Raw genomic sequence first — 142,650 nt, 5'->3', positions numbered from 1 at the left:
ATACAAATAATACCTAACTCTCATATAGTTCTTTTCATCCATGGATCTCAAAGCACTTTACCACAGAGATAAGTATCATTATCCCCTTTTTATAGATGGGGAAACTGAGGCACAGAGCAGGAATGTGACTTGTGCAAGGTCACCCAACAGGTCAGTGTCAGAGCTGGGAAAAGCAGCCTTCTCTCTTGAGTCATAGTCTAGTGCTCTAACTACTGTATAACACTGCCTCAATGTAAGTTTCGCCAATAATTTAAAAAATAATAATCTCCAAATTCCTCTGATCTACATTTGAATACTATTCATTATTAGCACGACAGTCACAACTACAGGCCTCAGCTAAGCCCTGGGGCCCATTGTGTCAGGTGCTGTACAAACCTGACAGAGACAGTCCCTGCCCCAAAGAGTGCAGTCTTAATAGTAGGGCTGATCAAAAATTTTCCACTGAAACTGGGTTTTGAGAGGAAGTTGGGTTTTCCATTAAATTAAATTATTTTGTGAAAATCACCTGCCTTCCATAGAAAACGTCGTCTTTTCATGGACACATTTTGGCCCCAAACCAAAAGATTTCAGTCAAAAACTGAAGACGAGTCCTAATGCGGGGGCAGATTATCCCATATCGGCCTGCAGCAGGGTTCTTACACCTTCCTCTGCAGCATCTGGTTCGAGACACTGTCGGGGGCAGGACACTATTGTAGAGCTTGTCTACATGGGACACGCCGGAAAGTTAATCCCAATTAATTTTCCAAAGTGGATTACTTAAACCACATTAGGCCCTAGTGTGAACACTCTCTTTTCAGAATTGGGGCTTATCTACCTGGCGCTATGGTGTGGCCTGGGGAAGTATGATTTCTAGCACACTTTAACTGCCCCTTGTAGCCCCTGTTGGGATGGACTAAAAGGTACCCGTTTCTTACAGGACTACGCTAAAACACACTAGGTACCTTTCAGAGCATGCCGGCAGGGTCTCCATGGGGCAGTGAGAACACAACATGTTAGAGAACTCTAGAAATCACACCCCTGTATTCCACACTGCGGCGCTATGTAGACAAGCCCTTCAAGCGACCTTAATCCAGTTTAGCTTAATTCACTTTCAGACGTGAATTAAGCTACACCGAATCCCAGCCACATATATGCTGAATGAGAGCAACCTCACAGAGGTTTAATGTGATTTAACTAATCCACCTTAAATTCACGCCTTCCGTTAATTCGGATTAATTTCCCCAAGTGTCCCCATGTAGACAACCCCACCCAGCACAGAGCTAAGATGCAATGAGTTAGCTCAACGTGTTTTGGGCTCTCGGTTCCACTGGTAGAACAGCTCCCAAGGGAAGCACCCACTCCCTGCTATTCCCATGCAACTCAAGTGGCAGGTGTCACCTTCAGCTCCACCTAGTGGTGGGACGCCAGCCCTTGCCTTGGCAGATTGCCTGAATTCAGCCCAGAGAGCATTACTCTTCAGGGAGCCGAAGAACTAAAAAAAGGACGTTTTTTCCCCCCGATGGTTGGCTGTTTGAAATACTGAGCTATTCACTCTCTTCTCTGAGCTCCACTTCCAGTCCCTTTAAAATGCCATTTCCAAAGGCCACCTATTTGTGGTGGAAAAGGGCCAGATAACTGGCAGCTGGAACGCTCCCAAGGCCTAGACTGTGGTGTCCTGACCGAGCGCCGCTCGCCCCGTGAGTTCACACAAAGACGCCTTCTGTGTCTCTACAGAACAGGCTAAAGAATGCTGCAAAATGCGGACAAGCCAGGGCCACGGCGGAGCCAGCTCGCGGAGGGTCCCGCGGCTTTAACGGTGACTGGGCTAATTTGAAACAAATACTGCTTCATGACGCAGCAAGATTCTGGAGGGGGAGAAGACAGTGTCTGGGGTATGGGGGAGGCGAGCTGACAGGGTAGGGGTAAGGAGAGCAGGATGGATTTACTGGCATATTGGAACGTGCCTGCTGCATAAAGCAGGGAAAGTGCACCGCTACAGGTTGGGGACCGATGGCTAGACAGCAGTTCTGCAGAAAAGGACCTGGGGATTACAGTGGACGAGAAGCTGGATATGAGTCAGCAGTGTGCCCTTGTTGCCAAGAAGGCCAACGGCATATTGGGCTGCATTAGCAGGAGCATTGCCAGCAGATCAAGGGAAGTGATTATTTCCCCTCTATTCGGCACTGGTGAGGCCACACCTGGAATACTGCATCCAGTTTTGGTCCCCCAACTACAGAAGGGATGTGGACAAATTGGAGAGAGTCCAGCGGAGGGCAACGAAAATGATTTGGGGGCTGGGGTACCATGACTTACGAGAAGAGGCTGAGGGAACTCGGCTTGTTTAGTCTGCAGAAGAGAAGAGTGAGGGGGGGGATTTGATAGCTGCTTTCAACTACCTGAAGAGGGGTTCCAAAGAGGATGGAGCTCGGCTGTTCTCAGTGGTGGCAGATGACAGAACATGGAGCAATGGTCTCAAGTTGCAGTGGGCGAGGTCTAGGTTGGATATTAGGAAGCACTATTTCACTAGGAGGGTGGTGAAGCACTGGAATGGGTTACCTAAGGAGGTGGTGGAATCTCCATCCTTAGAGGTTTTTAAGGCCTGGCTTGACAAAGCCCTGGCTGGGATGATTTAGTTGGGGTTGGTCCTGCTTTGAGCAGGGGGTTGGACTAGATGACCTCCTGAGGTCTCTTCCAACCCTAATCTTCTATGATTCTAAGGTGTTTGCACCATGGCAAATCAGTTCCTGTTTGCGCAGTAGATGAACCTGGTAGGACCGGAGGTCACAAAGAGGGAGAGAGGCGCTCGGTTCCCATGCAAGGAGCAGAGAGGAAAGTCCACACGCTTCCCTCTGAGCAGCAAAGATACCATTTCTCCTGGAGCGTGGCTGTGTGCTGGAGATATTCTGTGCTCGTAGGAGATGCTCTGGCGCAACAGGGCAGGAAGAGGCAACAATGACTTTAAGCCACCTTTGTGCCACCTGGAGCCAAGGTTGGCTGGGGCCAGTACAGCCCCGGTGTAGATTAGAGCAGATATGGGCTGCCATTGGGCTCCAGCCCAGCCCAGAATCTCCATAGCTCCACTGTGGAAACACCCTGCTTGGCTCCCTACACATTTGGGCTCATTAAGGATGCAATGCTAATCCCTTGCAGCCCTATCCCTTGTCCCTCACGGTGCCTATATAGACCAGAAGGCAGGGGCGCCGCACTTTCTGAAAATCGGGTCCCTTTAAGGCCTTTGAAATCAGGTGTCCAGAAATTCAGGCACCCAATGACTTGCCCACTCTGAAAATCTTGGCCACTCTGTTTAAAACTAGGCCCTGCCAGGAATCCTGAGGCCTCAAATACCCACAGTGGTGTCTTCTGCTCTTTACATAACAACAGTATTATGAGTGAATCCGGACATCTGTGTTTACTAAACATACACAACATGCCAGGACCAACTACGTATACATGGTACTGCCTTGCTGGCTTCTGCAGCAAGGGAGATTTAGGTTAGATATTAGGAAAAACTTTCTAACTCTCAGAGGAATTCAGCTCTGGCCTAGCCTGTGGAATCCCCGTCGTTGGAGGTTTTTAAGAACAGATAAACCCTGGTCAGGGATGGTCTAGGTTTACTTGGTCCTGCCTCAGGGCAGGGGACTTGATGACCTCTCGAGGTCCCTTCCCACCCTACACTTATATAATTCTATGAAAATTTAGAACACCGTGGGCACCACTCGAGGGCTCACAAATTATTTAAAGGGATACTACCCAATTCCCATACTAACCCAACTGGCCTGGCCTCCACTTAAGACTCAGGGTTGTGAAAAATCCATACCCCCTGTGTGACATAACTATGCCAACCTAGTGTAGATGCAGCTGGGTCAATGGAACGATGCTTCTGTCGACCTAGTTACCGTCACTCAGGGAGATGGAGTTCCTACAGCAATAGGTGTAGGATATCTCCACACGACAGGGTTATACCGGGTGGAGGGATAGCTCAGTTGTTTGAGCATTGGCCTGCTAAACTCAGGGTTGTGAGTTTAATCCTTAAGGGGGGGCATTTAGGGAACTGGGGTAAAAGTCTGTCTGGGGATTGGTCCTGCTTTGATCAGGGGTTTGGACTAGATACCTCCTGAGGTCTCTTCCAACCCTGATATTCTATGATGTAGCTATGCCACTATAGTCCCCATAATGTAGATGTAGCTTTACAAACAAGAGGAATTCTTGTTTTCTACGGTACAACAGGAGTACTTGTGGCACCTTAGAGACTAACAGTGTTTAGAGCCTCCATCTATTGGTTGTGTCTACACCAGAGAAATATGGTGTAATAACCAGAGTTGGTTGAGATTTTTCATGTAAACTTTTTTTGGACAAAAAATGAACATTTTTATTTTGGTCCAAATTGTCCGGAAGCTGGAAATTTGTCAGTACAAATGTTGAGGTTTTTGTTTAAAAAAAAATAAAAATCAGGTTTTGGTTTTGGACTTTTTTTTTTAAACCCCAAACAGTATTTTGAAAACTGAACCTTTTTTGGTTTTCAGATAATGGAAAGTTCCCCCTCACTCCCCACCAAGAACAATGGAGAAGCTCCACCCCTCCCTCCGCTGAAAGCACATGAGTAATCCCTTCCCACTCCCACCACCCTTCAGAGCAACGGCAGCCGCTGGGTGCTGAGTACTTTAGAAAATCTGACCACAGGCCTTGAGACTCTTAACCCTGAGTCCCTCCACTGGACCACACTACTATCCTGAATAGAGCAATGTCTCTGCTTTTCCGTTATTTTGTCTTGCACCAAAACAGTACCTTGATAGGCCCTCTACAGGGTGGAGGGATGAGTGGTAATCCCAGTTTTCCCATGTGCTAACAGACTTAGAAAAAATAAGGAGCATTGTCCACAGCGAAAGCTGGTTGGAAAATGTTTGTCAAAACAAATTTTCCGCTGGAAAATGCCATTTAGACTAAGCTGGCATTTTTCTCTCAATTTTATCGATTTTGCTGAAATTTCATTAAAAAAAATATTTGGAAGCTCTTGAAACATCCCAGAATTACTTTTGTTTCTAAATGTGTTGCATTTTCGATGAAAAAAGTAATACAAAAAAGGTCTCCGTTGAAATGAAATGTTTCAAATTTATCAAAACAAAAGATTTCAAGTGACCCAAAGTGATTTGATTCAATTTTGTAAAAATTTTGTTTCATGAAAAATTTAGAAATTTTGGCTTTGGGATCTAATGAAATCTCAAACTTTTTTACAAGATGGAAAATCTTTTTGTTTTCCAGCCATTTCTCCCCACAATCCCGGCATTAGCTTTACGGCCTATCCCTGGTTTGGCTTTCCCGCTGATGATTTATTAACCTAGCTCCTCCCTCCAATAGGTGCAGGATTTTCCTCATCTCCAGCTCTGCAACCTAGACCAGCTGTTTGGAATGTGATCAAATAAGTCAGCAGGGCTGTGAATCCTAATGAACCCCCATTGCTACAACCTGAACCAATTAGGAGCAAATTGCGTTGCCTTGGCAAATCTATGGGGTTTGGATATTTTCTAAATCAGACCCCGGAGGCAGCCCTGCAGATTTTGAGGGGGCTGGGATCCTGGCCAGGCATGACACTTTGCAGCGGCCTGGGGAGAGGACTTGAGCTGAGATTATAAGGTTACGCAATCCATGAAGAAAGCCAAGGGGGAAATAATTAGGAATAATTACAATCAAAAGCTCCCTGGAGTGTGTATAGTTTCCAATTGGAAAACAAACACAGGGATCAAGTTAGATCCAGGTAAAATACTGTTTCAATAACATAATGGATGTGACATGGACCAAGAGAAGCAGAATTTCCCAGGGCCAAACTATCTATTATTATGGTAGTACCAAGAGGCACCAACTGAGATCAGGGCTGCATTGTGCCAGGTGCTGCAAAGACACAAGGCAACTGCCCCAAAGAGCTTGTGCTCTAAATGGACATGGCCAACGGAGGGGAAGCAACTCACCCAAGCTCACACATCAGCCCTGGGAGGAGAACCCAAGACTCCTCAATTCCAGCCTGTTGCCCCATCCAGTAGACCACCTCATGTAACTCCATGATGTCACTATGCTACCATTGTCCCTGGGGGGTCATGTGGGCAGAGCCATGGACCCCTCCCATTGCCACCTCAAGCACCGCATGGCGGGCCTTGCTGGTTCTGGCTGTTGTACAGGTATAGCAGGTGCTGCTCCCCACAGGTGTGCCGCAGAAGAGGCCTCCACAGAGCCCAGGTTGTTTTACCAGTCGATTCTTCTCTTCTCTCTGTGAGTCTGTAAGCGAAGCGATGGTTTTCGTTGAAGGAAGCTCCTAGCTGACCAGGCTGGAACAGATCTGCAGGGATGTGGCCTTTGGGCTGCTCACAGGTTCCAGCGGGTTAGTCAAGCTCATGTCCCATCCCTCAGCCAGGCTCGGGCTCCCTTGCCCAAAACTGAATAGCTGCCAAGTCTCCATATGCACACAAACACACACCTTCCTACCCACACCGCTGCATGTGCACACACAGGGACACCTACATAGCCTCAAATGCACACTGCACATCTACAAACACCCGCTGAACGCACACCCACACCCACGCACACACACACTCACCATCCCTTCGTTCATGCGCAATGCCCAGCCTCTCCAAAACCAAAACGACCCAGCTGAATACATTTCCTTCCATCTTTCTCACAGAAAGCACCTGCGAGCGGTGAAGAAGCAGGAGAAAAGTCCGTCCGGCAGGCGGATTGCTCCTGACAGTTGTGTAGGCCACTTAAAACAGGGGTTTAGGCAAAAGTGCCCTGACAATAGGACTGAGTGCACTCACGCAAGGACACCTAACAATTGCAAAGCTCAGTGAGGACATTGCAGAGCCCAGAAGGACGATCTCACACGAAGGATTCTAATCCCTCTCTGTGGAGACATCTGCTCCAGCAACACACTGACCTGGACCTCCAAATATAGCCTCTCTATGGTCACCTGCCATACGATAGCCTCTGAGCACCTCACAACCTTCCATGTATTATCAGCCCTCGACCCCTGGGAGGTGGGGAAATGGTATTATCCCTGTTCTACCAGGCATAGAGGCACCCGTTGGGGCACCCAAGATCACACAGGAAGTGTGGGGGGAGAGCAGGGAATTGGACCCCTGTCCCCTGAGTAGCAGGCTAATGCCCCAAGCACTTGGAAATCCCACCTCTCTGGCACTACAGCAGCTGCCTAGGGAGGGTGTGGAAGCGCCTCCCCTGGAGGTTATCAAAAGGAAGCCGGATGGGATGGCTTAGCCTTAACAAGGGGGGATAGCTCAGTGGTTTGAGTATTGGCCTGCTAAATGCAGGGTTGTGAGTTCAATCCCTGAGGGGGCCACTTAGGGATCTGGAGCAAAATCAGTACTTGGTGCTGCCTGTGAAGGCATGGGGCTGGACTTGATGGCCTTTTGGGGTCCCTTCCAGCTCTATGAGATAGGTGTAAATGCTGCTGTTTCCTTCCCCCGATACAGCTGTCTTTTAGACTGGGAGCTCTTGGGAGCAGACACTGTTATTTTTGGACCCAGCTGGTCTCTGGGAGCTACCACAATTTAAATGTTCAGGTCTTCTTTATCTTACATACTCTCCAGTGGGCTCCCTTAGCATCTTCCCTTGTGGACTTCTCTAGCACGTCAGCTGGCCTTGGGACAGGTTTCCCTGACCCATCCAGTGTTGCCAACACTAGTGATTTTCTCAGCTGTATTTGGGAGGTTTCTCAAAGCCCCAGCTTCTGGACTCCTGGGATTATGCAAGACTCCCAGCTTTCCTTTAAAAATAGGAAGTTTTTAGCCCTTGTGGTTGCAGAGGAGAGCTTGGAAATGCAACTCCTAAAGGCTCAAAAAAAAAAATAGACCTCCTCCCGCCCCGAAAAATCATTATACAATATTTTTTTTTAAAAACGTATGGTTTTTAAATGCCTAGTCTTTACAGCGTTGTATCATTTGTATTATAGGGGCACCTAGAGGCTTTATTATGCGGGTCCCTGCACAGACATTCCCTGCCCCCAAAGACCTTTCAATCTACACAGTGGAGAGGCAGGGAAACTGAGGCACACAGCAGGAAGAGAACCCAGGTCTCCTATGTCTGTGCCTTTCCTACTGGACCACATTGCCAATTAGTTTGTGGTTAGCTAGCATCTGTGAGCAAATGACAAGTGGCTTACAATGAATTCATACAGAGCTGACCAGCGGAGGAGAAATACCTCTGGAAAAAATCAAGTTCTGGCCAAAGAGCTGAATGACCTCTTGATCCTTCGAGGGGTCAGTTGTGGATGAGAGATGGATCTATCAGGTGATCCTGCATTCCGGGCATTCCAGATGGTGGGGGCGGGGGGGGGATCTGGAAATGCCATGCCTGTGCCGTTATCTCACCATCGCTCAAAGAGGCACTGTGGTGTGACATGCCAAGAAACGGGCTCTGAGACAGAGGGGCTACTGTCCCGCAGCCCCTGAAAGTCAAGACGCAGCTAATTAAGGCCCCAAGCGGTTCTGTAATGCGGAAGGAATGGGAAGCGCGCCGTCTGCTTTTCGCATTCCTCACTAACCCTGGCTAACATCTGGGGGTGGGGGTGGAAGGTGATGTATGGGGGGGGGGGAGAGGCTGTGAGAACTGCGGATGAAATGGAGGCAGTGCCCTCTCCAAGGTTTGTTTGTTTTTCATTTTTTTTTTTTTTTTTAGTCAAAGGCAAATTTCTCTCCCAAAGCTTGCCAGGCCCCTAAAAAGCCTTTAGATCTGGGAAAAGTGATCGTAATGAAGACAGATTAGCCGCGTTATTACGCAGTAGGGTGTGAGGAAGGAAAAGTTTCAGTTGGCCTTGGAAATAATGACTCCTTGGGGATCGCTCGCCCCCCTCCTCCCCCCAGGCCTAGGTACCATGGGAACAGCATGCGTATTCCAATGGCTGAGATCCCAAAGGGAAAAAGGAGATGCGTTCCCATCTCTCTCCATCCTGCTCCCATTTCAGAGTTCTCAGATTCAGGGATCTGGGCGGAAAGCTGATGCACTTCTCAGTGCTGGGATGGATAAGAGTCGGAGGGGGCCAGGGTTAGGGGTGGGGGGGCCTTAAAATATTTGGAAAGGGAGGGGGGCTTTGAAGGGGGAATCTGAACAGATGTCCCCTGGAAACCTAAAGCCCTCCCTAGGTCGGTCAGTCTCAACAAGGTTTGGGACGGTTTAAAGACAGAGGCGCTCCTAATGGAGCTGGGAGCTGGGCTCTTTCAAAGACATGGCCTCAGCTGTGCGGGCTGAGAATTTGAAAGTATAATCCAGGGCTCCTTTTAAAGTCCAGCCCCAGGGGACCAAATATTAACATGTCTCCCAACCTTAGCAGAACCACGGTGCTTCCTCCAGCTGATTTTTAAAGGCCTGCTTCAAAGCTTCCCACTGACTCCCGTGGGTTAGAGAACAGGCCCCAAACACTTGTCACCTTATTTGATAGATTCCGAGATTCCGAGGCCAGAATAGACAATTGTGATCATCTAGTTTGACCTCCTGCGTCACGCAAGCCAGAGAAGTTCCCCAAAATAATTCCCTAGAGCAGAACTTCTAGGAAAAACATCCATTCTTGATTTAAAAATGGTCAGTGATGGAGAATCCATCCCGGCGCTCGGTAAATTGTTCCAGTGGTTAATTACTCTCAAAAATCGACGCCTTATTTCCGGTCTGAGTTTGCCTAGCTTCAACTTCCAGCCATTGGATCGTGTCAGCCCTTCCTTAATTAACAAACAGTGGAAGCAGCTAGTCCTTAGCGAGAACAAGAAAAAGCTCTCCAGCAATGTTCCGTGTGGGAAGCTCAGCCAGTTTTGAGAGCACAAAAACCCCAAAGCACCTCAACGTTTACTTAGAAAATGCCTTTTCTCCCCTGCTGTTCCGATCATTCCAAACTGGCTGAACGTATTTTGGTCCAGCGTCCAAAATAAATTGATCTCTGGGCTGCGCTGCAGGTTGGAAAATTTTAGCCCGGAGAGGTACAGTCTCCAGAAAATTATGAGCCGCTGAAATCAGGGAGTTATCATCGAAGACCTGACGTGACCTCCATGACACTACATGACCTCCATCTATTCCACGCCTGTTGTAATAGCTATCGGGAAAGCGTTTGTTCCATAGACACACGTCATTTTAGAAGAGGACTGAGAGTAAGTTACTCTGTTTTATTCTCTTTAGGTTCTTACACAGCACTCTTCTGAGCACCTGCCGGTCATGCATTAAGCAGCACGGATAATGTCCCATGTTTGTTCTCTCCTCCTCTCCCCAGGGAGAGAAGTGTGCAGGGGGTGGGGGCAGTTTGGTTTGGAATTGTTTTAATAACATATGTGCATGCAGGTTGCTCCATGTTTATGTTGGGAAAGGCAGGACAAAGCAATGCACTTTGCACTTGAAGCAGAAAGTGGAGAGGTCTGGGGGAGCTCATTCCACTGTCTGTGACTGCCCCCCTCCACCCCCCGGAGAAACTTCTATCTCCTGCACAGACGGGATTCACCTTGATTGGGGAGAGCTCCATTGTGCCAGAGGAGTGGAGTTGTCAACCAATAACACACTTCAGCCTGGAGCGTTAAGGACCCTGAGCTCAGACCATGGAGTGTCTTGAAGATCAGGAGCGAGGCCACGGGCTGATATTCTAGGGGGCTGGGGGGCACGGTAGGAAGCAGGGAACAGGCGGGATGTGCTTGCAGTAGCCTGTGTTGCTGAGGCACCTGGAGTTTCCTAAGAACGGATGGTTTCATGCCCATGTGTAGTGCATGGCAAGAGCCTAGTGGTTTTCAACCTGTTGAGAGTCTTTGGGTTAAGTTTAGAGGCGAGAGCAACGAGGGTGATGTCGTGGTGGACGTGTGCTATAGACCACCGGATCAGAAGGATGAGGTAGACGAGGCTTTCTTCGGACAACTAACTGAAGTTTCCAGATCACAGGCCCTGGTTCTAATGGGGGACTTCAATCACCCTAACATCTGTGGGGAGCAGGGCCGGCTCTAGGATTTTTGCCGCAGCCACTCGGGGTCTCCCCCTCCCTCCCAGGCTCTCAAACCTGGGAGGGAGGGGGAGCAGCGGCGCGCGAATCAGCTATTTCGCGCGCCGCGGCCGCTCAGGATCTCCCCCTCCCTCCCAGGTTTGAGAGCCTGGGAGGGAGGGCGAGCAGCGGTGCGCGAATCAGCTGTTTCGCGTGCCATGGCGCGTGAGCGGCAGCAGCGGAGGTGAGCTAGGGCGGCCGGGGCACATTTTTAGGGGCGGCATGGCTGGCGCCAGAATGCCGCCCCTAGAAATGTGCCGCTCCAAGCACCAGCTTGTTTTGCTGGTGCCTAGAGCCGGCCCTGGTGGGGAGAGCAATACAGCAATGCACAGATAATCCAGGAAGTTTTTGGAGAGTGTTGGGGACAACTTCCTGGTACAAGTGCTGGAGGAACCAACTAGGGGCCGTGCTCCTCTTGACCTGCTGCTCACAAAGGGCTCTGCACCTCCATTCCAAATTTTTTAGAGGGCTGCAAATGAAAAAAGGTTGAAGTCCAGCTGAGAGGGGACAAAGGCATGAATAATCAAGGTCAAGCCCATTAATGACTCAGTATAGTTGCTACATCCTCCTGACCCCGTGTGATCCTATTAACCTTTATTTAAAGTAATTAAGGCATTAATAGGGCCCCAATTACCATCCCATCCCAGCATTTCACAATCTTGAATGCATTTATCCTCCCAAACCCAGTGTGAGACAGGGGCAGTGGTAGTACCCGCCCCCCTTTGCAGAGATGGGGAACAGAGGCACAGACGGGCTAAGGGTCCGTCCACGCTATGAGCTGGAGGTGTAACTTCCAGCTTGAGGAGAGATACCCAGGCCAGCTCTGATCAAGCCAGCATGCTAAAATTAAAGTGTAGCCACCGTGGCAGCAGGGGCTAGCCACCCACGTACGATCCTGTCTGATTCAGGGACGCTAGGCCCTCCCGCCATTATAGCTACACCCTACCGGGAGGAAACACAAGGAGGAGGGTAAAAGACGGGAAGCCTCCTGATTCATACTGAGAAAGCAGGGCAATCGGCTAGTTATCTTAGGTGCATGTACACGAACGCAAGCAGTCTGGGAAACAAGCAGGAAGCATTGGAAGTCCTGGCACAATCAAGGAACTATGATGTGATTGGAATAACAGAAACTTGGTTGGGCAGTTCACACGACTGGAGCACTGTCATGGAATGTATAAACTGTTCAGGAAGGATAGGTACGGGAGGAAAGGTGGAGGAGTTGCACTGTATGTAAGGGAGCGGTACGATTGCTCAGAGCTCCCGTTTGAAACTGGAGAGAAGCCTGTTGAGAGTCTTTCGGTTAAGTTTAGAGGTGAGGGCAACGAGGGTGATGTCGTGGTGGGCGTGTGCTATAGACCACCAGATCAGAAGGATGAGGTAGACGAGGCTTTCTTCAGACAACTAACTGAAGTTTTCAGATCACAGGCCTTGGTTCTAATGGGGGACTTCAATCACCCTGACATCTGCTGGGAGAGCAATACAGCAATGCACAGACAATCCAGGAAGTTTTTGGAAAGTGTTGGGGACAACTTCCTGGTACAAGTGCTGGAGGAACCAACTAGGGGCCATGCTCCTCTTCACCTGCTGCATACAACCAGGGAAGAATTGGTAGGGGAAGTAGAATTGGCTGGCAACCTAGGCAGCAGTGACCATGAGATGGTTGAGTTCAGGATCCTGACAAAAGGAAGAAAGGAGAGTAGCAAAATATGGACCTTGGACTTCAGAAAAGCAGACTTAGACTCCCTCAGGGAACTGATGGGCAGGATCCCCTGGGAGGCTAATATGAGGGGGCAAGGAGTCCAGGGGAGTTGGCTACATTTTAAAGAAGCCTTATTGAGGGCACAGGAACAAACCATCCTGATGTGCAGAAAGAATAGCAAATATGGCAGACGACCAGCTTGGCTTAGCAGTGAAATCTTCGGTGAGCTTAAACTCAAAAAGGAAGCTTACAAGAAGTGGAAATTTGGACAGATGACTAGGGAGGAGTATAAAAATATTGCTCGAGCATGCAGGGGTGTAATCAGGAAGGCCAAGGCACAATTGGAGTTGCAGCTGGCAAGGGATGTGAAGGGTAACACGAAGGGTTTCTACAGGTATGTTAGCAACAAGAAGGTGGTCAGGGAAAGTGTGGGACCCTTACTGAATAGGGGAGGCAACCTAGTGACACATGATGTGGAAAAAGCTGAAGTACTCAATGCTTTTTTTGCCTCGGTCTTCACAGACAAGGTCAGCTCCCAGACTGCTGCACTGGGCAACACAGTATGGGGAGGAGGTGAGCAGTCCTCAGTGGTGAAAGAACAGGTTAAGGACTATTTAGAAAAGCTGGACATGCACAAGTCCATGGGGCCAGATCTAATGCATCCAAGGGTGCTGAGGAAGTTGGCTGATGTAATTGCAGAGCCACTGGCCATTATCTTTGAAAATTTGTGGCAATTGGGGGAGGTCCCAGATGATTGGAAAAAGGCAAATATAGTGCCCATATTTAAAAAAGGGAATAAAGAGAACCTGGGGAACTACAGACCGGTCAGCCTCACTTCATTCCCTGGCAAAATCATGGAGCAGGTCCTCAAGGAATCTATTCTGAAGCACTTGGAGTAGAGGAAGGTGATCAGGAACAGTCAACATGGATTCACCAAGGACAAGTCATGTCTGACCAACATGATTGCCTTCTATGATGAGATAACTGGCTCTGTGGATATGGGGAAAGTGGTGGATGTGATATAACTTGACTTTAGCAAAGCTCTTGATACGGTCTCCCACAGTATTCTTCCAGCAAGTTAAAGAAGTATAGATTGGATGAATGAACTATAAGGTGGATAGAAAGCTGGCTAGATTGTCGGGCTCAACGGGTAGTGATCAAGGGTTCGATGTCTAGTTGGCAGCTGGTATCAAGCGGACTGCCCCAGGGGTTGGTGCTGGGGCCGGTTTTGTTCAACATCTTTATTAATGATCTGGATGATGGGATGGATTGCACCCTCAACAAGTTCGCAGATGACACTAAGCTGGGGGGAGAGGTAGAAATGATGGAGGACCTAGACAAATTGGAGGATTGGGCCAAAAGAAATCTGATGAGGTTCAACAAGGACAAGTGCAGAGTCCTGCACTTAGGAAGGAAGAATCCCATGCACTGCTACAGGCTGGGGACTGACTGGCTAAGCAGTTCTGCAGAAAAGGACCTGGGGATTACAGTGGACGAGAAGCTGGATATGAGTCAGCAGTGTGCCCTTGTTGCCAAGAAGGCCAACGGTATATTGGGCTGTATTAGCAGGAGCATTGCCAGCAGATTGAGGGAAGTGATTATTCCTCTCTATTCGGCACTGATGAGGCCACATCTGGAGTATTACGTCCAGTTTTGGTCCCCCAACTACAGAAGGGATGTGGACAAATTGGAGAGAGTCCAGTGGAAGGCAACAAAAATGGTCAGGGGGCTGGGGCACATGACTTACGAGGAGAGGCTGAGGGAACTGGGGTTATTTAATCTGCAGAAGAGAAGAGTGAGGGGGGATTTGATAGCAGCCTTCAACTACCTGAAGGGGGGTTCCAAAGAGGATGGAGCTCGGCTGTTCTCAGTGGTGGCAGATGACAGAGCAAGTTGCAGTGGGGGAGATCTAGGTTGGATATTAGGAAACACTATTTTGCTAGGAGGGTGATGAAGCACTGGAATGGGTTACCTAGGGAGGTGGTGGAATCTCCATCCTCAGAGGTTTTTAAGGCCCGGCTTGACAAAGCCCTGGCTGGGATGATTTAGTTGGGGATTGGTCCTGCTTTGAGCAGGGGGTTGGACTAGATGACCTCTGAGGTCTCTTCCAAACCTGATATTCTATGATTCTATTTGTAGCACTCTGGCGCAATCAGAGCTAGCGCAGGTCTGGCTCCTTTAGTGGCAATTTGCACCTCTAGCTCAAAGTGTAGACGTCCCCAGAATCACACAGGAAATTGGTATCAAATAAGAGCATTAAACCCGAGCCTCTTCAGCGCTTGGCTGGTGTGTGAGTCTATGAACTATCCCTATTGGCAATCAGAACCATTTCCTAAAGTTCGTGGTGGATTCTCCATCACTGGCAATTTTTAAATTGAGATTGGATGATTTTCTCTGAGATCTGCTCTAGGAATTATTTGGGGGCAGCTCTCTGGCCTGTGCGAAGCAGGAGATCAGCCTAGATGACCACAGACGTCCTTTCTGTCTTGGCATCTATGAATCTAATGGCCACTCATCTCAATCTTTATCACACCAAGATCCTCCGTTTCCACGCTGGATCTTCCCTGCCCCTCTTCTATGGCAACATGGGAAGGGTGGTCATGATCCCCAGTACCTGTTCGTAAGCCCCAAGTTAAGAACCACTTTAGTAAGTGACAGAAACGGTGCGTCTCTCTCTTCATACCTCCCTATATTTTCCAAGCGATCCTTTCAGACACAGGGCATCTGTGTCTCTCCTGACTCAATAAATCTACAATTTAGTTTATAGGAACTCAACCAATTATTTAGCTATTGGAAAATATGGAAAGGTTTATGTTTTTTTTAAAGTTTACCTAACAATATGAATGCCAATCGCAACATACAGCTGCTCCCTGCTCCGCATAAAGGTAATTTTTGTCTGATTTTTTTTCCAAGCAGACCTTGATTAATGTTGTGTGTCCTTGAGCAGAATCAGTGTTTGTTTCATCAGTAACAAACCCTGGTGCATGGGGAGACAAGCAGCTTTTGGAAACTGGTTGATAAGCTGAAGTCAGGACTTTTAATGGTATGTTTGGTAGGTGCTGCTTCCTGTTCTTAACTGGATCATTTTCAGTGCTGCTGCTGTATCTTCTGCAGCCATCTCTGCAGGAATGGTAGATAATATGAAATCCATGCTGCATTGGCACAGAGACAACTTCGATTGTGGCATCTTCTTGGAGAGCCCATTCTTTCTTGTACCATCAAGGTAAGTTAGGAGAGACATCAGGATTGTTGCATGATAAGAAGAATCTAAACTCCTGCAAACTTTGCAATCTATTTTGTACAATGGAACTTTATGAATCCAAAAGAGAGACTCCCCTACCCACCCACCCACCCATCCCCAGAGTATCTTAACAATAGTTTTAACCTCAGTCCTCCTCTTGCAGTTGTGAGTAGCTGATACCTTCTGGCGACTTCCCTCCCCCCTAGGTCCCCACTCACAGTTTGTTGTCCAGGTTGAAAAAGGCAGGTCAGTCTGCTGTCCCCTAAACAAAGGGCTGTCCTAGGAGGCTACCACCTGACCCATCTAAAGTGACTTCAGCTTTGATTGTTGGGGAGTGAGGCCCACACCAGAAACCTCCCAGTAAACAGTTGCTTCAGCCGCACCTACCTCAGTGCTGCCACCTTCCTCAACTCAGCTGCTGCCTTGCCGCCAAAGAAATCTTTTTATCTGGTACCAATAACTCTGCCTTCTTCTCCAACTTGTCCCAGGTTCCCCTGACCAACTATGCTTGTCAACACTCACAGTCAGGGTGACCCCTCATCCCAAGCAAATTTGGTCTAGATCTTTTGTCTCTTCATTTCCCAACAGGGGCAATAGCATTTTCTTGCCCCAGAACTCAAAACTTTACGGTACTTTAACCAAAATGCCCCCAAACTGTCACATAAGTGAAATGCAAATAAAGCCAAGCCCTTCAGTCATTTCCCCTTGCTCACCAACAGATGGCAGCAGGGACCTCTCTCCCCTATGGAGCCTTTGTCCCTCTGGCATTTGCTAGCAGTTCTGGGCTGCTCTTCTCCCTGTTCACCAACAGGAGTCAACAGTGAGCTTCCTTCTCTCCAGGGCTTCAGGACGTATATCAGCACCTAGAAAGACAATTAGAGAGATTCAGAGACAGACGTCCACCTTCCCTGACACCTGATCCTTTCAATACTCTCTTCCTCCTTCAGTTTATTTCAGTGTCCAGGCCTGGTCCCAAGCTGAAGGGCTAAATGTAGCATGCTGGGTGTTTAAAAGATCAGGGAGTATCGTGTCCAGTTCTGGGCACCACATTTCAGGAAAGATGTGGACAAATTAGAGAAAGTCCAGAGAAGAGCAACAAAAATTATTAAAGGTCTAGAAAACATGACCTATGAGGGAAGATTGAAAAAACTGGGTTTGTTTAGTCTGGGGAAGAGATGGCTGAGGGAGGACAGGATAAGTTTTCAAGTACATAAAAGGTTGTTATAAGGAGGAGGGAGAAAAAATGTTCTCCTTAACCTCTGAGGATAGGACAAGAAGCAATGGTTGGACATTAGGAAAAACTTCCTAACTGTCAGGGTGGTGACGCACTGGAATAAGTTGCCGAGGGAGGTTGTGGAATATCCATCATTGGAAATTTTTAAGAACAGGTCAGACAAACATCTGTCAGGAATGGTCTAGATATTTAGTCCTGCCTTGAGTGGACTAGATGACCTCTCGAGGTCCCTTCCAGTCCTACACTTCTATGATTCTAAGTACAATCCCTGCACCCTTATGTGACACCCTAACGGTGAGCTATGGGGAGCAGTATTATAAAGCTGTTCGCTCAGGCCTATTCAGTCTCAGGGTGTGACTACTAAAGGCTGGACCTCCCAGCAGTGTTCAGGGTCAGGATAGGTGGCGAGGAATCCAGGATGAGGAAATATGGGGAAGTGGAGCAGGAATCTGGGACCAGGAATCACAACCAGAAGCAAAAGGGACCAGAAGGGGACACGTGGAGAGGTGAATAAAGGTTGGTTCCTGTCCTACTTCTCCGCAGAGAGCTGGCGATGTTGTATTTACTCAGTGAATTGAGAAGGAAGCCAAAAGGTTGGCTGCCCTCCTCCAACCCAATATCCGCCACCGGGCACAGGCTTCGAAGCACTTTATAAAGGTGCCGTGTTCATGGGGTTGTTGGGAATGAGACCTGAGTCTGGCCTGGCAACCAGCTGCTCCTGTATTTGACTATACCTGGTCAAGGTAAATATTGGCTCCATTTGGCTATTCCAGGAGACAGGTAGCAAAGCTGGAACCTGTTTTGGAAACCGGAGGTGCCAGCTTGAAGGGCATTGCTCTGAGGAGACATTGTGTCAGCAAAAATACAGCTCTCAGTGAAGGGGCAACGAGAACCTCCAGGTCCTATAGAATCCATCGGGGGAAGGGACTTTTCCAAAAATGTATATGTTCTATTTCAATTCAACATGGTCCCCAGCCCCCCAAAAAACACCCTTTGAAAAGTAGGAGCTGGTCAGAAAATGGTATGTCATTTCTGGGGAAAATTTGCAAAGAATTGAAAATGGAGAAGGGGTCGGGGGGGGGGCTTGTGGAAATGTTTAGGTTGTTTGATTAAAAAACAATAACGACGTATTTTCATTTGGGGGGGGGAATGCAAAACAAAATGTTGTTTTTTCGATGTGCCCCAGCTGAAAAGCGCTCCGTTTTCATCAACAATCTGTGAAAAAAAGTCCAAACAACATGAAAATTTTCCCAGGACGCTTTTTTTGTTGAGAGAAAAAGGCCATTTTTATGGGGCGGGGGGAATGTTGGTGGGAAATGTTTGCCCCACTGCATGGCAAAGGAAATTAATTTCGTGCAGACGAAGCATGCTTGGCTTGAGCGACTCCATAAGGCACAGCTCCACGCCATCCTGCCTCTGAGCAGATCCACAAACTGCTTTCACTGACCCCGCGTTGCCTTGAAGACGTGACTCCTGACCGGCACTGGTGTCTGTGAGCGGAGCGCCAGCCCAGTGTATCCAATGGAGAGATCTGTAAGAAGGTCTAGCTAAAGTGCTTGCCCCACCCCAGCACCTCTCAGTCTCAGAACCACCGATTACCACCATTGAACAGCTGGGAAACTGAGGCACGGAGAGGATAAGTAACTTACCCAGGGAATCCATGGCAGCCCAGGGACTTGAACCCAGGTGCCAGACTCCTTCCTCCACTTTCTATACAGGTCAGCCCAGAATATGCTATTCACTCATGTTCGGCCTCCTGCACGTGATTGTTGGCTAATGGGCCAGGATCTGCTTTTCAAGAGGCTGCCTGGCAGATCGGCCTAGCGAGTGCACCACACCTAGCATTCCTTTCGATTCCCTATCGGATTCAGGAGGCTGCATTTCCTCAGCGGCTTTCACTCTCTCTGGGCATGTCTCATTTGTGTAATGTCCCGAGTCAGCTGGTTATTCCTGAGGCAGAGAGTTCCACCCTTCTCCCCAGCCAAGCTTTGACCCTGCAGACCAGATAAAACTGTTTCCATGGTGCTAAACCGTCTTATCCTGTTCCTCTTCTGAATGGCCACATGACTTAGGTTGCAAGCTCGTTGGGCCATGAACCATATTTCTTCGTGTGTCTCTACAGCATGGAGCATAGTGGGCCCTTGATTTTTCATTGGTGGCCTCCAGGCGCTGCTGCAGTATTACTGTGATGGTGATTACGCTCAGGTACCTCATGCTGGGTGATCTTATTAAAGGATAGATGGACAGACATGGAGAATATTAGACCCATAGACTTTAAGGCCAGAAGGGACCATCATGATCAAGTCTGACCTCCTGCACATCACAGGCCACAGAACCTCACCCACCCACTCCTGTAATAGACCCTGAACCTCTGGCTGAGTCACTCAAGTCCTCAAATCACGGTTTAATGACTTCAAGTTACAGAGGATCCACCATTTACACTAGTTTAAACCTGCAGGTGACCCGTGCCCCATGCTGCAGAGGAAGGCGAAAAACCCCACAGGGTCTCTGCCACCTGACCCATGGGAAAATTCCTTCCCGACCCCAAATCTAGTGATCAGTTAGACCCTGAGCATGTGGGCAAGACCCACCAGCCAGACACCTGGGAAAGACGTGTGGTAACTCAGAGGCCTCCCCATCTAGTGTCCCATCATGGGCTGTTGTGGGAGGGATAGCTCAGTGGTTTGAGCATTGGCCTACTAAACCCAGGTTGTGAGCTCAATCCTTAAGGGAGCCATTTAAGGACCTGGTGATTGGTCCTGCTCTAAGCAGGGGGTTGGATTAGATGACCTCCTGAGGTCCCTTACAACCCTGATATTCTATGATAAGATATTTGCTACTAGCAGTTGCGGATTAGCTACATGCCATTGTAGGAAAACTCATCATCCCATCCCCTCCATAAACTTACCAAGCTCAGTCTTGAAGCCAACTAGGTTTGTTTGACCCTACTGCTCCCTTTGGGAGGCTGTTCCAGAACTTCACTCCTCAGATGGTTAGAAACCTTTGTCTAGTTTCAAGTCTAAACTTACCAATGGCCAGTTTATATCCATTTGTTCTTGTGCCCACATTTATCCCTAACTTAAATAACTCCTCTCCCTCCCTGGTATTTATCCCCCTGATGTATTTATAGAGAGCAATCGTATCTCCACTCAGCCTTTGTTTGATTAGGCTGAACAAACCAAGCTCCTTAAGTCTCCTTTCATAAGGTAGGTTTTCCATTCCTCTGATCATCCTAGTCACCCTTCCCTGCAAATCTGAATTCATCTTTCTTAAACATGGGAGACCAGAGTTCAAACAGTATTCCAGATGAAGTCTCACCAGTGCCTTGTATAATGGTACTAACACTTCCCTGTCTCTACTGGAAATACCTCGCCTGATGCATCCTACGACTGCATTAGCTTTTCCATGGCCACATCACATTAGTGGCTCATAGTCATCCTGTGATCAACCAATACACCCAAGTTTTTCTCTTCCTCTGTCACTTCCAACTGCTACGTCCCCAGTTTATAGCAAAAAATCTTGTTGTTAATCCCTAACTGCATGACCTTGCATTTTGCACTATTAAATTTCATCCCATTTCTATTACTCAAGTTTATAACGTCATTCAGATCTTCTTGTTTGATATTCCGATCCTCCTCCTTATTGGCAATACCTCCCATCTTTGTGTCAACCGCAAATTTTATTAGCACTGCGGCTCATGAAATTACAGCCTCCACTAGGCCATGCACTAGAAGACTTCTAAAGACAGACTAGAAGGCCAATGAAAGTTGTAGTTGAGGCATTGGATTGGTGCTCAGGAGATGTGAGTTTAATTCCCAGCTACGCCACAGACTTCCTGTGAGATCTCGGGCAAGTCATTTGATCGTTCAGTGCCTCAAAGTCCCAGCTGTGCAAAGGGGATGATATTATTTCCATTGCCAACTTCAATTGTCAGCCCCTCAGGGCAGGGACTGTCTCTCTCTATGTGAATGTACAGCACCTAGCAGAACGGGGCACCAATCTCGATGGGCGGGGTATCAGCCAAAAGTTGACTGCCACTTCCAAGTACTACAACAGTACCATCATTTTTCTCTGGAAAACGTTGGGATGCCTAGTAATGCCAAAGGCAATGCTGAAGAAATTATACTGTCTCGATGCCATAATAACGATGCTGTCTGAAACCACTTGCTAGGGAAATACTTGAATCCCATGGAATCTCGCACAGCCGTCTCCAGAATGCATTTCTCCCTCGGTGCTTTTATAATTGTTAGGAGTGGGTGCCCTGTCCTGTGTTCCCTGGGTACTGCACCAATCAGTGCCGGATTAAGGAATTATGGGGCCCTGTGCAGTATGGAAATCAGGGTCCCCTCCAATTTTGCCCCGCTGCCCCTCCATCATGGGGAAGGAAGAGATGGCTGGGCCAAATCTGAGCGAGTGGCATTGTGACTCGGCCCAAGGCGGCCACAGCATCACTCAGGTTTGGCCCCCTGAGGTAGGATCCTGTGAACATGCACCAAGTGCGCATTGGTTAATCTGGGCCTCGCACCAATCAGTCGGCTCTGCCACTCCCTCGTTAACCTCTCATCTATCCAGTCCCCTGAACGCCTCTTCTGTACAGCTGGCAAGTGCTGACCCTGCAGATTAGGGCAAATCATGTGCACAATCACAGACACGAAGGGACCTCGAAAAATCATTTAGCCCAGCCCCCAGCTCAGACCTGACAGGCCTGTATCTAACCTGGTCTTAAAATATTCTAACAGTGGAGATTCCACAATCTCCTTAGGTAACCATGTCAACTTGTTATGGTGAAATCTTCATGGTACCAGGATCTACACAGGAGAAGATGCTACGATGAGCAATCTGGGGTCGTGTATAGGGCACTGGACTCTGGGACAGCTGTGGGAACAACCAATTTTTCGGTTCATTCGCCAAACGGAAAAAATTGAAGAAAAAAAAATCATTTCCTGTCAACCTGAAATGAACCTTTTTTGGTGACCTGAAAAAGTTTGTTTCAGGTCAAATGAAATGTTGAGTTCAACCCCAAGCAAAATGTTTTGTTTCGTTATTTGAGGGTTTTTGTTCGTTTTTTTGTTTAACCTTTTAAAAAAAATAAAATGGAAGTAAAATTCAGACCACCACCGCATTTCAAAGCAAAAGGTCAAAACATTTTGTTTCGAAAACGTCCACACTAAACGTTTTGATATTTTTAGGAATGTTTTTCGGTTGGTTGGTTGGTTTTGAATGAAATAATTCGGCCAATTTCACATGAATTTGCTAAAGGTTTGTCAACCCAAATCTGCACTTTTCCATGAAAAAAAGTTTTGCCTGAAACATTTCACCCAGCTCTGCTCAGGAGACCGGGGTTCTGTTCCTGGGTTGGCAAGTGACCTGCTCTGAGGCCTCTGGTAGCATTGTGTTAAGCAACTTGGTTGTTAAAAATTGCATTTAAACATGGTCTGGCCTTAAAGTCTATAACTCTATGGTAAAATTTCCTAATATGGCCAATACCTTGGTAGGCTCATTAAAACTGAAATGCCCCTTTGACATGGCTGGTCACTCAGTCTCATTATTTACTTTCAATTCATACACACATTCCAGAAAAAGGGGTGTCTGTCTTTTGCCCAAGGCACTTCTTGCCACAGTTTAAATAAACAGTTATACAAATAAATTCCTCCAGGGACCCAGATCTAACCAGCAGCCGGCCAATTGCAGGTTCTTATTTTGTCATTTTTCAAGCTAAATTTTTTAACGAAACAGAAAAATGTTGCAGCGCTTCCAACTCTAGTGATTTTAATCGTGTGATGCTCGGTGTTTTTCTTAAAGCCCCAGCTCCTGGAGTCATGGGATGACCTCAGACTATCAGCTTTCTTATCAAACTAAAAGAGCAGCTAGCCTTTGCAGGTGCAGAGAGGAGCTAGAAAATGCGAAGACTTCCCGTTCAAAACCCAGAAGGCACCTTAAAAAAAGCTCTTTAGTCATTTTAAGATCTCATGATTGTTAAACTGGTCTCGTGATTGATGGGGGGCGGCCTGATCACTTGTGGCTGGTCATTTTTGAACACTTAAGGTTGGCATTCCTGGTAGACTCTACTGCAGGGGTCAGTCTCTGACCCCACTACCAGAGGGCCTTCCAGCGCCACCCCGCCTTCCTGTGGCCACACAATCATAGGGCCTCCCAGTTGCTAACCTGACAATTTTGCCCCCCTGTGGTGAATTGCACCTCCCTAAAAAGGGCTCTTTCTTAATGGACCTGCAGCTGCTTTTGCTTTTATTGCAGTGTGAGCCTCCACCACCCAGCAATGACATAGCCAATGCCAGGGGAGCTTGCTGAGCTAAACACCTCAGCCGCTACACCTTGCGCGAACAGACTAAGCCCCAGCACTGACACACCGGTAACAGACTTGTTCTCAATGCATCACGAACTGATGACTAGTCAAAGTTCCCCCCAAGCCAATGGCTCACTGGGCTGACACAGAGAAGGCATGTCAGTTTCACGGTCAGCGGCACACAAGGGAGAGATGTGCCTGGCGTCGTGTCCCGCCACCTTTGACTGCCCTCACCCGATGGGTCAGCGACCCATTTGGTAGCTGGGTAAACCGGAGGTGACCCTTCAGCGTGAGATCAAGCGAGACTCAAACCCACAAGCATCAGGATTGTAGTCAAATCCTGTAACCGCTCAGCTACCAACTGGGCAAAACTGTCTAGAGGAATCGTCAATTCTACTAAAACAATGTTCTTTTGGTGGACCCGGAACTATCCACAAATGTGACATGAATCATTTTGGCCAGTCACAAAATTATTATTATATGGAGATATACCTATCTCATAGAACTGGAAGGGACCTTGAAAGGTCATCAAGACCAGTTCTCTGCCTTCACAGCAGGACCAAGTAATGGCTGGGAGAAGAAGAGGTGGTGCTGCCCCCAGACTCACGGCTGCCTTATAACCTTTAGGCCAGAGATTAGGGCCTCACAAACCCTATAGAAGACCCCTGTTCAACTCCCTCTCCTAGAACACACACAAGCCTCTTCCGAGACACCGAAAATGATGAACCGTTTCAGATTTGGTTCAGCGTGAACTGATTGATTTATTGACTTATTTTTTGGACCTGCCACCAAACAGACCGATCAGTTATTTGGTCAGCTCTGCTGTGAACATGCAATGGCCAGGGGTTGACATAGGACTCTCATCCTGAGTATCTGAGATGCACAACAGTTCACATTTTGAACAAGTCCCTGCTTATCTGATGGCCGACACTGGGGATTGAACCAAGGACCTAAAGATTGTGAACTCCAGTAGGTTGAACTGAAGAAAAAGTGTAGATACTGTAGATACAGCTACTAGCTGGAACAGATCACAGCCTCTGTAGATTTGGGGATTATTGACATGTCACCCTAAATCAGGGACTCGTGACTTTTAAGTCACCCTATTTGTGCCCCTGGAGGTGCTGACATTCATTTCAACTATATGAACCATGGAAGATACAGTCCCCGGCTTCTGGGACCAAAATATTGCAAGTGGCAGCAGCAGAAAGAGATGAATGGAACATTGTGCCTTCAGGTGGGAGGCAGCTAAATCGGTATTTACAGACACTGCTTGCGTGTGTGTGTGTGTTTGTACAGAGTTTAAAAGATGCAAATAACTGGCCTGTTGGAAACATTGGGTAAAATCTCACTCATGTCTAGAAATAAGGATGCAGGAAGGAGCAAAAGTCAACATGACCTGAAAAAGCCCAGACGGGGATGGGCAGGCAGGCTGAGTGACATGATTTATTCTGTTCATCAGGCAGGAGGGTGGGTAGGAAGAAAAGCTGAATGCATATTTCATGGGCACGGAGAGACGCGAGCCTGCATGCCGGTATCGGGATGTAGCTTCTTTAGGTTACAAGCGAATCTTTGCAAGCGTGCAAAAAAGGCACAAGCGGCCTTTGACACGTCAGTTTCCTATTGGTTGTTAGGAGCCGGCAAGCCAATGAAAATAAAACAGACTCTTGTTTGTTTTGTTAGTAACACCCTGGAAGAGGCTCTTTCAGACCCAGACTTTGGGGAGGCCAAATCTATCCATGACTAATAGTCATTCTGGCCCTACCTGGGATCAGGGGCCCCATCATGCTACGAAGTGAGAGACAGTCCTTGCCCCAAAGAGCTTACAGCCTAGATAGGCAAGACAGAGAAAAGGGTGGGAAGAGAAACACAGGGAAGGCCCTGATCCGCAGTGGTATTTAGGTGCTTAATTCCCATTGAAATCCATGGGATTTCAGCTCCTAAGTACCCTTGAGGATCTGGGGTAAAGTGACTTGCCCAAGGTCCTGGAGCAGAGGCAGGAATTCAACCCAGGTCTCCTAAATCCTAGTCCAGTGCTGCAGCCATCGAACAAGGCTGCCTTAGAATTGGAAAAGGCAGACTGCACTCATATGACCTTAGCACTGCCCCCTAGTGGCACTAAGGGGCAGAGACAAGAGGGAAACAATATCAAGTACCGTCTAAGCCGGAGCCACAAACACAAAAGTGTTGTTATGCGGCAGAGTTAAAGCTGGTTGAGTGCTCTCACTGCATTTCCACACCTGGATTTCGTTTAGGTTTAACTCTAAACCAGAGTGTCCTTGATTTGAGGAGGAATCACAACAATCCTGTAATGTATTTGACCTTAAATTACCAATATGTGCTCTCAACTGCACCTTAATGTGGGGAATTTGTTAGGCCCCAGAACACACACACAACCCCTTTGCTTGTTTGGTGTCGATAGTCACCAGCGTGCTTACCTTTTTAAAGGATCCAGCTCAAAAACCCACAAAGAAAGCACCACAAGGCCCAACTTATCACAGCGCCTTTCGTGTTTGTTTCAACAAGGAGCAATGTAAAGGCCAGGGAGAGATCTCCTCTGCAAGCCAGAAGCCAGTACATCAGTTTGAATTCTACTGTGGGGTGGGGGATCTGCTCTGATTTTGCATACAGATCTGTGCTATGCAGGGGTAGGGTGGGCATGGACCCGTGTTTGTTTGTTCGCTCATGCTTCGGGTTTCAGCTAGCTGCCTGCAGGGGTCAGGAAGGGATTTCCCCATCCCCACCTCAGTGCATTCTGGGTGATTGATTTAACTACTTCCTCTTAAACCAGGCTAGCCACAGCTGGAGCTAGGATATTGAATGAGGAACGCAGGGAGGACTCTGAGGTGGCACCAAGCATTCTCTCTGTCAGCTGTGTGGCTGGCTGGTTTTTGCTCATGCGCTCAGGGTCTAATTCATCACCAGATGAGGTCGGAAAGGAGTTTTCCCCAGGTCAGGTTGGCAGTGCCCTTGTGGGGTTTTCACCTTCCTCTGCAGCGTGCAGGTGTGGGTCATGTGCCAGGATTATCTGGGTCTCTCTCACTTAATTCTTTCCCTGCCATTGCAGGGGCTTGGGTACTGGTGCACCTCAATCCCCCTAGTCTCTGCCCATAATGGTCTAGTCTCCCGGGTGCTGTAATACTTTAGTCTAATTTCAGTGGCTGGGTTTAGTGTGCGGGTGCTGGTGGTGGTGGGGGCCTGTCCTGTAGAGGTCAGGCAGGATGACCGGGTAGCTCTGTGACTCCATTTCCAGATTGTCAGAGACTTGTTTTGAAGTAATCTTATCTTTACTTTTTTTCAAAAAGTTACTTAAGTACCTTAAGTGACTGATGCATAGTTATCAGCTGATTTTTTTCTGGGACAGTCCAGCTGTTTAAAAGTTGTGATAAGAATTGCTATGTGGCACTTTTGTTCCCACCCGCCATTGGGAATTAACAATGAAAGCCAGGCTGGGATTCCTGGTGGGGTTTACAAGGGCTATAATATAAGAAATGAGGATGCATGGAGTTCAATGGTTAGGGCACTGGCCGGGACCTTGGGAAACCCAGGTTGTTTGTTTGTATAGCAGTAGCACCTAAGAGCCCTAGTCACGGGCCAGGATCCCATTATGCTAGGTGCTGTACAAACACAAAATAAAAAGATGGTCCGTGGAGCTTCCAATCTAAAGATGAGAGACAACAGAGGGAGACAGACAAGCCGACAGAGGAATGCAAGGAAACTACAGGGGTCACAGTGGTAGGCAGGGGTCCTTCATCTATGTTTTCTCTATGTAGTTTGTAAATTCTTTGCAGTAGGGACGATATGTTGCGACAGGGACCCTGATCCTGTTGGGGGTCTCAAGGTACTGTAAGCCACCCTATGATGCCTGTGAGGGAAGGGGACACTTAAAAGCATTGTAATACATGCACCGGATTAAACCTGCTGACACTGCTGCAGTTTGGATGGTTAGGTTTGATCACCCAGCAGACTTCTACAACTGCTTACCTGCACGCCCCACAAGCAGCTCCATGGAAGTCAATGGAACGACACCCAGGTGGCGTGTTGTCAGGGGCATATGTCTTTGCAGAAGCAGGCTCAGAGACAGCAGGAGGAGGAGCCCATCTGTACTGTTTGTGTCAGCTGAAAGCACAGTTGCTTTGGTGTCAGATCCACATGTCTAGGAAGTAAAGGGCACGTACATATACAGGGTCTCAAGGGATTAAAATCCAACTAGAATTCCAAAGAATAAACCACCATTTTCCTTCTCTCCTGGATTTACTGATGCAGAAGGAGTTAATGACATTACTTAGTGTCAGCTGTTTAGGTCTCCACCCTACACCCCTGGCAGGACACCTGATTGTTACATTATACTGCAAGAGCAGGTTAAAGAGGCCTTAAAGGTGGGCAGAAATGGCCTTTAAGACTATAACCTGTGTATGGTCCTCCCCCAGCTAGTGCAGAACTGGTGTAAGATGGGCCTTGCTTAGATAGGCCTTGCTCCCAACCCCTGGAAGTGGGGATAGCCAGAGTGCACTACAGCTTTTCCTCTGCTTCCAAGGGACCACGGGAAGCCAAAGTTAAATTAGAGCAACCTTGAAGCTGCTCTAAGTTACACTGGGAAGGAAGGTGGGCGCACACAAGGCAGGAACCTTCATAATCCCCGGACTGGGTGGCTTAAATGCAGGAATGAGGTTACTGAGAATCAGGCCCAAAGCATCTTAAAGTACAACTCACACAGGTGGTGTGCCCTAGGCAAAACGGCAGAGTTTACATGATACCGTAATAATGGGGATGTGCCACAGATGGGAGGAAGAAACCAGCTCCAAATCATTTAAAATGTCTGAACCTTCGAGCCGGAAACTGGGAATCCTCCAAAAGCATCTTTCATCATGAAATGCGTCTTTCCTCTTAGGGTCCCAGGTAAAGAAAGAGCTGTGGGGAAAAACGAAAACTAGTCAGTGTAGACAGCTTATTGAAAGTGATATTTATTTCAAAATACAAAAAAATGTATTAAGTCAATTTGCCATCCATACATATGAACAGTTTGTTAGAGAAAAAACATTGGAGTCCCTTGGTTATTAGGACAGACAGTTTTACAGACAGTTTTATTTAACAGCGAAACATTACAAAAAATACAGTTTCCGTTTTCAGATCTTTACTTGCAGTAAAAGATAAAAAAAGGTACTAAATGAGCTTGGTATAAAACACACACAGACAAAGGAAGTTACAAACCAGTCTATGAAGAACACAACCTAGTTGGGGGGAAATTTTGTACAAAACTACTGCTTATAGAGGTACAGAAAAAAATGTATAAAATATTCCGTATTCGGAGACAAAATACAAAAGCACATTATTGAATTATTTACTTGATAATTAAAAAGGTACATACATTGGAGAGAGAAACTAGGCTTGGTGGTTTGAGAAATCGTAGTCAACCCCCCCCCCCCCCCCCCCCCACACACACACACACCCTGCCCCCTCGCCCCCACCCCCCCAAAAACCCACCACCAGGCTTCATAATAAATTAGACGGCTGAATGCATCAGCAAAAACAAAGGCTGGGATTTTCAAATGATAATAAGGGAGTCAAACACCCAGGGAAAAGTTTTCAGAAATACCTAAATGACTTAAAAATGCCCAAATCCCATTGACTTTCAACAGGCTTAAGTGCTTCTAAAAATTTTATTTCTAATTCCCCACTGAACATCAATGGGATTTTGGTGCCTCATTCCCTTAGGTTCCTTTGAAAATCTCAGCCTGAATGTACCTAAAAATGATGCCTCTGGAAGCACGTTTTAACCTCGATCCAGAGCCTGGATCCAACACCACAGCTTCGCACCTTGTGTCATCATTTATACCCTGGCAAAATGTTACCAAGCAGTGAGGGGAGAATTCAGATACGGGGTGTTTCCCGCCCACACTGCTCAGCTGTAAATGCATGCCCACGAATGAAGGTGACTGGCGAGAATCAAATCCACTGTCTCTTGATAGGACTTTAAAAATCAAGGAAGCAGGAAAACAGTTGCAGAACAAGATACATATTAAATTGTTTGTTCTTTGTTGCTCTGGGAAACACTTGTAAAATATAAATATAAGAAACAATTAATCATCATCAATACGTTTATACTAACCTACAAGAAGTTGTATTTGTACCTGAATTCCATAAACAACATATTATGTTAAAAAATGGGAGACTTATTTTCCTTGGTCAGAAAAATGATGCTGCAGAAGTGGCACCTGAGCCAAACAAATCCATCCCCATGATCATCTGACTCCTGGCTGCTTAAAAATTTGCTCGCAAAAGAAACTATCTTGTAGTTTTCCTGTCAGCTCTACAAGAAGTAAGCGCCGTATCCTATTCTGTCTCAGACACCATGGGCGCGATTGAAAGGTAGGCACTGATTTCAGGGGACAGGAGGCCAAGCTTGCCATTACGAAAAAAAAAATGCTGGCTTTGAAAGAGAGCAGAGTTCATATGGGAGTCGCTAGCAGGATGGATACAAAGAACCGAGTCCTTGTTAGAATCACTATTTCTGACTATCAACACAAAGGGCTTATGTTTTTCTGTCCAGTTTCTACCAGCTGCAAGCATACCCATTTGCTGGCAATCAACAGAGCAGCGGCTTCCTTTGTGCTGGTATCTAACAGGGCTTCTTCTAAGGGAAGCCCACAAAGCTTCCATCCCCAAGTATTCCCATTCCATAAAACCCCACCCCATCCACCACGAAGTTTAAGAGTTAAGTTCTTCTGCTCACAGTGGGAATGCTGAAACCCATGTCATTGCTTTCCCCTTCCCTGAACTCTAGACTCCTGTAAGTGTAGAGCAATCAGCCCTGTGAAACTGACAGCGAGTTTCTAGAAGCAGAAAATAAATTCCTTGAATGTCCAAAGTTGTCCACCAGTTTGTAAAAATAGGTTTCAAAATACAAAAAAAAAAAAAAAATCAAGAAACAAGGCGAGTGTGCTTCTGACAGTTCCCATCGTGCACTGTTCCATGAGCGGCGTTCATAAAAACTCATACCGAGTCATTTCAGATTTCTTTGATTGGAAACCAGCGCCAGTCCCATGTCTGTTGGAGTGGAGATTGCTGATTGCGGAGAGGGGCGAGTCTGGACGCTTTTGACAGAATCTCTCCAGGATCCAGCTTTTGGCACAGTGTCATCATAACAGCTTGCGATGGAGGATCTCCCAGGCCATCCGCTTGCGGAAATAGGGCATGTGTTGCTTCGGGGAAGGGGGGGAGAGAGAGAGAGAAAACACACACGTTAATGTCCCTTTTCCTAATAGATGGTTTCTACGCCCGATCGCCACAGAGTGCGCATTAATTACAGACGTGCCTGTTCCCCATGAAATGTAACAAAGTGCCTGAATTGAAATTCAGTGGGATTTGAGCATCTAACTCCTTTAAGTTACTGTGAAAATCTCAACCTTTAATTCTTTTCGCTGCATGTGAGCAGAGATGAAACCGTGATCGTTATGTTCTTTTCAAGCCAATCTCCTATTAACCACTTAAAAGGTACAAGAGTGTTGACATTGGGAGGGGATGGGGGTGCTTTTGGTGGCACAAATTTGTATGGCCAGTAGAAATCCTCTGTGCCACTGGCATCCCAGTAAGGCCAACTTTGAGGACTTAAGTGATGCACACACCTTGCCTTTGCACAAGAGTGAACCTTACCCCCAAGTAAAGAGAACAGCACAGCTAGCAATAAATAGGGAGCAAGGGGGACCCTTTAAAATAGATATTGATGAAGGGGAAAACAAAATCTGAAGATATACAAATGTGTCATCCAGTCCTACGGATCCTGGGATGTTAAGGGACCTAATGAATGATTGTGCTAAGTGTGGAAAATTATTAGAAGACACGGACAACTGAGAAAGAAGCAGAAGATCCGGAAAATAAAGACATTTAGTATCAATTGGCAACATCGTTATTGACCCTCCTATCATCATTCCCTGTAAGCTAACCTGCTGCCAATGGGATCCTGCGTTAGTCCCGCAGCGTACTCCAACACGTCAATGCCCAGCTTACCTGGGTGAAATTGATCGGTCTGTCTTTGGTAATGCAGTCGGCATATTTGCAGGCAAACATTCCACAGTCGCTGCCATTCATTTGTTGAGGGATTTCCTTCAACAATAAAAACAAACTCTGAGCCTCTATATTTCGACGAGACCAAAACCTCCCCTTAACTTTAGCAAACGCTCCACAGATAAAGCGCCATGAGCATTGAAGCAGGTAAGAAAACCCCAGGGTGTCCCCATGGACTTGAGATTTAGGGAGTTGGGGCAAAACGAAGCTTCAAAACAGATGGGCCAATAGTAGCCTGGTCAAATGGGGATGAAAAAAAAACAAAACTCTGGGAAGCAACTGAAAAGAGGAGACTGATGGTGCATCATGGACTCCAGGTAGTCGTGCCTATCTACGCACCCTAAGGTCTGAGGACCTCAGTCATTCATGAACTTGTCTTTACAACACCCCTGTAGAGAAGCGAGGAGGATTAGCCTCATTTTACTGATGGGGAATGGAGGCCGAGAGAGCAGGGACTTGCTTTAGGCCACATACAAAGGCTATAGCAGAACCAGGAACAGAACCTGGGTCCTTCTAGCTCCCATTCCACTGCCTTAACCACACGACCATCCTTCTTCCCTGGTGGGATGGAAGCGCTATGCACAGAGAGCAAATCCCCTTGGGGCTGCTGCTGATTCATCTTGGAGAAAAGCGGCTTTCCCATGCACGACCGTCAGGTGACGGTGAGAGATTACCAATGGGGAATGATTAGGCCACAATACAATTTGTGCAGCTCTCTCGGCCCCCTACTATGGGCTCGAGCTGCACAAGACCAACGTACCTGACTCTTCTTGCTGAGCAATGACCAGTTGTTCGCATCAAATTCTTTCCGTTTTTTGTCAAGACTTTCCTGTTTTAAGTATTGCCTGCAGGAAACAGGGGACAGAGAATGTGCTTAGAGAGGGAAACAACCAACCAACAAAAAAACCAATCGTTTTTAATTCACAGTGAATCTAAAACTTCCATCTCCAATTAATTCTGAGAACTGGGCTTTGGAAATTTAATATTTTCCTCGCTCCCCCTTGGCAGTTCTCGCCTTTTTAACACAGAATTTTAAAGTTCTGGGCAATCTAAAGGAGGACTGAGCAAAGCTCTGAAACTCATCCCCAAAATATCCAGTCAAAGCCACAAAACCGTCAGCAGAAATCTCCTGATTAATCAAGGGGTGACTCACGATACGGAAGAGCCAAAGGGAAAGGCTCCTGCAAAATGAGCTTTAGGTCTGGAGACTGAATTCACTTCTCCGGTATCTAGAGCTTCCTGCAGATTGTTGCCTCTCACATTTTGCTGTCCTCATTCATCATCTCCTCCGCCCACTTTAACTTGCTATCCTCAGTGAATGTGGACAACAGCAAGTTGTTGCATGTATGTAGATGTTAAATAGTAGCTTGGACACTAAACTTTGAAGGACACTATGTAACTTGCTAACGTCGGGTCTAACACTCTGCAATCTTTTTTCCAGACCTCTTCACCCAGGGTTCCATTCTGTCATGGATATAACGTTTGATTTTTTTTTTTTACCAATATGGAGGGACCGACAGCGTGTGTGTGTGTAATAGGAAAGCTTAGAACTAGTGGCCGTGAGTTATTTGAATGCAACATAGTAATGCCGGGAAGGGAGGGGGGCTTTGTGCAATGCAACGTCTCAAGGATATTCGATTTCAAGGAAGCATCTTTTGGGAATTAAGCAAATCACACTCAGTCCAGCAGTGGGAAAATGGGACATCTGAAAACACCAAAATTAAGGTGCAGCAGACCACAAAAGTCATCAAGAGAATACAAAAAAACAAGAAGTAGCTAAAGTAACTCCAAAGATGTGCAGGAAAAAATGAGTTTGCACCAGAAAAAAAGAGGAGAGAATCCAACAAGAATATACCAGCTATACTAGCTAAAGCAGCAGGGGGATCAGGGCAGCAGAATGAGCTACTGCTAGCCAAAGGGGAACAGACAGGGCTTTTATAAATCCGTCGGGAGGAAAGGAATACTAGCAATGAAGTAGATGCATTACTAAGTCAGGACAACTCCTATATAGAAGTCTAGAGAGGTCAAGCTATAAAATTGCTCTATAGAATCTGTCTACAACATGAGAAATAATATTTTCAGAGTTTAAGGACCAAAGGGACCATCAGATCAACTATCCTGACCTTCTGTATATCACAGGCTATTAATTTTCACCCAAATACTCCTACATTGAACCCAAAGTCTTTAGTTAGACCAAAGCGTTTCAGTCCTCAGGAGACTAAGCTGTGTACCACATACAGAGACTAGGAGAGACTGAGGTGCCAACGATGCCCAAGGCCCCTGCAATGGCAAGAATTGATTAGGTGAGATATACCCAGAGGATCTCATGTAAACCATGCCCCATGCTTTGAAGTATGCAACCCCACAGGTCCCTGCCAATCTGACTGCAGGGAAATTCCTTGGAGACTTCTATCTTGATGATACAAAATGTAAAGGAAAATAGGAAAACAATCAATTCAAGAGAGCAAGCCCAGATGAAGTGCAGCCTAGGGTTGCCAAGGAATCGGCTCGTGAATTTATTCACAAGGTGGCCCTCACTTCTGAGCAATCACTGAGATCAGGGCAGGTGCCTGAGGACTGGAAAAGGGCAAGTGTGGTACCAGTGAAATAACAGAAAATCCGTTGCTTAGTTATTTCTATTCCGGAAAGGACCTCTGCCCCAGTCAGACATTTGGGCTGTGCTTCTCTTCCAGAGACAACTCAGACCTCTCTTTTGAAGGCCACACCTCAAAACAATCCCTCTCCAGGCAAGTGCTTCCACACTGCATTGAAACCCAAAATGTCTTATCAGTAGATTTATTATAAACCTCTTATGCAGGCCGTAGACATGGACTCCAAAGAGGCCATCGCAAAAATCACCTGAAGAACTAATCTTGGTTGGGTGGACTGGGGGTGAGGTCACTCTAAAAAGGGAAATCAGATTTTCAGTTCTGGACCTTGACCTCATCCCCAGACCCAAGCAAGTGGAGTGCAACTAGCAGTATGGAAACACTGGCAGGGCGGGAAGAGAGAAGAACGTTCAAAGAATGTAATTTCCCCCTTCCCTAAAGATTAGTATTTTGGGACTGCTCCTGGGAGCACCTTCCGGCTGAAAGAGGCTGCTGCAGGTGCTGACGGATGACCAGGGGCCAGCTTTGCAGGTTGGTCTCCTCAGCAGTAGCTAAGGCACTTTCTGCTCAGGATGCTGGGGCGGGTTGACGGGGCTCCAATCCATTCTGGAATCGGTTTATTGGAAGCTGTGCAAGCCGTGGTGATGCAGAGCTCTGCAGGCGTTAAGGCTGAACAGTGATGAACAAATGATATTTCCCCTCAGCTGTTCGGTTCTCCTAAGGTAAATTTTCACTGCTCTTCTGCCGTCTAGCACATGCCAGGCTTTTCCTTTCAGCTACCTTGGACAGACCAACTAGTTTCCTGTAAGGTAGGGAATGCAGACTTAAAACTTGGTTACAAAGGACTCTGAACTCTAAAGAAAAATGCTGTCCCGCTGGAAGGTCCCATAGGGCTTGCAACTTCTCAAAGCAGAAATTTCAGGGATTCTTCTTGCCGTGGTGGTTTTGATCAGGAAGCATAGAAAGGAAATAAGAGATTAAATATCATGGGCTTGAATGGATGGGACACAGAAGCCAATAGCACAGTGGGAAGATCCCAGGTAAGAAACATGGGCTTGGTTGTCAGTTTGGACAGAGGTGCCAGCCCAAGGAAAAGTGATCCGCTGCAGACATGCCTGAGCCAGAGCTGATGACACATGGCAAGACAGGAGGTGCAATGCTTGAGGCCCAGCTCAAGGCCACCCTGTAAAGAAGTTCATAAGAGCAGGGGTCAATTTCCCATAATCCTACAGGTGTGGAGGAGCAAAGCTTCACCATCTACCCACCATACCTTCTCTCTTGTTCAGAGATAACCTCATGGGCAAGGCTGCACCTAAAAGAGCTTCAAGGATTCCTCTTAGATGCCTGGAAACAGTCTTAACATAAAGGAAGGTGAGGAAGCCATCCAGTAATCCTGTCCCCTGGCTAGAGGAAAAAGAAAAGCAGATAGCAGAATTCTTCCTTTGCAAACCCCATTGGCAAATCCTGCCAATGGACATCAGCCTCAAGACAACCAGCATAGATGGGGCTCCTCCCTCCATGGAGGAGGTAGTCAAGGTCAAAGAGACTCCAGGGCATCAGCTTCCTAGAGATAAGAACAGTCAGGTTGTCTATCCCCGATTTCCAGGATCATCTGTGGAAAGAACAAGACCTGGAGCAGTCCCAAAACATGACCACTGTGCCAGAAGTATTTCTTCAAGGAGTTACAAGAAACTGGAACCTACATGCTGAAATGATGGCAAATTCTGTCATGGGCAGAAAGTCACTTAACCTATCAGAACAATCTACACAAGAAGGGCACTGAATAGGAAAGCAGAGTAGCTAAGCTGACAGCAGGTAGATAACTTGGAACAGCCCTGAATGAAGAGTGGGAGCTAGTCCATCCTTCCTTCACCGACGTGTCCATTCCTGGTGATCTCTGGCCTATTTCCTTGGAGAAAAGGCAGTCTGCATTTTGCTGGATGCAAACAGGGTCTGGTGAGGGCAGTCTAGCTCCCTGGATATTAGCTGGAATTAGATTGTTCCGAGCAATATATTTTCTACCAGTGTCTGCTGGCACGGGGGGAGATGGAGAAGCCTCAATAAGCTATCCAGACTCCAAGCCCTTTCATTGGCTAAGCAAGGGTCTCCTGGCTGACTGCAATCTCTACAATGGCTTCTAAGTAGGGGTCTCCTCACTTTTCGCTTATTCCGGCTGGCTTACTTATCCAGGCTGTGAGGAAAGGATGGTGTCAAATACATGAGAGGAGGTTGGAAGGTGGTGCAGTTCTGGAGAAGAGCCTTCTCTTGTTGGATAATCTTTAAACTCTCCAAGTTTTGGCCCCAGAGACAGAAAGAGGTTGGGTGGGTGGGGGGAGGCAAATCGCTCACAACTAGCCCCAAACTCACAAAAAAAGTCTGTAAACGGGAAGCAGGGAGAGCTGAGCCCCCACCCTGTACAGCTGGCCTGAGGAAGAGAATCTTGTGAGAGACTGTTTGGAGGTGTGGCAGAGCCCCCGTGCAGAAGTCTGAGCTGCCCGTGGTATATACTGGTAGATAGGTGCAGCCCAATCCTACGGTGCTGGGGGAAAAGGTCAGGATCTAGGGAAATCAAGAACTTGCCTGTCTCTTATTCTTTGGGGCTTTGTATCTTTCATTGCACTATACAAACACTCTTGGGATTTTTTTTTTTTTTTAAAAGAAGAAATCCTACCAGTCTGCACATGTAAATTCAATGCCTAGTAAAACAATGGCATAACCAAAGAGAATGCTGATCTGCACACACTCTAAAGAGAATAGCACTCAGAACAATACATAGCAGATTTATAGAGAATGCACCATGCGAGATCAACTGGAATGTATTTCAGAATGAGACCTCAGTTCTGCAACTGGATCTACGTGGGTGAACCATGAGACTCTGGGCAGGCCTGGGGAGCCAAGAGCAGGATCAAGGGGTAGCGGGTAAAGGGAATGCAGCAGAGGTGTAAACACAGCATATGAGCTCTAGTGAAGAACTAGATTCGGCGGCTCATGTAATCTAATCGAGAGTCATTGGAAACCATATTACTGCAATGCTGGGGTTGAGAGGGTAAATGCACAAAGGCCAGGAAATTCTACGTCATGGTTCCTAGAACAGCACGGGAATTAACAGCAACATACATATCATTAACTGCAACCATCTCTCATGCTGTTTTTCAGAAGTATCCCTTGGTGTTTTACAGTCTGCACATATAAGGACCACTCAAGGCACCACATGAATGTAGCCACAACAAACATAAACATGGCAACAATTGTGCAAAAGCAACAACCCAAAACAAGTTTTTAGGGGGGTAAAGAAGATGCATCTCTCCAATTGAAACTGCATGAGGAAATTTATGGGAGGCAGAAATTTAATTTTTCCAGGTTGCATTTGGTCAGGACATTGGGATTAAAAGGGATAAATCAAATTGATATACTCAGGTTTTTTAAAAAATAGTACAGCTAAGAGTCTTCAGCTCCTAAATTCCCCATTCCCCCCCCCCCCCCCCCCCAAAAAAAATTCTGTGGATTTATAATCTAAAGTTCAAAATATTTTTCCCTCCAATACCTTCACAAACAGAAGAAACTGACTGATTCTGCAGGTAAAACATTGAAATCGATGACAAATTTGCTGCTACATGCATAGAGTTAAAAAAAAAAAAAAAAACAGAAAAACCAGGGAAAACGTTCCCCTCTTATCTTTCAAGTTCTAGGCATTCTTAGGTGAGACTTATAACCATAGATAAAAAGATTTAATAAGTATGATTTTTAAGTCGTCCCTTTAACACTCCTATTCTTGAGAAAACGATACTGAGATTTGTAATGACCATAAGAGGTTAGGACCTTAGTTTTATACCTGGGGGCTAGTCTATATGAGAAGTGCTACCAATGCAGCTGCGCCACTGTAGTGTGTCTGGTGAAGACGCTCTATGCTGATAGGAGAGAGCTCTCCTGCTAGCATCATAACCGCTTCCGCGAGAGGCAGTAGCTATGTTGGTGAGAGAAGCTCTCCCACCGACATAGCACTGTCCATATCGGTGCAACTTACGTCGCTCAGGGTGTGGCTTATTCACACACCTGAGTGACATCAGTTATGCCAACATAAGAGGTAGCGTGTACAAGCCCTGAGTCAAAACGCAGAATCTCCTAGTATAGCATAGGGCACTTTGCTACCAGGCACTGGATTTATGAAGAGGGATACAATCAAAAAAACAACTGAATAACCAGCATCACCTTCTTGGAAGATCGCCATCCAAATACTGACCAGGCCCAACCCTACCTCACTTGCAAGGTCTAATGCACAGCTACCATGACATTCACATACTCCAGGCCCCCAAATAGCAGCGTAGAGCACAACTGCCATAACATTCACCCAGCTATAGAAAGCTGGGGAACCATTATTCATTCCTAGCCATGTGACCTTCAGCAAATCACCGAACCGCTCTATGCCTGAAAATCATCCCCATCAGTAAAATGGGGCTAAAAATCATTTAAAAACTCACCACCTTCAGGAAGCTCTAAAGATTGAAAGCATGAAAGGGTCACTAACCATGAATAGGACCTCCGTCCCCTCTTCCCGGTGTGATCCTCCCAGTGCATTCAACCAAAAAAGCCTCCTAAAAGGAAACAAAGGGAAAAGCAATTATGGCACGGGCAAGAATGAGCTGTAATTGCAGTTGCTACTGTCGATTCCAACTGTGCTGTTAGCCAATAGGCTGAAATCCTGGGTCTCTATCTCAAATCCCACCTATCCCATTAGCCAATAGGCCAAAATCCAAGGCCACTATGCTGTAGCTTAACAGTTTTGTTAGCTAGCGATCTAAAGAGCTGGGTCCTCAGCCCAAAACCCTAAATGCACTACTAGGCAACACCTCCTGAGTTATTTGATCACATCTCAGTTGTAGCGTTATTTACCAGATGTTGGTGACTTCTTGCTATAGCAACAGCAGTTAAGTCTGAGACCACTGTATTCTAAGCCCATTTTCAGAGGTTTTACATTTTTCTCATAATTCTTCCTCTCACGGATTTGTCTCATTCACACTGGAAATAAGGTGTAAATTTTTAACCATGAGATTAATCAAATCATTGGAACAATTTACCAGGGTCATGGTGGATTTTCCATCAATGACCGTTTTTAAATGAAGACTGGATGTTTTGCTACCAGGTCGGCTCTAGGAGTTATTTTGGGGAAGTTCTCTGGCCTGTGCTAGCCAGGAAGTCAGACTAAATGGTCTCTTCTGGCCTTGGAATCTATTAATCTCTCAGCTTAGCTGCTTCGAAATGGAAGAGAAGCCATGGAGCTATTTTTGTAGGGAGTGAAGTGATTCTGGTATATGGAACTCAGAGAGCACTTGGAGATCTTAAGGGATGAAAGGTACTAAATATAATTAATATTATATTGAAAGCGATTCCTACCTAGGCATTTATATTTCACGTCCATATTTCATTTATATTAATTTAGATTACTGCCGACTGTTCCAATTCTAAATATGACTCGCTCAGTGCAAACAGAGAGAAACCAAAAAGGGTTTCAGAAAAAGCACAGAACACATCCCCTGCAATACCGGAACACATCACTTGAGTGTGCTGTGACTCTAAAGAGAGATTTAGCTACCAGACCAATTTAACCCTAGAATAAGAAATACTTTAAGTGACATAGTTAGTCTCTAAGGTGCCACAAGTACTCCTGTTCTTTTTAAGTGACATTGGAGCCTGAGTCCTATTTTCAAAAGCCGCTTGAGTCTAAGTCCCACTGATTTTAAATGAGACTTGGGGACCTCTGCACCTCAATGACTTCTGAAAATAGGACTTGGAAACCTTTGAAAGTTTTGCCCATTTTGTACACTGCTGCATTTGTACCCCTGCTCTAACGAACCAGCTTCTCAGTTTGGGAAACTGCAGGGGCTACTTGGGATGGTTTTGTTTCTTTTCTTTTCTTGATATCGCAATACTTCAGATGAAAGCTCCTTTCAACTCTCCAGACTTTTGGGCAAGCATGTTCACACTGAAGGCTCCACACATATCCTAGAGTCATGCTCACGGGCATGAAGGCAGGACCTGATTTTCAGCATGAGTCAGAAAGAGAAAATATCTTAGTCCCGATCCAGGTTGGTAACAGTAGCTAAGGCATGTTCCTGCCTTGAGCTTCATCAGGGACATAAATGACATGCACAGACTTTCATTAGGAGCTCTGGTGCTCAGCATGAGACAAACCACCCACCACCTAGGTCACCATTCTCTATGTCTTAATGATCCTCTTGGGAGAGTGATACGTTTGTGTTTTTTGGGAGGTGGAGGGAAAGCGGGAGGAATGTGTCAGTCTGTAATGGAGGAGCTAGGTTACCAAGGTATTTGCCACGGACAGGCCAAGGTAAGGACATGGGCACTAGGTTTGCAAAATCCAGAAGGGAAACACCAGGTTCCTTCCTGGAGGAGATATCAACAGGTGCCATCTCTCAAAAAGGCAGATGTTGGATTCTTGACCAGAATCCATCTCTTTGATCTGAAAACCAGTCCTGCTTTCTTTCTTACAGAGAAGATTGTGATGGATTGACAATGTCCTGTAATATCCAGGGCAAAGTTAATGGAGTTAAGATTAAGTTTATTGAATTAAATTAAACCTTATTGAATTAGTTTTTGGAGGTCATTGTATTACAAATGCAAATGTTTATGTACTATTGTGTGATTTTACAGAACTTCTGCAGCAGAAAGACAAGATTGCGTTAATCTCTGGAAGGCATGAGGAAATCTAAAGGTCTTTTTGGAACAATACATGAGAAGGGGACTTCTGCGGGAAATATCTTGAGGTGAGAATACAAATTTTCCAACTCCAAAGCCAACCTTTTGAAGATATGCCACAGGGAAGAGAGATCCTTTACATGCTACCAGCTCCTGGAAACTCCTCTTCAAAGACCTCTGAAGTGTATAAAAAGCAACTGAACACGTTATGAGTGTGCTTGTTTGGAGCTGAGTCTCTGATGAACTTGTAACCACAAGGATGTCCCTAAGGAAGGCTATTAAAAGACTGCACCTGACAGGCCTATACGAGGATTGGGCCAGTGGTTCCATTCCCTGGACATAGAGAATAGCACTGTGCAATAGTTTGCATACCCTGATGGACCTCTTATGTAGTGCACCCACATAGTTCTAGTTCATCACCTTTCTGTTCAACACGAGTAGTTCTTAGAGAAGATAGCGAGGCAGTGGGCTACAATGTCTTCAGTATACAGATGTTACAACTCCGTGTGTTTATTTCCTTAGGCCCAGATGTGGCAGAAGCCAGTGTCAAGTAGAGGCTGGGTTTTGGGATGAGAGTTAGCGAGGTTAGGCCCACCCCACATAAAACAGAAGTTACACAGTGGGGAAACAACTGGAAGAAATGGTGGTAACACCTGCTCCCTCAGCTAAGAGGGTGTGACATTGACCAAAAACATGGTGGGAGCCGGCTCCTGCTGTATCCTTAGCTACTAGCTGTGGCCAAGAGCACGGCGTTCCATCTATTCTCGGAATCTTAAATTTCTCGTGTTACACTTCATCATTTAGTAAGGAATAGGAATATTTGTAACACTTAAACAAAAACAGTGACACTCAAATACAGAGCAGCTACTCACAACAGTATCCGGCAGGCTTCATTGTTTAGTCCACCCATAGAATCGTAATAGGTGATGGTTTTCTTCCTGAAGTCTATAACCTACATAAAGAGAAAGACTTGTTAATAATACAGTAAACAAAGTGACTTCCTCTTTCCCAGGAAAAAGGTGTCTCGGAGGGACCACTGAGTTGTGCAGGTACAGCAGAGGGCTTAATTTGGCCCACAGAACCCTTTATTACCGGTAATCATGAATCAGAGTGAAAAACCTTGACTGGCTGTCAGAGCGTAGGATGAGTTTGTGGGATCGATGGGGCGAAATCTCTTTATTCAAAAAATTAGCAAATCTGATATGAATCCCAACAAGACAAAAAAGAGGTCATCTCATTTTTACAGAGCCACTTTTTAGGTTAGAATCACGCTTTAAAAATTACACATATTTTGTGGCCCTCCATAGAAGTCCTGCTCTTCAGCCATGAATGTGAATTTCTCAGTGCATATCTGCCTGGTGCACAAACCACAAAAGAGATGGGGAAGTTTTCAGCTTGAACATAAACGAATTCAGGTTGCATCTGTTCCAGCTAGTCATTCTTTTTAATACAACATTAAACAAATTAATACTCACGGCTAGGCACCAATGGACTCCAAGATGAATAGGCACCAAGAGAACATCCACAGAGAAAACATCTACTTTTTTTGTCCACCGTTTCACTGCTTGGTACCCAGCAGTTTTTAATTTAGTAAAAAAGAAGGTATTAAACGCATGAACTGTCGGCAACCCCTTCTCTTTGCTTCGCTCCATCAGCAAATTCATGTAGAAATTAATTATCTGGGAGGGAAAAGCATCCATGTGTGTCAGTGTTATACTGCTGGTCACTTTACAATAATTACTTTGCATGCACATGAAAAAGTGAGTTCTCTGAGCAAAAGAATATTTCTAAAAATGTATTTCAGAAATTAATTGTAATTACTTGGATTTTGAAATTTTGGCCCTACACACTAAGTAGTAGTTATTTCTTCAGAGTTCCTAGAGTGTAGCTATAGGTACCCATTCTGCACTATGGACAACTATCGCTTAAGTTAAAATATAGCAAAAGAGCAAAACACTGCCCCATTCAGATTATCCACCATCATCCCACTCCTTCCCCAGTAGCCTTAGAGAAGAAAGGGGGTGGGGGGGAAGGAACGGTGACAAGTTTACTCACTTTAACTTACTACTAGAGCAGGGCAAAAAAAAAAAAAATATATTGAATAGTAAGTTGCTGAAAAATGAATTTTTTGGACCACAGAAACTAGTTTCAAATTTGGGTCAAATTTGGTGGATTTTTTTTTTTCCAGCCAATACTGAAAGGGGGGGGGGGGGGGGGGGGGGGATCAGAAAGGTTGATTGGAATTGACATTTGAAGTTTCATTGGATCCAAACATTTTTTGGGGGGCCACTAAACCGAAAAGTCAATTATGCACTCGGCTCTACTTACTACTGTATGCAGTAAACTAGGGTGTGAATTTAAAGCGTCTCAGCTATTCTGCACGAACTCTCCATGTGGACGCACTTAGCGTGCACTAAAAGTGCCCTCAGACAGCTTAGCTAAGGGCACTCAGTGTGCAGTAAGAGTTAGTGCGGAGCAGCTACTGCTTCCCCCAGAATCTTTTCACTTTTAGAAGTAAGGAACCCGCAGTCGCGTTGGTGAAGGAGTTACCTCATCGTTAAGCCAGTTCAGGTTGTTCAGGGTCTGAATGTCTTTCCGGGTTATCGTTAACCGAAAAGCTTCACTCAGGATCTCATCCTGGTTTCCACTGCGGAATACGCTCTTGATTTCCTTCTCCATTTCCTACAGAGAACACAAAAGGAGCTTCTGATATTCCAGTCCCATAAACTCTAGCTATCTAAACTAGTAAAGAGATTTCCCTTTCCAAAGGCGAAAGGGAAAGGCTTGGTCCTATGACAACTCCAACAAGCAAAAAGATCCTGAAATGCTGAGCTCAGGAATCTGGCACAAAAAACTATGTGGAGTCAAGGCCCAAGTTAAGAACAGGCCACCAGACATCTCTGAATGATGTGACAGTGACACTGCAGAAGCACAATGAGGATTTGGGTATCTGGTAGTTAATCCCACTGGAACAATACAAAACTGTCTTGAAGCAATGGCAGTAGGAATAATACTGGGCAGAGACTGTCCATGTGGAAGCCTCTCTGTTCTTTGGCTTCATTGGGATTCACGGATTTTAGGGCCAGAAAGGAGTCTGATCTTCTGCATCACACAGGCCAGAGAACCTCATCCATCAAGGCCTGCTTCAAGTCTGTAACTCCCATATGAGCTATAGCATATCTTTTAGAAAGACACCCTGCCTTGCTTTACTTAATGAACAGCTCTTAGTGTACCATTTTCCCTTCCTCCCCATGGTATTTTGAATCAATTTCAAGATCAACATCTGCCACACAGAGTGCTTCTCCAAGACATGCTAATAGCCTCAAGTGTTAATAACCTATGCAGATCTACCTCTGTGATTTCAGGGAATTCCTCTTCGTTATCAGATGATTTAGCATTCTCTTTCTCTTCTGGGAGAACTGTGACTGGGATCTCCTTCTCAAGAGGCACTCGAAGATTCAAATCCACTGGGTCCTGTATCAAGTGTTCCTGCTCCTGCAATCTCTGAAAGAGATCTTTAGGTCAGCATAACAGCCGAGGGTTTTTGTAGCACCTTCTGGGTGTGTCAGGCACCCAACTCCCAACCAGTGACTTGGGCGGAGGGACTCATTTTAGAGCTACAGCTTCTGGTCAAAAGAAGCAATGTAGCAGGTGAGTCCATGCACTGAAGGCCCTAATCCCAAAACCATTACAGTCAATGAGAGAAGAGATTTGGTTCACGCCCTTTAGTCTTTGGCTGTGGAGACCTAGATTCAAATAAGCCCTCTGCCTGGGTTAGTGAGGGAGCAACATAGATCCAGTAATGCCAGCTGGCCAGGCAGGCAGGGGCTAGAGAGAGATGGGTAATGTTTGCCCTAGACAGCAATGGCCTCAAAAAGGAAAAAGGTGAGATTAAACTTTAGGGAGGTGGAAGGATTTTTTTGTTTGTTTGTTTCCTCATGACCCCTTCTGATTTACATTTTAATGTGCAATCCCCTTTAGTTAGCAGACATTTATTTGTGATCCCCAGTCCAGCAGCATATCCACTGGCTCACGCTACTTCCAACTCTATATATTTTAAGCCACCAACTATCTGGAGCAACTGGAAGGCAGCTTTAAACCCCAATGCTCAGTGCTAGACATGCCCAAATGTTTTACCTGGCTCTGCAGTTGCAATGCCAAAGCTTTCTGCTCTTCTATTTGACGCAATCTCTCGCGGGCTCGTGAATCATAGACGCTGGTTCTGGAAAACAAAGACATTGGTACAAACAGCATGTTTGTTTCAGGTGTTAAAGAGGACCAAAAAAAGGAAAACAGATCATATTAAACTACCTAGAGCCACTGGGTTAGCTTCTTGTCTGCATTAACAAATTCACTGTGCACAACTCTGGAACTACTGAACAGACTTTGTATTATCTGCCATTCGCGTTTACTTGGGTGCCGTAAACCGTTCATATTCTGGCATCAGCAAAGGGATTATGGACACCAAGTACCTGAAATACTGAGAATTTTTCACCTTCTGTTACTTGCTGTGCCTGTTTCCACCAGCACAGAACACTGGGAAGCTCCACAGTGCAGATTTCAGGCAGGTGGCAAACAAGAAGAAGTTTCTATCTCAGCATCTCTCAGAAAGACAGCTGTGTCCTCTCCCAGCCCACCTGTCTCACTACAGCCCAAGAACTTCCAGAGAGGGAGCAGTGGTAATTTTGTTTTGTTTTTCAAGGCAAAAATAGGATGAATCAGGTGTCTCTAGCAGGAAGAGAACCATAGCATGGCCCAGAGCCAAGCAAAGCATTGGGAATCAGTGTCAATACAGCACTTAATACATGGCTTAATCCTGCAAAGTGCCAAGACCTCTGGCCCTGATCCAGCAAAGTACTTCAACACGTGCTTGACTTTACAGTATGTGAGTGTTCCCATTGAAGTCAGTCCACATGCACAATGTAGCTTGTCACCTGTTTCCCTGTTATAACCTGGAAATGTTCTGTACGCATCACAGAGGAAGTGAACCTTATGAACAGAGCTGAAGGAGGATAAGTACTGGGAAAAGTTTGTACCATGCTTAAGGGGATGACATGGGAGAAAGCTCAGGAGGTGCTTGAGGGAAAAGCAGACGAACAGGCAGAAAAAGCTGGTAGAAAGGTAGCTGTCAATGCTGTGATAGATCTGATAGGCTGGGAGGAGCTAAACTGCAAAGCACCTTAAGGCGAAGGTCAAGAAGCTTGTATGGAACGTGTGAAAGATAGAGCTGGGGGATGGATTCTATGACAGAAGAGAGATGATTGAAGCTAGGAAGAGGGCAAGATTCTGAATAGACTGAAGGGAGGCAAGATTGCAATAGTCAAGACATGAGACAAGACATCAGATAAGGGGCTAGATGAGAATTTAGCCATCTGGACAGAGGGGGGCCAGATATACAAAGTTATTTAGGTAGCTAAAGATGCAGACAGGTGTTTTTGCAAATCACATTAGGTACCAATCTGCATCTTTAGGTGCCTACATACCTTGTAAAACTGGTCTAGATCTTAGAGCTGTTAGCTCATTTGTTGACCTTCTGAATAAAAACAAACCAAAGCAAACGGAAAAAATCAAAATGTGAAGGACTTACAATTCTTTGATCCACAATTCTGCCTGGAAGAAAGGGAGGCTAAAAGAGGGGGAAAAAACAAGACAAAACGTGAATATTGCCTCTACATGGACAGTAGAAAACTCTCTTAATTGCTCACATAACAAACAACTGCAATCTGAGAATGCCTTGGATGAAAAGTGAAAAATTTAAAACCACCTTTAAAGTTAAGGTTCAAGTCAATTACATGCATATCAAACCAGTCATGAGAGGAAAGAAAGTTCAACATAAGAACACGATCAATCAACATGAGAACAGAAGTATCAACAGAAACAGGAATACACAGAAACCTGAATTATTTCTCAGCGGACAAATATTTTCCCCCTAGTTTATTTTAAAAGTAACTTCAGCATCAAAGTAACCTTCACCATCAAATGAAAGCTTAATATAGCATTAGCCAAAATCATTGGGCCTTTTAGTTGCAATCTGTAGTAAAAATGATAACAACAGTAATACACTTAAAAATCAGACAAGCATAGTTAAGTCAGTTAGAGATGTGATTTTTTACCAATATTGCTATGCACGTCCTAGTGTAGATAAACCTACACCAACCTCAGAGTGCCTTTGCCAGTTCAGGGAGCTGGCATAAACTATATCAGCAAAAGCACTTTTACCCCAGTACAGCTGTCACTCTACTAGGAGGGGTTTGCTAGTTTAATTATGCCGCAAAACTTTTAAGAGTAGCCCTGGCCTTGATTTTCCAATGGGGATTGCTAAGCACTTTATAAAAGCTTAAGCACAGAATCTTAAGGGTCAGATTTTCTACACTGCATAGAAACCATTTCTACATTTAACTTTCTGCCAGGATAGCAGCTATGATACAAGATGTGGGAAATAGGGGGAAGTCAGTTACATGGAAAATATCAAGCCTACAGGGGGGGGAAAAAAACAGTGGGAGAGAAAACTAAAAAGGTCACAGTGCGGTGCCATTACGAAGACAGACAATGCTATTTAGAGATGTATATGTAGGGAAATTACTTGTAAAACTAGGCAGGCGAAAGTACTGCTCGGCACATCACTAGAATTGTGCCGCCTGGAATGGTCCTCCCAGTCCCATATACATCAATTTAAGAAGTGAAAAGAGAGACTAGGGGAAATTAAAATAGGTGACAAAGATGATACAAGGATAAGTGCATCAGACACGAAGGAGAGAATGTGGGAGATTTAATTAATGTAAATTCAAGTGCAGCCTCTCAGAGACAATGCCACAGTCTAGAAATAGCTTCCAGGAAAGGTTTCCATTGAAGGGAATTATTCACAATCGCAGCAGATAATGACATAAGGAACAATGGCCTGAGCTAAGCAGAGAAATGTTTAGTCTAGATTTTAGGAAACAGTACTCAACAGAGCAACTGGGCAAACTCCGAAGGGAGGTGCCCCAGGCTCCATCACTGCAGACTCAGGGACATGCTAGATGTCAGTGGAAGCAGTGGAGGGAGGTACCCTGCAACATGGTGGTGATCAGAATAGATGACTAATTTAGTCTTATGGAAAAGATAATCAAAGTGCAGAATCTGAGCAAGTTGGCAGGGACAGAGCAAAGAAAACAGCCAATTAACCAGAGGCAGGAAGATAGTTGGAGAGTAATTACCACCCTTTTTATATGTGCCATTTTACAAACTTACCTTGGAGCCGGAGTTCTGGAATCTTTTACCTTGAGCACAATGACCGAGTCTGATCCTACGCAGAGCAAAAGAAAGAATATTCATCAAACCCTGGCTAGTTTTTACTATACTCCCTATGCAAATTTCTGTACCTTATGCCCATTTTCATACTTAAAACAGGATTTCAGTCTGGATTCAAAATTCTGATCTTCATTTTAAACTTCAGACTGGGATGTTCAAAGGAATCTAAGGGAAGCAGATGCCCGATTTGGATGCCTAATTCCCTTAGGTTCCTTTGAAAGCTCAGCTTTCAAGGTACATTAGATTTTAGACTATAGAAATAAAAGATTACAAAATCATTCATGTTACCCTAGAAGATATTAGTGTTGAAAACTAACACTGTCTCAAACCATGAAAATAATCTAAAATAATACATACAATTGTAACAGGCAGAGGAAGTATGAATGGCTTGAAAGAGGAGAGAATAGAACAGAGGAGACTAGAACGACGATGGGAAATAAGATAAGCTGCAGGAAGGGAAAGAAAGAAGTAAATTGTATGTTTGCTGTATTGTACTGCCGTATTTGATGCAATAGCTGCTGCTGTGTGTTTAAACTGACCGGATACACAGAGTATTTGGAATGAACCTGGAAGAGGTTTGTTATTTAGCAGGTTCTCTAGATACATTTGTATTGAAACTACCACATTTGGGACCTGTGATTTTGATACATGCCAAGGACAATGCAATTTTGTAACCCCCTATTCATTATCAATTCCTCAAGCTTTAAAATTTAACAAATAGGTCAGGGAATAGGATGGTGATAGAACTCCTCAATTTCTCTCTCTTTTCCTGCACTTCCCGACTTATAGCCCATCTCTCAGGAGAGAAGATAAAACATGCATTATTGTTGGCAACATGCTTTGAGTCCCATGGATTAAGAGTGCCACAGAAGGGCAAATATATGATTAGGCAGTGCCAGTTAAAACTGGCTGTCAAACACTTTCCATTACATGCTCATTTTTGAATAGCCATCTGAAACATACATCTTTTGGGTTGGAAATGGAATCTACTTGTGACCTTCACTATAGCAATTGCTACCAACGACCACAATGCTACGCTTATGTTGCCATCGACCTTTTAGGCATTTTGAACAAGGAAGCAATTTAACCTGTCTTCAAACATCTGCTGCTCCTACAATTCAAGAAAACCACTACGAGGACAGCAAATCAGGATTTACCCCTCCTCTCCCACTAGGGGAATAAATTAGATTGAAATCTGTCTGTGAACTGCAAGCAAAACTTGGGATGAAAGCGAGCAACGAGCATTGGTTTAAAATGTTACTCAAACCATTATTTGTTACACGTATTGCAGTAGCACCTAAGAGCCCCAGTCACAGGTCAGGGCCAGGGCCAGGGCCCCATTGTGCTTGGCGCTGTGGGGGAAAAAATACAGAACAAAAAGGCAATCTCGGACCTATACATTTAGTTGATCTCAGTGTATTTTTACCTTCAGGCTGGGCGTTGGATGCTGGTAGATTATCTTGCTGATGCTGAGTGGTGGTATTATCGGACTCAAAAGTAACATTTGAGGGATAACTGGATACAGGGTACGGTGGTGGCTTGTGTGACGGCTGCTCCTGTGTTCCCAGAACACTAGCTGACTGGCTGACTGGAGCGAGGCTGTACGTTTCAAATGGTTTTGCATTCTTGCATGGGGTTTCTTTCACTACGTTTTTACTGGAACTCAAACATCTGGGCCTACACACAAACAGAAGATTAAAGCTCCCGGAGAAGAAGAATTGGCACCATGGTACTGACTCTCACTTGGGGAGGGTATTTCATATACTCACAGGTGGAGGGGGAAAAGCGAGGCCGGCTTGGATGTTGAGAACTGTTTTCCTGTGACCATCTGAAGCAGCTGCCTGTAGATCTCTCGCTCTTCCTCTCGAACTGTCTGCAGAGAAATAACCCGACACTTCACCACTGCCCTAAGACTTAAGTAAGACTTAACAAATACAAACACTATCAATAATAGCAAGCGAGCAGGAGCAGAGACAGACACTGTGGATTATATACACTCTGCTAGAGCAGATACCCGCCCACCAGTGGTCTCGGGAACATACAGAACTTAAGCTCCACTGGATCAGAGAGCTACCTGAGCTAGACTGATTGCAGAGCTTGCCAGCTCCACAGAAGCAAGGCTGCAGTCCGAACTTTTGCCTAATGGAAATTGAAAGTACATCAGAAGCAGGCACTACTCCATCTATAAAGGGGAACGTTGACTCTAGTCTTCAAAGTGCACAGGAACCCTTGCTCAAGTTCTTCACATCTCACAAGGCTGAATCAGGTCTCCTGAGGTTCTCTCGTCATTTCCCCACTCCTGAGATTTCAAGGGGAAGTTGCCCCCATCCGGCCCACTCCAGTTGCAGCAGGATTTTGAAAGGGGTCCGGGTTGGAGTTCAGGAAGAAAGCAGCACTTGACCATCCCAGACAGCAGCATACAGTCCTATCCAATGGAAGATCTTGCATTCAAACTTAAGTCTCCCCTGCTTGTTCTTACCTCTTCTGCAGTGCTGACAAATCTCCTCTGGGTTTTCTTGGGGCTTAGCAGGCTGCGACGACATGAGGGACTTGTAACGGGCTTGATTGGAAATGTTTTTTCATATGCAGATACGTGACAATGATGGTTTGACTTCCCTACAAAACTATTCGACGTTCCACTGTGGAAAGAGGACAGAATGTCAGTCTACAAAATAAGCATTACAATCGCAGACATGTAAACGTTTTCCCAGACACCCCATCAAAGAGCCAGGGAAAAAAGGAGACTGATGCAGGGCTGGAGCAACCCTTTTATTCTCTCTCTGGATTCCTGTATGGAGCAAGAATACAACAGAAACTCTTCCCCCAGGTAGATCAGGGAGCAAGGAGAGCCTAGGGACACAGCAGGAAACTGGATTCTCCACTCGTCTCTCCAAGGACCTGGGAAGGTGTTTAGATGTGCAGAGTCCGCATTTCACTGCTGCCATTGGCATGTGCACATAGAGGGGAACGAGAGGGCTAGCCTCCATTTGGGAGTGTTGATCCCAGGCCCATCCAAAAGATCCTTGTGAACATCAGCAGGGATGCAGGAAAACTCTTAGAACTTTTAATAATTTTTTAAAAAAATATAAGGCCATCTTCTTTAAAGGGGGATCAGTCAGAAACTGGCATTTTGTTTGAAATTAAAAACAATCTAAAATTAACAGGAACACACACACACCCCTTTAAGCTGAATTTACACTTATGTACGTTCAAAAGTCTGGCCCCCAGATGGCACAATGATCCTGATTAAAGCACAATTTTGAAAGTTAAGATGGATGAGATCTTAACTTGAGATGGCAACGATTTTATATTAAGAAGTCAGATATTTCAAGAGAGAATAGGCCAGATCCTCAGCTGGCATAAGAGGTCATAGCTCCACTCAAGCCAACAGAGCTACAATGATTTACACTAGCTGAGCATCTGGCCCTGTATCTTTAGTATCAGTTTCTATAGATTCTTACTGCAAAGCTCTAATTTATTATCACCTAACCTGGTTTGTAGCATATCAGTTTTTTTCCATTCTTATCCGGGTGCTCACCACACACGATCATTTTCAAGGTGCAGTTGCTATGCGTATTTTCTTTTTATTGCAGAGAAGGATATTTCACACAGATCCAAAAGGGAGCAACAAGTTGAATGCTGTGTGTCTAGTTTCTGGGTATTCACTGGAGTCCCAGCATCCCTGAGATTGAAACTTACCTTTCACTGAGCAGTCAATGAAAACTTCCATCTATCAGTGTCTCCACTGGGGGGGGGGGGGGGAGGGGTAGCTCATTGGTTTGAGCATTGGCCTACTAAACCCAGGGTTGTGAGTTCAATCCTTGAGGGGGCCACTTAGGGATCTGGGACAAAATCAGTACTTGGTCCTGCTAGTGAAGGCAGGGGGCTGGACTCTATGACCTTTCAGGGTCCCTTCCAATTCTATGAGCTAAATATAAAATATATGGAGATATACCTATTTATTTATTGGTCAGAGAAGCAGAATTAACAGCTGCTTCACTGGTCTTGTTCTCACCTAGTCATATTTTTTTCCATTTCTCTCATCTCAGGCTCCAGAGAGTAATTCATGAACTCACTTTGCAATGCAGATATAGTTTCAATAGCTACTCCATATGAATTCCCATCTGTTCACTGTACTAATTTTTTGTACTGGTATAACTTTGTTAGGGATGTGCTTTTTTAAACCAATATAATTATACCAGTACAACCCCTAGCATGGACATATGTATACCAGTATAAAGCTGCCTTATATGGGAATAAGATATACTGGCATAAGGCAGCTTTATACTGGCATAAATACCTCCATTCTAAAGGGGGTTGTACTGTTTTAACTAGATTGGTATAGTGAAAGTGCCACAACTTGTGTTCAGGTAAGGTCTAAAAAGGAATTTTTAAAAGCACTTAAAGTTGGCTTAAACCTGTTCCCTTCTGAGTCTCTCACTCTCCCCACATACACACCCTGCTCCCACCTTTTCCCCCAACTGGCTGCCAAGTGACTATGGAATGGCAAAAAATGACCATAGCGTGGTTGTAGAGAATGTTTCTCCAGCTATTATCTGAGTGGGACCTTAAGGATCTCTGTGATGGGCCCCTCCCCCCAAAAGGCTATGTTTTATGCCAACTTTCTGAAGATGACAAATTATACCGCTGTGGTGATAAGATTTTCAGATATATCTACCATGTATGCAAAATAGCAGCTAGAGCCCAGGAGGACCTTGGCCTCTATGAGGACGCAAAAGCAGAGTCACATTAGATACCAAATCATCACTCATTCAATGCTATATTGAACTTTGTTAAGATATTGAAAGATTTGGGATTGTTTATCGAAGGCTTTTAAAAGATGTCATGCTGTTTGGACGTCAGAGAGGGGACAGTAAAAACTCCACAACACACGATTTAAATGACTGGTTTCTAATGAGGACCCTGTGGAAGAGTGTTAAAGATGGAGCAGAACCATACCCACCTTGGAGTTTTGCGAGTGTCGAGATACAAGTTTCGACTCACTCTAGGTTTCTGTAACATAGAACCCAGGGTGGGTACCAAACCCCTCCCCTGTCCGTTGGCACTTGGTCCAAACGTTCTCAATTCTCCCGACACCCGGTAACTCTCAGAGGATGGAATTTCTGCCAGGAGAGAAATATTAAACAATAAATAAAGAGCCCACATGCTCAGCTCCAACTATACAGCATTAAACACTAAAGGGCCTCAGGTATAACTTGACTTCAGTGGGACTGTCTACATGTGTAAGAATCCAACCACATGGAACAGCTTCCAGGATCAGGGCCTTAAGGATGCATTTAGAAATATCCACACTCCCCATGCCCCCCTCAAAGAACAAACAAACAAACTTGCACAACCCAAATGGCTGTAAAGATGTTATGCTAACTTTCCAAAAACATAAAATTCAGTCCTGGGGTGAGAAAATGGGATATTCAAAGGAACCTGGCCCTCACTCCCTTTGGAAATCCCAGCCTAAGACAATATTTGAGAAAATGTTATGAGTGACAAAGCAGGAAGTCCAGCTTAACCTGAGCTAAAGTGTTTTAATGCAATGCTATAATTTCTGAGCACTTAGGAAGACACTTGCTGTGTAACTGAACTGACTCCAAGGAAGCATGTTTTACCTGAGTAGTAACTTGGACTGCATGATGCACTTCCCGTGGAGCATGTAAAAGATCTCTCCAAACTGCCAAACTTGATTGGTAAAAACTACACAAAAAGAGAATCAAAATTATTAACTGTTAAGGTTATTATTTAAAGAAAACTGACACTGGGGCATGACCAATAAAGCTACGCTACTCTAATACCTTCTGCAAGTTACAGTGCGATCATAGGATGAGTTGCAATAGTATGTCCACACTTTTCTGACAACATGGCAAATTTTCAAGATGGCATTATCCACTACCAGCAGCCTTGCAAAATTCTACCCTTCTGGGGTGAATTTTATTTTATTTTTTGAGATGCCAGTAAAATATTACGTTTATCATCACCACAGTATGGGGCAGGCAACCAGATTTCGTACCTAAGCTGGTAAATGTTCATAACTATCTTGCAAGCGCACGGTTGTCTCAAAAGTAAGTGTATGCAATTTTGTGTAGCTTCCATAAGATATATGTGAGAGTGTATAGACACATACAAGGGAGGAGCTTCCACAAAATATATATTTGTGTGTATCCATAAACGTGTGTAGCTTCCACAGATTGTACGTGTAGCTTTCACATGATATATTAATATTAGTGTGTGTGTGTGTGTGCACACATGCAAGTGTGGCTTTCTACACTGATCAGGAAACACAGACTATACACTCTTTGGTGCAAGAGATTTTTTTGTTGTTATATTTTCCAAGAGTGCTCAGCAAAATACAGCTCAGGCCTCAGATGCTACTGTAAAACAAATACTAAAAAGGTTGCAATTTCAAAGGTGCAAGATTTTAGAATTCAAAGACTATTCTGCATCACTGTATTATCATTTATATTGTGGTAGGACCCCAGTCACAGATCAGGGCCCACTGTGCAGAAACACAACAAAAAGACAGCCCCTGCCACGAGGAGTTTACAATCTGAGTGTGAGACAAGAGCCCACAAGGGGATGGATGTATAGACAGGGAGAGCACACGGACATAAAATGAGAAAAAAACAGTCAACATGAACAGCAGCTGTTGTCACAGCACATCAGTTGCCTAATTACTGTCAAATGTCTTGTACGTATCACAGCAGAAAAGAGTTTGAAGGAGGGATTTCGTTTTGAAACTGGCTCTTCAGAAGATTAAAAATAAGTCTGACCAACAGAAATATTAAGTCAAAATGATGCACTTCAGCAACTCGAATTGGCGGATGTGAAGTTGTAAATGAGTAAAGAGAAATGATCCCAAACCTTGTCACCAGCCAGTGAAAGCTGATCCCCTGGAATAGCAGTCTGTTGTAGAGGAAAGGCCTTGAATATCGAGTTATGATTAGCCAACGTTGCATCACCAGCTTCCATCCTCACAGGATCAGCAATCTCATCTGAGAAAACACAGCTCTGTAGTCAATTCTCACAAAGGGCTCTCCAATGAAGCAGGCATTTCCATGAAATCTCACTTTAAAAGAGTTTCTGTCCAGCTAATGCCAATGAATGGTTTAGTAAAAGCATCGGAACATATTGCGGAAAGCAAGGAGAAACAGTAACCCCAAAACAAAGGCATAGTCCTTTTACCTCTACCTAGAAAACATCCCCAAATATTTGGGTGGAAACACCCAAATATGTTTTGTATCCTCCTTTTTTGCTTCTAATCCTCAGAGATCATTCATCCCTCCTTCATAAATGATACAAAGACAATAAAGAAGCCAATAAAAGTTTTATAATGATAAAATAATAATTAAAAAAACTACCCAGCTCTTATGTAATTTTCACCAGCAGATGATAAAATTGTTAGATAGGTAAGAACCATCTACATGCCAGAGTATGAGAAGCAGCCTGATCTAGTCGGTAGGGCACTGAATTGGGAATCAGGACAATGGGGTTCTATTCCTGACTCTGCCACTGCCCGGCTGTGTGATCTTGCCCAAAGCTGTGCCTTTGTATCCCCCCCTACCCTTTGCTCGTAAGAGCTGATTCTCTGCCCTAAAGAGTTTACAATCGCAATAGAAATGATCATGTGTTTGTCCGGTGTCTAGAACAATGGGGTCCTAAACTTTGTTGGGGCCTCTAGGCACTACTGAAATACTAATATTAATTAAAGGGTGTAAACGCTAAGAAGGGAGAGGAATTATTTAGGATGATACATGGGGCTATAACTAGGGGAAATTAAGGGACAGAAAATTTAGGTTATCTGGAAACCTTCTTAGCAGCAAGCAATCTACTGACTGGAACAGTCTCACACATGAAGCAATGGAAGCCTCACTGATTAAAGACATTTAGTTCTGATCTTGCACTATCCCAGGGTTTTAATATCCTTATGTTACATTTATGGGCATGATTCTCCTCTCGTTTATATCCTCTTATACCACCGATTTCAGTACGCTTATTCCCAATTTATACTAATGTAACTGATAGCAGAATCTGGCCCTTTTTTTCCCCTCTCAAGTTTGCTACAGCACAGAATTGATATTGATCCTTCAATACAAGGTAAACAGCATGAGGAATAAACAAACGCGGGTCTGAAAGTGCTATATCCTTCATATCGAGCCTGCTCCTGGTTCATACCAAAAGCTAGAGGCAGCAGAAGTGCCTGGAAATGAGATTCAGCTTACTACACATTTTGCTTCTTCAGTTAAAGTGCAAGAACATTTTAGCTGCAAGTTTCTTTTACATGATGTTACACAGATATAAGGCCCAGGCAAAACACACAGAATTGCAGAGGCTGGGTGTGTCAAGGCAGCACTCAGATACCCTATTGAGTTTGGTCCTGTACACATCTAGAGACAGCGCACCCTCTCTAACACGGTTTAGCAGAAATGCACACACACTTACCCATTTCCAGACTGCTCACATCACTGATGCTGATGACAAACTCAAGGGGACTGAAAAGGAAGAGAAAGAATACATTTATAGACACAGTTCACACAACACAAGAGACCTCAAATAGCCAAATCAAGTATGAACTCGATGTCCAAGCAGACACTAGCTTTCCCTGAATGAAAAGAACACAGGGACAGCAGGAGAGCTGGAACTTTCTACCCAAAGGTTTTAGAGCTTCCGTCTCTATGCATCCGAAGAAGTGAGGTTTTTACTCACGAAAGCTTATGCCCAAATAAATCTGTTAGTCTTTAAGGTGCCACCAGACTCTTTGTTGTTTTCATCTCAGTCTGTTACGCTGTGCACCCATTTTTCTGCACTAAATATTGGCAGCTGCCATCTTTTCTACATGCCAGGGACTGCCCCCCCTTCGTTCCTGGGACAGTCCCATAACTCATCTGGTCTGCCAGACACCCAGTTGACTGGTGAGTTACCTACCACTATATAAACGCCTAAAGAATGCTTCTGAAATGCAACAAATTGCACTCACATCACCAACAACATAGGCCATCAGGCTCTCTAGACCACAGGTATGCACTCTCCCCTCTGACAGAAGCTCCTCTGCTCCCCAGTGCAGCATGGAATAAGACTGGCCACGGAACCAGTGCTGGATGATTTGATCTCCCATCTATTTGCTTTGAAAGAATGGACAGGTCTAGTACTTGAAAGGGAGGCCTGCAGTTAGCGGCTGCAAGATTCAATACGTTATATTCTTGTTGCCTCAGAGTCAGAAAAATCCACAAACACCCAGCTAAAGGGGGTTCATGAGCCATAAAACTGAGCTCCTGATCACATATAGTCTTGAAGTTCCTACCATACTTTTTGTAAGAGAAGATCCAGAGGCTTACAGCCCTGCAGCAACAGTAAGCACCACAAGAAGGGCTCTTCTCCTTTAGATCTTGTGAAGAGAAAGCTTCCAAAGAAGGAACTTGTTCCCTTTTCCCTTTAGTAAAAGGTAAGGATTTTACAATATTTTCCTTTCCTACTGTTTATTCTGTACAAAGCACAACATGGATAGTGTTTGGTTTCTTTGGCTGGGATGGGGGCATGGAGGACACTAGGTGGTTTTAGGAGTTATGGAGGAACTCCAGGGGATTTACAGGAGGGCTATATCGGGGGATGATGGAGATTAAGGGGTGAGATCAAGAGGTAAATTGGTGAGCGGGACTGACACTGAGGAAGTATTAGGGGTTACAAAGTAGAACAAGGGATTTCAGTAGTTGGGGGTGACACATACCAAGGTTGTTAGGAGCACTGAGGACACAGTGGAGTGTTAGCAGATGGGATGCACACACACCAGGACCGGGGGCATTGGGACTATGGAGGGGACAACAGAGGAAGATGTCACTATGGAAGGGAGAAAGACATGAGGAGATGTTAGGAGTTATGATGGGGGAATAGAAGGTGTGTTAGCAAGTGGGGAAAGAAACACACATGGCAAGGGGTTAGAGGGGAACACCAAGAACTGTTAGGGGTTACTGTGTGTATGTGGGGGTGGGGAGAACAGGGGGATGGGTCAGTGGGAGGAAAGGAGATCCACGGCAGGTTTCAAGTTTAGATACGGGAGAAACACACCGGTGCCTAACAGCAGGCTAGTGGCAGGTGCAGGGGACAATAGGGGTTACAGATGGAGACACAGAAGAGATGTTAGCAAGCTGGAGAGGGACACACAAGGGGTATGTGTGATTAGGGTCCAATGGGGAAAGAGAAGGAGAGACACAGGCATCTGACAGGGCAGGGACGGTGCACACAACCACCATGGCAGGGGTCTGAAGGGGAAGACGCAGGACTCTGACGGAAGGATGTTAGCAGGTGGTGGGACACAAGGAATTATTGGGGGTAAAGGTTATTGTGGGGGGAGGGAGCATCATGAGGTCTCAGAAGGATGTTAGCAGGAAAGGAAGTAGCAGTGGAGGGGGACGTGAGGGACAAGGGGACACATTTGGGGAAGGGGTCAGAGAGTCTGACAGGGGAGTTTGCAGGTGGGGAGGGATAAGAGTGGGAGGCATTCAGGGGGGCACCAAGGAGAGGGAGCAGAGCACCAGCAGTGGCGGGGATCTCTGGGGGAGGGGCCAGCCGGGAAGGCGGGGAGAGGACTGTGGCGGGGGGGGGGGGAGACACCCCAAGGATCAGGGTGTCTGACGGGGGTGGAAGCAGAGGGAATGGGGAAGGGGACATGGTGGGAGGCACTCGGGGGTAGGGAGAGTTACCGGGGGGGGGCGGGGTCCGGCGGGAGGCTGAGGGGCCGGGCGCTGAAAGACCCGCGGGTCCCTCACGGCCCGGGCCGGGAGCTGGCGGGGGGGGGGAGACCGAGGTCCCGGGGGGGGGGGGGGGGGGCACCGGGAGCGGGCAGGACTCTCTTACCGGAAGCGGAACCAGGCGGAGCGCGCGGGCCCCTCACCCCAAATCCCGGCAACGAGGCGGCCGGAAACCAGGCGGGCTGGAGCGGAAGTGATCGTTCGGCGAGCGCCTCGGCGCGGGGCAGGTCGGGAAACGCGCGGTCAGCGTCACCCCGGGGCGTGGGGGCGGGGGGGGGAGTGGGGCTGGCCGCGCGGGGGGGGGCTGGAGAGGAGCGACGGTTGGTCGGTGTCACCCCCCAGGGTTGGGGGGGGCTCTTGGGGGAGGCAGAGGAGGGTGACGTCACCCTGGGGGCGCAGGGCTCCGGGGGTTAAGGGGTAGGGGGGGGTGGTCGGGCTCAGAGTAGGGGGGGGGGAGTGGGGAGAGGGGTCACGCACCCGGGGTGGGGGGGAAGCAAAATCCCCATGGAGCAGAGCAAGCTGGGGGTCACCTGGGAGCGATGCAGCTGCTGGTGGCTCGGGTGATCAGATGTCCCGATTTGGGGGTCTTTTTCTTATATAGGTTTCTGTTACCCCCCATCCCGATTTTTCACATTTGCTGTCTGGTCACCCTACTGGTGGCAGATGCAGGTACGTTAAAAAGTTAGGGGGGAGGGAGCCGTCAAGCTTTCCTTAAAAATCTCTCCCCCCCCCCCCCCCAAAAGAGAGACAGTGACATTAAAGAACAAAATCCAAACTAAACGGAGTGAGCAGCGGACATCCGTGTTCAGTGACATGGCGTTCCTGTACATCCCAGCCCTGGTGATGGAGACCAAAAACCACCTACATATACAGCGACAAAGAGTCCTGTGGCACCTTATAGACTAACAGACATATTGGAGCATAAGCTTTCATGGGTGAATACCCACTTCGTCAGACGCATGTGGTCATATACAGAACACCGCATTTTGTATGCTATCACAGGCAAGATTTACCAGTTATACCAGGATAGCCCCCACGTGGAAACTTTTATTTTGATATAAGCATAGCTTTTTTCATTTATCTTAAGCCCCTTCCCTAGTGACATAAACTAAACCAAAAGAAGGCACTCATACTAGAATAAGAGTGTCCACGCAGGAGGTGAGACCAGAATAACGGTTGGTATGTCTTAGTTTATACCAGTATACATTTGAGTGTAGACAAGCCTTTAGCCTGGTGTGTACTTTGGAGGAGGGACTAAAGTCTTCTTGGCTTCATACTTGTCCTCAAAGGACCTATCATTTGGATGCTATACAAGTCACACAGCTGGTTGAGATTTTTCAGCTTTCTTCAAAATCAAAATGTATTGTGAAAACAGTTCAGTTTTGACATTTTTGACCCCTCCTCCCAAAAATAAATAAATAAATAAAATGATTTGGTTGAAAAATCTAAATTTTTCACCAAAAAAATATTTTTCACCCTGCGTTAATAAATTCTCCTGCTCCCTCCAGTTGGGAGTGGGCCAGCCCTGCTGCTTTTCAGAAACCCACTTCTGCTGAAACTACCTTAAAATATATTTCAGCTGGAGGGGTCGGTGGAAATGAGGGAAACGTGGAGCGCACCTGACCCTTTCTATGAAGCTTGCTGAGGCAGCATGGCCTGGTACATATAGGATGCCAGACTGGAACTTGATTTGGCCAGCAAACTTAAATCAAAACAAACTGAAAAAATTCAGTCAGCTGCAGAAAACTGTGTGTTTACTTTTAGCCCAGTGGTGAGGGTACTTGCCTGTATGTGGTAAAGCCAGGGTTGAATCCCTACTCTTGCAGTAGAACTTGAACTCAAATCCCCCCACACACAGGTGAGCAGCCCAACCACCAGGCTATAGCCTACTCTGGTCTCAAGCTCTCCTGTTGAAGGTCTTCTCCTTTGTATAAAATATTGTTCCTCATTGGGCCAGGGAAAGCAAACAACTGTTTAGCTTGGTGATGAAGGCACTCACCTGGGAGGTAGGAGATGTGGATTCAAATCTTCTGCCTGCCTGATTCAGAAGAGGGATTTAAATCCACATCTCCTACTTCCAGGCGAGTGCCTTAATCACCAGACTAACGTGTCATTGTCATTCTCTTTGGCTTTATAAGACTAAAAACCTAAACCAACCAGGGCAAATTCACATATAATTTTGGGTGGATCAAAACTGCGTTTTTCAGCAAATAAACTATTCATCTGAAAAATGTCACCTTGCTCTACTTGGGATATCTGGTTTTATTCCCAGCTCTGCCCAGGGCCACCCGCGGTGGGGCAAGTGGGGCAATTTGTCCCAGTCCCCACGGGCCCCCACGAGAATATAGCATTCTATGGTATTGCAACTTTTTTTTATGGAAGGGGCCCCCGAAATTGCTTTGCCCCAGGCCTCCTGAATCCTCTGGGCGGCCCTGGCTCTGCCACTGACCTGCTGTGTGACCTGGGGCGAGTCACTTGTCTCTGTGCCTCTCTTTCTCTTCCCACCTTTTGTCTGTCTTGTCTATTTCAATTGCAAGCTCTTTGAGGTAGGAACTGTCTCTTACTATATTTTCCAACTTAGCACAATGGGACCCTGGCTGCTGTCTATGTTTCCCTATGGCGGGCCTCTTGGGTCTACCATATTACAAATAAGAAGCAATAATAATACAAGGCAGTCTCATTGGGGAGTAGAACAAGAGAGGTTGTGGACCTGCTTTCTCTTTTTGAAGCTGCACTGTTGTCTCCAGGCACTGATGCATACTGTCTTTGGCATCAGGGAATATATACTATCTTGGGAGCTACTGTTTCCCTTGGGTAGTTTTGAACTCGTCTTTCCCTATTCCCTATAACCTTTCCCATCATCCTGGGGGCCTGTTTGTCTTGCCATGTGTTGTGTGACTCGCATTGTGTTGCTCACTGAATAGAAGTAATTATGTTTGAAGGAGCATACTCTCAACCCTGACTTGGCCTTCAAAACGTGTTTGTGTTTGAGGTTGTATTCTGGCTTTGACGGGTGACACTACAAGACCCAGCCGTCATCCAGCGTTTGTCTTCTTATCTTTAAAACCTACCTCACAGGAGTAAGTAAAAGATTTGTGTTTCTTCTTGGCCATGAAAGGACTCGTATCCCCTGCTTGTGTACATGCAAGATTACAGCATTCCTCTTGAACTTGTCAGCTTCCCTAATGATGCTGGACCCATTCACTACAAAGCACTTCCGTGAGATAATAATAATTGTATTGGGACGCTGTCCCCACCTCCCTGTGATTTCTGGTTGCTTAGCCATGCCCATGAATCAGTCTGGTTAATTATTTGTCTTCACGTCCTTTGCTCAACTAGAAGTAATACCATTAGCTCGGGGCTTCTGTTCATGGAATGAATGGAGAACTCCAACTCCCACGGGAGTAGCCTTTGTGGTAGTTCACGCAGAATACGATCCTGCTGTTCGTTCAAATCATGATGGTGCTTTCTGCAGAGAGAATCCAAGAGGCCATTCTGTTTGTAACTTTAATTCGCTGAGCAGTTGAAATTAACCATTTATAACTGAAATAAAGTAAATTTTATAGGCCTGGTGTTGAGTTATTTTTCTGCACTTGGGGCAGGAACGAACGGTGTGTGGGTGGAGGGGCTTTAAGGTAGATTGAAGCCACTTTGGCATTCCCTGTATTCTGTGACCGTGCCTGGCCTGACTCCTGGTGTAAGTCAGAGAAACTGTAGGGCTGTCCTGACTTATACTCTACTTCCTAGGGGCCAGTGCGGTGCACTCTGGCTACATCCCTTATCCACTTCCTATGCTGTGGGCTAATGGTAGAGCTGTCGTAGAGCCTTTATCTCTGTTCTGAATCAGCCACAGTGGCCCTGTGTGCAGAGGGTGCTCTCGGGGGACGTGGAGGGAGGGGACACGACATTTATACCCACTTCAAGGCACTTTTACACTGCCAGACTGACATAAAGAGGCCTTAGTGTAAGTGAGAATCAGGCCCTGGTTTTTAAAATTAGTTTGCAAGGCAATGTGATTCAAACCTCTTCAATGTAAGGCCATGCCCTTTATATCAGCCAATAAGAGGGAGGCATGGGAGAGGCAGCTGCTCCAGCGGGCTGATATAATGTCTATAAATACAAGGGAGGAAAGCATGCACTTTCCGGTTATGTGGTCTCCATTGGACCTCTCTGTAGTTGGGTCCAAACTTTTCATTTCTGTGTCACTTGCTTTCGCAGTTTTCTTTTTCTTCACCTTCTTCCCGTTCTCCCAGAAAAAAAAAGAGCCACCAGGTTAGTGGAGTTTGATATTTGCAGACTGATGAGTAATTTGTTGCTGAAACGCTTAGGATCAGATTGTAACACTCTTGCTTGCACCTGGTAGTGCTTTATTCCCCAGGTATCACCTGGTTGATTATAATGGGGCTGCTGATGGGATAAGATGCTACCCAAAGTGAGCAAGGACATCACAATCTAGCCCTTCTTTAACAAGTGAATGGAAACTGAGCATGCACACAGGGTACGGGGTGGAATGCATCTGGGATGGGGAGAGACTGGGGATATGAAGAGGATTTGGATGGAGTGGGTCTGGGTGCCGGTGGGCACGTTGGTGCTGAGAACTGCAAATAATGGGAGTGGGGGGAAATGATTCATCAGAAGGTTTTAATTGAAACGTAGTGAGGTTTAACAGATTTATTTGGGCCTAAGCTTTCGTGGGTAAAAACCCCACTTCTTCAGATGCATGGAGTGAAAATTACACATGCAGGCAGTATATTTATGCAGGCGTAAATATATAAGTTACCTTACCCTTCTCTTCATGTGTCAGTATATTTATGCCTGCATCTGTAATTTTCACTCCATGCATCCGAAGAAGTGGGTTTTTTACCCACGAAAGCTTAGGCCCAAATAAATCTGTTAGTCTTTACGGTGCCACCAGACTCCTCGTTGTTTTTGTGGATACAGACTAATACGGCTACCCCTCTGATAGTGAGGTTTGTTGATGTTGGATGGAGGAGAGGGAATGACAGCAGAGGGTAGAAAATGATGGCACTTTAGTGGATCAGCAGGGAGAAATGTAGTGGGAATATCCGGTGGAGGGTTTGGGGATTTCAGTGAATGGAAAGGTACAGGTGTGGGAAATACCTATTATTATTTATTGGGTACTGACAATGTACTTGGTGCTTGACAAACCAATTACCACTCAGTGAGTTCTATGTATCGGCGTAAAAACAGTTTGCTGCTCCTTTGGCCTTTCCCTCCCTAGATACCAGGACCCATCATGTCACCAGCCCAGGAGTGACAAGTGCTTTACAAATGAGTGTCATCAGATCATAGTGATAATAAAGAGGTGTCTGGTCTTGTGTGCATCCCTTGAAATCTGGCTGGATGACTCAACTAGTCCTGTGTTAGCACACACTCTCCCCCTGGGCATTCAGTTATGAGCCCAGGCATGACAGGCTGGGTGCAAGGCTGGGTTTTTTCATCTGACCCAGGTACAGGAGGTGGCCCCATCCCAGGAATGAAAGCTATCTAGCACAACTACTTAGTATATGAATCCCAGGAATCACGCCACCATGTGGATGCTGGTGAGTTCTAGGCCACCCTGCTCAGGGAGTTTCTGTCAGACTTCTAAGACTAATCATCTTGGTATTGAATCACAGAATCTCAGGGTTGGAAGGGACCTCAGGAGGTCATCTAGTCCAACCCCCTGTTCAAAGCAGGCCCAATCTCCAGACAGATTTTTGCCCTATATCCCTAAATGGTCCCCTCAAGGATTGAGCTCACAACGCTGGGTTTAGCAGGCCAATGCTCAAACCACTGAGCTATCCCTCCTCCCACAGTGGGCGATGGTGGAAGACCTGAAATATTTCAGCCCAAACGTGAAATCTCTTTGGATTTCAGGTGTTCAGGTTTTTCATTAAATATCAAAATTCCCTGCAGAAAGCCAGCACTTTTCATGAAAAATTTTTTAATCAAAGTCCCAATTTTCCATCAAAGAAGAGTTTAAATGGAAAACTTTCAACCAGCCCCAGTGCTTCAGCTTGGAGCATGAAGGGAGCTCATAGAAAATCTGGCTGATAGCATCGACTTAATAAAGAAGGGTTATAAATGCACACCATCAGGTTTGACAACCTGCAGAGCTCTCTCAGCTAATCACACCTCTCTTCCTTGAGAGACAACCAAGACAGCTGACAAGGGGAATGTGTGTGATGATTAAAGCCAAGCCCTCAATTTGCAGTTCACAAATGTTAGCCAATTAATTTAACTTTCCTCTGTTCATTAACTGTTAGCCAACTGATCATTAGTTTGGTTGGTTTGTTAACAAGGGCGTTTGTTATTCATAATTGTTCAACTAGCTGTTGCAGGCAAATCCTGTCTACATCACAACACAGGCTTTCATTGTGTTCTTGCTGCACTCCTGCCCCATTGGCCAAGCTGGATGCGAGAGAGGAGGCGTCTTGTGGTTAAAGCACTAGACAAATTCAGACTCGAAATAAGGCTCCATTTTTTAACAGTGAAGACAGTTAATCACTGAAACAACTCACCAAGGGCTGTGGCGGATTCTCCTCAACTGGATTTTTAAATCAAAATTGGATTTTTTCCCCCTAAAAATATGCACTAGTTTGAACAGGGATTAATCCAGGGAAGTCCTGTGGTCTGTGATATGCAGGAGGTCAGACTAGATGATCACAGGAATCCCTTCTGGCTTTGAACTCTATGAATTGTGACTCGGGAAACCTGCCTCGACCACATGCACCCCATCTGATCTCAGGTAAGCTATGCAGACCTTGATTCACCACCTGCTTAAGAATGTGAGTAATCCCACTGAAGTCATGGAAGTGATGCATATGTTTAGCTACCTTCCTGAATCATGGGCTCACGCTCTGTGCCTCAGTTTCCCCCATCTGTAAAATAGGGAAATAGCACGTTCTTTGGGGCAGAGACCATCTCTTACAAAGTGTATGTCCAGCACCTAGCACAGCAGGGCTCCGATTTCATGAGGGGCTTCAGCTAGAATTCAAGTAATAGCAGTGAATGTGGGAAGGATGCAACATGTATTTTTAAATCACTTAGTTGATCAAGAGTAAAGAGAAAAGGTCTCAAGCAGGACACTGGGTGTCCTGTCTACCAAAAAATCAAATGTTTTCTCTGTTGGCATCAAGTTACATTACTTATTTTTAAATACATTTAAATGTTGTGGAAATACACTATTGTTTTTGCAATACGTTACTTTTATCATCTCTGCTGAACTGGTTCCCCCACCTACATCCACCATGGAGCATCCATCCCAGGCACCAGATTATGCTCAGTGACAGTGGGCGTTAATTCAGAGCAGGTCCATAGATAACCCTCAGCGGATCTGCACAGTGTTTAACCACAAACAAATAAAGGTTAGAATGAGGCAGGAATCAGTCACTGCATCCCCTTGCCTTATTCAGTGTGTGCCCTGTGAGACAGGTTCTGCAGGAAGAACAGTGTGTGAACTCGCAGGTTGGGGCTCCCCATGGTTCTTATCACTTCTCCCCAATTCTGCTGTTTTGACCAGGACTGTCCTGGGGTTTAAAATACCCACCCTTGGAAGCTGCCACCCCAGCCCATGTAGCAGGAGGGGATGGGGATGGGGATGCTTCCATCCCTGCCAGGAATAGTGCTAGCAGCTAAAGCTATGCCATTCTATAGCTCCCATTACAACACCCAGCAGCCCTAAGGATACTCTCATGACATATTTTAAGCCAGGGGTGGGCAAACTACGGCCCCCGGGCCGCATCCGGCCCGCCAGCCATTTTAAGCCAACCCTCAAACACCTGCTGGGGAGTGGGGTCTAGGGCTTGCCCTGCTCTGGCGCTCCATCCGGGGAGCAGGGTCAAGTGCCGTACCACATGGCTCCCAGAAGCAGTGGCATGACCCCCCTCCGGCTCCTACGTGCTCCAATGGCCCCCTCCGGTGCTCCAATGGGAGCTGCAGGGGCGGTGCCTCCGGATGGGGCAGCGTGCAGAGCCGCCTGGCCGTGCCTCCGTGTAGGAGCCAGAGAAGGGACATACACCTGTTTCCAGGAGCTGCTTGAGGTAAGCGCCGCCTGGAGCCTGCACCCCTGAGCCTCTCCCCATGCCCCAACTGCCTGCCCCAGCCCTGATCCCCCTCCTGCCCGCCAAACCCCTTGATCCCAGAGCACCCTCCTGCACCCCAAACCCCCCAGCCCCACCCCAGAGCCTGCACCCCCAGCCAGAGCCTGCACCCCGTCCTGCACCCCAGCCCCGATCCCCTTCCCATACCCTGAACTCCTCATTTCTGGCCCCACCCCAGAGCCCGCACCCCCAACCAGAGTCCTCACCCACTCCCGCATCCCAACCCCAATTTTGTGAGCATTCATGGCCCGCCATACAATTTCTATTCCCAGATGTGGCCGTCAGGCCAAAAAGTTTGCCCACCCCTGTTCTAAGGCCTACACTAATTGTTTCCATGGAGGGGAGGGTCTGCTACAACTGACTCACTCACTGTCCCCTCAGTCTACTCACACCCCATCCTGCTTCCCTCACTCACCCATTGACTCCCCATGTTACTCAACTCCTCCTTCTCTCCCACCCCACCTTCCCAAGCCAACAGATTCCCATCCCATCCCAGCAACCCCTGCTCCCACCCCCCCACCCCCAGTTGCCCAGTGACACACTTGGCTCCCTCTGGCCCAGCAGCAACCTCCCCCCATTCTGTCCCCTCCCCTAGCTCCCCCACACCGGCTCCCTCTGCCTCCCCAGAGTCCGTGCAAAACTGTCCCAGTCAATACCGGCAACTACAACTGCCTTTTCCCCTTCTCACAGTAGCCAAAATCCAGCCCTCCCTCCCCAGCTGCATCTGATCTCCATCCACTTAACCCTTTGCAGGCTTGTTTCCTTAGCCCTGTAGACACAGCAGGAAAGGAGGTTGTGGGCAGTGGCCCTGCATGAGTAACCCCAGACAAGCTTTCTAAGGATTTCTTAGGATCTGAATGGGAAATAAACACTGCCATACGGTAGCTGAAGACTGTAGTGTACTGTGATGCTGGTGGAGCAGGGAAAGTGTCTTGAAGAGCCGTCTCCTTCTTCAGATTGCTCCTTAAAACATTTGGGTTGCTGCAACAGCTGGTTCACCTTGGGAAGGTTTCCTTCACAACTGTAGGGAGCTAGAGGCTTTGGCCAATATTTTTTTAAAGTGGCCACTGATTAGTGTTCCTCAGTTTTTCAGTGACCAACCTGAGATACCTCGGCCCAGATCCTCAAAGGTATGCAGGCTCCTCATTTTCACTGAAATCAAAGCCTAAATGCTTATCAAGATCTTGGCCCTAGAGGCCTGCTCTTCAGAGACGCTAAGAACCCGCAGTTCCTAATGACTTATTGTAGCGTGGCAGCCAGAATTGGACTCCATCTGAGCCACTTGCCACGCTGAGAAGAGTACGGTGCCAGGCGAAGCGGCCAAGTGTGCTGGAGCAGAGGGATCTCGGGGGAACTGGCGGCAAAGTAAAGCTGGCGCAGACCGCACAGCAATGGAAATTGGGGGACTATTGGACAAAGTTGAGAGGTAGCTTAAAAAAAAATCCCCTCTCTGGTTAGCTGCCTCCCGATGCAGCAGAGAGACCATCCCATCAGTCCTCACTGGGAGGGGGTGGACCTCCAGGCCATGGAGATGACATAACCTGTGAACAAAGAAACAGTTGCCTGGACTTTCCAGTGACATCACAATGTTCTCTGCTAGCAGCCCATGGAGGAGAGCAGGCCCTCTAGCAGGGACTGAACTGAGGGCTGTCGGAGAGGCCTCCCCATTGGCCTGAGAATCTAGCCCCATGCTAGTTAGGGGGCTTGACTTGGGGGTTCTCCTTGGTGACTGGCCCAAATGCCCACTGAATATGGAGATTTGGCAGGAGAGAGAATTAGGTAAGCCCTAGACCAGGGGTTCTTAACCTTTTTCTGAGTCCACCCCCACCCCCCACCCTCCAATATGCTATAAAAACTCCATGGCCCACCTGTGCCGCCACAACTGGTTTTCTGCATATAAAAGCCAGGGCTGGCGTTAGGCGGTAGAAAGCCGGGCAACTGCCCGGGGCCCCACGCCATAGCGGGCCCCACAAAGCCAAGTTGCTCCGGCTTCAACTTCAGCCCCAGGTGGCAGAGCTCAGGGGCCCGGACTTCAGCTCTGCACAGCGGGACGTTGGCTTTCTGCCCTGGGCTCCAGTGAGTCTAACATTGGCCCTGCTTGGTGGACCCCCTGAAACCTGCTCGCGGCCCCGCAGGAGGCCCCGGACCCCTGGTTGAGAACTGCTGCCCTAGACCATCTCTGTGGCACTGACATACACACACCCCCATCCCATTTTTGAGGCTCCATGTAGAGCCCTCCATAGGGTCAGGATCTGGATAGGGGGTGGGGGCAGCTCAGATCTAACACTGGGGGCAGGGCTGTGAATTGTTGCCACCACACTGGCCCCTATGGAGATTCCCAAGGAAAGGGGGAACACTGTCCCTCCCAGGTTTCCACAGTGGGGAACTCCCTCCACCATTCAAGGGGAGTTATAGCTAGAGGACGTCAATGGAGCCATGCTGTTAGGGAATGGGATGGGAGGCATCAGAAACCCAGAGACATGAGGGCTTTTGGTCCATAGCCCTTGTCTTCTGGGGATCACGTAGAGTCCGGTGGATTTGGGGGCTGGACCCACAGCCCATTCTGATGAGGTGTAAATTGCATCCCTTGTTGGAACAATTGTGGAGATATACTCCACTAAGGGATCTTTGCTAAGGTTTTCTCCCCAGTAGATGCATATGGTTTCTAGGATTCTGTCTGAGTTATTGCTGGCCCTAAGCTCATTCACTTTATGGCTGACCTGGTGGCTCTGCGTTAGCCACTAATCTGCCTTCGCATCCTCTCCCAGATAGCGACTGTAATAACATCATTGCTTTTGTAGCTTTTTGCTATGGCCACAGTGTATCAAATGCAAGTGCCCCACCCATCCCCGCCCCAAACTGTTTATTCTTACAAAGTGTAAAGGAAATGTCAAAGGTTCCAATCACTATGGTAATTGTGCTAAAATTATACAGAAAACATTCAGGTACTGTACAGTAGCAGGGGGTAGCCATGTTAGTCTGTATCCACAAAAACAAGTATCAGAGGGGTAGCTGTTTTAGTCTGGAGCTATAAAAAGCGACAAAGAGTCCTGTGGCATCTTATAGACTAACAGACGTATTGGAGCATAAGCTTTCATGGGTGAATACCCACTTCGTCAGATGCAGGAACAACAAGGAGTTAAAAACAAGGAGTCCGGTGGCACCTTAAAGACTAACAGATTTATTTGGGCATAAGCTTATAAATCTGTTAGTCTTTAAGGTGCCACCAGACTCCTTGTTATTCAGCTACTGAATACTGTTTTCTTGCAGTTATTTTTCCAATCCCTGTTGTTTGTTTTGCTGGAAGGTATTCATGGCTGCCATCAAGTGGGTCTTTGATCTATAAAGACAATCACAGACCAGGTTAAAGCTGATGGGTGTAATAATGACCCTTCATTTGGGCCAACTGGAAGGCGCAGTTAAATACCTTTTTGTGTAGTGATAGCTGAAACAAAAGGAGGCTACCGCTCAAGGCATTGTGCCAGAATGGGAAAGCTAAAAAGTCCTAAGCCATGTGGGCTGAGGGGTTTCCCTGCATACACTGGGGACACGGGATTGATTGGTTGCAGCTGTGTGTGAGTAAGGCAGAAAGTTGCAAGACAGCAAGTGAAGTAGTCATGACTCATGAGGAACAGAGGGAGAGATCTCTTTGGGGCACAGGACTGGTTTGGGAGGCAGGCTTGGATATTGTGAGCAAGGAAACTGCCTGCTGTTGTTGTCTGTTGTGTCTAAGGGGTATGTGTGCATACTTTGTACATAAGCAGGTTTGCGTCAAAGAATACACCTGACTCATATCATCACTTTCTCCTCCTAAGGGAAACAACCCAGCAAGGCCCCAAATGTGGGCAAAACACTGAAACAAAGGAGCAACATTATTATATGAATTGTGGTTGCACCTAGTGACCAGTGTGTACCCCATGGGGCTAGCCTGCTAGAAAAAGATAAAGGCCCACTGGAAATTAGAACCCTATACTACTGAGAATGGAAAGCCCGATAAATTGGCCTGAGAGGGTGCCTGATCAGGGGAATTCTGGAGGGAAAAGGACCAAGAGTATTCCATCATTACCCTTGGTCCCATGTGCCCAATTACCTCAACTAAGGTTGTAAATATTGACATACCTGACTTAAAAAGAAATGCAAAAATTGGACAAGGACATAGTGAGGGTAACCCAGGAGCTTTCCAAAGCAGAAGGAGAATGATCACTAACATTAAACCCCTTACACAGGAGATATAGACAGTATTTACAGGTTGTGGACGGAATTCTCATGTACACAGGAGGTCCTTTTCCTGCGTGGGCAGCTCCAACTCACCTAAGAAGGGAAATAATGTATGTGGTTCATGACACTCCTACAGGAGGACATCAGGGAGTGGATGAAACTGTCCAACGCACCCTGACTGCCACTTCTTAGGTTGGATGTACAACAATATTGTGACAACTGTTTGGCTTGTGCCCAAGCCAGCTCTACTCCATCCAAAAGGAATGCACCGTTGCAATCTCAGGTGTATGAAAGTCCATGGATGGCTTTGCAGATTGATTTTGTAGGTCCTTTACCAAGGAATCAGAGAGGCAAAGGTGGTTGTCGATCCTTTTTCAAAGTGGGTAGAGGCATTTCCTCTAAAAGCCACAGCAAAAGTCCTGGCAAAACAGTCTTCTCTCAATGTGGTGCTGGGTGTCGTAAAGAGACAAAGAAACAGCCCTTGTCCCCAAAGAGTTTAAGCAAAGGATGGGTTATTGTCTCCATTTGACAGATCTAGCGACCTTGCAAATCCAACAGGATTGTATGCCCTGTCCTTACAATGAGGAAGAGTGTTGTGCAGTTGATCATGGGATAGAACAGAGGGGATTGACCCCAAATACCCACAATTTCCTGAGGGATGAATGGGTCTCACACTGCACAGTGACAATTTCCCACAAGGCTGTGTGCCCGAAGGACTCTGGGGTGACTGTCCACAGTCACAGAGCTTTGTTTTCGGGTTTTATTTTGTTTAAAATGTCCTAGGAATTTATCAGTATTTATTACAAACATTTAAAAATGGGTGAAAATCGGTGCAAAAAATTAACTTCCTGGTTTTCTGAGTAAATATCGAGGTTGATATTCAGGGACGGGAGGATGACCTGGGCCACCAATTTACCGAGCCGCTCTCTCTCCTTCTGGAGCAGAGAGCTGGTTCTGGGGAGTTCCCCTCTTCCAAAATTCTGGTGAAAATGGTAAAACCTGAATAATGTAAAACCCAGGTCACTTTCCATGAAAACTGGTAAAAGCCCGACCGTGACAGTGCCCCACGCTTCAGCCAGGGCAACCTGATGCTGCGTGGACACAGCACACACGGACTGTGCACGCGCTCTGCTGAAAGAGCTTGGTCGGTAGCAAACACTGAGCTTTTTCAGCAGACAGTGTGCACAGATGGTGCATCGTGTCCATGTGGCACCTTTATACCAGTATAATCTCCTCTGTGAAGCGCTTGGAGAGCTACTGATGAAAAATGCTATATGAGAACTAGGTGTTGTTCTCAATCTTATGAGAACTGCATCCGTCACTAAGGGTTGTGTTACTATAATTATAGAAGTATAAAACCACACCCCCAATCAAAATGATTAAACTGGTTCGACATATGCATACACAGCAGGCCCCAGAGTTTTCATTTGCAGATGGCTTCCTGGCGGGGGCGTTGTTAACCCGAGCACCTCCCCTCAAATTGAGGTCCCCAAACTGGGCAAGCGGCATTAATGGTTTTGTCTCAGTTCCTGCCTGGAAGATGTTGATGTAACTGAAAGCTGGTGACCTCCGGAGTTCCACTGAGCTCAACGGTGAGAAAGGGCACAGGGAAAGGACAACCGCTCGTCACACCAGGATTCAGAGTAGGGACAGGCTGACAGGATCAGGTTGAAATTAATAGCAGGGTGGTGCATGCAGGGCACAGGAGTTTTATTTTACTGCAGTTATTTAGGCCCGGCTTTGCCAAAGTGCTCTCTGATTTGGGTGCCTGATCTGAGGCACCGAAGAATGATACATCACACTTTTATGGAGGAGGCTACATGGTCTAGCGGTTAGGGCACTGGACTTGGACTCAGGAGACCTCCTTGGACTCAGGCTCTGCCACTGACCTGTTGCATAACCTCAGGCAAGTCATGGCCCCACTCAGTGCCTCAGTTTCCCCTTCCACCCTTTGTCTGTCATGCTCGTTTAGATTATAAGGTTTTCAGGCAGAGAGGCAGTGTGACATAGTGAACAGAGTGCTGGACTATAGTGCACAGAATCCACAGTGTTGAACACGCTATGCAAACTTATATAGACTAGAACAGGCTGGGACTCAAGTGACCTAGGTTCTATTCCCAGCTTTGCCACTGACCAGACAAGTGACTTCCCCTCTTTTTACCTTATTATTATTCAGGGCAGGGACTGTCTCTTCCTAGGTGTTTGTACAGCGCCGAGCACAGTGTGACCCTGGTTTTTATTCAGAGCCTCTGTGTAGTCCTGTAACACAAAGAATAATTGCCACCATTTATGATGTTGGATTTCTTTTCTTTAAAACTCACCCCAGGATGAAAATAGGCAAGTCAGTTTCGCTTTTCTTTCTGGTCACTTTCTAGGCAGCTACATGGGCTGGTTCTGGTGCCTGGAACAATCATCATAATAGCCCCTAGCTCTGATCCAGGGTTTCCCATCAGTAGATCCGTGCAGGTCCAAATCATGCTCAAACGGTTTTGGGTCCAGGTGCTGCAGGAACATTTTCTTAAATGTTTTTACTGGAAAAATATGAAAAAAATCTATGAATAATGGAGTTTCTTTTTTTTTTTTAACAAAACCTCAATTTGGGACTTAAGCCAGCAGAGAAAGTTTCTTTAAATGGGCCTTTGAGCCTAACTCTTAGTTACCCTAAAGTCATTTTACGCCACTCTAGTGATGTGAAGGGGCCTTAAAATGAACATAAATGTAATTTATACACCCCATATAATTAATAATACCTAACTCTTATGGTGTTTTTCATCCATAGAGCTTGGAGCTTTATAAAGGGGGTCCATAGCATTCTCCTCGTGTTACAGGTGGGGAAACTGAGGCACCGGGCAGTGAAATGACTTGCCCAAGTTCACTCAGCATGCCAGTGGCAGAACGTAAGGCCCTATAGACTGCCAAAGCAGTATACAATGGCCTTACCGTAACTGAGGATCAGGCCCATTGTCGGCAAAGAACAGGTCACTTTGATCAGATACTTCTGCTAGCTGACCAGCTGGTGCATACTGCTGCTCAGTGACTAGGGACATCTGCGAAAAAACCCTCAGAGGCACAGTATTAGCTTTTCCCTTCTGATTGTGCGTTGGGATTTTGCAAACCTAAATTTCAGCTCATACCATCAAGTATCAGGGGGTAGCCGTGTTAGTCTGTATCTACAAAAACAACAAGGAGTCTGGCGGCACCTTAAAGACTAACAGATTTATTTGGGCATAAGCTTTCGTGAGTAAAAACGTCACTTCTTCGGATGCAACATACCATGTGGCTTTGTTACTTTGCAGGGATGTGCCTGTCGATCGGTGGTGTGTACCATCAGAACAACTAAACAAACAAACAGAAAACCCCAAAACCTGTTGAAAAGGGCCCAAAGCAGCAACTCCTAGCTGCTCTGCCAAAGTCTGTATCCCTTGGTCCCTCAGACACACAACGTGACAGCTCATTGCGCGCCTCCAGATTTAGGTGCGGCTGACGCTGCACAGAGTATAATTTACTGGATTGACATTTTGGCTTGTCGTTTACCGAGTGGTGGTGCTTTGAAAGGAGATAGCCCCGACTGCAAGAAACTGTCCTGGTCCCAGAGACCGTGTGGGAATCGGGCAGGCAGGAGGCACCCGGGAAGGGACTCTCCTTCCCCAATCTATATATTATTTTTATATTCCAGCTAAGAAAATGTCGCAGCCACCAGAAAAACATGAGCGCACACACAACCTGGGGATTGGGAAAGCCATTGCTGTGCTGACCTCGGGAGGAGACGCGCAGGGTAAGGAGATAAGCAGCACTGTTTGTGTTTGGAGTCTGTTTGTTTGAATCGATGGGCATGATTTTCAAAAGAGACTAGAGGTTCTGGTTGCTTCAATTTTGGGAGAGCCCAGCGGGAGAACCCTGGAGATTTTCAGGGAGCACTGGGCATCCGCCCAGAAAGCATCTGCTCCCTTTTAAGGCAGTGGCTCTCAACCTTTCCAGACGACTGTGCCCCTTTCAGGAGTCTGATTTGTCTTGCATAGTACCCCCAAGTTGCACCTTACTTAAAAACTACCTGCTTACAAAATCAGACATACAAATACAAAAGTGTCACAGCGCACTAGTACTGAAAAATTGCTGCCTTTCTCCTTTTTACCATCTAATTATCAAATAAATCAACTGGAATATAAATATTGTACTTACATTTCAGTGTATAGTATATAGAACTGTATAAATAAGTCATTGTCTGTATGCAATTTTAGTTTGTGCTGTTTCTGTCGCCTGTGGTAAAACTGGGCAAATATCTAGATGAGTTGATGTACCCCCTGAAAGACCTCTGCATACCCCCCGGAGTACATGTACCCCTGGTTGAGAACCACTGCTTTAAGGTGTCTCCAGTTGGGAACTCAACCCCCCCAGTCGTTTTTTAAAATGGTGACCAATGTGTGTGGTATAGATATGTTGGCAAGATACTTTGGGGAAATCCAGTCCTTATTTTGGTGCTTAAATGCGGTATTCCCTGAGCATCCAAAATCATGAGTTACACCTCCCAAAATCATGAGATAGGCATAAAAATCATGAGGTTGGGGGGTGGGGTGGGGTGGGCTTGGCTTGAAGGAAACAATAAATTGTGGGTGCATTTTCTTTGCCTTTTAGGTTTTGAGTCTTTAGGAATCATATTTTCAAGCTTTTCTCCATAACCACAAAGGCTAGAAACATACTTCTTTTTTTAAACGAGAGCTGAGATTCACATCATGTGACTCCGGGAGCTGGGGCTTGGAGAACATTAACTATCATGAGACTCGCAATAAAATCACAAGGTGTGATCTTGGATCAGATGCCAACCTGGCTCAGGTGCCCATGAGGCCTTGTGGCTTTAACCACTACTCAGGAAGCAGTGCAAGGATCTGTGATGGCACCTAGAGCCTGTGATTGCTTTCATAAACCATCAGATAAAAGATACAATAATGCCCCTCTTACAGCCTGATTTGCAAATGGAGCCTCTCATTCCAAGTGCATTGACTGTGGGGTAGGGGTGTCTAAAACAGAGCTCTCCAAAAATCAAGGGGTCCAAAATTTCATATAGATATCAAATTTAAAACAGATCATTTTTCAGATGCCGCTTTGGAAAATGTTGGGGTTCGGACACTACAGGGAAGAGAGTCACGTACCTGGATAGATACAGTATTTATTTTAAATTTGGGAGCATCAAGTGTGAAGTCCTGTGTGCTGACTGGCTGAGTAAAATACATTTCTATTACTCTTATTCTACTCCGGCTAGCCCTGCAGAACCCACACAGCTATGGGAGAAGGGCTTGAAGTCTATGTCTCTTGCAGAGCCATAGAATTATTAACTAAGTCCCAACTGCTAGGCCGGATTCTGTCCTCACTTATGCTGTTCGACTCCACTGGCAGCAAGTTTCACTGCGGATGGACTCTTGTCCCCGGAATCCGTGCTTGAGTGTGACACCATGCAGCTTCTTGGCTTTCAGACCCCAGGCCGGGCTTACCCAACACGGGAGTACGCATTTTCAAGTGGGTAGGGCACAGGACTGGGAGTCAGGACTCCTGGGTTAGAATCATAGACTCTAAGGTCAGAATGGACCATTATGATGATCTAGTCTGATCTCCTGCACAATGCAGGCCACAGAATCTCGCCCACCCACTCCTGTATCAAACCCCTAACCTATGTCTGAGCTACTGAAGTCCTCAAATCGTGGTTTAAAGACCTCAAGGTGCAGAGAATCCTCCAGCAAGTGACCCGTGCCCCACGCTGCAGAGGAAGGTGAAAACCCCCCAGGGCTTCTGCCAATCTGCCCTGGAGGAAAATTCCTTTCGACCCCAAATACGGCGATCAGCATGTGGGCAAGACTCACCAGCCAGCACCTAGGACAGAATTCTCTAGTAACTCAGATCCCACCCCATCTAAAATCCCATCACAGGCCATTGGGCATATTTACCGCTAATAGTCAAAGACCAATTTTATTGCCAAAATTAGGCTATCCCATCATACCATCCCCTCCCTAAATTTATCAAGCCAGATATGTCTTTTGCCCCCACTGCTCCCCTTGGAAGGCTGTTCCAGAACTTCAGTCATCTGATGGTTAGAAACCTTCGTCTAATTTCAAGTCTAAACTTCCTGATGGCCAGTTTATATCCATTTGTTCTTGTGTCCACATTGATACTGAGCTTAAAGAATTCCTCTCCCTCCCTGACTCTATCCCTGGGTAGGGCAAGTCACTACCCCTGCCCCAGTTACCCTTTCTGCAGAAGAAAGACGATCACACTCCCCTGCCCCACAGGATCAATGTTTGTGAAGTGCTTTGATCTCCCCAGCTGGAAGGTGTTTATTAGAGTGACTCTTTAGTGTCGGGATGGAGCAGGTCTGGAAGTAAGCGAGGACGTAAAGATGGACGCCACTTTCACAGAGACCCATTCCAGTCAAACAGCACCATGGGCTTCAGTGCAGCTTGTGAGCTGCAGCCTGCATTCGGGGGCCTCGCAGAACAGCTCCACACAGCAAAGCAAGGGCTGCGATGGCTTTTAGCAGGGTGCGGCATGTGCTGCCCCTTCAATCTCCCTGCCCTGGTTGCAGCAGGCTCTCCTGATGCTTGCAGTCAGGGAATGCAAGGAGGAGGGTTATGTGCAGGAGCAGAGCGCTGGGCACTCTCCTCCCCCATCATACACTCATTACGCACCCAATTCTAGCCCACCACTTTAGAATCCCCCTTTGCTTCCTCCTGGGCTTTGAACCACCGCATGGGAAGGGGAGCCTAAAGCCCCTCGGTCAATTGCTCTGAATCCTTCCCTGCTTATGGCACAAACAAGGCTCTGCCATCCCTGTCTCTCCTGCCGTTCGCAGGAACGGCTGCCTTGTCGTGTTTCTGTAACAGAAACTGTTTTACGCGGCTAGGTGGTTGGCCTGTCACTCAGAACCCAAACTGCACTTCGGCTGGTCCCTACCCTTTGACCCGTCCAGCTCGGGTGATCCTACCAGGAGTGAAAGCTCCCACTGGAGACACACAACACAAGCCTCCCTCTCCCCCGCTCCAGGTGCAGTCCTCAGGGAAGGTCAATCTATTGTTCTCATTGATATGGAGGTAACCAAGGCCCCTTTGTACCAGGTGCTGTGCAGACATATCCCAGATGGCCCCTGCCCTAAGAGGTGAGACAACAGATCTGTGTAATAAGCAGCTGGGAGAGCACCAAGTAATGGGGGTTCTCTGTGTATCTCACATACTTGTACAGACCCTCATCTCAATATCTTCACTGTATTTGTCCTCACACACCCCTATGAGGCAGGGCAGGGCTAGCATCCCCATCCCACAGATAGGGGGTACTGAAGTACACAGAGACTGACTTGTCTAAGGAGCTGGGAATTGAACTTCGGGTCTCCCAGTACCTAGGCAAGTGCCCTAACCACTAGGCCATTCTTCCTTCCACATATGACCTATATCATAAGCTCACCACAGTCTATGACTGAAGATGCCTTTAAGCATGTCCACCACAATTTACATTAGGGGCAAAGCACAAACATGTTAAAGGAAACAGAGGAAACTTCCGGAATGGCTCAGACCCGAGGTCCATCTAGCCCCGTGTCCTGTCTGACAGTGATCAGCACCAGATGCTGCAGAAGAAGTTGCACGACTCCTGCAGCTATGGGATATGTTCAGAGAGTAAAGCGTATACATGGTGGTGACATTTCTTGGATGGCCCTCTGGTGTGGGTATGTGTATGAAGCACAAGGCAAGGTGGTAGCGTGGAGGGTAAACCGGAGCAGAATCTGGGCCTGTGGAGATAGCACATACCATGTGCACTCATTAGCGTGGGTGGTCACACATTAGTAGAGCGCTGGTTGGTAGTTGGTATCAATCCTGAAGGTATTTAGTGGGCAGGCAGGAGCTTATCTCATGATTGCAGGAATAGGTGGGAAGAACAACATGGGAAGAGTTAAGGGGAACTTACTCTGCGTTTCCATACTTGTGTCTGTTTCAAGACTTTCCCTAACTGAGAATTTTCTGGATTTTCCAATGTTTGATTTCATTCTAAATCACAATGTTCTTCTCAAGTTTGATCCCCTTAAGTTATTGATCAATATTTGCAACCTAAGTCCAGTTTAACAAAGTTTTTTTTGGTCTGGGAATTTCCTTTTTTTTTTTTTTTTTTTTTTCATTTTAAGGGAAGTTCTTTCATTCTTTGAATGTTGTTGGTTTCAACTGAATACTTTCAAAAGTGACAGAGCTTTTGGGAGCCCTATTTAAGGCACGTTAAGGGCCCGGATTCTCAGAAAGTGCGGAGTCCTCCACCCTTTGAACGTCAGGCCCCTTTAAGGCATCTCAGGTTGGGGACCCAAAATCCCTAGTCACTTTTGCAAATCCTTGGCTGGGTTATGTTTGTCTGTCCCCATGTGAAGTACTACCGTGCTGTAAATCACAACAGAAGATCTGCGTAGTTCAGAAATTTCTGGGAACCCCCCCCCCCCCCCCCCCCCGGGTTTATAAATTGTGCAGGAAACTTATGGTGGAAGGATTGGTGCCAGCAGTGCTTTGGCATTGCCTAGCTCTCTGCTCTACCTCCACTGATCTAGCAACTCTGCAGAACTCCCTTCCCATGTGAGAGACACAGCAGCTTGCAGCAGGAAGTAAAAAAGTGACACACTCATCCTCAGAGAGTGGGGAGGGGAGAACAGGGCTGGGGGAATCCCCGTGCCCCTTAGCTGAGGGATGTCCTGCACTGAGCACACTGGGCACTGGACCAAGATAAGAAAGGGGCAGGGAATAGACCTGATGGTTTTGATCTAGGATGTGCGGGTGAAGTGGGAGCTGCAGGCAGGGCCGGCTCTGGCCCTAGGCAAAAAAGCCACCCGCCCCCCAGAGCGGCAGGGGAGGGCGCCGACCCCAGCCGCGGGCCCGCAATCCCCGACCGGCCAGAGTGCCGGGGGAAGGGCGGCGAGCCCGCCGCGGCTCTCCGCTCTCCCCGACCGGCCGGAGCGCCGGGGGGAGGGCGGCGAGCCCGCTGCGGCTCCGCTCTCCCCGGCGGCGGGAACGCCACGGGGAGGGCGGCGAGCTCAGTCGCGGCCCTGCTCTCGGGCCGGAGCGCCCCGCCGCGCCGCCCCCCTCCAGGCACCGCCCCAAGCAGATGCTTGGTGGGCTGGTGCCTGGAGCCGGCCCTGGCTGCAGGGCTGGGGGTAATTAAATCAGCAACGCCAGCCTGATGCTCCAGGAGCTGTGATACCAGCCACGCACCAGCACTGGCAGGAGCAGTCTTGGCTAATGGCATTGTTAGCTGGGGTGACTGTATGGGGGACCCTCTATGGTAGGGTCAAACAATCTCACAGCTGAATTCGGGTTGATTTTTTTGCTAAGCCACACCCCCCTTGGGCTCAGAGCCAGCTGATGCACAAGGGGAGAAACCACCCTCGATGTGTGAGAAGGTAAAGATTACCCTTCTCTCTGTGCCCCCTGTAGACTGAAACAGAGCCTTGCTTTTGGAAAGGGGTCCAGTCTTGATTTAAAAAAGACTCCAAGTGGTGGAAAATCCACCACATCCCTTGCTCCAATGGTTCATCACCCTCCCTGTTAATCATTGTGTTGTAAATACTGGTGTGAATTTGTCTAGCACAAATATCTTTTCTCCTTTGTCTTAGTTTTTAATATCGCCCCCCACCACTTTGCTATTACAGTTTGTCCGTAGGATCTCGTCCAAGGTTGCATTGTGACCGATAAACTCTCATTGTGCTTTCGGACAAGGCCGCTGTCCACACAAGGAGGGTAGCTGTGGCTGCAAATACCCCAGTGGGAGAGGGGTTGTAATCCAATCCCAAAGTACTCCTCTGTCCCAAGGAGAGGCCTCTCCCACTGGGGTATTTTCAGGCGCCAGGGAGAACCGCAGGCATTTATTGTTAAATGTCAGCAGACCAAAAATAAAATGTGAAAATCATCCGAGGGATCAGATGCATGAGACAGCATCATCCAGCAGTAAGGGGCTCCAGGCACACAGGAGGGCCGAGTTATGTTAGGCAGCACCAGGAGGTTCTGCTGGGCAAAGAGATGGAGCACAATTTGGGGAGCCTAGAGCCCCCCATGTGACACAGAGCCAGCTCCCTGCATGTTTTAACATGGCCTGGGTTTAGGACGGAGGCTAGGCTGGCACATCAGCTGCTGTGCTGAACCACAGCCCATTGCCCACACGTGGAGTTGCAGCGGGAGTGGCAGGGTCTGGAAGAGGTCTTTGTCCGCCACTGTAGGGGATCACCCCACACCGGGGATGGAGCGCGATGTGTCTGTGACACAGTAACCCACATAGGCCTTGTGCTGCCCCTTGACGGCCACAGAGAAGCTCTTACTTAGCAAGGAAGCTCTACAAAGAGAGAAAAAGGCTGGTCCAGCGGCCAAGGCACTCATAACTCATAACTCATGTGCTCCAGCCCCCTAATCATTTTTGTTGCCCTCTGTTGGACTCTTTCCAATTTTTCCACATCCTTGTAGTGTGGGGCCCAAAACTGGACACAGTACTCCAGATGAGGCCTCACCAATGTCGAATAGAATGATCACGTTCCTCGATCTGCTGGCAATGCCCCTACTTATACAGCCCAAAATGCCATTAGCCTTCTTGGCAACAAGGGCACATTGTTGACTCATATCCAGCTTCTCGTCCACTGTGACCCCTAGGTCCTTTTCTGCAGAACTGCTACCTAGCCATTCGGTCCCTAGTCTGTAACAGTGAATGGGATTCTTCCGTCCTAAGTGCAGGACTCTACACTTGTCCTTGTTGAACCTCATCAGATTTCTTTTGGCCCAATCCTCTAATTTGTCTAGGTCCCTCTGTATCCTATCCCTACCCTCCAGCATATCTATCCCTCCTCCTAGTTTAGTGTCATCTGCAAACTTGCTGAGGGTGCAGTCCACGCCATCCTCCAGATCATTAATGAAGATATTGAACAAAACCGGCCCCAGGACCAACCCTTGGGGCATTCCACTTGAAACTGGCTGCCAATTAGACATGGAGCCACTGATCACTACCCGTTGAGCCCGACGATCTAGCCAGCTTTCTTTCCACCTTACAGTCCATTCATCCAGCCCATACTTCTTTAACTTGCTGGCAAGAATACTGTGGGAGACCGTATCAAAAGCTTTGCTAAAGTCAAGGAATAACACATCCACTGCTTTTCCCTCATCCACAGAGCCAGTTATCTCCTCATAGAAGGCAATTAGGTTAGTCAGGCATGACTTGCCCTTGGTGAATCCATGCTGACTGTTCCTGATCACTTTCCTCTCCTCTAAGTGCTTCAGAATTGATTCTTTGAGGACCTGCTCCATGATTTTTCCAGGGACTGAGGTGAGGCTGACTGGCCTGTAGTTCCCTGGATCCTCCTTCTTCCCTTTTTTACAGATGGGCACTACATTAGCCTTTTTCCAGTCATCTGGGACTCCCCCGATCGCCATGAGTTTTCAAAGATAATGGCCAATGGCTCTGCAATCACATCCGCCAGCTCCTTTAGCACCCTCGGATGCAGCGCATCCGGCCCCATGGACTAGTGCTCATCCAGTTTTTCTAAACAGTCCCGAACCACTTCTTTCTCCACAGAGGGCTGGTTACCTTCTCCCCATACTGTGCTGCCCAGTGCAGCAGTCTGGGAGCTGACCTTGTTCGTGAAGACAGAGGCAAAAAAATAATTGAGTACATTAGCTTTTTCCACATCCTCTGTCACTAGGTTGCCTCCCTCATTCAGTAAGGGGCCCACACGTTCCTTGACTTTCTTCTTGTTGCTAACATACCTGAAGAAACCCTTCTTGTTACGCTTAACATCTCTTGCTAGCAGCAACTCCAAGTGTGATTTGGCCTTCCTGATTTCACTCCTGCATGCCTGAGCAATATTTTTATACTCCTCCCTGGTCACTTGTCCAATCTTCTGCTTCTTGTAAGCTTCTTTTTTGCATTTAAGATCAGCAAGGATTTCACTGTTTAGCCAAGCTGGTCGCCTGCCATATTTACTATTCTTTCTACACATCAGGATGGTTTTTTCCTGCAACCTCAATAAGGATTCTTTAAAATACAGCCAGCTGTATCTGGCAAATTCTCTGATTTGCCAGATTGCCCGTGGGTCCTTGGGCAAGCTACTTGGTCTCTCTGGGTCTCAGTTCCCCATCTGTAAAATGGGAATAATTGCCCTGTCTCAGAGCAGTGTTGGGAAGGGAAAGTTTCTTGCTGACCACCAATTAGTTGGGGCAAGCTTATACCCTGAAGCATGACAGTTTGTCACTAATTCACTACATTAAAGATTATGAGGTGCCCAGGTGCTAGGGTGATGGGGGCCACAAAAATACCTTAGATAGGGTGACCAGATGACCCAATTTTATAGGGACAGTCCCAATTGGGTCTTTTTCTTATATAGGCTCCTATTACCCACCACCCCTTGTCCTGATTTTTCACATTTGCTGTCTGGTCACCCTAATCTTAGATAATATCTGTCATTTACATTGCGGTAGCACCTAAAGGCCACAACCAACTTGGGCACTATTGTGCTAGGTGCTGTACAAAGCTAGGATAAACGACGCTCCCTGCCCCAAAGAGCATCCAACCTCAAAGCCAAGATGGAGCAGGTAGAGGAGACAAACCAGTGGCCCACGGTGAGGTGGGGGAGACAGGGTGATGTATAAATAGAATAGGATGGGCACAATTCTTAGCTTGTCAATAGCAGTGGTCCCAGCTTTCCACCTGCCCAGCCATCACCAGGTTAACTCTTGGAGGGGGTTCACCTCTAGAGCTGGCCAGTTTCTGGGTGGTGGCCAGGAGGAGTCTAGAGAAATCTAACCATTCCCATGCTCTGGTGGGTGTTCTGTTAGTCTGTGTGCCAGAATCCAAATCTAAATGAAACCCGTGGATATTTCTCTTTAACAGGGGCACGTTCTTTAAGCCACCTCTGCACTCTCTGGATTTTGGGTTGACGTGGGGACCAGAATGACCCCGGGGTAAGTTAGAGCAGCCCCAGGGACTTGGCTAACTTTTACAGCAGCTTCTCGAGGGCTTCAACCCAGCCTAAAATCCCTGTAGCACTGAGTGGTAGGAGCACATTCCTTTCTATCATGCCCCCGCCCATGCCAAGACCCACAAGGGGGGTGCGACATAGGGTCATTTACATCTAGAGCTGGGCAAATAACAGATGTTTCAATTCACTGGCATATCCGACTAATTGGTGGAGGGAAAAATCCATTTTCGGACCACAGAAAACACATTCTTTTGACGTTTTTGGCTACTTGAAAAGTTGGAGGGGGGGGGGGGAATCCTGTTTTGGGTTGAACAAAATATTATGTTCGGCCTGAAATGAAACATTTTGCTTCAATTTCGAGCATTTTTTTCCTCAGGTTTTTATATTTTTTAACAAAAAATTCTAAACAAAAAGTCCTTTCAAATAAAAAATCAAAAAGTTTTGCTTAGACAATGTTGAAATGAAACTTTTCAATGTTTTTGGAGTTTTCTTTTAGGTTTTTTTCCCCTCCCCAACTGAAACAATTTGCCGAAATCCACAAATTTCCTGAATGTTTCCGTGTTGCTGAATCAGTATTTTTTTTTTTTGCCAAGGGTGGGGAAAATTTTTAGTTGAAAAATTGCTTCCTACATCAATCTTCTGCTGGTTCTGTACCAGATGCCTGCAACCATCCCCTTCTGGCTCTATTCCAGTCTCTGTACGCTACCAGAGTTGTGTAGAGGGATCTGAATTGGGCCCTTTTCTGTTTGAGCTGCTGGAGCGGAGAGGGCTGCTTTTCCTGCCCACCTCGGGGTGAGCGCTTCCATAGAAACCCACCCCCTGCTGTATCGCAGCCGCTTAGGCAGCACAGGGATTCATGGGATTTGCTTCAATCAGATATGTTCTGAACATTGATGGCTTCGATAGAATTTCACATCAGAGGAGCACAAGGGTTGCTTGCAGGCTCAGAACCTCAACAGATAACAGCTGGAGGAAGGTCAGGTTGCAGTGAAACGCTGCGTGGTTGAAGTCACGTTTGCTCCACAGTTTATCCCGTGATTACTTGAGTGGTGGTGGTGTGTTGTGAATGGAGGGTTCAGGTCTGTCATCAAAGAGTAGCATCAGCTAAGTGGTCCATAGCCACCTGATGTGCCTTCTGCGCAGTAGAGCGAGATCTGTAAGGGGAGGGGCTCTTGGACAATAGAGGAGACGTGTCCCTCAACCCCTTGTGAGTAGCTTGGCAGAATGAGATTTTTTTGCATTTTTTTATCATTGTTTATTTTAAGCATTTTTTATTTTTATTGATTTAAACATTTATTTGATTGATTTGCAAGAAATTATGGGAGGTCACATGATAATTATTTAATAACCGTAGACATCGGGATTCAAAAAGTGAACGCTTCATAACATTAAAACACAAACTGCCAACATCGCTTGTCAAAAGCTGCAAAGCAGAGAGAGCCTTAAATCGAACGCCCATCCATTCGCAAGCAGCATTTTTCTTGCTCTGCCTATTGGTGAATTTCAATGATCCTGGAGGGAAATATGTTTTCATTGGTTTGTGTGCACGTGGCGAAATTGACGTTTACCAAGAAAACGCTAAGCCTGCTTTTGAGGCATCCTCCTTCCAGAGACTGAGTTGGCTGGCACCAGAGCGGAGCTGGAAGAGGACAAAGAGGGCTTCTGGGGAGGATCAGCAGATATTGGGGCCTGGAATAATGCTGCCACCTTCCCAGGCATCATGCCGTTGCACCATCCTGCATTCACTTTGGGCCCGCCATCTCTTGTCAGTGGCTCCATGAATTCCCATGATGACACTTGACTAGGCTGCCCCCAGCCATGTCAGGGAAAGGCTTGACTAGTGCTGAAACCATTCCTGTCGTTTAGGAAAAAATAGCCTTCTCCTGCAAGTGTCACCTGAAAGCTGGAATCTGTATCCAGCCCAGAACTGCTCAAAAATGCCCCTTCCTGTTACTGCATCAGAAACCCCTGAGCTCCATCATGTTGGCCAGAAGGGACCATCGGAATCATCCAGGCAGTGGGATGTTTCAAAAGCATGTCAGTGACTTAGGAGCACTAGACCCATTGGCTTTCGGTGGGGCTTGTGTTCCTAACTCACTTAGACACTCTTGAAGATCCCAACCCTTGTCTGAACTCCTGCATGGCAAAGGCCAGAGAATGTTACCTGGCGATTCCTCCGTCGAGCCCAGCGGTTTGTGATTGAATTGAATCAGAAAGCCAAGTCCCGCAGAGATTCCCTTCCATTATGGAATGAGATGGCAGGTGTTTTGCATGCAAGAGTGATTTCTCTCTCTCTCTCTGCACAGGCATGAATGCAGCTGTCCGGGCCGTGGTTCGAGTGGGCATCTTCACAGGAGCCAAGGTGTACTTTGTTCATGAGGTTGGTATGATCGTTTCCATCTCGAATGGCTTCCCCCAGCTCTGCTCTGAACTGCATCGAGCTTTGCTTTCATTGGGATTTTAGTAACGTAATGTCTCCACAGTACATGAATCATTATAAACGTAGTCCATTGTGGCTAGAAAAATCCCCATTGCAAAGGGCGATAGGAGGGGAAATCTTTCCTGATTTTCATGGGGTGCTTAACGTAATATCTTACAGTTAATCCTTGGCCTCCACCCTCACTCCCTGCCCCAAACCGGAAGCTACATCCCTGAACCCCAGCCCGCTACCCCAAACCCAAACCAGAACTTGCTACCCTAAATCCCAATCCTCTGGTCCCAGGCACCACAATTCCATCATCAGCCTGCACCCCTGCAGTAACCTCAAAGACCCATTCTGTGTCTACACACAGAGCCACTGAGAGACCAGGACCTCACCTGAGACCAAGACTCACTGACTTAATCAGAGTCAGGGCCGGAGTTGATATTTTGACATTTATTTTGTGATGTCTCCACGGGACGTACTGCTCTTAAAGGTTCAGTGTTAGTTTTACTGTCTTGCCTTGTATGAAAAGGAAGCCGGCTTTAGATAGGAGGAGACATCTGCCACATGGAAAAAGGAATAGTGAGAAACGGGGAATATATTCGTTATCTTGAACTGCAGCTTATTGTTCATTATTAATATTGTCTGTCCATCTATTACCACGTTCCCATATGTCTGTCCATCCATCCTTTCCTACATCTATCTATCTATCATATTCCCACCCATCCATCCATCCATCAGCATAGTCAGATGCATCTATCTCTCCATTCATTTCTACATATACTCATCGAGCCATCCATCACTGTAAAAACTCACCTAGCCATCATTTCTAATATGACCATGATCATGTTATCTGGGCAGCAGTGACAGATGACCGTTATACAAATGTTCCCTCTAATTTTTTACATCCATGTGCAGAATGAATTTTGTTATGTGCACCAATATGGAGGTGATGTGTGGCGGGGCTGGGGCCGAGGGGTTCAGAGTGTGGGAGGGGCCTCAGGGCTAGGGCAGAGGATTGGGGTGTGGGGAGTGAGGGCTCTGGGGTGGAGCCGGGGATGAGGAGTTTGGGGTGCAGGCTCCCCCGGGGCTGCAGCAGGGAGAGAGGACTCCCCCCAGCCCTCTTTTGCTGCAGCAGCCCCAGGCCGGGGGGAGAGGCACCTTTCCCCAGCCACGGCAGCTCTGGGGCTGGGACAGAGGTGCCTCTCCCTGGCCGTGGCAGGGCCGGGGCCGAGGGAGAGGCACCTCTCCAGTCCAGGCTCTGTGGCTGCGCACCTGCGCGGCCCTTGATAGCCTACTGCGCAGCCGCGCAGCTTAGAGGGAACTTAGCATTACACGTGCCTGCTTCCTAGTGATTGTAACTAATGCCGCATGTTGGGCTAAGGGGGAAGACCAGGAAAGGTGTGAGCAGGTGTGGAAGGGGAGGGCAATAAGCATAGGAGAAAGCAGACTGGAGAAGAGGAAGCTGTAGGCTCAAGCATAGGAATGCTCCCAAGTCCATTGTACTGCCAAGGAAACCTGCACCGCACTTTCACCAGACGAGCCTAGGAGCTTAAATTCAGAACCTTGCTAGACACTGACGAAGTGGGGTTTTTACCCACGAAAGCTTATGCCCAAATAAATCTGTTAGTGTTTAAGGTGCTACAAGACTCCTCGTTGTTTTTGCTAGACACTAAAAATCAGGGACTGAATAGACACTGGATTTTTGGCTTATTACAATTTATAACCCACTAACATCCCCCGTCCCCCAAACTGCTTTCCCCCATGCTTTCCTCCCTGTGACTGGAGAGGTGTTAACAGGCCACTTCACCTTGAATGGTCCCTTGAAATATGTGTTAACTACTTGTGCTAAACAATCTGCTCCATCTTGTATTTCGCTGTGACACTTAGAGCTCATCTTCAGGTCTGGGAAACCTACTCAGTGTAAGCTCGAAAGCTTGTCTCTCTCACCAACAGAAGTTGGTCCAATAAAAGATGTCACCTCGCCCACCTTGTGTCTCATTGTATTGCCAGTCTGTTATTTGCTTACTATCCTATATTGTGCCTGGACCGCGGACGTGTTTCCTACCCAGAATACTTTGTTCAGAACTGAACTCACATCTACTGTTGTCTTCAGTTCTCACCCTCTCTGGTCTACCCATAATGGTCCGTGCAATCCTCTGAGTCAACAACAGGCCAGTGAGATACAGGCTTTGAAATCAGTAGCCGCTGGGATTGTTGAAACCCTGCAATGGATTGGGTGGGATATGGGCAAGAAAGTACCTCTGTGTGGGGCTGGGGAGGTGTCTGTGCAGGGGTAGGGAGTGCTCATCTGAATGTTAATGGTTCCATTCAGTTTGAGGCTCGCTCTGCTTAACTCTCCTCCCCAGTTCCTGTGGGCGCCCTCTGTCCATCCATCACCATAAGTGTCCATCTATCTATCCTAGCAGTAACTGGCGTAGGAAAGCCTTCAGACTTGCCCCTAATCTCTTTCCTGTGCCTTCCGTTCTAGGGTTACCAAGGACTGGTGGACGGCGGTGACAACATCCAGGAGGCCACATGGGAACGCGTCTCCATGATGCTTCAGCTGGTAGGTCCTGGCATGAATCCCCTTGCTGGCTGTGGAAGGGAGCCAGTGCCCTGGGCCACTATTCTGGCTGGGCTTTACAAAGGAGCCAGGCACCCAACTCTCACTGAATTTCAGTGGGGTTTGGATACTTAAGGGCCAGATTTTCAAACGTGCTTAAGGGGCTTTGGAAAGTATGTCCCCATTGAAAGTCCTGGAACTTGTGCGGCGAGCTGCTTTCCTCTATGTGTACCCTTACGGCAGCAGGTAGAGTGCAGGTGCTACCCGTGTAGTAGCTACCCGCGGCAGTGAAAGGCTCCGGCAGGGGGGAGGCCGCAGGCAGAGGCTCTGGCAGGCAGGAATACAAGAGCGCTTTTCCTCCTGCGTTATGGCGCTTGGCTTTGAACCAGCGTACAAGACACGTTACACATGAATCGTGGCTGTGCCGCACACCCCAAGCAAAGGGGGCGTGTCGCTGGGCTGCCCTAGGATTAGCCCAGGATACCTGGCAGCACAGAATACTTCCCCTCCCACGCCAGTTTGGAGGGAGGGGGCGGGGCTGAATCCAGGCTCCGCCCACTCACATGCATGGGAGTAGAAGCCCTGCAAGCTACTTCCCGCCTCCCCACAATGCTACCTGCCCTGTGAAGAGCCAGCACAGGAGAGGAAGGGAGCACCTGGAGGCATACAGCAAGGCTCACCCCACCATCTAGTCCTAAATCAGCTACCGGAAGCAAGCAGCTATGAGGGAACATAAAGTAGGCCCAGAATCCCAGAGAATACCATTGTCTCCATCCCAGGGAAGAGCAGGTTAGCAACAGGGACAGGGAAACATGCCATTAAGTCACAGTCACCACAACTTTTGCCTTCACTGGATCCGCTGGTCCTCCCAGGGTTGGAAGACCCATTGATTCTTATAATGACTTTCAAGGTCATTGCAATTTCACGGAAGGGATTCCTGCCAGGAGGAAAATGATTGTAGCATCTTGCCCTTTTCTTCGGCGGGGTCACAGGCAAGGGCTCGGGAACTTGCATGTAACGATATCCCCGAAGCTGGGGTCACAATGAATGTCTGAGCCCTAAAATAACGTGAAATCAGCGCTGAAGGCTGCCAGCAGCCCTGCTTGTGACCGGGGACCTCGGGTCGGGTTTCACAAACAAGGACTGCAGAGGGAACAGGGCTGTGCCCAGTTCTAGGCAGCGTGCCACCCTCGAGACGGAATCAACTGGCATGAAATCAGACCTCCCTCTCCCCCCACGTGTGCACATGTTGTTGTTTCAACCCTGATTCTAACTCTCAGACCCGTATCGAAGGGCAAAACTGACCCCTCTGCAGAAATCAGCGCAAGCCCTATGCATCATTTTAAGGCTTATGTGGAACTTACACAGGTTCTAGGCCCTTGTGCTGGCCTCCTGCACAGAGGTGAACTTCGCCCTCTAAGAGGACTCGAGGGGGAATGCAGTGGGACACTGCTGCCATGGATAAATAGCTGCTTGTGTTCTAGAGCTGGGGGGGGTCTTAATCTTTTTCTCTCTGAGCCTCCCCCCAACATGCTATGAGAAATCCATGGCCCACCTGAGCCACAACAACTGGTTTTCTGCATGTAAAAGCCAGGGCTGGCATTAGAGGGTAACAGGCAGGGCAACTGCCTGGGGCCCCATGCCACCGGGCCCCCACGAAGCTACATTGCTCAGGCTTCGGCTTCAGCCCCAGGTGGCAGGGCTCAGGGCCCCGGGCAATGTGGCCTCTCATTTTTCCCCTCTATGTGCAGAATGAATTTTGCTATGTGCACCAATATGGAGGTGATGTGTGGCGGGGTGGGACTGAGGGGTTTGGAGTGTGGGAAGGGGCTCAGGGCTGGGGCAGAGGGTTGGAGTGCAGGGGGCGGGGAGTGAGGGCTCCGTCTGGAGGTGTAGGCTCTGGGGTGGGGCTGGGGATGAGGGGGTTGGGGTGCAGGCTGCCCCAGGGCTGAAGCAGAGAGAGAGGACTCCCCCCAGCCCTCTCTCCCCACCACAGCAGCTCTGGAGCTGGGGCTGCGGGAGAAGCGCCTCTCCCCACCACAGCAGCTCTGGGGCTGGGACCATGGGAGAGGTGTCTCTCCCCACCACAGCAGCTCTGGGGCTGGGGCCGCGGGAGAGGTGTCTCTCCCCACCACAGCAGCTCTGGGGCTGGGACCATGGGAGAGGTGTCTCTCCCCACCACAGCAGCTCTGGGGCCGGGGCCGCAGGAGAGGTGTCTCTCCCCACCACAGCAGCTCTGGGGCTGGGACCATGGGAGAGGTGTCTCTCCCCACCACAGCAGCTCCGGGGCTGGGGGAGTCGAGGTGTCTCTCCCCACCACAGCAGCTCTTGGGCTGGGGCAGCGGGAGAGGTGTCTCTCCCCACAATAGCAGCTCTGGGGCTGGGGCCGCGGGAGAGGTGTCTCTCCCCACCACAGCAGCTCCGGGGCTGGGGGAGTCCTCTCTCCCCGCTGCAGCCCCAGAGCTGGGAGAAGAGGCGTCTCTCTTCGTCGTGCCGCAGCCCAGGCTAGGGGAGTGAGGTGCACAGCCTATGGTGGCCTCCTGTGCAGCCGTGCAGGCGTGCACCTTAGAGGGAACTTAGGCCACATGTGGTGGGGCTTCGGCTTTCTGCCCTGGGTGCAGCAAGTCTAATGCTGGCCCTGGTTGCTGGGCCCCCTGAAACCTGCTCGTGGCCCCCCAGGGAGCCCCAGACCCCTGGTTGAGAACCACTGTTCTCGAGGAGGCTAAAACCTAGTTTCTTCTTCTCCTGAGCCGGCTGGTCCAGAACAGGCTCCAGCCAGGAGCTCTCTTGTCGGTTGTCAGAGCCACTGGCAAAGCTGTCAGTCAGAGGCTGGATGAATGACGATTCATACTGTGCATGTTACCGGGCCATCCCGTGGCGGCTAGGGAGCAGCAAGAAATTACAGCTGCAGGCCCAGCCCGTAGAATAGCAACTAGCCCTGCCACACAGCACAGTGCAGTACGGTCTCTGGGCAATGGCAACCCAGACCACGTCTCGGGTCCGTCGGCAGGGAATCACTGAAAGAGCAAGGGATCTCTTGCATAAATTGAACATCTACTGTAGAGCTACCAGGACCGGACAGCTCTTGGGAACGGCTAACCGGTGATGGAGCCTTTCCCCTCCAGGTCACCAGTTCAAATCCAGCCCAGGCTGGTAGTGGCTGAAAACAGATGGCTCATGTTCGGGGGTTTCAGTCCCAGCTAGAGGGGAAGGGTGATTCCAGTGGTTAGGGCATGAGCCCAGCCCTCAGGAGATGTGGGTTCAAGCCCCTGCTCTTGTGTGCAAATCATTTCCCTTCTCGGCACCTCCGTTTCCCATCCGTGAAATGGGGATCACAGCACTTCCCTCCGTCCGGGGGTGGGTGGGAGGGTAAAGGTGGTACAGATGGTGAGGTGCGCGGATACTGCTGTGAGACAACCAATCCTGCATCTTGGCAGGGGCTTAGACTAGCTGCCCCTTGCAGCCCCTTCTAATCCTACGGTTCTATGGTAGCACCTTAGCTAGATAACACGCTATCCCCTCACGAAAGCTGCCAGTTCCTCCTTGTGTCTCAGCCGAGAGCAGGATAGTTGAATGGAGTGTGGCTATTTCCCCGTCGACAGGAGCATCCGCCAGCTGAGGACCGGGCCACAGTGGGGGAGTGGGGTTGGCGGGGGAAGGATGTAGTTTGCGCTACTCATGGTAGTGGAATCATAGCAGCTCTATCCATAGGCGCTGACTTTCCAAAGGGCTGGGGGGTGCTCGACCCCTGGCTCGGCCCCATCCTCACTTCACTCCTTCCCCCAAGGCCCCACCCCTGCCCCGCCTCTTCCCATCCCTGCTCCACCCCCTCCCCCAAGCGCACCACATCCTTGCTCCTCCCCTGTCCCTCGCAGCCTCCTGCACACCACGGAACAACTGTTCACAGAGGGCGGGAAGTGCAGGGAGGCGCTGATCCACGGGGACCGCTGGTGGGTGGGACGTGCTGGGGGAGGGAGGGGCGGGCTGATATGGGGGCTGCCCACCATTTTTTCCCCGTGGGTGCTCCAGCCTCAGAGCACCCACGGAGTCGCCGCCTATGCCTCTATCTACTAGGGTGCCCGCCTGGCAGGAAAGTGCCAGCGTAAAGAGCAAGGCCTGGCGTAACCAAGATAGATTCAGCGTTTAAGACTATAAGGGACCATTCGATCATCGGGTTTGGACTCCTGGATAGCCCAGGCCATTACATTTCACCCCTGTGTTGAGGCCAATATCGTACGTTTGACAACAGCATCGTTGAGAAAGGCATCCAGTCTGGATCTGAAGGTAGCAAGGGATGGAGAGTCCACCACTTCCCTGGGGAGGTTTGCTCCAGCATCCTCACTGTTGGAAATTGAATTGGTCTGGCTTGACCTTCCAGCCCTTGGTTCTTGTCCTGCCTTTCTTGGCTGGTTAGGGAGCCCGCTCCCGGGGAAGGTACTTTTACACTGTAATCAAGCCGCCTCTCCATCTTCTTGCTGATAAACTAAACACATCGAGCTCTTTAAGTTTTTTTTCTCCAGCCCTGTGACTCTTTTCTGCGTCCTCTCCAATTTGTCAACATCCTTTTTAAAATGTGGACACCAGAACTGTTCCATGTCAGTCTCACCGAGAATCCACTCTGACGTGCAACCTGCTGGCCTCCACGCCTCCATCAGCTCCTGCGACACACCACACAACAGTGTTGGGGTTCCCTATTGACCCCTGCCTTCTGCCTCCATCCCAGGGCGGCACTGTAATTGGAAGCGCCAGGTGCCAGGACTTCCGCACGCACGAGGGTCGTCTGAAAGCCGCCCGCAACCTGGTGAAGAGAGGCATCACCAACCTGTGTGTCATCGGGGGAGACGGCAGCCTGACTGGAGCAGACACCTTCCGGGCCGAGTGGAGCAGTTTGCTAGTGGAACTGGTTAAAACAGGTACCATGGTGACAAAGCAATAGGTGGAGTGTCCCCAAGGAACACTGGCCTATTTATGCACGCCCCAAGGGCATGCCATCTCCCCAGCTCCCGCCCCCAAGACACCCACTCACCAGTGCACTCCCTTCCCGGAGACACCTCCTAGTGTGTGTGTCTCGTCCCAGGACACCCGTCTGCCCACATGTGTTACTGCCCACTCACTCCCGGGTTCCCCACCTACGCACATCCCCAAGCAGACCACAGTGGAGCAAAGATGGTGAGGGCGTGGAAATGCCAGACAGCAGAGCTTGCTGGGAAGTGGGAAAAAAAAATTCACAAACACTTAGTAAATTTCCCCTCCCCTGTTTTTCCATCCAGATGTTGTTCCTCATTCGGCTCTAGCAGGAAGTGACGGGTTTGAAGCGTTGCTGAGGTGGTACTGAGAATTATTTCTCAGGGGCTCGGCTCGCACGCTCAGACCCTAAATGATGGCCATTTGTGGGGTCAGGAAGGAATTTTCCACACGGTCAGACTGGCAGGGATCTGGGGGGAGGGGGTTTGCCTTCCTCTTCAGCATGGGCACAGGTCACTTACCAGGATCATTTGTGTGTATCTCACTGAATCAGTCCCCTGCCATTGCAGAGGCCTGGGGCATGGGGGGACAGTATGTCCCTCCTGGTCTCTGCCTGTGGCCCATAACAGTTCAGTCTGCTGAGAGCTGTACTGCTTTGGTCTGGTTGCTGTGTTTGGTACGGGGGTGGTGGGGTGGCCTTTTGTGGCCTGTGATGTACAAGAGGTCAGACTAGATGGGCTGGTGGTTCCTTCTGGCCTTAAACTCTGTGGCTTTGGGCCTTACCCAAAGCCCCTTGAATTCACTAGGGTCTGAATCAGGGCCTCAATGTGCATCGCCCAATGATAAGCTCACCGCAGACCGTCAGCGTTCCAAGGGGCCCATGGAATCTCTCCACAGGTGGCGTCACGGCAGAGGAAGCCAAGAACTCGAGTCACCTGAACATTGTAGGAATGGTCGGCTCCATCGATAACGACTTTTGCGGCACGGACATGACGATAGGCACGGACTCCGCCCTTCACAGGATAATGGAGATAGTCGATGCTATAACGACAACTGCCCAGAGGTGAGGCCTGGGGGTGGGTCTGCAACTCACCTCTTCCTTTTCAGCATCGGTGGTGGGATGCAGGGGTGTTGGGATGCCAGAGCCTAAGGGTACGTCCACACTGCAATCACACTGCCTAGCACCCTGGGTCATTATAGGGCAGCTTTCTGCCTTTCTGCACTTGGTTTTGTGTTCTGTGTCTGTACAGCACCTTGCATAACGGGGCCCTGATCCATGACTAGGGCTCCTGGGCACTGACGCAACACAGATGATTATTAATAATGCTAATAACGAGGTGCTGCACAAATGCGTGGTGGGAACCAGTCCCAGCCCTCAACTGCTGACCATCTGCAAAGTCAAGACAAACATAGGAGGAGAAATGACTTGCCAAAGGTCACACGGGAGCGCCAGGTATAGTACCAAGGCCTCCTGAATCCCAGTCTTCTGCCCTGATCCACTGGACTCAGCTGCGTCTCCACAATATTAAGGCCTTGTTGCTACTTAGGTAGATATATCTGTGGTATTGCTGCACTGCGGTAACTGCTGGGTGCACTCTCTCTCCTGTCTCTTGCAGTCACCAGAGGACGTTTGTGCTGGAGGTGATGGGCCGTCACTGCGGGTGGGTAAATCTTTCCTCTCTGTGCGTTTAACGGTTCTGCATTTTCGCCACCTCCTGACCCTTTGGCCCAGCACACGGGGAGGCGGGGTCCTTGCTTCACAAGAAATGGAGAGGCTAGAAAGAGGGGCCAATCGCAAGAAAAGACAGGCCGGAGGGGCAAGCCGTCCTGCCTGTCTTTCCAACCCACAAAACCAGTGAAAACCCAGGGATGGAAAAAAGTCACTCTTAATTGTAATCAAGCTGGGTGAAACTGATCCTGATGCACATGGGCAGTATGAGGCCTATGCGCCCTTAGGGCTTAAATGACATGTAAGTGGTGTGTAGGCCTAGTACTGCCTCTCTGCATTCTCTCTCTCACCCACTATTAGAATAGTCTCCTCTTTCCAGCTAGGACTCAGATGGGAGTCTCTGATGACGCGGGCTGCAGGGGCATTTCTTGCCCGAGGCGAGTCACTGTGCCGCCACTAAAAAGCAGCATTAGTCTTATAGTTCGGACGGTAGTGAAGGTTGTGACTCGCTCGCTGTTTAATAAATGTAACAGCGGGGAAACTCCTCCGGTTTGGAGAGAAGAAAGGCTGAGTCAGGGAAGGGAAAACGGCGAGTCCCACGTCGTGAGTCTCGGGGGCTTGATCCCGCTCCCATTGAAGACAGTGGGCCAGTTCTCAGCTGGTGTAAAATGGTGTCGCTCCATTGAAATCAAGGCTGAAATTCTGGGGCTCAGCGGAATGTAGGGTAACCAGATGTCCCGATTTTATAGGGATAGTCCTGATATTTGGGGCTTTTTTTAATATGGGCTCCTATTACCCCCCAACCCCCCAGTCCCGATTTTTCACACTTGCTGTCTGGTCAGCCTAGCGGAGTGTCCCTTTTGACCTTGAGATCTGTGGCTGTATAAGAGTTTTGTTAAGTTGGCTGCAGGTGGAATTCTCCCCTAGCACAAGGCTGGTGTCCCTCTGCAATCCCACATACGCCCTTCAGCTGGGCAGGGCCCCTTGTGCACCAGGGTAGATGTCCCCCAGGGGAAACTGAGGGAGCTCAGTCTGCAGTGTGGTCCCCCACCCCACCCCCGATTGTCCCCCAAAACTTCAGGAGGTTTGAAATTTCATCAGAGTTAGTTCAGAAGAGAAACAGAGTGCCAGGGAACTCGGGGTGCCCCAGGGCATCGAACAGAACTGCATGGAATAGTTTATTTTTGCATGCAAATTTGAAACCGGCAAGCAGTTATTTCCAGAACAGCTCCCTCCAGCCCTTGCCATCAACGGCAGCTTCTCCGCTTGCTAAGCAAGAGGCGTGAACTTTAAAACTCACAGCACACCCCTGGCTCGCTAACCTTCCTCCTTCTCTCTCACCTTAGCTACCTAGCTCTCATAACGGCCCTGGCTTGTGGTGCCGACTGGGTTTTCATTCCCGAATCTCCGCCTGAGGATGACTGGGAGGAACACTTGTGCAGGAGGCTAATCGAGGTAACCCCCTCTTGTAGGCAACTCCTGCTTTGCACAGACTTGATCCCGGATTGGGATGCTAGGACGCTCGAGAGTCAAGCTCTGAGAAGGACATTGGTCTAGTGGTTAGGGGACTGGTCGGATCCTGGAGTTCAAGTCCCTGCTCTGCCACTGCTTCCAGTTTGACCTTTGGCAAGTCACTTGGGCCCAGCTCTTCAGAGGTATTTAGGTGCCTAACTCCCACTGACATCACTGGGAATTAGATGCCGAAACACCTGAGCCCTTGTCTCTCTGTGCCTGAAATTCCCCACGTGGATAATAGCACGGCTCCACCTCACAGGAGGATTGTGAGCATAAATCTACTTAAAGATTGTGAAGCGCTCAGATACCGTGGAAGTGGGGGGCCATGTGTGAACTGAAGCTAGATTTAGCTTGATGCTTTCCCTTCTCCATTTGGTCCGGTCTCCTGCTGGAAGGAGTTCCCGGGGACAGGAAGGCTAATTGGTCAGGAATTTTGTGACAAAACATTTCTCGCATCCTGGATGGGCTTTCTGGAGAGAACGAGGAGTACTTTCGTGGGCTTAGCCCAAATAAATCTATTAGTCTCTAAGGTGCCACAAGTACTCCTCGTTCTTTTTGCTGATACAGACTAACATGGCTACCACTCTGAAACCTTTCTGGAAAGAGACACCCCAGAGTAGCCCACTGATCTGATCTGCCAGAATCCGGCAGAGCAGAGTTTTGAACTATCCCAGGGGAGTGCCCTAACCACTAGGCGATTGGCCACAGTGGTGAGTGCGCTGTCATATGCTGATCATGGGATCAGTCTGTGTTCACAAAAAAACAGGCAGGACCTCGGTGTCCTTCTGACGTGGAACAAGAATGTCGACAGCTCAAAACTGTTCACAGAATGGACTTCTGGTTTCCCAGCCAGCCCTCGCTAGCACCCAGCGCTCTGCTTAGATCCTGCTTCAGCCCACGGCTGTAAGTGGGACTAGAGCAGTGCATTGGCCCTATTCTGTCCCCTGCGTGGGGGTGAATCCAACCCGCAGTGTGCAATTTTACACGTTACATCAATGGGTTGCTTTCTCCTTTCCTTTCCTTCAGACAAGAGGCCGGGGATCGAGACTAAACATCATTATTGTGGCTGAAGGAGCCATCACCAAGCAGGGCCAACCCATCACCTCGGAGAACATCAAAAACGTGAGTGGGGCCTGGGGTCAGCTCTGTGCTCTCATGATCTCCCAGAATGCACCTGTCTGCTTTCAAATTACCACGAACGCTCGGCTCGTCGGCTGTTGTAAAGCAGCATTGCTCGACGGCGTGTTGGCGATTTACCCCAGCTATAGATATGGCCCCAAAAGTGCATCCCTCTTTGGTGCTGCCCGAGATGCCCGAACAGAATGAGGAGCCTGCGGCCTTCCACATGGCTGCCTTAACGAGATTTGGAGGGCCTGGAGGCCTTAAAGATTTGCTGGTACTCTTTGTTGTCCAGGAGTTGTGCTGGATCACAGCTAGCCAGACATTATGGCTGGGCAAGACAGGGCTCCACTAGCAGAAAGCTTTAAAACCACCCTCGGTTGCAGAGCCTCAGCTGGTGTCAATCGCTCGGCACGGCTCCATTGGAAGGCTGAGGATCTGGCCCCCGGATCTTCGTTTCCAGTGGTCTCTGCTGTTGCATGTTCACTCATGTCACAGTCTGGACTCTTGAGATAAAGATGAATCTCTTCCGTCGTTTTCTCGCTTCCCTTTAGTTGGTTGTTAAACGCCTTGGCTATGACACGAGAGTCACCATCCTTGGGCACGTGCAGCGTGGTGGGACCCCCTCTGCCTTTGACCGCATCCTGGTATGAACATTTGCTATCTCCTCCATGCTTCTTCTAGTTGAGATCCTTTTACAAACCCTAATGACCCCCATTGCGGCCTTCCCTCAAGACAGAGCCAGGGGACTCCAGAGCAGAGCATAGAGTCATGGGAACACAGGGCTGGAAGGGACCTTGAGAGGTCATCCAGTGCATCCCCCTGCACTGAGGCAGGATTAAGCACACCTAGATCATCCCTGACTGGGATTTGTCTTAAAAACAACCTCCCTAGGGAACCTGTTCCAATGAGTCACTCTTTAACCAGTGTTTCACACTGGTCCTGGCCAATTTGGGGCCCACGGAAAAATCTCCCTGGCCCCTGGGCTGGAGGAGCTCTTGCTCCAGCAGGGGCATGGAGCTTTTCCAGTCTCGGGGAACGGAAAGGAGGGAGTGCGGGGGCAGGGCCTCAGGGAAAAGAGGCACAGTGGGGGAGTGAATGGTGAGGGCTGCAAGTAGACGGGGGGAGGGGCTCCAGGCTCCGCTGCGGCCCCCAGACGGGGGGGGCGGGGAAAGAGGCTCCGGGCTTGGAGCTCTGGCCAGGGCTGAGAGCTCCGCTGCAGTCCCGGCCAGGGCCATGGGGGGCGGGTTAAGAGCAGCATGCAGAGGCAGGGCCTTGGCCGGAAGAGGCGGGGCAGGGGTGCTAGCCTCCCCAAGGGGAAGCTTCACGCGCTGCCCCTGCACACAACACACAGTCAACCTGTGGAACCCATTGCCAAGGGATGTTGTGAAGACCAGTAGTATAATTAAGTTAAAAAAAGAACTAGATACGTTCCTGGAGGATTGGTCCTTCAATGGCTATTAGCCAAGATGGTCAGGGACACGATTCCCATGCTCTGTGTGTCCCTAAACCTCTGACTGACAGAAGCTGAGACTGGGTGATGGGATGGATAACTCAATAATTGCCCTGTTCTATTCGTTCCCTCTGAAATACCTGGCACTGGCCACTATCGGAAGACAGGACACTGGGCTAGATGGACCATTGGTCTGACCCAATATGGCCGTTCTTATGTTATGTGCTAAGGCTGTTCTCATGACCCCCTTCAGCCTTCTCTTCTCTCGATTAAACATGCCCAATTCTTTCAACCTTTCTTCAGAGGTCAGGTTTTCTAAACCACTTATCTTTGTTGTTGCTCTCCTCTGGACTCTCTCTCATGGCAGTCGCATGGCCCTGGTGCACTATAGGAAATATTGGCCAGTTGGCGAGCCCAGCCCAGAGAGGGGAATGGAGGAATAAGACACCCAAACTACAGCGCCCATGAAGCACCACAATTGCATTTTAGAACTGAAATATTTCCGGTTTTGGATATTCAGTTTTTTCAATGAAAAATCAACATTTTCCTGGAAAGCAGACACTTTTTACGAAAAAACTAGTTTAGCTGAAAAACGGATTTTACATTAAAAAAACAGCTTCAATGGCAATTTTTTTGACCAGTCCTAAAAAGGGCCACCACCCTCCATTCATCAGTAGGGATTGAACCTGTGACCTACAGCTCCAAATGAAAGAACAAAAGGAGTAGCCCCATTACCTGATAGCAGTAGTAGGCTGTTATCTTCTATGTAGACTAGCCACCAATGGTAGGGTTGGGGGAAGAGATCTACTTATCTGTATGTTACAGTGTGGTTTTTTTAAGTTCTTCCTAAGGACTGATTTAGGGGAATCTGTATTGAGGGTATAAGTGGGAGCATGGGATATGGATGTCCAAGGAAATATAGAGCCCTCAAGGACTAAAGCCCCTTCTGTGTGTCTCAGGGAAGCCGAATGGGGGTGGAAGCAGTCATGGCCTTGTTGGAAGGGACCCCGGATACCCCAGCATGTGTCGTCAGCCTGTCCGGGAACCAAGCTGTCCGCCTGCCTCTCATGGAGTGTGTCCAAGTGGTGAGTATTTCCCTCCCTCCACTCCAACCACGTCCAATGTTGTAGGTGCTGTACAAACATATGGTAAATGACAGCTTCTGCCCCAAAGAGCTTACAGTTTAAAAGACTGGTGGATGAGACTAACAAGAGGGTGGATGGGAATAATACAAATAGATGCTTTAAAACAGATGGACAGTTCTTAGCCAATCAGTAGCAGAGATGACAACTTGCCATCCACCTAGACGTCACCAGGGGCCGTGTTCTCTAGGTATCGTAGTGTTCCTGATGTTGACTGGTTGAACTGCTGGAGAGCAGGTATGAATTAAGGCAATCTAGTGTCTGAGGCTCATGTCCTGTCCCCCCAGCCCTGGGGCATGGCCCCACCTCTCCTAAGGGAGGTATCAGGTTTCAGATTTAAGATGAATGGGAAAGTTCACACCTCTTGGAGCTCTTGTTTCAGGCTCTTTGCAGACTCCAGCAGGCCTCGGTCAGTCTCAGGTCACATTTCCAAGCTTTTCTGTGCATCTGCAAGAGCCAGGAATAGTATTTTTAAATGAAAACAGATTCTGATCTTAACATACAGCCCAGGCCCGTAGTGCCTTGCTCCAGACCTGTATGTGCTTAATCTTAATTTCCATCTGGGATTGCAGTCGAGTTAAAATGAGATTTTTAGAGACCGATCTTTAGATCTTTTCTTTTTCCTGCTGCTTCCTCCTCACAGACCAAAGATGTCACGACAGCAATGAATGAGGGACGATTTGACGATGCCGTTAAATTGAGAGGAAGGTAAGTGAATGTGCTATTTAAAATAAGATATTTAAAGGGTCAGGGACCTATTGTGGCTCTAAATATACTATAATAATAATAATTAATAAATAATCCCTAGCTCTTATCTAGCACTTTTCATTAGCAGATCTCACAGTGCTTTACAAAGGAGTCAGTATTATGACCCCCCATTTTACAGATGGGGAAACTGAGGCACAGAGGGGTGAAGTGACTTGCTCTAGGTTACACAGCAGGGCAGTGGCAGAGCCAGGACACAAGTCTCCTGAGTCCCAGTCCAGTGCTCTAGCTACTAAGCCACACTGCACTGAAAAGAAACCAGCATTCCTCTAATGATGCTTAATTGGGAGACTTACAAGTAGGCGAAGCTCACAGCCTCCTCCACAGCATGAAGATGCTGATCTACTACAAAAAAGAAAGGTGCCCATTTTTACAGGGAGGGGAATTAACCATTGGAACAACTTTCCCAGGAACGTGGTAGATTCCCCATTCCCTGGAGTCTTTAAATCAATGCTGGAATAGTGAAATGAAAAATAGTCTAGCTCAACCACCAGATATGGGCTGGATGCAGGACTCACTGGGAGAGGTTCTCCGGTCTGTGTGATGCAAGAGGTCAGATTAGATGATCAGAGTGGCCTCTTCTGGCCTTGAGATCTGACTCCCCCCTCCTTTCTTGCAGGAGCTTCCAGAATAACTGGAACGTTTACAAGTTGCTGGCTCACGTGCGCCCACCCTCTACAAAGGTACGAAACAAACAACAGGTGGCTCCTCGTCTGTTTTCTTTACGGTCTGCGCAGCTGTGTATGCATCAGGGCTGGGATTTTCAAAGGAGGCTAAGGCAGATAGGCATCCAACCCTCCCTGTTAGTTTTCAACGGGAGTTAGGCGCCTCATGCCCCAGGCCCCTTTGAAAATGAAAGTGTAGACCATTGGTGGGCAACCGTGGCTCGCAGGCTGCATGCGTCCCATCAGGGTAATCTGATTGCGGGCCACGAGACATTTTGCTGATGATGACTATCCGCAGGCACGGCCCCCCGTAGCGCCCAGTGGTTGCGGTTCACCGTTCCTGGCCAATGGGAGCTGCGGGAAGCGGCGGGCCACAGGGATGTGCTGGCCGCCGCTTCCCACAGCTCCCATTGGCCGTGGTTCGCCATTCCTGGCCAGTGGGAGCTGCGGGGGGCCCTGGTCAACATCAGCAAAATGTCTCGCGGCCCACAGTCAGATTACCCTGATGGGCCGCAGGTTGCCCACCGCTGGTCTAGACCCTCAGCATGCTGTGGGGCCATGTGGCTGTGCCAATCCAAGGCTACAAGTCTGTACTATGAGCCAGCCCAAAGCTGTACATCTGTGCCATTGCCCCGGGGCCTTGCTGTACTGGTGCTGTGGGACCTTTCCCCACTTATTTCAGCAGTTCGGGGAGCATTCCCGTTTTCTCTGTTTCTTTCTCAATGCCATCTCCTGCTCCCCCCACTGCAGAGCGGGTATAACCTGGCCGTAATGAACGTCGGCGCTCCAGCCTCCGGGATGAACGCAGCCGTGAGGGCGGCCGTCAGGATTGGGCTGATCCATGGGCACAAGATGCTGGCTGTGCACGATGGGTTTGATGGTCTCGCCCATGGACAGGTACCATCTAGGACAAGGCAGCTCTCCAGCATCCTTCCTCCAGACAGAGTCTCCATATGCTGTAAAAAGCCCTGACGAGCAGCAGCAGGAGAGGAACATTCAGAGCCATGGAGAGGGGGGAACTCTGAGGCGGAACAGCGGGCTGATGAGATAGGGAGGCCGTTCCAGAGAGCGGCAGCTGCAGAAGAGAAGGTTCTTCCACAACACATGGCAAGAGTGTCTGGAGAAGGGTAGTGCTAGAGGTGTGGAGATCTAGAGAGAGAGGCTGGAGCAAGCCCAGGGAGGCTATGGATCCTAAACTGAACGGGAGAGCCTATGACGAGGCTCCAGCCATAGTCAGGCGATGTTCAACATGGCGGGGTTATGGAGTGAACAATCAAAGTGAAAGAGAAAAGGCTCTTGGTTTAGTATTGGGCTTCCAGACAGGGTGACAGAGAAACCGGATCAAAGGCTGCTGTGGGCAGTATCTGTATCTCAGCCCAGTGGTGCCTTTCCATCTCCAGAAGACACAAGTGTGTCCCAAAGAATGTCCGCGCTGATGGGGATTCTGGTTAGATGCAGCACTGAGAACGATACATAACGATTTTGAACGTGTCTTCCTGAAGGTGTTTGAAAGGTGTTTAACTCTGTACATACGTGGGGGACATTGGGTGCAGTCCCATAGGACAGTGGTCTCCAAAGTGGGGTGCGTGCTTCGTAGGGGGTGCGCAAGAGGATCCTTGGGAGTGCGCGGCAGGAGGAGCGCTTTTTTTTTTTTTTTTTTTGCTTTGTCTTCAGTTCGGGCGGGAGTCCGAGCGGCTTTTTTTTTTTTTTTTTTTGCTTTGGCAAAAATGGTAGAGCCGGCGCAGCAGGGGGTGAGTGCTCAAAATTTTTTTACTGATAGGGGTGCGCGATCAAAAAAGTTTGGAGACCACTGCCATAGGACACAATTCAAATTGCTTAGGAAAGTTCTGTCTGGTAAGAGCGGCTCTGGACAGACCAGCCTCACTGTCTGTTGCCTCTGAAGCCCTGGGGTAAATGACCTCACAGGATGCAGGGCACTGGAGAATCAAACCCACAATCTCACACCAACATCAGTTGCTTACTCTCTAAACCGGGGAATAGTTATTTCAAGATGTGCTTTGGGCTCAGTAGGTGCAGTTTCCCATCGTGAGTCACTTCCACTGTCCCCACCTTGTTTCCATGTAGGGAAATTGTTCCCTCCATTGTTACTGGCAAATCAAATAGCCCCACTCTTCGTAACTCCTTTCTTCTCTTCCCTTTTCACCAGGTGGAAGAGATTGGCTGGGGAGGCGTAGGTGGCTGGACTGGGCTTGGTGGATCGAAACTTGGCACAAAAAGGTAACCCACTAACGCATTCTTCCTCTAGCTAGCTACCTGCGTGTCCTTCAAGATACTATTACCAGAGTGGTATCAAACACATGCTTTGATCAGCGTCATCGCAGGCCTGATTTTCAGACGTGTGGCACCACCTGCTGCAACTCCAGGTGAAATCAGCGTTCACTGCAGGTGCTCTGGAGATTAGGTCTCAGGGGCCACATTCTCTGGTCCACCAAGTACGTAGAAATCACTTAAACTCCTTGGGGCAGAAACTGTCTTTGCTGTGTTTGTACAGCGCCTAGCACAGTAAGGTCCTGGGCCATGACGGGGCTCCTAGGTGCTACGTAACACACATAAATAACATGTGCAGCACAGACTGAAACCAACCAGAGATACAGACTGGAGAATTCGCCCAGGCGCGTCCTTAGCCTGAGTGAAAAGGAGCCATGATGGAGCTGATCTTTACCACTGACGTAATCTCCGCCATGAAGCTTACACCAGTGGCGGAAGTTAAATTAGCCCCTCAAGCAGCTCTTCCTTCTGCCAGGCCCAGGTGACTGGAGATCAGGGAGCTGCAACCAGCTGTCACTTGGGGCAGTGCAGGATTGTGGCCCGCATGTTTCCATAGCGATGCTGTAGCAAGCGGAAGCCGAGATGGCCCTGCCATTCTAAGCCGCTCATTTCAGTTACTTTTTACTTTTTGTCTTTCCGTGGCTTCTCACGGAAAGCGAGAGCTGCTTGATGGTATCCTGAGCCCGGAGAGAACATCCCTGTTCTAAAACACAGCAGGATGCCATGAATGATGTGTTGGGGGATGGGGGGGATATTGACGTGATCACACAAACGTGCATTCGATGGAGGAGATTGAAGCAACCGTTGCAACGATCAGATGGCAAATCTGTTAAGCCCTTAACTAGTCTGGAGCTTGCAAATGGATCCAGTCTCTTCCTTGCATTCAGCAAATTGAGCCCCGTCCCCCTGTGTCCTCCCAGCAAATTCCTCTTGTGCCATCTCCCTCCACGCCAGACTCGGTGCTCTCCACATCCAGGGACTCTACAGGCCCAGGGGGGTGCATTGATGCTTTTTCTGGCATTTCTGCCTCCAACAGGACTCTGCCTAAGAAATACTTGGAGGAAATCAGCGCCACCATCAGCAATTTTAACATTCACGGGCTGATCGTCATCGGGGGCTTTGAGGTGAGTCGGGCAGGCTGCAGTGAGTCTTTACAGGCTTAGAACCTGGGGCCTGTGGGGTAGCGGGGGGCCAGCCACCTTTCTCCACCCACAGAACACCCCAGAGGAGATCTGAATCCTGGGGGACATGAGGCCAGCTGCTTGGCCGGGTGCAAAGATGCTCACCAAGAATAGGGGGTCGTTACTGGAGGAACTTGACCGTTTCAGGCCTGTCAATGCCTTGAAAATGTTGGAAATCTCCTGTGGTGACTCAGGAGCAAAGATCATCCCAATGCAGCCTGAGTGCTGAGTCTCATCCAGAGCGGGGCTCAGCCTCTGGGGCTCCAGTCACCAGGGCATTAAGGAACTCAACTTGTGGGCTGATCCCTTCCAGGCCCATTTCTTTTTCCTTCCCCAGGCTCAGGGGATCTGTCAGGGTTCCATTCCCTACGGCTTCCTAGTATGGCTGGTTCCCCTCACTAGGTGTCTGGGTGGCATTGCTGGAGTTGGATCATAAAGCTCCTGGGTTCTCCATTTCCGAGAGGCCCAGAATGTGTTTGTGTGGGACGCTGGGCGATCTTCAGCAAAGTTCTCATGGTAGATGCAGGGCACTGGTGTCAGTTCTTTGCCCCTCTGTGCAAAACAACACACTGGGCACCTGCTGGACACGCTGCCTGGCTTCAAGCTTTTAGGGTATTGGGGGGAGCATCCCACAGGGCCACTGCTACCCCACCCTGAATCAAATGGAACCAATCTTGATCCCACCCCAAAAGGCCTTAGACCCAGCAGAATACCCTTCCTGTCCTTTCTGTGTACCGTGCCTACCACCTGATCCATGACTGGAGATTCCAGGCTCTGTGATAATACAAATAATAAATACCTAACTGTCTCATTCTGAGTACGATTAATCCTATCTTCACGCTGACCGTTTTCCAGATGCAGCACCAAGGGAAATCCTGGCCCCATTGAAGTCCATGGCAAAACACCCATCTTCAGTGGGGCCAGGATGATGTTACCAAACTACTGAGTGTTAGGAAAAGCTTCCAACTCAGTCACCATCCTCCCTGCCCCTAGAGGTGAATGTGGCCCCAGCCAGAAGCAAACCCAGGACTTTTCAATGCTGCTCTCCCTTTCTTCCGGACATCCCGTAGGCTTTCACTGGGAGCTTAGAGCTCGTGGAAGGTCGTGGCAAATACGAAGAGCTCTGTATCCCGGTGTGTGTTATTCCAGCCACCGTGTCCAACAACGTCCCCGGCTCGGACTTCAGCATCGGAGCAGACACCGCCCTCAATACTATCACCACGGTAAAGCATTTGAAATCTTCTTCCTGCTATGGAAACCCCCAGTCCACTAGTAGCATGATTTGTAGATTCAAAAGCCATAAGGGACCACTGTGATCATCTCCTCTGACTTCCTGCATAACACGCCAGAGAACTTCCTGGAAGTACCTGCTGTTTGAACTAGAGGGTGATGGAGAATTCGCCACGACCCTTGGTAAATTGTTCCAGGGGTTAATTACACTTACAAATATGAGCCTAGTTGTAGTCTAATTTGCACTGGATCTTGTTAGATCTTTGTCTGCTAGACTGAAGAGCCCATTAGCAAGTTTTTGTTCCCCATCTAGGTACCAGACTGTGATCAAGCCACCCCTTAACTTTCTCTTTGTTAAGCTAAATACTTGAGCTCCTTGAATCTATCACTAGAAATGAGGCTGTTTTAGTCACAGGTATTTTTAGTAAAAGTCATGGATAGGTCACGGACCGTAAACAAAAATTCACGGCCTGTGACCTGTCCATGCCTTTACTATATACCCCTGACTAAAACTTGGTGGGGGGCTAAGCGGGGTGGCGCCACTTATGTTATGTTCTTACCAATTCTCAAAAGGAATACAAATGTTTACTGTCTTTGTTATATAAAGATCAGCAACAAGTCCATAGTAAAGGTTAAAAATATATTGAAAGTTATTAGTGTCGGTAAAGGAAGTGTGTAATGAGGTAAAAATGAAAGGTAGAATTGCTGGAAAAGATTGAAATATTTCTTTATGTAGAAAGGAAATTACTTCACAATTCCTTACCTGTATATTTCCCAGATATTAAGGCAATACCTTGGTTATTTTTAAAATTTTTATTAAAGCAACCTTAACTAAATATAAATATTTTTTCCTATGAAATTTTCTTTTGGAGACATCTGTCGTATTTCATTCAAGAGTTGAACAATGGTTTTAGTGCTATTCTAGTTACCAGAGCAGGGTGGAATGTTTTGAAGTTTGACCCCGACCATCTCGATTGTTCTCCCTACCAATGGAAGTGGTGGATTCTCCAACCCTGGAAGTCTTTGAGTACATCTACACAGCAGCTGGGGGGGTGTCAAGCTAGTGCAGCAAATGGCAGTTGGTCACAGCAGTTCAGTTAGCTGGCCGAATACATAGCTAGGATCTCCAGCCAAACTAACGCATGTACTTCTACCCGAGCTAGGAATTACATCTCCCATCTGCGGTGTAGACATCCCCTTCAAATATGCTATAGCTCAAGCAGAAGTTATGGGCTTGATGCAGGAATTATTGGGTGAGGTTTTCTGGCCTGTTTTAGGCAGGAGGTCAGAGATGAAGTCAAGGAAAGTGTGGGCCCCTTACTGAATGAGGGAGGCAACCTAGTGACAGAGGATGTGGAAAAAGCTAATGTACTCAATGCTTTTTTTGCCCCTGTCTTCACGAACAAGGTCAGCTCCCAGACTACTGCACTGGGCAGCACAGCATGGGGAGGAGGTGACCAGCCCTCTGTGGAGAAAGAAGTGGTTCAGGACTATTTAGAAAAGCTGAATGAACACAAGTCCATGGGGCCGGATGCGCTGCATCTGAGGGTGCTAAAGGAGTTGGTGGATGTGATTGTGGAGCCATTAGCCATTATCTTTGAAAACTCATGGTGATCAGGGGAGGTCCTGGATGACAGGAAAAAGGCTAATGTAGTGCCCATCTTTAAAAAAGGGAAGGAGGAGGATCCAGGGAACTACAGGCCAGTCAGCCTCACCTCAGTCCCTGGAAAAGTCATGGAGCAGGTCCTCAAGGAATCAATTCTGAAGCACTTAGAGGAGGGGAAAGTGATCAGGAACAGTCAGCATGGATTCACCAAGGGCAAGTCATGCCTGACTAACCTAATTGCCTTCTATGTCAAGATAACTGGGTCTGTGGATGAGGGGAAAGCAGTGGACGTGTTATTCCTTGACTTGAGCAAAGCTTTTGATATGGTCTCCCACAGTATTCTTGCCAGCAAGTTAAAGAAGTATGGGCTGGATGAATGGACTATAAGGTGGATAGAAAGCTGGCTAGATCGTCAGGCTCAACGGGTAGTGATCAATGGCTCCATGTCTAGCTGGCAACCAGTATCAAGCGGAGTGCCCCAAGGGTCGGTCCTGCGGCCGGTTTTATTCAATATCTTCATTAATGATCTGGAGGATGGTGTGGACTGCACCCTCAGCAAGTTTGCAGATGACATTAAACTAGGAGGAGTGATAGATACACTGGAGGGTAGGGATAGGATTCAGAGGGACCTAGACAAATTAGAGGATTGGGCCAAAAGAAATCTGATGAGGTTCAACAAGGACAAGTGCAGAGTCCTGCACTTAGGACGGAAGAATCCCATGCACTGCCACAGACTAGGGATCGAGTGGCTACGCAGCAGTTCTGCAGAAAAGGATCTAGGGGTTACGGTGGACGAGAAGCTGGATATGAGTTAACAGTGTGCCCTTGTTGCCAAGAAGGCTAACAGCATTTTGGGCTGTATAAGTAGGGGCATTGCCAGCAGATTGAGGGAAGTGATCATTCCCCTCTATTCAGCATTGGTGAGCCTCATCTGGAGTACTGTGTCCAGTTTTAGGCTCCACACTACGAGAAGGATGTGGAAAAATTGGAAAGAGTCCAACAGAGGGCAACAAAAATGATTAGGGGGCTGGAGCACGACTTATGAGGAGAGGCTGAGGGAACTGGGATTGTTTAGTCTGCAGAAGAGAAGAATGAGGGGGGATTTGATAGCTGCTTTCAACTACCTGAAAGGGGGTTCCAGAGAGGATGGATCTAGACTGTTCTCAGTGGTAGCAGATGACAGAACAAGGAGTAATGGTCTCAAGTTGCAGTAGAGGAGGTTTAGGTTGGATATTAGGAAACACTATTTCACTAGGAGGGTGGTGAAGCACTGGAATGGGTTACCTAGGGAGGTGGTGGAATCTCCTTCCTTAAAGGTTTTTAAGGTCAGGCTTGATAAAGTCCTGGCTGGGATGACTTAGTTGGGGTTGGTCCTGCTTTGAGCAGGAGGTTGGACTAGATGATCTCCTGAGGCCCCTTCCAACCCTGATATTCTATGATCACAAAGATTCCTTCTTGCCTTAAAAATCTCAGGGAGGGGGAATCAGGAAAAAACGTTGATGAAATTATAGAGGAGGTTGAATTTATTTGTTTATTGAAATTTCAAGTTTACAAAATTTCTCAAAATTTCTAACTGAACATGAAAAAAACCTCAAAAGTTTCTCCCTCCACCTCCACCTCCCCCTCCCCCACCCCCACCCCCCAACGAACTCTAGCAATGACCTGATTTGTATATTTCTCTTCTGAGGGCCGAATCCATTAGATTGATCCACTGCCCAGCTCCTGGCTACATTACAGTCAAATTTCCGAGCACTGTTTGTGTTGTTCTGTAAAAAGCGTTTTCAGCACCACTGCAAATATAAAATGTACATGAGTTGATCCGTAACAGCTGCATCTTTCTAAGGCCTCAGTTATGAGCCTTCTTGTATGCTCATGAGGAGCCCACTTCCCCTGCACGGGATACCATGATTGCCAGACACTGGGCAAAGAAGAGCGCGGCCTTTGGGCTGCTAATCCCCTTGCTTTGCCGGGTGGGCGGAGCCAAAGCAGTGCCCCTCCCTCCCAATGCGCCAGCCGACGCAGCTGTGCCCACGTGGAGGAAGGCGTAAGCTATGCCAGGAAAAGGGTTGGCAGCTAACTCCCCTCCCACGGAGAGATGGTGAAGCAGTGACTGAACTGCTATGCTCAGTCTCAGTTCACGTCCTACCCTGTCCCTGGGCCGGTGCAACCACATGCTGCCACTATAACTCAGGCTGGATTGCAAGGTGCCAATCCACCCCTAAACTCTACTGTGACACCCCCCCACCGCAGGGGCCCTGTTATCTGCTACCACTGCCTGCTTGGCCCAGGTTCTCAAAGTCACCCCAGCAGAACAAGATCCCAGTGAATCTGAGGCATTGTGGAATTCTGCAGTTAACAGAGAACTACACTACAACCTCGCTGCTATTAAAGAGAGAGTCCTTCTGCTCCACAAACCTTCCTGCTCTGGGGCGAGTGGGCAAGTCTCTCTACCTCGCTTCCAATGAAAGATTTCACTGGGTGTTTCACAGACATGCCCCGTCCCCACACCTCCAGAGTAGGTTTTTAACCCTCATTCATATCACCCCAGCCTTGATCTCCTTTATTAAGCGGCTCTAAGTAAATCTTGTTCCTATCCCCTCCCCAGACCTGTGACCGTATCAAACAATCTGCAGCCGGCACCAAGAGGCGGGTGTTCATCATCGAGACCATGGGAGGGTACTGCGGCTACCTGGCCACCATGGCAGGCCTGGCTTCAGGAGCGGACGCGGCTTATATTTTTGAAGATCCCTTCACCATCCGCGACTTACAGGTGAGAGTCTCTTTACCTACAACCAACTCTTCTGTTCCCCTGTGCTCAAGTAGACAACACAAGTACACTATACATAGACTTCTTCACCTGGAGTCCACTGGACAGGCATGGAGCTGCAGCTGAAAGCGCAGTGGGTTTAGTACTGAGAACCAACAGGGCCTGATGGTCTGACCCACCCCCATTCAGTGTGGTGCTCTGCTCTCCCTCGAGTGGTGGATGGGATAGCACCACATATAGGTTGATGAGCCTGCTACAGACTTGGCTAAGAGCGATGGACTTTTTAGCTCAGCCAGTGAAGTCTCGCGGTCAAGAGACCCCAGGTTTGTTCCCCACTGCTGACGAGCCACTCAGGGGCATGGCATTCCAGAGACTTCAAGGCAAGTTCACCCCTAGCAGAAACAAGTGCAAGTCCACCAAAGGCAATGGAGCAGTGCCTGCTTAATTCAGCCCTTGGCCCGTATCCCGGAGGGCAGAGATGCAAACTAATCGGAGGGTCTCAGTGTCCCGGGATCCCACGGAGGTCGGTGTGGACGGACTTGTCCCACTTCCTGCTGGAAAGGCTCGTGTCAGGCCAGGGAGCAAATGTTGCTCTCAGTGACCCTGATCTAAATCCAGAGCAAGGCCCTGGGCTGCAGTGGAGTTATTCCGGCTTTCGGAGGGCCTGGGTCTTACTTACACCAATGCCCGTTCCCACGGCTCCGGCAACACAAAGGAACTGGAGGCCTGGAGCTCGTGAGCACTTTGGAGCCTGGACTGGCTTTTTGGCCTGTGTCCATACAGCGGCTAGCACAATGGGATCCTGGTCTATCAAACAATAACAGTGCGAACGAGAAGCTGGCCCGTAGACTCTAAGGCCTGAAGGGGCCATTCTTCATCTCCTCTGACCTCCTGCATCCCACAGGCTGAAGGATCTCACCCAGCGCTGGGGCTAGGGGCATCTACTCCTCCATGCAGGCACCACTGTTTTGCCATTGGCTGTAACGTCCCATTAAAATCAATGGCAGTTCTGAACCCTCAATTGCTGTAGTCTAGGTTTACATCACACAGGCATTTCTGCAGCCTAGTTAGCTTTGCTGAGCTTTATTGACTGACCGGAGATGCTTTCCCGCCCCCCGAGATGGGGATTTGCATTTACTCCTTTAAACATTTGCTTTTAAAATATCTGGATTTGCTTAAAAAAATTCACAGGAATCTAAGAAGCCTCCTGCTCTTTTCCTACGTTAACAGGTTAACGTCGAGCATCTGTGTGAGAAAATGAAGACCACAGTGAAGAGAGGCCTGGTGTTGAGGTAACCAGCATCAAAACAAGTCAGGCTGGGGACAGTCACAGGCTGCAGCAGGGGCCAGTGGCTGAAGTGCTGGACCAGGACTTAGGAGACCTGGGTTCTGTTCCTGGCTTTGCCAGAGCCCTGCTGGCTGACTTAGGGCAAGTCACTTGCTTCTCTGTCTAGCAATTTCCTCAGCTGTACCCCAGGGATGAGACTTTCCCCTCTCGTAAAGCACTTTTCCATGAACAGCTTTAGATAGTCCATATTATGGTGGATGCCTCTTACATGGGATGTATATTCCACAGCCTGTATTAACAATGGTGCTATGAGGGGATGGGGACAGCAATCAGAATCCTGGTGCAATAAGCTAGAAGGCAACATTTTTCAAAAGCACCTAAACCACTTAGGCCCAGATCCGCAAAGGTTTTTAGGTGCTCTTTGATTTCAACAGGAATTAGGCACCTAAATACCTCTGAGGATCTGGGCCTTAGAAACGCAGGTGCCATTGACTTTCAATGGCATTTAGTAATTTTGGGAATGTTCTCCAGATCTGTCTAGGGAAAAGATCTGCTCATCTCCCTGCATGACATGCCCTGGCATAACGGTAAAAAAAACCTTCCAGCCGCACTCACAAATGAAAACCGTAGGCAATACAGGCCCATCCTACTTCCAAAGGGCTGACCCTGAGCTGCCATCCAGCTCCACCTCATCAGTCTATATTTCTCTCTTTGTGAAATTTCCTTCCTGCCCCAGTTTTTCCCCAGTCACCCAATGCTTTAAAGCCACTTACTTGAGTATCCAGTCTCTGTCTGTCGTGTCCACCCCTCGTTCACTTGGGCTTTCGTGTTTGTTCTCACAGGAATGAGAAGTGCAATGAAAACTACACCACCGACTTCATCTTCAACCTGTATTCGGAGGAAGGGAAAGGCATCTTCGAGAGCAGGAAGAACGTCCTGGGACACATGCAGCAGGTACACACGAAGCTGGTGAGGTAGTGTGGCCTAGTGGATGGGGCACTAGACGGGGACTCAGGAGACCCGAGTTCTGGTCCCAGCTTTGCCACTCGGCTGGTGAGTGACCTTGTCCTGGCCCTTTGAGCTCTTCATGCCAGGGCCTGTCTCGGTACCGCTCGGCACAATGGAGCCCGGATCTCAGTCAGGGCCATTATAATACGCTAAATAACAGAGGCCGCTCTCCTCTAGACAGCAAAGCCCTTCTCACTTCAGTACCATCTTTCCTCTGCCCTATTGCTTCATCCAAGTGACCCAAACCTCTGGAAAGCAGCAGTTGGATTGGCTTCCAGCAACACCACCTTAAAGAGCCAATAGCAGCTCTTCTGGGCTCCCAAATCCTCTGGTGGGAGCGAACAGTTCTAGATGGGAATCGCCTTGCTGGGCCAAGTGCCGGGGGTCTTGGTGTTGATCACAGGTGCTGGAATTTGGGGTTGGTACAGTGTCCAGAAGCAATAGCCCTTGTACGATTTTTTCTGCCTTCCGGGTCGGTGATGCGCCAGGTATCCCGTTGAAAGGCAGCGAGTTCTCCCTGTTGTCATGACTCTTCTTGCCTGAAACCAAACTGACTCTCTCGGTGCGAATGGCAGGGTGGGACGCCGACTCCCTTCGACAGGAACTTTGGAACTAAGATGGGTGCGAAGTCTGTGGCATGGCTCACCGGAAAAATCAAGGAATACTCCAGGCATGGTAGGTTACACATCACAGTAGGAAGAGACCCTATGGCCCAGGCAGAGCCATCCACCTACCTTTCTGTGCAGTAGTTGGTGCACGTCACATGCTTTCCCGGCTACATTCACGGGTGGATAAAAATTGATTTTAAAAAATCTGATTTTTATTTAAATGGGATTTGTTATTGAAATTAAATCCATTTTTCTTTCAAATTAATTTCAAATTTAACAACCTACCTGAGGCCTAAACTTATTATAATCTTTTAAAAACATTTAAATTAAATAAAAAATATTCAAACAGTACATGATTGCTGTCGAAGTTTTAAAGAAAGTCAAACCACTGAATGGGGGGAAAGCACCTGGAACTAGAGTTTGCTGATGTGCTAAACCAGCTTTTAACAGCAACGGCCTCTGCTGCAAGCGCAGAGAGTCTATTTTCTTCAATTCAGTTTATTCAACTAGTTCAGCTCCATGATTAGTTCGTCTGAAGTTGAGGAACTGATTGGGAGTTGAAAAAAGCAGGAAAGTTTGTTTTCCTCTTTCCATCTAGGGTGACCAGACAGCAAGTGTGAAAAATCGGGACAGGAGGTGGGGGGGGTAATAGGTGCCGTGGCCTATATAGGACAAAGCTCCAGATATAGGGACTGTCCCTATAAAATTGGGACATGTGGTTACTCTATTTCCATCTAAATGAGGTGAGAGGATGAGATCTACTGGCTCTAAAATCTTGAAGGACAACTGAAAAGTTGTATCGGCAGAACGACCTCTCAGGTATGAAAAATCCATACCCCAAGAGACATAGTTAAGTCGACCTAATCCCCGACAGTGCAAGGTCGATGGAAGATTGGTCTCCTATCGCCCACCTGGTGCCCTGAATAAGAATCTGAATAAATATATGTTAAGCTAATAGACACTACAGCTTCCTGGTTAGGAAAAAGAAGCACCAAATGTAGTGAAAAGGCTGTATTGGGTCACAAACCAACATGTAGAGATAGCTCAGTGGTTTGAGCATTGGCCTGCTAAACCCAGGGTTTTGAGTTCAATCCTTGAGGGGGCCATTTAGGGATCTGGGGTAAAAATCTGTCTGGGCTTAAGTCCTGCTTTGAGCAGGGGGTTGGACTAGATGATCTCCTGAGGTCCCTTCCAACCCTGATATTCTATGATTCTATGTAGTTATCAACTAATGAGAATCAGGTTTTTTAAAGGAAAATAACTAAAAAGTACAAATGCAAAGTAAGATTAAAATGGATGATTAAATCAGGGGTGAAAGGCAAAGATTTAAAAGCACTTGGCAATTAGGGTGACCAGATAGCAAGTGTGAAAAATCGGGACGGGGGTGGGGGGGGTAATAGGAGCCCATATAAAAAAAAGCCCAAATATCAGGACTGTCCCTATAAAAATCGGGACATCTGGTCACCCTATTGGCAATCCACACTGGGGCTGGTGCTTCTCTGCCAGCTGCTTGGGGGCAGCCTGCAGTGTTGCCCTAGCTGTGTGGGTCCCAGGATATTTGAGACAAGGTGGGTGAGTGTTGCATTTACAGCATAGTGGGTGAAGGCGCTGCTGCCACCTAGTGGCAGAGGTTGAGAACTGTAAGTTCTCAGTGCATTTTCACAAAGGGGGTAACCCTAACGCAGCGCATTTAGGACCTGGTTTTTCACAGGCAAGGAGGGTATTTCAGACTGTGGGAGAGCAGCTGGAGGGGCGGGGAGAAACACAGACGCGGGTACAAGCGCTAGGACTAGCGCTGGCCCTAGGAACTGCAAGAGCTTGAGTCACAGACACCTAGGGTACATTTGGGGGAGAAGAGAATTTGGCTGTTCAAAAACTGCTGAGCAGAGACCTAACAGAGGCTGGGATGAGGCTTACGGTACCAAAACAGTGTGGCCTAGAGACTAGAGCATTGGGCAGACTCCGGAAATATGGGGGCACCTGTTGGGTGACCTGGAACACGTCACATCCCCTCTCTGTGCTTCAGTTTCCCCATCTGTATAATGGGGATAACAAAACTGACCTTTGTAAAGCGCTTTGAGATCTACTGATGAAAAGAGGTAGGCATTATTACAGAACGTGGAGCAGCGGGCAGCTTAGCGCGTGAGGAGGTGGTTAGAAATGAATTGCCGGGGCCGCTAAGGTCACCAAATGCGGTGAGGAGGAACGATCCTTGCATCCAGTTGTGCTTTTCACTTACTTTGAATTCACCTAGCGTCAGTCTCCAGGAACATACAGATTTCAGAATCCTCATGTCCTCAGGGATATTCGCGCCATGCAATCAGTAGGCAGGGTGGAACCTGTTTCCAGGCAGAATGAATGGCTCAGGGGACTGTGCAATCCCATAGCATTCAGCAAGAGGCCTCACTGTCACATTTGAGGGTGGCCTCAGGCTGCCTTGCTTTGTTCTCTGCCTCCTTGTCCAGGTTTTTGCCTCCTCTGCACATGCAGTTGGGCACAGAATCAGCGAGCTGCAGCAGATGAACTGGAGGGCTGGGTACTGAAGTACTAAGATGGTTTCACTCCAATTCCTTGCAGGTCGTATCTTTGCCAACACCGCGGATTCAGCCTGCCTCCTGGGCATGCGCAGACGGAGTCTCGTCTTCCAGCCACTCGCCGAACTCGAAGAACAGACAGATTTTGAGTAGGTTTTCCAAATATTCTCCCCCTTTCCTGTGCATCTACCACACTGGTGATGAATTGACAAGCAAGGGAGGATATGAAAACAACATTTGAAAGGGTTAGGAAGCAAGGAGGGAGGTTGTAGAGGGCTGGTCTCTAATTAGGACACAGGAATATCATAGGCTGAACATCAGGTAAGTCTTCCAACTGGGGAGCGCTCTCAGCGTGCAGAATAGCATCCCAAGAGAAGTGGTGGAAGCCCTGCTGCTCAACTCATTTAAGAAACCGACGGGAGAAGACAGAGTAAGGGTACAGAGCAGTTGTGCCGTAAAGACCACTATCAGCGTGAAGAAGGGCTTTTGAATCCAGCAGACAAAGGAGTAACAAGCCCCAGCCGCTGGAAGTTGAAGCTAGATAAAAATCACATGGCTGGAAATAAAAAACGTGTGCCTTAAACCAGAGTAATTAAACAATGGGAACAGCCTCCCAAGGGACACAGCAGATCCTCTCTCATGTGGAGTCTTTAAAATCCAGGACTGGGGATCTTCCTAAACGTGATGCTCTAACTCAACCAGAAACGACAGGCTCACAGAAGGAATCACCTGTGAGAGGTCCCATCTGACCTTGAAATCTATTAATAAAATCAACGCTTGCCTGCCTGCTCCCAGAGTTATTTCCTGTGGGAGCAGTAGCTCACCCAGCCCCTGGGTGGGGATCATTGCTTTGACCTTCCTGGTAACTCCTCTAAATCTTTTCTAAAGTATATTAGCACATGAACGAGCAGCAGCCTGCGTATGCCTGTGTGATACAGAGGCGAGGATTAAAAAGTCGCTGCTGATCACAATTCTTTTCTTTTCTCTGTAGGTTCCCCTACCATGCTCAGAGTATCTGAGCACCTTCCAGTAACGCATCAAGCGACATGCCTAATGTGTGTCCCATGTTCGGGAATGGTTTTCACAATATACATTCCTTTCTCCCCAACAGGCACCGCCTCCCCAAACAACAGTGGTGGCTAAAACTTCGTCCAATCTTAAAGATTCTGGCCAAATACAAGGCCGACTTGGATACCTCCGAGAAAGCCCACCTGGAACACATCACGCACAAGGTGGTGCCTGCGGAAGCCAACATCTGAACCTCTGGCGAGGCAACACAGCCGGAACAAGAGCAGATCTGCCTCTGAAAATAGCTTTTGGCATCAGGGACCTCTGAAATAAAGTTCTCACTGTTTTAGCTCACGTCCCCAGGTCAGCATGCAGCAGTCTAGCATTTATACAGTAGTTGGGGCTGCAGTCAGCCACGTGTGTGTATGAAAACAAGACACACCACTTACAGGACGGCAATGCAATATCCTGGTATATATAACTGCCTAATTTACTGGTTAAAAAACAGTTTTGAAATGCACTTTCTGGGGCTGATTTAGCTTCCACAGGATAGTTTAAATGGATGCGTTGATCAGGCTTCTTTTACATCCAAGTTAATTATTTTTAAATGTTAGAGTCTAATTTATGTAACGGTTTTAAAAGAAACCCTCCGTGTTTCTGAACTGACTCATGTTATGGCAGGAAGTGCCAGCGAAATGAGAATAAACGCTATGGGTAGAATTACTAGAGCACCTCTCTGGTTTTAACTTCTCCAGACACTTGAATGAACAGGAATCGTTTGACCAGGGAGTTGCCTGCATCAACCTATCTGAATCATGTTATTAATTTATAGTACGGTAGCACCTAGGAGCCCCAGTCACGGATCGGACCTCACTGTGTTAGGTGCTGTACAAATACACAACAAAACAACACTCCCTTCCCCAAAGAGCTTATAAGGGTCTGTCTACGCTGAAATCAGTCAGAGGTGTGGACTGCAGCCCATGTAGGCATCCCCGAGATCGCTTGCTAAAGCAGCAATGTAGCCATGGCGGGGATATGAGCTCGCTACTGGAGTATGTACGCAGGGTCTGGGTGGGATTCTACTTCAGCATCCCGCTTTTCTAGCAAGCTACTTCAATCAAACCCATGCCCGAATACTTAACCGATCAATGCACTATGAATGCCACTGTTCGAACACACTCTAGGGACCATCTGTTCACGTCCAGCTAGCTGGATGCTTCACATAGCACTGTATCTGAGCACCTCACCTTCTCTAGTGGAATTTATCCTCAACACCCTTCTGCAGCACAGAACTATGAGCCCCCTAGCTGGGGAAACAGAGGCCCAGGGTCGACTAGGTCACCCAGTCGCAGAGGTGAGAATGCAGCTCTCCAGAAGCCTAGTCTACACTAGTAAAGGATTACCTGTATAGCTGTCCTGGCAAACCTTCCTTGTGCAGATGCATCTCATACTGGCTGGCGCTGGGCTAGCTCCTCGAGTGAGATAAACTATGCCAGCAAAAGCACTTTTATGCTGTTATCCCTGCATCTACATTAGGGCTTTTGCCGGTATAGAAAGGTCACCAAAAGAGAGTCACTCCCCTAACCAACATTGCTATGCTGGCAAAAGTATCTAATGGAGACCTGGCGTGAGTCCTAGTCCCCTAGCCTATAATGCCGCCCAACCATGATCCCTCCCCCTCCAGGATGACAATTCCATATCACAACACACAGCAGCCGGTAGTTCCCAGGAGCTGAGCCAAAGAATGTTACAGATACCATCTCTACCAGCTTTGTCACACACACGTGAATTCAAGCCCTTTATCCCCTCCATGGGCAGTGGAGGCTCACATGAGCACTGCTGCTAATACCTTCATTTGAAAGGTCACACTGCAGGGGAGGTGCTAACGGGTCAGATACCTGGACAAATGTAGGGTGACCAGACAGCAAGTGTGAAAAATCAGGACGGGGTGGGGGAGGGGGCACGTAATAGGAGCCTATGTAAGGAAAAAACCCCAAAATCAGGACTGTCCCTATAAAATCAGGACATCTGGTCACCCTAGACAAATGCCAACAGTTGCGCTAAACAAGCCCTCCTCAGGAAGAGAATCCTGGTCTCTGGAGGGGCCGGAGGATCGAAATTCAGGCTGAAGAGGAGAGACGGTGGAAATTTCTCCCCCCTGCTCAATTTTTACAAGAATTTCAAAACAAAAATTTTGAATTTTTTTTTCCAGGGTGAACTAGGGTCTGTTTCTTAAAATAAGTTTTTCTAGAAAAGAGTAAACAAAACAAAAACTCCCCTCCAGAAAAAGATGTCTGTCAGCTTTTTCCTCACTCACTTTAGTTTTGTTTTGTTTAAGACAAGTGGAATATTTCCCACCGAAACAACAAATTGGGGTTCCTCTCCCCAAAAAAGATTTTCCCAAAACACACTTACCCTTTTTCAACCAGCTCCGAGGTTGGCTTCTCCTGGCACTAGCTAAGCTGATGGCCCTCATGTCTCTTCTGACCAGTAGCTAAATACCCTGTGACATACTGAGAACCATCAGGTCCCATCATCCAAAGGGCAAAGGCTTCCCCTCCATTTTCAGCTGCTTCCCAAATAGGGCAAAACTCTGGGAGGTTCTTAGAACATTGCTGGTCTACCGTCCAGCTTCATATTCGCAAGGAGACCGGCGTAACGAGAAGGGTCTTGTAGCACATCTCTTTAGCACTGAACTAATTCTAGTCTGATCCTGGGCGCATCAGCGGCAGCCACACCGCTGAACGCAGCTGGTTAAGGAATGGAGTAGAGACACCAGAAGAGAGCAGTTTCCGGAGATGGGAAGGGATCCTGGAGCAAGTGGTTTAAGGATGGTAGATACAAGAGCGGGCTTGTTTGAAGAGAACAGCTGGAGGAGGTATAATGTAGACTGGGGACCTCAGAGTCACCGAGAAGGGGAAAGAAGGATTAAAGCACAAATATCAATGAGACCAAGTGAACGTCACTGGAATGGCTGGAGAGAAAGCAACAAGGAGACACTGAGTTATTCCTTAAAGGACTGGCTGGGATCTGGACAGTCACTCATTCTCCTAAGCATCCCCATGTGCCGAGCCACCTTTCTGCAGCTCGCTAAGAGTAAGGCTCAGAAAGTTTTTGCAGGCAGCCTGCTCTTCGCTGTGTTTCTCCATGAGAACTCCTCGGAGAGCAGTCATTTTACAGCTGACCTCGCTCTCCTAGAAATGCGGCGCTCGTTGCCAGAACAGCAAAAGGATTTGTGAAGAGTCTCAGGGCACGTCTACACTACACAATGAAGTCGATATACAGCCACCGCAGTAGTTCATTCGATTTTTAAGGTCCACACTAGCTCCTTCGGTCAGTGGTGTGCGTCCTCACCAGGAGCACACGCATGGATTTAACTGACTCTCCTCTCCCACCCCAATCCCTCACCAGGAGGTAGCCCAGGCTTGGGCTCCCCTCCCCCCAACCCCCTCCATCCCTCACCGGGCAGCAGGCCAGGCTCAGAATCTCCTTCCCTCAGTGGGTGGCGGGGCTCCAGCTGTCAACCCCATGGGGCAACAGGCAATGTAAGCAATGCAGCGCCTACACTTTCACTGCGTCAACCTCACTACATCGATTTAAGCGCTACGCTTCTCGTGGAGGTGGAGTTATTAGGTCGGTGTATTGGGTGCGTTACATTGGCGGGAGCAACATTTTAGCGTAGACACTTACCGTTAGGTCCATGTATGGCACTACTCTGTAGCGTAGACCAGGCCTGAGTAACAAAGCCAATTTAATAGGGAGAGAATCCCAAAGTACCCAGACAGCATCAGTGAAAAGATAGCTAGCACAGAAGGAGCTGCTTAGAGCTGGTCGTGAGTGGTTTATTTTTGTAACTATAAAATACAGAGAGCAACAAGACAAATCACTACAGAAACCAGAAGTGGTGGGGGAGTGTTTCATGGTTCCCGGCAGAGTTTTATATACAGAAGCCCTTTCCAACAGCCCCTTTTCCTATTTTGGAACATTCTCCCTATTGGATGTTGTCACTCTGTGTTTCAGGGAACGCCCCCATTGAAAACAGAATCTTGTTAAAAACGGGGCACTGCCTGAGGAATTGATCAGTTCTCCCTCCTGAAAGTGTTGCAAGCTCTCACACGCTGCCCTCAAAAAAATCAGTGAAATGGCACGTGGGATAGCGTAAAACCAAGTGCCAGACTTTAACCAAAACACCTTCAAACGTGTTAGTGAGAGTGAATATGTCACAGAAATCAAGTGCCTAGGATTACAAGCTGGGAACCCCTCCCATCGCTCCAGAGTACATTCACACCAGGCAGGACTGGAGATCAGTAGGGCAGGGCACCACCACCACTGGGAGATGCGAAAAGCATGTTCTCAGCAGGGTGATCTCCTGAAGCAGAGAAAAGCCCTCACCATGGAGCAGACTCGCACTGCACTTTGGCGTCTAGTTCTTTCACCAGAGGACTTGAACCATTTGAAGTGCAGGATTTTGAGAGGGGCTGTTCATTAGGACAGAGTGTGGTTGTTGCTGATTGTATTTTCGAGAGGGCGCATCCTTTATATTGTAAGAATCCCATAACTCTCCCCACTTTAATACCTCCCCCTCCCCAGCCCTACAATCATACCCACACAGCACTGCTTAATAGCCACCGTTACTGCAGTCGTGGGCAAGGACAGCTCCACTGGCGCCTTTCTGAAATCAGCCAGAGACGATGCAGTTCAGTGCTCCGGAAAGTGCTGCTAGATCCCAGCAGCAGTGTTGGCCGATACTCTTTCCTTACCGATTCCGCAGCAGTAGTGAGCCGGGAGACCTCTCTTACTGGTGCTACGGGAGCACCAAGGAGTCACACGCCCACCCCACCCTGCTCTCGGAAAACGTCTGCGTTGTTAGGAACACGTTTCAAATATCTCCTTCCCCCACAATTAAGAGCTGATGCATTTTAGAAATAATAAGTGGGGAGAGGGAAATCTCCCAGTGCATGTTGTGAAGGAAAAACCGGTCTCTCTCCAGACAGGGCTTACCTTCCCTACAGTTCTCCATCTCTGCTCATGACTCGGTTCATGACTCCCTCCATCCAGAGAGCTGGGTGCTGTGCTTTAGGCTTGGGGAGGTGCAGTGCGGAAAGCATTGATTAGAGATACCAACACTCTGTAGGAAGGAGCTCTCCTTCCAAGGTCTATGAAAAAATACAAACTGAATACGTGTGCTTGGGGTGGGAGCTACCACTAAAACTAACAAGTCTGCAAGCGGGAGTCCTGCTTTCTGCCTGGTTGACTCCGTCGAGACAGCACAGAAGCTGACTGGCACCAGCTCACTTCCTCCAAGAGGCAAGAGCAACCATGTGGGATTTTCCCATGCTCCAAGACTCCCTCTCGTACTTAATTCCTTCCAACAGGAATACATCCCCCTTGCCTGCTCTCCACACCTAATTGAGAAGGCATCTAGCCCACCTAGTCTCCAGAAAGCAGGATGATAATTTGTCTCTCTGTGGCAGGGAAGGTGACGGATTCTGTTCAGCAATGTCTTGTGAGACGGCTGGTGGCTTGGTACTGAACTCGGAGAGAAATCCAGAGGCTGGAGATGGGGAACAGGTCCGTGCAGGAAGAAACAGCACAAGTATTTCCCCACACACACACCTTTTAAGCCATCAGTAGTGCCAGCTGCCACCATGGAGGTCACCGTCCTGTATGGTGCTCTGGGTGAGACAGGAGAGGGAGCCCTAGAACCTGGAGTAATCTTGGATGGTGACTGGTCATCAGCTTGACCATCAGAGCGAGGAGGAGGAACCCAGTGTCTGTGATGTCACGGATCGAGTCACAAATCTAGTTATGTTACTGGCATCCCCATAAAGCATAAGGAATGGGGAGCAGTGAATCAAGCACAGAATCCCCTAGAATTTTACCGCTTGCTTATCTAAGGAGCAACAGATATTCTTTCAGGGACTCAGGCAAAGGAAGCTCCTTCACTGCATCTGGCAGGAACTGGACTCCCAGGCTACGCCGCAGGGCATAGCGAGACAGTGTCTTTAAGGTACCTGGGGCGGAGCAGAGCAGGGTCAGTTTTTCACACAGCTGCTGATCTCTCATAACCTCCCTGGGCATATTACCATTTTTTCTTAAATCGAAGTGTCCAATAGCTCTGTGAAGAAGATCAAAGCAAGAATCTTCTCGCTCGGTACCAAGTCCTCTGACCAACAACGCAACCAGCCTAGATATCGGCGTCTGGCCTTTCAAATTAACCACCCTGACCTCCGCTCCGAAATCCAGGAGTATGCTCACGCTCTCTAGGTTCCCCTTCATGGCAGCCCAGCTCAGGGGTGTGTCGTCATTATAATCCCGAGCATTAACCAAGGCGCCGTTCTCCAAAAGCGTTCGGACGCACTCTGCATTGTTTTTAAAGGCAGCCCAATGGAGGGGCGTGTCCTTGTTCCCATCCAGCGCACTGGGGTTTGCGCCGTATTCTAAGAGGATCTCAACGCAGGTCTCATCTTTTTCTGCTGCATAATGAAGGGCTGTTCGGTTGTACCCGTCAAGGGCGTTGACCTGCAGAGACAGGAATAGATTCTTGGGAGATGGATATTACGGATTAACAGATCTTTGAGTGGGATTTGCAGAACACTCGGCATTAACATAACTCTGCTCCCACTGAAGTTGGTGAGAGTTTTACCAGTTTTACGCAGCATTAACTCTGTATTGCAATACTCTGACAACATAGGAATTTTCACCTCTGTTTTACAGAAAAGGAAACTCAGGCACAGGGGGGTCAGTGACTTGCCCAAGATCACACAGGAAGCTTGTGCTAAAGTCAATAACCTAACCTAGATCTTCAAACACCCCATCCTAGGCATTAGCCACAAAACCTCCTTCCTCCCCAAATGGGGTGTGTGTGCGCGTGTCTCTCTCTCTCTCTCTCTCTCTCAGTCAAACTGCAGACACACGCTCCCAAAAAAGGTAAGGAAAGACTTTCCGAACTGTGTAACATCAGCTGTGCAGCTCTGTAAGTGCACATTTGCCAGACTAGGGCATAAGGCTGATGCCGTTAATACAAGTCACTGAACTATATACAAGTGCTGTACATCTACACAACTTTAAACCTTTATAGTTAAAATACATCCTTTCAAGATCATGGTACAGTAACTATGGTTCATTGAGAACTAGACGCACGCCAAGACCGAAGGTTTTTTTTAATAGTTTGGCTGCAAGTTGATTTTCTTTCAAACTACAGAGCGTCTTTACTGTGGCTGCATCAGCTCCCAACTGAATGGCTCTCCTGTATCCAGTTTAAAGGAATGTTTTTTAAACCCTTTTACCTCCGCTCCTTTTTGCAGCAGTAGTTCAACACAATCCGCATCGGCAACCATACAAGCGCAGTGTAGCGGCTTCAGAATGCCGTGCATACAGTTAACGTCGGCTCCCTGAGGAAAAACAGGGAATAGCGAATGGTGTTAGTAAATGCATCTATTCCGGCCCATTTTACATCATGGCCTCTGTCGCATACACATACCAGTTAAACAGGAGAGATTCCCACACCGGATGCTACATAATGAGATGGTTACAGTATCAATGGAACCTTATTATAAAGTGTTTCTAAACAGATGTTCCAAGCATATTACATTCATGAGTAATAGGTAATTTTTTGTATTAGAACCTGCAACTCGGACCACTGTCTAGATCCTCACATCCAGGCCACAGCTAAATCTTGCAACTTCTATCAGTGCCTTTGTAATTTACTCCCCTTTGTTGCTACTGGCTCTGAAGAGGAGTTCTCTCCCCCATCCTAAGAGCTGCCCTTATCTTAAGCCGAGGACAAAGTTCAGCAACCCATGGCCCTAATAACCCTTGATCACTAGCCACTGGTGTCACAGTTAGCAGGAGCACTGAACCTCTATCATCATCCGATCCTGTTGAATGCACCCCCCACCCTCAGGCCTCTAGCAGTCACCTGGCTGAGGATGGAGTCATACGATTCTCCTACTCTCAGAGCAGGCCCTGGGTCCCAGTCTCCTGGTACTAACCATGGTTGTCTCAGCAGGTCTGACTTGGGCTCAGACGCTGCAGTTCTGTTCCCTTCAGGACACCAATAGTGCTAGCCAGTGACCACACAGCCTCCTTAAAGCGAAGTATCATTTACTTAAAACAAGAGCGTTCTAGAGAAAACATCTTTAAAACAATAAAACAGAGTATACACAGGTCTAGCTTAACCTTTTGTAATGGGCAACTTCCAGTTCCGGCAAAACAAGGTCTGCAACTTGTTGGAGACAGGATCCTTGAAGCTAGCGGCTTGCCCCATTGTCTTTAGAGTGTGCACTTGGGAGTTCTTAGCTGTGCGCTCATGCACAAACACCACTGAATTTGAGCGTTACAGGCATAACACAAACATTGCGCTACCCCCAATATAAGTTAGATCAATACGATCACCCAGGAAATTCTAATAATGTGCTATACAATAACTTCCCCTCTGACCGGTCACGTACAGTGTTAATAACATTATTACATATCAGCTCCGTGTCAGTCACAACTGGTATATGAGCCATCTTCCAAACAAACACGGGCAAGCAACTTGTATCAGCTGACGTTTCCTTCGGACTCAAGAATCGTTGGTGGCAATTTCATTGGACACTGAGAAAGCTGCCAGCAAGTTAGTTAACCCTTGACAAGTTCAGTTGCAGCCCCAAATTCTATTCCTGGATCGCCCTGTTTTATAGAGACAAGCCTCTGGTTCCATATACAGAGTCTGGCCTTCTGTTCATTTAAAAGGGGCTCTGGCAAAAGGCAGGGGTGGGCCCCGTTCCTACTTTTCAATACTGCACCTGCTCACTGGCAGCCGTTTGCCAGCAGCATCCAAGGATCTGCCACATTAGCACTGGCAAACAAACTTATATAACGCAGCTGCCTCCCAGCTAATCTCAGGCTAAGGTGTGTCCTGCACCTGTATGATTCTGAAGCACGGTTCAGCTACAGAATACACTGCATGAAGCCAGGGATTCTGCCCACTTCAAAAGGCTTCCTTAATCACCAAGCTGATTTATGGCACTTCTGCTGGGCTTCCTTAACCTCGAAATCCCTGGGGATTAATATAGCCCAGCAACTGCCTGAATCAGTCAAGGCTAATCTGGACCCTCTGCCATTTTACCAGTGAGTGAGTAATCTGAAACTCTGACAAGTGCTTAGCCTCTTCCTTCGCCGTGGGCGGAGCCTATTTTACAGTTTAATTTTAAGACTAAGGTTTGGAAGAGTTTGACATTGAAGCGTTTGAACAACATGCAGAATCTCAGTTCTAGGTGCCTTGTTCTGGATCACTTATAACATAACTAAACAGCCCCCCACACGCGCACACACAATTTTCTCCGCTTCTCCCACGGAGCCAGAAGTGACATGACATTCCCAAAAAAACAGCGAGGAGTCCGGTGGTCCTTAAAGACTAACAGATTTATTTGGGCATTTCGTGGGTAAAAAACAGGGAACAGCGAATGGCATTAGTAAATGCATCTATTCCGGCCCATTTTACATCGTGGCCTCTGTCAAATGGCGTTAGGTGCATCTGAAGAAGTGGGGTTTTTTACCCACGAAAGCATATGCCGAAATAAATCTGTTAGTCTTTAAGGACCACCGGACTTCTCGTTGTTTTTGTGGATACAGACTAACACGGCTACCCCTCTGATACATGACATTCCCATTGATCAATGCTGGAGAAAAGTAATTGCTGGTGGTGTGTAGGAGTCTGCTTGGCAGAAAGATTCTTCTCCATCTCATTGATTAGATGGCTGACTCATATTCCTTCCACACCCCTCCATTTCCTGATACATTTCTAAGTGCCCTTCGTATTCTCTCTAAGTCTCCCCCAACACACACACACCGACCAAACTTCTGCAGCAGCCCAAAATGACAGGGAAAAAGCTGCACGTTTTTATTACGTTAAATAGAATGAATTACAATCCATACCATACTGCATTCCGTTATTTGAATATTTTGATCAAACGCACTGGATCGGGAATGCTTCCCCGGTTATCTTACCCGGGGGCAGATATTTCAGAATGATGGTATTTATCACTGACAATAGCAATCGGAGATAAAGCTCGTTTTTAAATCGCAAGTTCTCACGTTAGTTGGTGTTTTTCTTAAAGCTCCACCTCCCGGGGCCCTGTAATTATGTGAGACTCTCAGCTTTTCTTAAAAGAAATGTTTCTAGCCCTCACAGTTATGGAGAAAAAGCTTGAAAAATATACCCCTCCAGGCTGAAAGGCACCAAAAAAAAAAAAAAAAAAAAAACCACCCCAATTTTTTTTAAAAAAAAATGTCTATTTTTGGAAACCTGAATCATGACTTTTGAACGCTTCAGATTGGCAATATGACGGTGTGAAACCAGAGGCTAGAACAGAAAGTGTTCAATAACTAACTGTATTGGCCCAGTGATACATGTAATAAAGAAACCAAATGCAACAAGAGTAGCATGTAGCTCAGAAGACAAAGCGTCTTCTGCCTCCTGCCAGAGGCTGCATTCTCTGACAGGTTAAGGTAAACGCCAGTTACAAGCCGGCTTCTCATCCACATGAGACATAGGCGCCGACTCCGTGGGTGCTCCGGGGTGAGGATTTGGGGAAGGGGTCCAATAGGGGCAGGAAGAGGTTAGAATGGGGGCGGGGAAGGAGGTGGAGAAAGGGTGGAGTTGGGGTGGGGGGGCACGAGCACCCACCGGCACCGGAGAAAGTTGGCGCCTATGCATGGCAGGGCTGCAAATTGCCTGCTACAATCCCTTGTTTTAGTACCTCCATGCAGGATTTGGAAAGGGCTGTCTGAACCCTTTGTTTACAAATTCTCCTCTGTGAAGGTCTTTATATAGCATCCATCTTCATAGTACCTTTGCCCTTAGGGAAGCAGTTTCACTCAGAGGTGAGATACAGATCAACAGAAGAGGATTTCTAGGGTGGAAGATCTGGACGAGCTCTGCAACATAATTATGGGGCGCTGAGAATTAGACACAATGGAGCAGAGTTAAATTTGTTGCGTGAACCTTACCTCTATAATTTCCCTGAATTGTGTGTGTAAGTTCTCAGCTTCAGCATTTTGATATGGCAGTATGACTTGATATCCGCCTAGCCACCCAATCAAGCTATACATTACCTCTGTTACCACAGTACTTGCAGATCCCAAACAAAATCAGAGCTCTGCTGCTCTGGACACCGTAAAGACATAGTGGGACAGTCTCTGCCCTGAATCTAGACAGACAAGACAAAGAATGAGGGGAGAAAGAAGCACAGAGAGGGTAAGCGACTTGCCCCAGGTCACACAACAGTGGGAGAGCCAGAAATAAAGCCAGGTTTATGCCCTAGCCACCGGTGCCTCTCATTGATACATACATACATACATACATTAGATGAGCTAGAGATATACAGATAGAGAAGCACAAGCTTTCAAAACACAACACTAAAGCAACATAGCATTTACGTACCCTGCTGATAAGATCTTCAACATTATCATGTGGAAAAGATCGTATGGCTGTTATAGTCCGGATCAACCGCTCTGACAAGGAGTATTTACTCTGAATGCTCTGCATAATATACCACATACTGGAACTCAAGCTCCTTCAGTTAATTCACATGCTCTAAACCGCCTGGAAAGAAAACAAAAGTTTTAAACAAATTATTTCTCCACCCCCCCCGCCCCCCCTGCAAGCCACACACCAAGCATTATTCATCTCAGTAAGACGACTCGGTCTGCCCATGAGATTGGCCAGACTCCACTCCATTTCCTAACAGCATTTATATCAACGATATTTGCTCTCTTTCTGCGATTCTTTTTTAAAAGCTTCAAAACTAACGGACGTTTCCCCTTCAGACAAAGATACTTTTAATCCCTGAATTTGAACAACTGCATGTCTGTGACCTTCCTATGTTTGCAGTTTTTTTAAAGCCAAAGACACTTACTGGTCATTTGTATTACTGTAGTGCCTAGGGGCCCCAGGACCCCATTGTGCTAGATACTGTAAAATACAGAGCAAAATTACAGCCCCTGCCCTAAAAAGCTTCCAGTCCTACCATCTCCCCCAACCTCCTTCCTCTGATGGCAGGTAGCTCTCTGAGGCAGGATCTATAACTTCATAGCAGCCCGCAGCACACCCGGCAACTAGGAATCATGGCATCGTGCAGCAAGTGAAAGGACACCACAAGTGAGTGACACTTTCCAGCGTGAGCCCTTAATCTCTCTCTCTCTCTCTCTCTCTCACACACACACACACCCCTGCCTTCACCCGACACTAGTCTGTGGGGGTTGGGGGGGGGGGTGATGGTCAAAGGGGCCAACGGGGGAAGGGAGGGAACAAGTAGGGCCTGGCTGGGGGGAGGGGGGAAGGAAAGGGGAACAGCAGAGGAAGATAAAGAAAGGGTGATGGGAGGCAGGGGGAGGAGGAGACAGGCAGGGGTGGGGATGATGGGGGGGTGACAGGCATTGGGGGGAGGGGTGACAGGGGGACCGATGGGGCAGTGGGGGGAGGGGATGACGGGGGGGTGACAGGGGGACCGACGGGGCAGTGGGGGGAGGGGAGGACGGGGGGGTGACGGGGCAGTGGGGGGAAGGGGGCGGGGCAGTGGGGGGAGGGGAGGACGGGGGGGGAGGAGGCAGTGGGGGGAGGGGGTGACGGGGGGGTGACGGGGCAGTGGGGGGAAGGGGGCGGGGCAGTGGGGGGAGGGGAGGACGGGGGGGGGAGGAGGCAGTGGGGGGAGGGGGTGACGGGGGGACCGACGGGGCAGTGGGGGGAGGGGAGGACGGGGGGGTGACGGGGCAGTGGGGGGAAGGGGGCGGGGCAGTGCGGGGAGGGGGTGACGGGGGGGTGACGGGGCAGTGGGGGGAAGGGGGCGGGGCAGTGCGGGGAGGGGGTGACGGGGGGGTGACGGGGCAGTGGGGGGAGGGGAGGACGGGGGGGTGACGGGGCAGTGGGGGGAAGGGGGCGGGGCAGTGCGGGGAGGGGGTGACGGGGGGGTGACGGGGCAGTGGGGGGAGGGGAGGACGGGGGGGGTGACGGGGCAGTGGGGGGAAGGGGGCGGGGCAGTGCGGGGAGGGGGTGACGGGGGGGTGACGGGGCAGTGGGGGGAGGGGAGGACGGGGGGGTGACGGGGCAGTGGGGGGAAGGGGGCGGGGCAGTGCGGGGAGGGGGGAGGCGGGGCCTGGCCTCACTCACCAACCCCGACAGCGCCGCCGAGCCCCGCACATAGGGGAAGTGGGTCCCGCTGTCGCCAACCGGAGGCGGAAACTCATCGGTCGGAAGGGAAGACAACTCGATTGAGGCAATGACGAAACAACGCGCGTGCGCCTTGAAAGACTCCGACTGTTCTGCTCCAATCCCCTCCTTCCTCCCCCTGCAGGCCCCGCCCCTCACCCTGCTCTCGTCCAATCCCCTCCTCCCTCCCCTGCAGGCCCCGCCCCTCACCCTGCTCTCCTCCAATCCCCTCCTCCCTCCCCCTGCAGGCCCCGCCCCTCACCCTGCTCTCCTCCAATCCCCTCCTCCCTCCCCCCTGCAGGTCCCGCCCCTCACCCTGCTCTCCTCCAATCCCCTCCTCCCTCCCCTGCAGGCCCCGCCCCTCACCCTGCTCTGCTCCAATCCCTTCCTCACTCATCCTGCCCTGCTCAAGCCTCTTGGCCCAACCCCCTTTTGTCTGTCAATCCCAGGTGAGCCCGGTGTCTCTCCAGAGGCCAGCTGGTATCCTAGGCTCCGGTCACCTCTCGGTCCAGGCCTTCCTCCTGCAGACCCAGGCAGAGTCCGCGTGTTCCACCTGCTGGAGTTTCCTTTTGTCAAGTCTCAGGGGGAGCCGCGTTAGTCTGGATCTGTAAAAGCAGCAAAGAGTCCTGTGGCACCTTATAGACTAACAGACCTACAGGAACACGAGCGTTCGTGGGTGAACAGCCACTTCTTCAGATGCACTACATGCATCCGACGCAGTGGCTATTCACCCACAAACGCTCATGCTCCTGTACGTCTGTTAGTCTATAAGGTGCCACAGGACTCTTTGCTCCTGTTGTTAGGTATCAGTTGTTCAGTCCCTCGGGTTCCCATTGTCTTTCTGGGCTCCTTCATTGATATGGGTCAGCTTTAGCCATTCCTGACCCATTCAAGTCAGCAACAATGATGTGACAGAAACACCTCAAGTCTCCTGTTCCGCCCCAAGAGCAGCTGTTTAGCCCTTTCGCATCCGCTGGGTAGCAATCCATAGTCAAGTCCTTGCCGTCCATGTCATTCCTGGAAATAGTACAGAAAAATCCCATTTTGTCACATATGTCAGACTCATTCATCCTGCCGTTGCTTATTGTTTGTATTACAAAAGGACTTAGAGGACCCAACCAACAGTATGGCCAACCTCAAGGACTCCAAAATTATAAGTCAGGCCCCTAGGAGATTTGCTTTAAAATAATGAAATTTTTAACAACAATAAATGGTGGGCATTTTTTGTTTGTTTGTTTGTTTGATTCTTTAGGTTTCACATTTTCAAGCTTGTCTCAGCAAGTATGCGGGCTAGAAACTTACCGAGCAGAGAGTCTCACATGATCTCATTACTCCAGGAGCTGGGGCTTTAAGGAAAAAAATCACACCACCAAGACCGTGGTCTAATTGTGCCAGGCACTAGACAAATACATAGAAACAATCCTTGCTCTGCCAAGCATATCATCTAAATAGACAAGTCAGACAGAGGGTGAAGTGGTTTGTCCAAGGTCACACAGCAGATCAGTAGCAGAACCAGGACTAAAATGATGGTCTCTTGACTGCTACACTACCCACTAGATCACACTGCCTCTGTCCTGTGTCCTCCCTGTCCCCTCCTCACACCCAGTTTGTCTCTTTTATCCACCTGTTGCATCTTATCATCAATCTAGACCATGAGTAATCTGGGGCAGGATCTTGTCATGTACAATCTTGTATGTACAGTACCTAGCACAATGGCTCCCCAATTCCTAATTGGGATCCTAAGCGCTACCATAATACATAAAAGAAATAATAACTAGTGTGGGGCATGGGTGGCTTCCCAGCAGACCTGTTGGTAACCGTATCTGTGATGGTGGCCATGGAGCACCTGTGGGCAGCTGAAGCCAGTGGCTGGGCAACCAGCCTTGATTTAGCCACTGGCTCCTTGATCAGCCAGTGGTGCTGCCTGCATCCTCAGCAAGCAGACTAGCAAGCACAGCAGCAGGACATGTGTCCCTGGTATTGCACTTTGCATTCAGTGGGCAGAAGGCAGATCTTTTTTTCCAGGTTTAACCACACAAATAAAGCCCCCGGCCTGCAATACTCCACCCTAATTGCTCCATTGTTCAGGATTTTTCCTTCCTATCTAGGAAACTAAAGGGTTACAACCATAGAGCTCCCAAATCAGCAGGCTCTTAGAGGAGATGAGGAAACATAGTGAGGGGGAGATTTAACAAAGACCTTCCTGTTCTCAGCCTCCCCCTGACACCAAGTGGCTGAGCCTTGCTGCTGGGACACCTCTCAGCTCCTTCTGCCTGCAATGGCTGGATCCCCTTCTCCACTGATGACCCCAGAAGGGGAGTAACGTGTCCCCATCCCAGAGCAGGAGCAGTGAGTTAGGAGGAGGCGTAGAGAGAAGTGGCCCCTCCCCTGGGAAAAGCAAAAAGGGAGGCAAAAAAATCATTGCCTGTGCTAAGTGGGGCAGAAAGGAGTATCGAACTCTGAGCCAGGCACCTCTTAATGAGGTGAGCTAAGAGGCAAGGATACAGAGGTGGCTGTCACTCTTGTCACGCCCTGTAGCGTGCTGTCTATCTTTAATAATAATCCCCAGCTCTTCTATAGCGCTTTCCATCAGTAGATCTCAAAGCATTTTACAGACAAGAGCAATATCATGATTCCCATATTACCACTGGGGAAACTGAAGCACGGAGCAGAGAGGTGACTTGCCCAAGGTCACCCCAGGTCTCCCAAGGCCCAGTCCAGTGTGGTGTCCAGTAGCCCACCCGGGTTCAAATAAGTGAACATGGTCCATTCTCGAGAAACTCAAAAGCAGTTTGAAACCACAGCTGCCCTGGTGCTGCAGTGACCAGGTACAACGTTCCTCTGGGGCTGCTCTAACTTACTCCAGAGTGTGGCCAGGCCCTGAATACGGGATGTGCAGAGGTGACTTCGGTACCTTTGCCCTGCCACTGCACAGGAATAGAGTAACTGAGGATCGGGTGCCCAGTGTGTTTAGATGGGATGCAAATCAAAGATTGCTCCCACCTTGCTCTTCTGGGGGGGGATTCGGCTCCAGAGCTGCAGTATCAAAGGGTTTGTTTCCCAGCTTAAAACGTCTGTCTCTCACACACAGGAAGTGATTCGTGCCAGGACGCTCTTTCTATTCCAGCAGATGTTGGAGTCGCTAATGGCAACAAGGAGGCAGATCATCATCCAGTAGGCCCTGACGAGGCAGAACCACGTAGTGTATTGGGCAGAAGGTCCAAAAAGAACCTTGCCCAGCGTCCTTGCCAAGGAGAAGCCTGTGAGGACTGACACAGGTCGGAAAGGAATCAGACAAGCCATCCAGAGAAGAGTCAGGGGAAATCTGATCTGGCTGAAAGGGAATGCAAAGACCTCCGAGCCACGAAAAGGAGAAGGCCTACAAATGTCTGCAGTGTGGGAAAAGCTTCTACCTGAGCATGGCCCTCATTGGACACCAGTTAATCCACTCAGGAGACCGAGCCTACCAGTGTCCTGACTGCGGGAAGACCTTCACGCAGAGCTCGCCCCTGGTGCATCACAGTAGGATGCACACTGGAGAGAGGCCCTACCTAGGGTTACCATCCGTCCGGGTTTCCCCGGACATGTCCAGCTTTTTAAGTGTTAAATGGCCATCCGGGGGGGATTTCTAATCAAGTAGAAATGTCCGGGATTTCCCCCTTCCCCTCCTACGGAGTGCGGCGCAGCTGATTGGACACCTGGCCTGATTGAAAGCCGGTCGCAGCCACTACGGCCTCTAGCAGCCAGAGTCCCTCCCCCTCCCCCGCTCCCTCTTCCCCCACAGAGCAGCGCGGCTGTGTTTGATTCCACGTGGGGCCTGCATTTCTCCCTCTGCCGGGGGAGCGGGGGGAGCAGGGCAGGCAGCAGGGGTGTGTGTGTGTGTGTGTAGAGGCTGCAGGGGGTGCAGAGGCTGCAGGGCGAGTGGGGAGCAGGGGGCACAGAGGCTGCAGGGGCGGGGGGGTGCAGAGGCTGCAGGGCGAGTGGGGAGCAGGGGGCACAGGGGCTGCAGGGGCGGGGGGTGCAGAGGCTGCAGGGTGAGTGGGGAACAGGGGGCACAGAGGCTGCAGGGGCGAGGAGGTGCGGAGGCTGCAGGGTGAGGAGGAGCAGGGCAGGCAAGGAATAGGGGCTGTGGGGCGAGTGGGGAGCAGGGAAGAACTTAGCAACCCCAACCAAGATCAGAGCGGGAGGGAGGAGGGGGAATGCGGGGTGCTCAGAGGAGGGGGCAGAGTTGGGGCAGGGACTTTGGGGAAGGGGTTGGAAGGGGGCGGAGAAGGGGTGGGGTTGGGGCGGGGCCGGGGTGTGGGGAAGGGGCAGAGTTGGGGTGGGGCCGGGGGCGGGGCCGGGGCCCCGTGGAGTGTCCTCTTTTTTAAATGTTTGAATATGGTAACCCTAGCCCTACTGATGTGCTGACTGCGGGAGGAGCTTCAGCCAGAGCTCGCACCTGGTGTACCACCAGGGGACCCACACAGGAGAGCCACCCTATTAATGTGGGGAGTATGGGAAGGGCTTCTACCAGACCTCGCACTTCGTATACCACCAGAGGACCCACACGGGCGAGCGGCCCTACAAATGCCCCGCATGTGGGAGGAGCTTCAGCCTGAGCTCCAACCTTCTGAAGCATCAGAGGATCCATGTGCGAGACAGACCCTACAGGTGCAGCCAGTGTGGGAAGAGCTTTGGTCTGAACTCGAATCTGATCAAACATCAGAGGGTCCACACGGGAGGGAAACCTCATCTCTGCGCCGACTGCGGGAGGAGCTTCCGGTGCTGCTCCGCGCTCATCCAGCACCAGAGGACCCACACGGGGGAGCGACCCTACAAGTGCATCCAGTGTGGAAAGTGATTTAGTCAGAGCTCCAACCTGATCCAGCATCGACGGAGCTATGTGGATGAGGGACCCGATTCCCCTTCTTAATGTAGCAAATTCCCAGACTGGATCAGCCCCAAGGTCCATCTAGCCCAGTGCCTTGTCTCTGACAGTAGCCAGCACGAGAACCCCACAGCAGGCCGATGTGGGATAATCGGCCCTCCCATTAAGGGATGATGGCCGTATTATTTGGACACATAGGGAGAAGCTTTCAAAAGCATCCGAGAGTCCCTGGAACTCGTGCTTCTAAATCTGTTAGGTGCGTCTAAAAATCTCCTCCTGACCATATATTTTAGAGACATTTTTATCTTCTGGTTTCTTGCCTTCTGCTCCCATAGAGAAGCGGAGCTGTGGGGCGGGGGGGATTTGGATCAGCCCATAAGGCAGCCCAGGAAATCAAGGGAGGCAGAGGAGTGTATTCAGATCCTTTCTCTCTGTTATGAGATGAGTTACTGCAGCAGCAGCCAGGTGGGTGGAGCTCAGCAGTGATTTCTGGGAGGGCTAAACCTGAAAGCAGAACCACAAGGGTGGTAGGGTGGGCAGCCAGACTGGTACATCATTTAATAAAGAGGCAACAGCAGGAAGAGCTGAAACATGGCTGGGTCAGGATTCCAGAACACCAGGAACTGGTCTCTTACAGACCTGGGCGTATGGCGTGTAAGTGCCCGAAAGGACAAAAAAACCAGAGAGATCTTAACAAAAACTGGGCAGTCACGCTTACGCTTGTCACCAGACTGTGGGTAAAGTTCTACTGGACCAGGGAAAAGAGACAACGCAATCCCCCTTGATCTCAGCTGTATGGAGCACGGCGGACATGCAGAGCAGATGAACCAGTCGGGATGGTTTTGAGGTGGCACATGACAAGGATATTTGGGGCCAGATTTTCAGTGTGTTGGGTGCACGCTGGGTCTTTTACTCGTTTGCAAATTTGGCCCATCGTGGTTTGTAAAACCTGGCCCTTCTCTGAGTACCTCAATGGGAGCTGAGCTCGTTTGAAAATCTGACCCTGGGTTGGTTTGAAGAGGTCTTGAAATGTTTCTGAATTGTTTTCTCCTGAGCTGTGTGCTTGAAGGAAAGCCAAGTCATAGTCTACCCGATTGGGTGTAATGATGATGCCCAGGCATGGCACACTGAGAGTAAAGTGTGATCCGGGGCACTAAGCATTGTGTTGTTTGCCTTGCAGACAGTTTCCAAGCGTTTTGGGAGGGGAAATGTAGAGCGTAGGAACACGGAAATTCCCAGACTGGCTCAGACCTGAGGTTCATCTGGTCCAGTATCCCGTCTCCACCAGCAGCTACTTCAGAGGAAGGTGTAAGAACCGCACAGTAGCAGATGAAGGATAACCTGCCCCCACATTAGGTCTCTAACAGAGAGCTATTTAAGTCCTGAAGCATGAGATTTAATAGCTCCGCTCATGTCAGCAGTCACTGTTCTAACGCTGGATTTTTTTTTGTTATCTGTGTAAATATCCATTCCCTTTTTGAAGGACTCATTGGAATTTTAGAGTGAATTCCCCACTTGTGTCCAATGTCATTTTACTTGGATCAATCACTAGGCACCCTCATATTATCCTTATCACATCCAAAAGGGGGGAGCAGCACAGAAACCATAGAGGAGGATCTGCTAAAGGCTCATAGCTTTGTGACGTTACAGAAAGTCTTGGATTTGGGGTTCTTGCCTTCTTGCTTATTGGATAAACAAACCTATCACTTTTTCAATGTTCCACTTGTCGTCGTCTTTCTTTCCTGGGTCTCGGGTGGTCTTGTTATAAAGGGCGAAGGCTGAGATTTTCCAAGATGCCTAAGGAAGGACTTTCATGTTTTAGGTCTTGTCTATCACAAAATTTGTGGGAGCTGAGCTGCGCCTGTGGTATACAGGAGGTCAGAACGATCATCACAATGGTCCATTCTGGCCTCGGAATCTATGAAAATAATAGTAACCAGCTCTTACATAGTGCTTTTCATCCATAGATCTCACAGTGCTTTATAAAGGATGGCAGTATCATTATCCCCATTTTACAGATGGAGAAACTGAGGCACAGAGAAGTGACCCAACTTACCCAAGGTCACTGGTAGAGCTGGGACGAGAACTCGTATCTCCTAAGGCCTAGTCCAGGGCACTATCCACTATGCCACACTGCCTCCCAAAGCTTGTATGACTGTAGATAAAGTGGCAAACCCCCCCCCCCCCAGTGTATACAGTATAGCTTATTCCCATCTGGACCAGCTCTTGAGGGACAACATGATCCTCCTAGTAGAGGACTGGACCCCAAATTTTCCCCTTACTTACACGAGTGGAAATCAGACTTTTCTGGTTTTCCCGATTTCTCCCAAATCAATAGGATTCTGCACCTAGAACATTCCCTGAGATTCTGGACTAGATGGGACGTGGCATTCAAAAGCTATCGCATGACTGACGGAAAGACAAACAGGGAAATGCCAGTGAGTTGTGTACAGAACTTCCCTTTGCTCGACCAAAAATCAGCAAAGCCTTAAAATGCCCCCTCCTATGATGCCTGCGGAACACTAGACAAAGGCTAGACAGCTGGTGTGGGGATCACATTAAATCCAGCTTTGACAACCCAGGGGAAAGGAAGTGCCTCCCAAAATCATGAGAGTAGCTAAAAAATCCTGGGATTAAAAAAAAATTAGGGTTAAATTAGAACCTTTAGGGGTCATGGTTTTCAGTTTTTCTCTACTACTGCGAAGTTTAGAAACAAACTTGATTTTTTTAATGCAAACTGCGATTCACACCGAACCCCATGACTCCAAGAGCTGGGGCTTTAAGAAATCCCAACTATTGGATGAGTCTCTGCGCACTGCACTGTTACCCTAATCATCTCCTCCCTGCCCCGACTGTTGGGGTATGTCAGGGTTAAGTAAAGACTTGGGTAACTGCTATCATGGTAATAGCGAGTAAAAGCACAGGCCGGCACTGTTTCTTCGCTTGATAGATAAAGGTGCCATCCTTCCCCCTTCCCTTCTGCGTGTTAAGGATAGATAAGCGTTGCAGCTGCATAAGGAAAGTGGTTGTCTGAAGGACCCCTTTGTGTGAAGAAGTGTTATCTTCCCCCCTCCCTTCCTCTCCCAGCTACATAAATGAGCTTGGGGTCATGGCCTCTTCCTCCCTCCCCTGTGAACTTAAGGGAACTTGTGGCTACAATTATTGAAAAGAAATGTATCTTCAAGGTAAAAATGTCTGTATGCTTAATGCTGTAAACAGTAAACAAGGGCGGGGATAATTATATTCAGTATATAGCTATTAATATTCATTAGATGGGCATTCATATGTCATCACAATTTGTGGAACGCAATCCACAATAAAGTTCATAATCCAGTCCTCCAGCTTTCCAGGAAGCCGGTGGCCTTCCTGGAAAGGAGATATTAAAGCCTGGCTAGCCGCATGTCTGGAGTGTGCCCGACACCAGCCAGCCCCAGCTGGTCACAAGGGAAAGCTCATGGAGCGACCCTTAATTGGTCCCTGGGAAAGAATACAGATGGATTGTGTGGGTCCCCTTCCCCGCACTAAAGCTGGGTATCGATTCATGCGGGTAATAGTAGAGGCAGTCAGTATATGGGTGGAAGCCTTCCCTACTCGGGACCAAACCGCCAAAACCACTGCTCGCTGGGGGTTTCCCCGGATCATGGATTTGGATCGAGAGTCAGCATTTCACAGCTCCCTATTGTGGTACCCCTGTAAACTGCTGGGTGTGGAGCGGCAACTCCACATCCCCTACCACCCTCAAGCCGCTGGGCAAGTGGAGCGCATGAATCACACCATCAAGGAGGAGCTTTGGAAGGATGCCAATCTGGGAGGCACCAGTTGGGCCGAGCTCTTGCCTTTTATTTTAATACGTATCTGAGCCCGGCCTTTCAAAGCCACAGGCTTCAGTCCCCATGAACTTCTACCGGGCAGACCAATGCCTCGGTGGGAAAACCTGCTCACACCCCCACCGATGGAACAGGTTGTGCAGGCTAACATGGAGGGTTGGAGCCTCCAACAAGGAGGCTGCCCAATCAGAGGGCAAGTCTAAGGCCCAAAGCAAGGCCTGGTATGATCCCCCACACAATCCCCTGGATCATATACAAACGGGGATGTTGGTGATGTATCGTGCCCACGGCCCCCATCCCTTCCCGGTGCCTCGGTGGGAGGGTCCTTATCTTGTAGCTGTCATGATTCATCCATCTCTGGTGTGCTTATCCCAGGAGGGTCAGCACTGGTGGGCTCACGTCTCTCAGGTAAAGGTAATTAGGGTGACCAGACAGCAAATGTGAAAAATCAGGAGGAAAATGGACCTCGGCCACCTTTTTACAGCTGGGGTTTGGGGATGGGTGCAAATGGAGATGGTCCCAAGAACCCGTGTGGCAAGTGCAGATAGAATATAATGACACACGGTTTCTAATTGGGTCCGAGGTGTCCTATCCACGCACAGCCTTAGTGTGGGTGGGACAGGGAAATATATGGGAGGGGTGGCCACAGGAACCGCCGCCCCTGCAGTGCATAGAACCCGTCCTGCCTCAGCATTGGGTGGAACAGGGAAATAAGGATAAGAAACTGTTGTGTTGTTTACTACTTCTCATAACACAAGAACTAGGGGTCACCAAATGAAATGAATAGGCGGCAGGTTTAAAACAAATAAAAGGAAGGATTTCTTTACACAATGCACAGTCAACCTGTGGAACTCCTTGCCAGAGGATTTTGTTAAGGCCAAGACCATAACAGGGTTCAAAAAAGAACTAGATAAATTCATGGAGGATAGGTCCATCAATGGCTATTAGCCAGGATGAGCAGTAATGGTGTCCCTAGCCTCTGTTTGCCAGAAGCTGGGAATGAGCGACAGGGGATGGATCACTTGATGATGACCTGTTCTGTTCATTCCCTCTGGGGCACCTGGCACTGGCCACTGTTGGAAGACAGGATACTGGGTTAGATGGACCCTTGGTCTCACCCAGTATGGCCGTTCTTAGGTTCTTATAAAATTTGCTGGGAGGGATCGGCCGTGCTTGATGGCCAGGTTCTGGAGGGTGGAAGGTGTGTGGAGCGGGTGGGATTTGGACCAGGAAACTTCTTGCAGCTGAGAAACTCTACTTATCAGATTCATATACCAGCCGTGCGACAGCTTAATGTAACCGGACACCCAACAATACCCATTAATTGGACTATGGTAGTGCCGGAACCCAGCTGGATGAACTGGGGTCTTTTGACACAGTTGCGCAGGCAGCTTCAGGCCAAACAACACCGAACACAGGTCTTGGAAGCCCAGGGCCTTCGAGGAATGAATGCCTTCCAACTAGCTACTGAACTGCCTGCTGATTATACTTGCACTGATGTAGCCTGTGCCCTTTGGACAGGCCTAATGGACACTCATTCGCTCCTTGGTCATATTACTCATGTTATAGGGGTGTTATTCATATTAATTGTATTACTGATCGTATTCATGGGGTACTTTAGGTTATGTGTTGCCTTAGCCTCTCCCCGGAAGCCATACTTGTAGATTCAGCGGCTTACCCCTTTCATGACCTGCCTTCTCTCTCTCCCCGTAGCATGACCGGTGGACCAAGGTATTGGGTTAACCGGAGCCAGGGCCTCCAGCCCCGCCATCCAGTGTGTGGGAAGGAGGGACACCTGGACCCTTCTTTGAAGAGACTTGGGGAGTGTTGGGGTACGTCAGGGTTAAGTAAAGACTTGGGTAACCGCTATCATGGTAATAGCGAGTAAAGGCACAGGCAGGCACTGTTTCTTCGCTTGATAGATAAAGGTGCCATCCTTCCCCCTTCCCTTCTGCATGTTAAGGATAGATAAGCGTTGCAGCTGCATAAGGAAAGTGGTTGTCTGAAGGATCCCCTTTGTGTGAAGAAGTGTTATCTTCCCCCCTCCCTTCCTCTCCCAGCTACATAAACAAGCTCGGGGTCATGGCCCCTTCCTCCCTCCCCTGTGAACTGCTCATTAAGGGAACTTGTGGCTACAACTACTGCAAAGAAATGAATCTTCAAGGTAAAAATGTCTGTATAATATGCTTAATGCTGTAAGCAGTAAACACGGGCGGGGATAATTATATTCAGTATATAGCTATTAATATTCATTAGATGGGCATTCATATTATTAAATAAGAGTTTTGAGGGTGTTGTCGTTAATGTGAGTATTTACATATTAACTTAGATAAAAGAGTATCACGTGATTAACTCGGGGCTTACTCGACAACTGGGTCGAGCGGAACAAGTAACGGAATAAAGAAGTCCATTTACTCAATCCGCCTCTGGGTCAGCCTGCTCCTCCTTTCCATCTCCAACAGTAACCTACTCCTCTTCAGAGCATGGGAAAGCTGCTACGTGGAACCAGGGGAGCACCTTGGAAACCCAGCTCTTATGGTCTTCCAGGCACGGCGTAATGGTAGAGAAACAGGAGAGCCCAGACTTTCTCCAAGGATTCAGAAGAGAAGATGAATGAGAACCAGTAACAAAGTAGGGCAGGGATAGGCAACCTATGGCACACGGCACGCAAGCTGATTTTCAGTGGCACTCACACTGCCCAGGTCCTGGCCACCAGTCCGGGGGGCTCTGCATTTTAATTTAATTTTAAATGAAGCTTCTTAAAAACCTTGCATCTGAAGAAGT

At 48.3% G+C, this 142,650-nt stretch overlaps 3 protein-coding genes across 5 annotated transcripts; 1 reads left to right on the top strand and 2 right to left on the bottom strand.

The window, feature by feature from the left end:
- Positions 1-30,667: 30,667 nt before the first annotated feature.
- SENP1 (SUMO specific peptidase 1) lies at positions 30,668-59,029 on the bottom strand. 2 transcript variants are annotated; one of them, XM_054012741.1, is made up of 17 exons: positions 58,997-59,029; positions 56,588-56,637; positions 55,010-55,140; positions 53,761-53,845; positions 53,100-53,259; positions 50,616-50,775; positions 49,906-50,009; positions 49,563-49,813; positions 48,077-48,131; positions 46,434-46,472; positions 44,984-45,068; positions 44,198-44,350; positions 43,397-43,528; positions 42,322-42,525; positions 41,719-41,798; positions 32,284-32,368; positions 30,668-31,562 (listed from the first exon to the last, which is right to left on the bottom strand). In XM_054012741.1, exons 2-17 carry the CDS (start codon positions 56,589-56,591, stop codon positions 31,425-31,427), a joined length of 1,866 nt encoding a protein of 621 aa, XP_053868716.1. In that variant the 5' UTR covers positions 56,592-56,637; positions 58,997-59,029; the 3' UTR covers positions 30,668-31,424. The 2 variants fall into 2 exon arrangements, with proteins under 2 accessions (XP_053868716.1, XP_053868717.1); XM_054012742.1 differs by lacking the exon at positions 30,668-31,562 and adding an exon at positions 38,658-38,724 and having other exon boundaries at positions 32,312-32,368.
- A 4,009-nt stretch (positions 59,030-63,038) lies between these two features.
- Positions 63,039-118,705, top strand: PFKM (phosphofructokinase, muscle). Its single transcript, XM_054012740.1, has 23 exons — positions 63,039-63,162; positions 74,890-74,988; positions 86,484-86,557; positions 89,091-89,168; positions 93,889-94,078; positions 95,028-95,193; positions 95,747-95,791; positions 97,146-97,254; positions 98,341-98,436; positions 98,988-99,080; positions 100,846-100,971; positions 101,672-101,736; positions 102,413-102,476; positions 103,209-103,355; positions 104,626-104,696; positions 105,784-105,871; positions 106,999-107,151; positions 111,370-111,534; positions 112,762-112,823; positions 113,662-113,773; positions 114,403-114,502; positions 117,013-117,118; positions 118,081-118,705. The coding sequence occupies exons 1-23, from the start codon at positions 63,039-63,041 to the stop codon at positions 118,226-118,228; spliced, it is 2,481 nt and encodes an 826-aa protein (XP_053868715.1). The 3' UTR covers positions 118,229-118,705.
- Positions 118,706-121,795: 3,090 nt separating this feature from the next.
- Positions 121,796-131,249, bottom strand: ASB8 (ankyrin repeat and SOCS box containing 8). Of its 2 annotated transcripts, XM_054012410.1 has the most exons (4): positions 131,131-131,249; positions 129,406-129,567; positions 125,267-125,371; positions 121,796-124,499 (listed from the first exon to the last, which is right to left on the bottom strand). In XM_054012410.1, exons 2-4 carry the CDS (start codon positions 129,520-129,522, stop codon positions 123,867-123,869), a joined length of 855 nt encoding a protein of 284 aa, XP_053868385.1. In that variant the 5' UTR covers positions 129,523-129,567; positions 131,131-131,249; the 3' UTR covers positions 121,796-123,866. The 2 variants fall into 2 exon arrangements, with proteins under 2 accessions (XP_053868385.1, XP_053868386.1); XM_054012411.1 differs by lacking the exons at positions 129,406-129,567; positions 131,131-131,249 and adding an exon at positions 128,723-128,894.
- Positions 131,250-142,650: the final 11,401 nt, after the last annotated feature.

This window comes from Malaclemys terrapin, chromosome 23 (assembly GCF_027887155.1).
Source record: "Malaclemys terrapin pileata isolate rMalTer1 chromosome 23, rMalTer1.hap1, whole genome shotgun sequence".
Classification (NCBI taxonomy): domain Eukaryota; kingdom Metazoa; phylum Chordata; order Testudines; family Emydidae; genus Malaclemys; species Malaclemys terrapin.
This window is presented reverse-complemented; position numbering and strand designations above follow the sequence as displayed.

What these genes read in the sequence shown, in the direction of transcription:
- SENP1 (XM_054012741.1), bottom strand. An exon ending in TCGCTTTTCCCCCTCCACCT is followed by an intron (nt 49,814 to 49,905) that starts GTGAGTATATGA and finishes GTTTGTGTGTAG; the next exon opens with GCCCAGATGTTTGAGTTCCA. An exon ending in CATTGCAACTGCAGAGCCAG is followed by an intron (nt 44,351 to 44,983) that starts GTAAAACATTTG and finishes GATCTCTTTCAG; the next exon opens with AGATTGCAGGAGCAGGAACA.
- PFKM (XM_054012740.1), top strand. Translation starts at nt 63,039, where the DNA reads ATGTGGTCTCCATTGGACCTCTCTGTAGTTGGGTCCAAACTTTTCATT. An exon ending in GTGATGGGCCGTCACTGCGG is followed by an intron (nt 95,792 to 97,145) that starts GTGGGTAAATCT and finishes CTCTCACCTTAG; the next exon opens with CTACCTAGCTCTCATAACGG. An exon ending in CTGCCTTTGACCGCATCCTG is followed by an intron (nt 99,081 to 100,845) that starts GTATGAACATTT and finishes TGTGTGTCTCAG; the next exon opens with GGAAGCCGAATGGGGGTGGA.
- ASB8 (XM_054012410.1), bottom strand. Translation starts at nt 129,522, where the DNA reads ATGTGGTATATTATGCAGAGCATTCAGAGTAAATACTCCTTGTCAGAG. An exon ending in TTGAAGATCTTATCAGCAGG is followed by an intron (nt 125,372 to 129,405) that starts GTACGTAAATGC and finishes GTTTTTCCTCAG; the next exon opens with GGAGCCGACGTTAACTGTAT. An exon ending in TGCTGCAAAAAGGAGCGGAG is followed by an intron (nt 124,500 to 125,266) that starts GTAAAAGGGTTT and finishes CTGTCTCTGCAG; the next exon opens with GTCAACGCCCTTGACGGGTA.